General features: G+C 43.8%; 3 protein-coding genes across 11 annotated transcripts; 1 reads left to right on the forward strand and 2 right to left on the reverse strand.

Annotated features, from left to right (window-relative positions):
* Window positions 1–9,916: 9,916 nt before the first annotated feature.
* RPL15 (ribosomal protein L15) lies at window positions 9,917–12,403 on the reverse strand. Its single transcript, XM_004271910.4, has 4 exons — window positions 12,268–12,403; window positions 11,458–11,639; window positions 11,122–11,258; window positions 9,917–10,269 (listed from the first exon to the last, which is right to left on the reverse strand). Exons 2-4 carry the CDS (start codon window positions 11,627–11,629, stop codon window positions 9,964–9,966), a joined length of 615 nt encoding a protein of 204 aa, XP_004271958.1. The 5' UTR covers window positions 11,630–11,639; window positions 12,268–12,403; the 3' UTR covers window positions 9,917–9,963.
* An 18-nt stretch (window positions 12,404–12,421) lies between these two features.
* On the forward strand, window positions 12,422–34,875 carry NKIRAS1 (NFKB inhibitor interacting Ras like 1). Of its 7 annotated transcripts, none has more exons than XM_049710138.1 (5): window positions 12,422–12,563; window positions 20,317–20,427; window positions 21,881–21,931; window positions 27,820–28,061; window positions 34,352–34,875. In XM_049710138.1, exons 2-5 carry the CDS (start codon window positions 20,334–20,336, stop codon window positions 34,592–34,594), a joined length of 630 nt encoding a protein of 209 aa, XP_049566095.1. In that variant the 5' UTR covers window positions 12,422–12,563; window positions 20,317–20,333; the 3' UTR covers window positions 34,595–34,875. The 7 variants fall into 7 exon arrangements, with proteins under 7 accessions (XP_049566095.1, XP_004271959.2, XP_033287864.2 ...); XM_049710141.1 differs by lacking the exon at window positions 12,422–12,563 and adding an exon at window positions 12,647–12,780; XM_049710139.1 differs by lacking the exon at window positions 12,422–12,563 and adding an exon at window positions 12,655–12,794.
* Window positions 34,876–36,674: 1,799 nt separating this feature from the next.
* On the reverse strand, window positions 36,675–112,874 carry UBE2E1 (ubiquitin conjugating enzyme E2 E1). 3 transcript variants are annotated; one of them, XM_004271912.3, is made up of 6 exons: window positions 112,739–112,872; window positions 111,532–111,716; window positions 107,526–107,576; window positions 40,371–40,503; window positions 38,496–38,643; window positions 36,675–37,460 (listed from the first exon to the last, which is right to left on the reverse strand). In XM_004271912.3, the coding sequence occupies exons 2-6, from the start codon at window positions 111,681–111,683 to the stop codon at window positions 37,363–37,365; spliced, it is 582 nt and encodes a 193-aa protein (XP_004271960.1). In that variant the 5' UTR covers window positions 111,684–111,716; window positions 112,739–112,872; the 3' UTR covers window positions 36,675–37,362. The 3 variants fall into 3 exon arrangements, with proteins under 3 accessions (XP_004271960.1, XP_049566099.1, XP_049566100.1); XM_049710142.1 differs by lacking the exon at window positions 112,739–112,872 and adding an exon at window positions 112,665–112,682; XM_049710143.1 differs by lacking the exon at window positions 107,526–107,576 and having other exon boundaries at window positions 112,665–112,874.
* Between the last annotated feature and the right edge of the window lie 19,015 nt (window positions 112,875–131,889).

The following is a 131,889-nucleotide window of genomic DNA, read 5'->3' on the forward strand; positions in this document are numbered from 1 at the left end:
ATTCAGATAATATTTTACTTTCTGTATTTTTCAAATTTTCTGTAATTAAAACAAAAAATTCTTGCTTGATAGCATTATGTTTAAGAAGTCTGAGAGTCCCACACATTGTAAGCATATTTAAAAATAGAAGGCTGGGCTTCCCTGGTGGCGCAGTGGTTAAGAGTCCGTCTGCAAATGCAGGGGACATGGGTTCGTGCCCCGGTCCGGGAAGATCCCACATGCCGTGGAGCGGCTGGGCCCGTGAGCCGTGGCCGCTGAGCCTGCGCGTCCGGAGCCTGTGCTCCGCAACGGGAGAGGCCACAACAGTGAGAGGCCCACTGACCGCAAAAAAAAAAAAAAAAATAGAAGGCTTCCCTGGTGGCACAGTGGTTAAGAATCCACCTGCCAATGCAGGGAACACGGGTTCGAGCCCTGGTCCGGGAAGATCCCACATGCCGCGGAGCAACTAAGCCCATGCGCCACAACTACTGAGGCTGTGCTCTAGAGCCCACGAGGCACAACTACTGAGCCCACGTGCCTAGAGCCCGTTCTCCGCAACAAGAGAAGCCACCACAATGAGAAGCCCGCGAACCGCAACGAAGAGTAGCCCCCGCTCACCCCAACTAGAGAAAGCCCACACGCAGCCACGAAGACCCAACGCAGCCAAAAATTAAAAAAACAATTTAAAAAGTAAAGTTGATATTATAAAAAAAGTCATCAAAATTTTTTTAAAAAAACTGATTTAGGATAAGCCTGTTAGGAATGTTCTCATTCATTTTAAGATACGTGAGAGCTTTGTGAATATCCTTGGCCTGGAAATTACAATATTTAGTTGACTATTAGAAAATCATTGTATGGATAACAACAAGGTCCTACTGTATAGCACAGGGAACTATATTCAATATCCTGTGATAAACCATAATGGAAGAGAATATGAAACAGAATATATATGTCTATGTATAACTGAATCACTTTGCTGTGCACCTGAAACTAACACAACATTGTAAATCAACTCTACTTCAATTAAAAAAATAAATAAATAAAATAGAAAATCATTGTCGATAGGAAAGACTACATGTAATTAAAAAATTATGCCCCCACTAGAGGTACCAATGTATTTTGAAACACCACACTGCAACATTTACCTAAAACTGGTTATATTTTAAGAACAGTTCCCAAACATCCAAGGCTAGTTAATTTATGCAAAACTGTTAGCTGATTTTATTATACTTGAAACATCGGCCAAAGAAATTGTTGATGATGACAGTGGTCTCGTGAAGAAACAAAAACAAAACCAGCTAGAGAGAGGATAATGAAATCTCTGTGCTTTTGTGAGACAGACGTTGCGGGTACTCAGATCCCGCTGGATCCTGTTACAGCTTCTAGTTGCACTCCTCAGCTTCTGGGCGCCTGTGACTCTCACAGGAGGCCGCCCTGGAGCTACAGGGGCCACTTGGCCTACTGGTGTACTCTCCCCCTGGGCAGCCCCAGCCCATGGCCAGTGCAGGAAAAGTGTGAAAGCCCAGCTTCCTTGCCATGAGCTGAGACAAACTCCGAGGCAGAACTTCCACTCCAGTGTTCCCGGTGGGATCAGGCAGAAACCACCCCCTGTAAGACTGAAATCACCCTGGGACTTGGCTTCTCTTTCCCTGTCGACCTCCCCTGAGAGCACTTCTGTGATAAACCACTGGCACAGGAATCCCTGATTTGGAATCCGTTTCTATCTCAAATTTCAACTTCTTTAGGGAAAAATATTAGTATAAAAATTTTTTTCTGATCCTATCAAGGATGCAGCAGGATTTATTTTTACATACAAGTCAGTTATGACATACATTGGAGTTAAAGACACTTTACATATTTAGCCACTTAATGTTAGTTCACTGAGGAACTATGAGGGACTGGAGGGTTAGTGGGAACTAACAGTATTCAGGTAAGTATATTTTACATCCGTGATATATAAACTGGCAATCTAGATCTGTGGTCTGCAGAAAAAGGGCTATTCCTGGAAGATCGAATTATCGATTAAGTAAAGTGGTGTCTTGGAGAAATGCAGGATGTTGAAGGTCACTGGCTCTGAAGAGGAATTTCACTCAAGCCGTCATGACCGAATAGACCCTTTTGTTCCTCTACAGAAGTATTTATGTCTACAAAGTCTGATCTAGACATCCAGGCTCTCGGAGTACTCCTCTCCCCAGGTGGAACTGGAAAAATACTGACAAACCCTGGGTGTACTGTTTGACCTACTTTACAGATGACAGAATTTACACTTAAAGACTTGAAGCCACTTTCCCCGAGACAGTTTGTTCAGGAAATGGGAGTGCAGGGGTCTAAACTCAAGCAACCTCTCTCCAGCACCCTCGCCCTTGACTGCTGCCCCAAATGCACAGCATTGTCTCTTGTGTTTATTGTGAGAGGGACAGGCCCAAGACAGACTAAGGAGCTTGCCTAAGGCATCAGAGTGGGTCCCCAAACGTATTTCTTATCTTGTAAAACTAGACTATCTGGTCGGCTGTCTGCCTAGTTCTTTCCTTCCTGTTACCCTCTAGATTCAATAAAATCCTCTTTAAATGATTTCTCCTGGTCCCAGCCACACTGCAGAGTATTGAGGGGAGGCCGTGGTGGTGACCACTAAGAGCCCTACCTAGAAAGTCAAAGGAGTCTTGACCAATCCAGGTACCCAACCCCACTTAAAGCCTGTTCCAAATCTACCAGACCTTGAGATGAACTTCTATTCTACTGAAGAAGGCAGTGGCTTTTCTGACACCTGGTGACATTCATGAAGAGTCACGTGACGAGGACCACCATTGTGAAACAGTGAGAAATCTGTTGCTCAGAGCATTTTCAGAACTTCAGACGTGTTTTAGAAATCACATAAAAATAATCAATGATACTGTGGCATAATTAGACATATTAATTTCTACTGTTACATTGTTCCATCAGGAAAGCTTTTCAGTTGGCAGCTAACAGCTTTCGTGGTGGTTTCTATCTTTGGTGTTGGCCCCTCTTGGTCTTGTCCTCAGCTTTGTTCTTGATCTGACTCTGGGGGCCTCCAGTTCTCCACTGACTGACTATAAGAAGAGAGAAGAAAATGAACAGAATGGGGCATAGAGGGGCAAAATCTATGAGCAGTCATTATACCAAGAATGAACAAATTAGAGAACTACTAAATTGGGAGGAGGGGCTGAGCATTTAAACATTTTTCATTCTAATCACAATATTATACTAGATGTGTTGACAGCAATGGATTCTAACAGGTCCTCCCCACAGAATCCAACTGGGAGCCAATGGGCTGAATTCTTTAATGTGGATGATCATTTTTTGAATTTTCCTGTCTATCTGATAAGTGAAATTTCCTCGCTTAGTTAATAATCGACCTCTGGAACCTAAATAGTATGTTCACGGTCTCATAGAAAGAAGTTTAGTGATTAGATGACTGATAATTACATTACCCATCAATTACTGTTTCCAAATCAACTAGGACTGCCAGATAATGAACCTCTCTCTAAATGACAATGAGAACTGCAAATAAATGAGTTCAGAGGTTGATAGCATACTAATTAAATTAAATGATTAATCAGTTTCAGAGGGATGGTGAGTTGCCCTTTACCAGGATTTGAGAGCGAGCTGTGAGGTGTGTTTTCTGACTGCTTCATTAAATTTGAGTGCTTTGATGATGAGTTTTAAAGGTACAGGCTTTACTACCTGATACTACCTTTTCAGCAGACTTTTTTTTTTAAGGAAATTGATCAGTGTTTCCTACTAACAGGCTGTATTGTAAGTTTATTTTTCCTATATAAAAATTGTTGAAAACTATATGTATAGGGACTTCTCTGGCGGTGCAGTGGTTAAGAATCCACCTGCCAATGCAGGGGACACGGGTTCAAGCCCTGGTCCGGGAAGATCCCACATGCCACAGAGCAGCTAAGCCTGTGCGCCACAACTACTGAGCCTGTGCTCTAGAGCCCGTGAGCCACAACTACTGACCCCACATGCCACAACTACTGGAGCCCGCAGGCCTAGAGCCCATGCTCCGCGACAAGAGAAGCCACCGCAGTGAGAAGCCCGTGCACCGCAATGAAGAGAAGCCACCGCAGTGAGAAGCCCGCGCACCGCAATGAAGAGTAGCCCCCGCTCGCCGCAACTAGAGAAAGCCAGCGCGCAGCAACGGAGACCCAACGCAGCCAAAAATAAATAAATAAATTTATTTATTTTTAAAAACTATATGTATAATGATGATATTCACTGCAGCATGAATAACAAGAGCTAAAATCTATGAACGCTGTAAATGTCCAGCCAACATTCCCAAGGCTGAACTGGAGGCTGGTGGTGGGCTATGGGGAAAGGGTTCCTGGGTAAAAACTTCCACTTTGGTGAGTCTCTGTGGGATCAAGATGTAGCTGGAGGCTGCATGTCACCTCACTCCTGGTGTCAGGCAGCTTGACGCTTCCAGGACAAAAACAAAGAATTGTTTTTTCTCCCAATGATGCGTATTTATAAAACTTGAGTATCCGGCAGTGGAAGCCAGTGGGAAACTAGGTCTTTTTAGACCAAAACCTTTATTGTTAGAAAAGGTGTTGTAGCGGTTCCTTCTTTTTTTATAGTTAGTACTGTTGGGATACAACTCTTGTTAAAAACTTCTAAAAACCCAATACCAACTGGGCAAAGGAAGTGATCATTACACCCTTTAAAAATCTGTAGCAACAAATACTATTCTAATATGAAATCTAAGCTTCAAATACATTGTGTGTGGGAAAACCAGACTTCAGATGCCTCATCTTTATCTACTGAGAAATACCACAAAAAAGGAGAAAAGAATGTCAAGGGTTTACAGTAGCACTGTATAATAGAACTTGCTGTGATCGCCAAAATGTTTTCTGTGCTGTCCAATATGGTAGTCAAAGCAGCCACTGAGCACTTGAAATGCGGCTAGTGTGACCGAAGAACTGACTTCTAAATTATATTTAATTTAGATCTAAATTTAGTCACAGGTGATTAACGGCTACCGTATGGGATAGTGCAATTCTAATGTATTTTTCAGTAAATATGTCTGTGGTTTATAGGAAAGAAGCTGTCACATAACAAAGAGGCAGGTAAATTGGTTGCAGAGTTGTGTGCAGATAATCGTATTTTGCCAAATGAATCAACTGAACCAGAGGGCTGTCTGTAGAGAATTTAAAACAACAAAAGCTGATTAAAAGTCTGTTTTTATTATCATCATATGCTGACAGTTCTAAGCAATATCAGTGATAAAGTACCCCTCTCTGCCAGTGTGGAACGTAGTGGTTCCTGCTCCCCTCTTGGTATACAAACTGTTCTCCACAACACCTCAAGTGTGTACAAGGACAAAAGGAAATCAAATGGATTAGCCATTGGGCTGTTCACAAATATTTGGTTCTCCCTCTTACTGGTGAGATTTCACTTCCCCACACTTTGAACTCAGGTGTAGCCTTGGGACTTGTTTTCAGACAACTTTCTGAGAAAAAGCTCTAAAAGCCAGGGCATGCTGTATGGGCACCTGGCAATGTTCCAGGCAGTGGCTATTCCAGTAGCCTTGTTTCTGGAATGAGGACCATGACCAACCATCAATGAACATGTAATTTGTTCAAGAAATAAACCTTTATTATTTTAAGCCACCGAGATTTGGGGGTTGTTTGTTACTGTAGCCTAATCTAGTCTACCTGACTGATGCAGTATACCTACTAATTTCCCTTAGGAATTTCAGAATTTAGAGATGGAATGAGATCTTAGAATTGAAAGGATAAAATGAAGAGTTGAACTTTCAAGAACTTATTCTACATAAAGTCACCTTTAAGAAGCTTAAGAGAGGATTTCCCTGGTGGCGCAGTGGTTGGGAGTCCACCTGCCGATGCAGGGCACACAGGTTCGTGCCCCGGTCTGGGAAGATCCCACGTGCCGCGGAGCGGCTGGGCCCGTGAGCCATGGCCGCTGGGCCTGCGCGTCCGGAGCCTGTGCTCCGCAACGGGAGAGGCCACAGCAGTGAGAGGCCCCAGCAGTGAGAGGCCCGCGTACCGCAAAAAAAAAAAAAAAAAAAAAAAAAAAAGAAGCTTAAGAGCAGGGAAATGATGAAGCATGGCAGCAATAAGGTAGCAGCCACCCTCCAATTCATTTCATATGGCATGGTACTTAAAGGTGCATGGATTTTTGTTTTTATGGGTTTTTTTTATCATTTTAAAAATAAATTTATTTTTTGGCTGCATTGGGTCTTTGTTGCGGTGCATGGGCTTCTCACTGCAGTGGCTTCTTTTGCTGTGGAGCACAGGCGCTAGGTGTGCAGGCTCCAGGTGTGCAGGCTCCAGTAGTTGTGGCACATGGGCTCAGTAGTTGTGGCTCGCTGGGCTCTAGAGCGCAGGCTCAGTAGTCATGGCACATGAGCTTAGTTGCTCCGCGGCATGTGGGATCTCCCTGGACCAGGGCTCGAACCTGTGTCCCCTGTATTGGCAGGCGGATTCTTAACCACTCGCTACCAGGGAAGCCCAGATGTATGGATTTTGACAGAAAAATGGACAAAGGATTACAATGGAAGGTCACCGTAAGGCAAACATAAGACTCTTAAATATAAAAAGCATGCTCAAGTTATTGAATTGGTTAGGGTCAAACTAGGCCATGCTACCATAACAACAAATGCACCTAACTCAGTAGCTTAACAAAGTTTTCTCACTTGTGCAGGCTGATAGGGGTTGAGCAGCTTTTTCTTCCATCTTGTAGCTACAAATCATTGACCTCCATTGGCATACCAACTCTTGATTGCCTTGAAGGAGGTAATGTCACTTCTGCTCCCATTCTGTTATCAAGAATGTCATTAAGACCCCTACCTAAATGTACGAGGCACCTGGTAAACATAGTTCAGCTGTACGCCTGGGGGGAGAGGGAAGAAGATACAGGGTGTGTGTGTGTGTGTGTGTGTGTGGCTTTGCCTCTGCCACACTCAGAAGTGCAAAAATAGAACTAGAGAACAATATTATTCTATCAGGCTGCAGAGCAGAATCTGTCGATACACAACAATTTTTAACTCTGCCATTCTACTTCTAGGAATTTCTCCTACAGATGAACTAAGATATATGTAAAAAACTTTTTATAAAAGCAAGAGATTGGAAAAAATCTTAAATAATCATCAGCAGGGTCCACATTAAACAAACTTATGGTACATCCATATGATGGAATACCATGCAGTCATAAAAAAGAGTGCGGAAGCTCTTCATGAACTGAGATAGAATAAGCTCTGAGATACATAACCACATGAAAAAAATCAATGTGTATAATATCCTACCATTTAGGTAAAAATGAAAAAGTACATATGTATTACGTTTGTACATTTATGAAAATATCTCCTGATGATCAGGAAGAAACAAACTGATCACATTGCTTGCCTCCAGAAGGGGAACTGGGGGGATGGCGGTGGGCAGGGAGACTTCTATTGTAGTCCCTATTTTATCTTTTGGATTTTTAGCCATGCCTATGTATTACCTAATCAAAATTTTATTTAAAAAAATATATCTGGCTGCACTGGGTCTTAGCTGTGGCATGCATGTGGGATCTAGTTCCCTGACCAGGAACTGAACCCGGGCCCCCTGCATTAGGAGCATGGAGTCTTAACCACCGGACCAGCAGGAAAGCCCCACTAAATTTTAAAATGTTTATATGGAGGATATGAATTCAGACTACCACTGTGTGACCGTGAGCAAATTGCTTCATCTTTATGTCTGTTCATCGACAAAAGGGGGGTTAGAATCTGCCTCCATCTTGTGGGGTTGTAAGAAACCAACTGCTCTACTTCTGAAGAAAATTCTAATAGAATCAATTGGGGTATGTTTGAACCACCTGCTGATCTAGAAATATTAAAAAGGTACAGCTTGTGAGGCAGTCAGGGAAAGCCTGGGGAGTTTTCCCATGATAAAGGCATTAGAGAGTGCTTGGTGCATCTGAGAAACTGCAAGGAGGGTGGACGAGATGGAATGAGGACAGCACTAGGTACACGAGATCTCAGGGTGGGAGTGGGAAGACCATGGAAGAAGCCATTTGCGTTTTAGTTTCCTGTGATCCCTTAGCTGCTGTGTGTAGACTACCTGTAGGGCAGCAAGCCCTTCTGGGAGATACGTAAATGCTGACCTTCAGTGTGAATCCTCCCTCCCCTCCCTAAGTCGGCATCCTGCAATAGTTGGGAAAAAACTTCTAAATGAGTTTTTCTAATTCATGCAAGGACCAAAGAACCAAGAGAGAAAAACTCAAGACTAAACATTTTATTTTCCCTGAAATTCTTGACTGTTGCTGCCGTGTTTTGTATCTTTTTGCAGGGTATTGTTTGCTTTAAAGCACATTATTAGTATTAGATCACAAAAGATAACAGGAGGTCCATTTGTTTTAGTTTAATAAGACATTTATTCTATCATTATATATAGTTGAACCACCTCTACACACAAAGTAATATGGTTTAAGATTTTCTGAGTGGGAAGGAATTTGGGTCTCAGAAGGTTTTGCGAGCCTGCTACACGTTTTCTGGAAATCATTTAAGTGGGCCTTATAAGACCCTTGAAGAAAATACAAGGAAAATTGGTTTGCAAGAAAACCAGCAATTAGATTTCCAAATTAAACTACCTATTAAGATAGCAAACCAAGAACTGGAAAGAACTGGGGCAACTCCTCTTCCATATTTCCTACGCACTCAACTCCACCCTGGGAAACAGAAGCTCAGTCTAGGGGAAGTCATGATGCAAGCAGAATGTGGTGGTACGCCCGACCACAACCGGTGGGTGGCGTGGCACGTTTGTGGAATGTGAGGCTCTTGGGGGTACTTTGAGCAGGGATGAGAAAATAACTGTAGACCACACATAAAATCGGAAACCAACTGAACTTGTATTGACACCAACTACACGACTCTTCTTAGTAGCCTTATGGGAATGGATAAAGTGGCTTGACCCAAGATAACACTGATTAGACTTAGCAATGTTACTTTTAAATAAAACCAACCCAATTTTCCCCAAGGTGGCTTAGATTTCATAATGGGTCACAAATACTAAAAATAAAACATTTAAAAATTTGATCCAAGCCCCTTCTATCCTCCCACACTTGAAAGGGACCTGATGAACACCAATTTCCCAATCCTAGCACCACTAGCTTACAAACCTTAGGGTTAAAAACTCCCTTCTCATTTACCTAATGTTCAATTTCCATCAGTTTCAATATACACTACTGTAAATACCATGACTATTTTGCATGAAGTTAAGTGTTCTACAGATCAGAGCCACGGGATTGAACCAGGAGCTCCCACCTTTTATGTGAACTTCAGTGGTACCATGGAGGCCAAGGCAATTTAATTTAGGCTAACCAGGATTTGTTTCAATTTGTAAGAGAAACATCTTGCAACAGGTTTATTCAATTCTCTTAAAAAATGGTGGCATTCCTTTACTTTCTGCCTTTTGGCAGCAGCAGTTACATATATGGAATAGCAGATTAAGTCTAAAAATGTGGGCCCTAGTCAACTTTATTTTTCGGCATAATGACCATGATAAACGATCATGACATCCTTCACATTTCCAAGGAAAACCCAATTTAAAGTTTGTCCTTGCCAAACTCCATAAAACAGCCACTTTAGAGTAAACCAGCAGAGCATTGCCTCACCCCAATAAAGCTGTAGGTTTCATCACATGCACCAACAAATCTACACGGCTAGTTTCTGCGCTCTTTTACAGAATTTTACACCTATTGTTACCAGACAGCATTTTACACACGGACATATCAACTGCCTAATAAAGCAAAAACAAAGGCATTTCCCTTATTAGAAACAAGACACACCATCACTTAAAATCTTCAAACATTATTGCACTTTAACTTTCAGAATTTGACAATGCATTCAGTGAAGCAATCTACAGACAACTAGTTTTAACAGACAGATTAAAAAACACCTTTAAGCAGACGTGGATGTCCTAAACTGTTTATTAGGTAAGAATTTTACAAACATTACTTATATTAGCGGTAGCGGTGGAGCTGGAGAGTATTGCGCCTTCTCCAGGCTGCGCGGCGAGAACCACCGATCGTGTGGTGGAACTTGTGGCCCTTGCCGAGGCCGCGGCTCTTCCTGCCTGCAGACGTCAGCCCCCGCATCTCCCTGTGCTTGTGGACTGGTTTGGTGATCCACTGGGTGTCAGGGTTTCTTCTGATAGCTTTATGGAAGGGATCAATGAGGATAACCTCAAAAAATTTGTACGTAGAATCTTCACCCACCCAGTAAGAATTCAGGACCCTCAGGGCCCCACAGTGGCGTCCAGCTCTCTCCTAGAACAGGAAACAAAGGTCCAAGGTCAGCATCCCACACATCCTAGTGGCCAATAAGGGGGCAAGAATTCTCCCCAGAGGCAGGGACCATTATAAGGTAGATGTACATACTACACAACACACATAAATATCCTTAGACTGATTTGCTCCCCAGAGGCTGGGACCCTAAGTACGATAAGGTAGAGACTTACTATAAAACAAAGCACACAGACATGCTTAGATCTGAAACCCTTCTCTCTTACTTCCTCCTTCCCAAGTAAAACACGAATGCTAGTATCTGGCTAACCAAATCTAGTACTCTGGAACCATGCATTTTTCTAGCACAATAGAAGGGTTAGCAAACTCTTACAGAAATCTGTGAAGGCCACGAGTCTCTTTCGAATGGTCTTCTTTGCCTTTTCTTTGAAACACAAAACCTTTTTAGTTCGTGGAGGGCAACAGGCCCTTGCTGCCAACCTCTACAACAGAGCACAGCTGAACTGACTAGCCAAGAAAGACAGCTTCCTACGGAGCACAGGAAATCAGTGGTGCGAACACACACAGCTTCTCTAACGCCTGGGGAGACGCGCTCTTCAAGACAACGTTCGCTGCCCTTTAAAAGCGCGGGCTCCACGGATGCACGCTGATCATAAAGCACTTTCCTCTACGTCAGCAAAGGCAGGTTCCCAACAAAACACTGACAAAGTCCGCTACCAACTCCTCGCTGGGATTAGTCAAAAACACACAAAAAATCACCCAACCCCTTTTTAAACGCAACAGGGCTCGCCTGGGTCCAAACGAAACCACGAGGAAAGGTGGCCAAATCCTCCTCCGGGAGGCGGCCAACGCAAGCGCGACTCGAAACCCACTCACCTCGGCAACAGACTGAAGGCTCCGGGCAAACTTGAGCTGGTTGACGCCATGGTGGACGGGCTTGCCGTAGGTGGCGCCCTTCGGGACCGGCCGTTTGCGGCCACCGCGGCGCACGCGAACGCGATATATCACGTAACCTGTTTAGAGAAAAGGGCCACAGAAGGGCGCGCGGGACTCAGTGCCTTGTCTCTAACGCGCCGACACCGACCGTTATCTCAGGCCAGCAGCCGGGTTCTGCCGAGGCCCTGGGCGAGGGGGACGGCTCCCCGAAGACCGCTTCCCGGCTCTTCCCGGGGGACACCATCTCCTCCCGGCTTGCGCGCAGGGCCCGCTCACCTTGCTTGGCCTTGTAGCCCAGCCTGCGCGCCTTGTCGGGCCGGGTGGGGCGCGGGGCCCGGTGCAGCGCCGAGAGCTGGCGGTACTGCCAGCAGCGCACCCTGAGCAGAAAGCGCATCACGTCCGACTGCTTCTTCCTCCACAGCTCCTGGATGTACTTGTAAGCACCCATCTCGGCTCACCTTTGACGTAAGCCAAGTATTAGAAACACATCATCCTTTTCACGTGTAACGACAAGACCCCGTCCGCCCGCCCGAGTCCCCACCGACCACAAGGAAAGCCCCGATGAAGAAGAAACGGCTCGGCACGAACGCGGGGCGCAGCCGGCCCAGCCCGGCGCCCCGCACGCCGCTGCCGGACGAAGGAACCGACAGGCCCTGGGCGCCCGGGGGCGGGGGACCGAGGCGGGCGGCGCCCCAGGCCCGGCCTGCAGAGGCCTTGCCGGGACCCCCAAGGGGAAGGTGCCGCCGCCACCGCCAAGGGTTACTCCTCGAAAAAATGTTCTCCCTCCCCCCAGCCCCCCGGCTTCGCTTTCGGACGCCCCAGGCCCGGCCGCCCATCCCTCAGCCCCCACGCCTCCCTCTCCTCCACGCTCTGGCCCCAGCTCGGATTCGCGCCGCCATCACAGCATTCCCCCCAGCCCGCTCGGGGGGCCGCCTCTCCACGCCCGCGCTGCCCCGCATCCCGACCGAACCCGCGCCGCACAGGAGACAGGAGGAGCTCCGAGGTCGCAGGGTGCCCGAGCCTGGATGGCGGAGATGAAGAGAGATCCGCGGCGGATAGAATAGGCAATATCCCACCACAACCTACCTGATGGCTGCCGCCAAACGGAAAGGAACGACCCTTTCTCCCACAATCCCTTCCGCGCTCCTCCCCCTCCTCTGCGAGCCTCCTTCCGGTGGAAAGCGGCGGCCGCGCAGAGCCTCATGGGCCATGTAGTTCCAGCAGAGAGCCCGCTGGGCGGGGTTAGGCCGGCGCAACCTGTCCGCGGGTCCCGTCCCCCGCTCCCCGGGATTCGAGCCTGAGAGGCGGAGGCGAGCCGGCGGCGACCGTCCGCGGCAAGGCCTGGGCTGGAGAGCGTCCCGACATCCCGCCGCCGCGAGGAGGCAAGTTGGGAGCGGGGCTCCCGGGGCCGCAGCCCGCGGTGCTGCCGTGCAGCCCGCGCGCCGCTCCCCTCTGGGCCTGCGGGTCTGTCGGGGGCGTCCGGCGGGGCCGCTTTGCGCTGCGGGCGCCTCACTTGGGGTGGGGGCCGCTGTGGGCTCCCCGCTTTCCCCGGACGCGCGCAGAAACTGGGGGCCCCGGCGGCGCTGCCCCAGCCGGCAGGTGGGGCACTCGAGGTACGGGGTCTTGGCGGTGGGAGCCGCGTCTGTCCCCCCCGGAGCAATTGGGGCTGCAGGCCCCGCTCCGAGGAATTTTGCACCAAAAGGATGGGGGGGAGGGGAGGGGGTGTTGCAGGCAGGTCCTCGCCTTCCCGGGTCCGTGCCTTTCCTGCTTGCAGATCTGGTCCCACATTTGCTACGTAAGAACCACGGTCTTTTTAGGAAGGCGAAATATTTATATGCCCAAATCTGGTCGTCAGGTACGAGTGTTTTGGGGAAAAAAGCCGAGAAAACGCAGGCGTTTTTTGTTGCGTTCTTTATTGACAGTTTATTTACTAGCTTTTTTGCATCTCCAGAATATTTTCATTTTAGAAAAGTCATGTGGTTTAATTCTCTTACGAATTCTAAGTTTAAATGTGGCGAAGGTTTAAGAGACTCTTATCTTGTAAATTAGCGGGTTTGGTTATTTTTTTTTACCCCATTTCCTAATATCCTTTGTTGTTGTTTTTTTAATTGCAGCTTTACCGTTGTAAAAGCCCTCACAGGTGCATTGATTCATTCAACAGATATTTCTGAAGGGCCTCATATGTGCCCAGCTGCTGGGATGGTAGCAGTGGTCGTCGCAGCAATTCTAGCTTCTTGGAAAAGGACAATAGACATAACATGTATATTATGCTCTGTGATAAGTGTTAAGGACAAATATTAAGGGGAGGGGACGGGTAGGGCGTGTTGGGGCAGGGGTGGAAATTTTGGGTGGAATATTCAGGTAAGTGTTGAGAAGTGGCATTTGAGAAAAGACCTTGGAGGTGTGGGGACTGATTTCAGTCAGGGAGAACAGCGCCAGGGCTGGAGCGTGCCTGTGTTAATAAAGGACCAGCAAGGAGGCAGAGGGGAAACTGGCCCGTGACATCAAGGAGACGAATGTTCTTACGGACTTTGGGTTTTCAAACTTTCTGAGATTGGAAACGATGGGACGATGTTGAGCAGAAGGGTGACTTCATGTGACCTACATTTTAAAAGGATCACTTGGGGAATTCCCTGGTGGTCCAGTGGTTAGGACTCAGCTTTCTCTGCCTTGGCCTGGGTTCGATCCCTGGTTGGGGAACTAAGATCCCGCAAGCCTGCGCAGCGTGGCCAAAGGAAAAAAAGAAAAAGGATTATTTGAGGCTAAAAGGAAGAAGGGAAAAAGTGTGGACGGTTAGGAGGTTGTATTCATTTTCCTGTTGCTGTTATAACAAATTACAGCAAATTTACTGGCTTAAAAGAGTACAAAGGGACTTCCCTGGTGGTCCTGTGGTTAGGACTCTGCACCTCAAATGCAGGGGGCACGGGTTCGATCTCTGGTTGGGGAACCAGAGATCCCACATGCCATGTGGCACGGCCAAAAAATTAAACAATAAAAAAATAAAGAGTACATGTTTATCGTCTTATAGGTCTGTAGGTCAGAAATCTCACTAGGCTAATATCGAGTTGTCAGTCGAGCTGTGTTCCTTTTAGGGGTGCTAGGGGAGACTCCATTTCCTTAACTTTTCCAGCTTCTGGAGGCCACCTGCATCCCTTGGTTTCTGGCCTCTTCATCTTCAAAGCCAGCATTATAGCATCTTCAAATCTCTCTCTCTCTCACTTCTGCCACTCTTGTCTCCTCCTTATAAAGACACTTGTGATTACATTGAGTCCACTCAGATAATCCAGGATAATCTCCCCATCTCAAGGTTCTTCATTTAGTCACAACCACAAAGTCTTTTTTTTTTACCATGTAAAGTAGAATACTCATAGATTTGGGGGATTATGATGTGGACATCTTTGAGAGATCAGATGAGAGACTGTAGTGCCTTGGACTACTTCATGAGTGATGGAGGTGCTAGGTGGTCCAGCCTTGGATGTGTTTGAAAGGTAGAGGGTTTATTGATGGATCAGATGTGGGTTATGAGGAAAATTAGTCAAGAACGATTGACTACAAAGGTGGAATAATCATTTGGAAAGAAGATGCTGGCAATGTGATTAATCACTGCTATTTCTTAATTAGGTTTTGCAGTTTCGTTTGTTGATTTGCAGTTTGCAGTTTCTCAATTAGCAATTTTGCAAGATTTGGATTGGTATTTTCAATTGATTTTGAGATTCCTGAGGGCAGGGATCATTTCTGATTTTGCCTCCTAGTTTGTCCCTAATGCCTGGCATTAGGATAATCTCTCAGTAAATATTTAGTGAATGAGTAAAAGAATGGTTACTGGAATCTGTTTTTTGTATTTCATTTTGGGCAGTATTGTTTGCAAAACTCTATATGTGTTTATGTATGTTAAGTGTATTCATCTATGGCTAAGTGAAAGTATTGCACACAATCCATGATGTTTACATAAACAAATACGGAGTGTAGAGGTTTTCTTCCTGTAATGCTTGCATAATAAGATCTATAACATCTCTTTATGACGTTAACAGTGTTGTGGTGATAATATTTTTCAGTTTGCATTAAAAAATTGTGTTTTACTTTAAAACTACAATGATTTCCTTAGAAGAACAGAGGAAGAACAGAAGTACTGACAATTCTGGGTAGCTCTTTCTGATGGCTGTTCAAAGAGAATACTGACCAAGCTGAGTGTTTTCAGCAGAATGGATCAGATCAATTTTTATTCTCTAGACACATTATTGATTAGCCTGGAAAGCAAAGCAATATGTATTTAGACGGCATTGGATTTTGCCTGTTAAGCACACACTCTTAGTCATTTACATCAGACTGTCAGGGATTAATAGGTCACAGATTGAATTGTATCATCCAGCAGTTTCTCAGGGTAGGGACTATACAGGTAGCTGTAGCTACCGCTTTTTGTATTAACCTCGTGTTGATGCAGTTTCCGGGTAAGTAGTTTCCGCTCTCATAGCGTTACAGTATTAGAAGTGACCTTAAAGGTCATCCATCTACTCTGCGGCCTTTCAAACTCTGGAAACCTGGGTTTAGTAGGAGGCGTGGCCACCCCCAGGATCTATTCATGTGATTCCCTGCCCTTTCAGGGTGCCGCAGATGACCTCCCTTTATATTTGGAAGGGAATGGTGCCTATTTATTGTGTTTGGGAATTATGAAATATTATAATGCTTATAGAACTAACCTTTTAGTAGGTTTTATTTTGTACATATTGAATATATATGTGTGAGAACAACTTTCTTATATGTAATGTGAGTCCCTGCCATCATGATCATATATGGAAAATAAAGTGTTTTTGTATGTGTATTTAATGTTATTCATTCAAAATCTTACATTAGATATTAATTTTTTTTACAGAACACATACTTCGAAAAAATTAATTTTTTGGGGCTTCCCTGGTGGTGCAGTGGTTGAGAGTCCGCCTGCCGATGCAGGGGACACGGGTTCGTGCCCCGGTCTGGGAAGATCCCACATGCCGTGAAACGGCTGGGCCCGTGAGCCATGGCCGCTGAGCCTGCGCATCCGGAGCCTGTGCTCCGCAATGAGAGAGGCCACAGCAGTGAGAGGCCCGCTGTACAATGTAGCCTTGTAGCTTATTTATTTTATACACAGTAGTTTATACTTCAAGAATTCTTTTTCTTAAAGATTTTTTGACGTGGACCATTTTTAAAGTCTTTATTGAATTTGTTACAATATTGCTTCTGTTTTTATGTTTTGGTGTTTTGGCTGAGAGGCATGTGGGATCTTAGCTCCCTGATCAGGGATCGAACCCTCATCCCCTGCATTATAAGGTGAAGTCTTACCCACTGGACTTCCAGGGAAGTCCCAAGAATTCATATTTTTTAATTGATGGTAAAGCAGGTCACTAATCTTCAGTTTTTACTCTAGTTGCGGCGAGAGCAGGGGCTACTCTTCATTGCAGTGCGTGGGCTTCTCATTACTGTGGCTTCTCGTTGCGGAGCATGAGCTCTAGGCACACGGGCTTCGGTAGTTGTGGTGCGTGGGCTCAGCAGTTGTGGTGCACGGGCTTAGTTGCCCTGCGGCATGTGGCATCTTCCCGGACCAGGACTCGAACCTGTGTCCCCTGCATTGGCAGGCGGATTCTTAACCACTGCACCACCAGGGAAGTCCTACTCTTCAGGTTTATGTAGTATTATTGTTTCCCACTTGAAGACAACTAGGAAGCTAGAATGCTTCAGGTGTGCTTTGATTAATCACACTTACCCTCTCATCTTTGTTTCCTTTTTGATGGTATAAAATATTTACCAAGATCTGTTTTATTTCTTTCCTTCTCTCACCATCCTAAAAAACCTTAAAATCGTTACCTAGTGTTTGAGTTACCTCTTTTCAGTTGCTTTTACTGTTTGCCCTTGAAGTCTTCTCTGAAATACTGAAACAAATCCCCCAATTTATCTTATACAAACACAAATACAAAATAGTACATATTTTTAACAGACTTTATCTGCTGATCCTAATATTATTTCAGAGGAAGGGAAATAACAATAGAAAATAACAATAGAAAAATCAGAATTTAGATTCCAACGGCAACCTTTTCTGACAACAGAATTGTTCTGCGTGCCACCATCACTTTCTTATCCTCTTCTCATGTAGTTAGGTGGCAACTTCCTTTAAATTTTAATATTATTAAAAGCCCTTTGGGCCTTTCTCACCTTCTGAGATGACCCACATCCTGTCTGTGTAGTGTGTTTGTCCGAAGGCCACTCTCACCTTCTGAGATGGCCCACATTGTCTGTGGAGCATGTTTCTCTCTAAATAAATCCACTTTGGGACTTCCCTGGTGGCACAGTGGTTAAGAATCCACCTGCCAGTGCAGGGGACACGGGTTTGAGCCCTGGTCCGGGAAGATCCCACATGCCACGGAGCAACTAAGCCCGTGCGCCACAACTACTGAGCCTGCGCTCTAGAGCCTGCGCACCACAACTACTGAGCCCCCATGCTGCAACAACGGAAGCTCGCACAGATAGAGCCTGTGCTCCGCAACAAGAGAAGCCGCCGCAATGAGAAGCCCACGCACCACAATGAAGGGCAGCCCCACTGGCTGCAACTAGAGAAAGCCCATGCACAGCAACAAAGACCCAACACAGCCAAAAAAAAAAAAAAATTTTTTTTCATGTCAGGAGATAAGTGTCATGGCTGATCTGGGTCATAAGAAATTATGGACTTTGACAACTAATCTACGACAAAGGAGGCAAGGATATACCTTGGAGAGGAGAAAAGACAGCGTCTTCAGTAAGTGGGTGCTGGGAAAACTGGACAGCTACATGGAAAAGAATGAAATTAGAACCCTCCCTAACACCATACACAAAAATAGACTCAAAATGGATTAAAGACCTAAAGGTAAGATCAAAAAACATAAAACTCCCTGAAGAAAACATAGGCAGAACACTCTTTGACATAAATCTTAGAAATACTTTTTTGAATCTGTTTCCTAAGGCAAAGGAAACAGAAGCAAAAATAAACAAATGGCACCTAATTAAACTTAAAAGCTTTTGCACAGCAGAGAAAACCATCAACAAAATGAAGACAACCTACTGAATGGGAGAAAATATTTGCACGTGATATGACTGCTAAGGGCTTAATATCCAAAATACAACTCATACAATTCAATATAAAAAAGACCCCAATTTAAAAATGGGCGGTGGACCTAAATAGACACTTTTTCAAAGACACACTGATGGCCAACAGGCACATGAAAAGATGCTCAGTGTCGTTCATCATTAGAGAAATGCAAATCAAAACCACAATGAGATATCACCTCACACCTGTTAGAGTGGCTATCATCCAAAAGTCTACAAATAACAAACGTAGGCAAGGATGTGGAGGAAAGGGGGACCCCCTTGCACTGTTGGTGGCAATGTAAACTGGTGCAGCCACTGTGGAAAACAATATGGAGGTTCTTCAAAAACCTAAACATAGAGCTGCCATATGATCGAGCATTTCCACTCCTGGGTATATATCCGAAGAAAACAAACATGCAAATTTGAAAAGATACCTACATCCCAATGTTTGTTGCAGCACTATTTACAGTAGCCAAGATCTGGAAGCAACCTAAGTGTCCATCAACAGAGGAATGGTTACAGAAGATATCAATATATACAATGGAATACTACTCAGCCATAAAAAAGAATGAAATTTTGCTATTTGCAACAACGTGGATGGACCTGGAGGGTATTATGCATATTGAAATAAGTCAGAGAAAAGACAAATATTGTATGTTATCATTTATATGTGGAATTAAAAAAATACAACAAACTAGTGGATATAACAAAAAAGAAACAGACTCAGAGATAGAACAAACTACTGGTTACCAGTGGGGGGAGAGAGGGGAGGGGCAAGTAGGGGTAGGGGATTATACTCCTATGTATAAAATAAATAAGCTACAAGGATATATTGTACAGCACAGAGAAGATAGCCAATATTTTATAATAACTATACATGGAGTATAATCTATAAAATTTTTGACTCTGTTGTACACCTGAAACTAACATAACACTGGAAATCAACTATACCTCGATAAAAAAAAGTTTACAGACTTTGGGAAAACAGAGTAGAGAAGACTTACAGGAAGTTCATTTGTTAATGTTTTAGGTGTTGATAAAAAAAATAGTGATATGTGACACATGTGCGCACACACATACAGAAAGATGCCCACCGTCCCTTTTATTTGAATGCTCATCTGGACTTTCTTGTTGTTTTCTGACTTGAAGGCGTTTGGCGTGCTTTTTCGTCAGAGCTATTGCATGTTCACACTTCTAGGTAAGAGAACTGGAGGAAACGAGGCAAAAGACAATGTGGAACTTTAACTTCTCTTCCCAAGTTTTTCTGTTGTATTTAATGAGCCCCCTTTCCCTTTCTGTCTTGTCTGCTGGTACCTTGCCTTCTGGAAAATAAAAACTTTGAGGAAAATTCAAGAAAGTGTTACCCAGTCTTGCTCTTCCATGCGTATGTGAGGAAGCGAGGAGAAATGAGTTTTCCTTTCTTTCAGTTTAAAGTGCCTGAGCAATTTTTCTAGCATGAAGAACTGTGACGCAAAAAGAAGTACGACTAACACAGCCCCAAATCCAGTTTCTCACTCTCTTGAGAAAAGACTGACGTTTGCATTGATGGTGTTAATACTTCTTTAAAAAATGATGTCTACTCTCTGTCCAAATTTTTATCTTCATGCCTCCTTAAATTTTTACTTAAATGCTTATTTTTCCAGGTAAACATTGACGAGCAGGCAGTCTTTCAAGGATTGCTTCATCTAGGATTCGGTTCGGATTCCTATAGACTTAATTAGTATCGGAATAGTCTTTGTATAAGATGTGTTTATGCTGTTTGAAAACAAACATATATCTATACATGTATTCTTATGTTTCTCTAGGTCACCTCTGCAGAGATATATAGGAAACTAGTAACACTGATTAAGGGAGGACGGGAACCAGGAATGGGGTTTGGAACGATGTACCGTATTCTACATTTCTTTTTATACTTGCAGTTTCCCCCTGTGTATGTATTACTAATTAAATTTAAACACAGAAAGAAAGAAAAAGGAAAGGTTGATTTTTTTTCTTTTTTTTTTAACAGTACACAGTTTTAAAGATCTTCTCTTTTCTTCACAGTGATATCCTAAGGGAAGATGGGAAAGGGCTGTAAGGTTGTGGTTTGTGGCTTGTTATCTGTGGGGAAAACGGCAATTTTGGAGCAGCTCCTTTATGGGAATCATACTATTGGTAAGATTATTTTTCCCTAGTTTCCCTGCAGGTTCTGGGAACTGGTCAGGGTCCTTTGTCGGTCGTGCTAACTTAAAGATGGGCGGTGGTGCACAAAAGTGAGGTGTCATCGAGAGGGACCAAAAGTGTCATAGAAATCGACAGAGATGAGGGGGGGGAAGTAGGGGCAAGGAAAAAAACATCTTTATGTTGTTGAAATTCCAGAGTGCTTGCACTTAACTCTGTTAGAACAAGAGTCATAACAGGTAAGAAAAATGTTGTCTCTATGTGGTTTCCAGTGTGTTTACATGATGAAGAGTGGTCTTGGAATCACAGACTCACTGACTTCAGAATACATTGAATGATCTCTCATTCTCATTTCAAACATGACTTTCCAGTACTGCTGTATAGGTTTTAAGAATGGAAGAGACAGCTGTTTGCTGCAATATGACCTAATTTTGTGAATCGGATTATCTCATTCATTTATTCATTCATTGAGTTAAATAATTGTTCAGTACTTGCTCTCTGATACAGGCTGTGAGGATTTAGAGGTGGAGAAGCATCTCTGGCTTTAAGGAGGTCACAGTTCGGTAAGGAAGGACAGACATATCACGTTAGAATGAAACAAGGCTTATCTTAGAGATATACGTAGAATCATAGATCTTTGAAGTATTTATCGCTGGCAGGTGGCTTCAAGCACATTTCTGTCTTTTATTAACCATTTTGATGAACTCTGATCCTCTTCCACCTTCCCAGAATAATATTTAACAACTTCGGTTAAATCCATATTTGGTTTTTATTAATAACGATGCCTGTGCCAGAAGGTCTGAAAACCTATCACAGTGCTGCACTATTGGTTCTGAATTTTTCACCTTCAGATTCTAATTTATGCCAGTGAAAAAGTAAATGATGCCCAAAGGGGGAAAAAAAGAATCCCCTTCCCCTCTTCAAACCCCAACAGATTTTGTTTCTGTAGGCTGTGTCTTAGGATATTTTTATCGTATTAGAGATTAAACCTGAGGAAATTAAAAAAAGAACTTATCACGTAAAATAATAACAATAAACTTATTATATGCTAAGGTAACACATTTTAATGAAAAATAGTTATATTTTCAAAAAAATTTAGTGAGAAGATGAGTGTTGATTTACGTTTTTTTGGTTTGTTTTTTTTTTTTTTTTGCGGTACGCGGGCCTCTAACTGCTGTGGCCTCTCCCATCGCGGAGCACAGGCTCCGGATGCGCAGGCTCAGCGGCCATGGCTCACGGACCCAGCCCCTCCGCGGCATGTGGGATCTTCCCGGACCGGGGCACGAACCCGTGTCCCCTGCATTGGCAGGCGGACTCTCAATCACTGCGCCACCAGGGAAGTCCTGATTTACGTTTTTGAAAATCGAATGTCCAGCCTGATAGAAGGCAGCTGGGTTATCGTATCTGCTTGCCTTTGCATTCAATCTGCTGTTATATGTTTTTTTAGTTGAAATATGTGAAGAAAATATGGCCTCACCCAAATATGTGGTTGAAAAAGGTAGGAATATTTTAATAGCTTTGCAGATAATTGTGGACTTTCTTCTTTGGTATTTCACCAGAACTCAATCAGTGACGGTTACTCAAAGGTTATTGCAGTGTGGAGTCTGAAGCCACATCAGTGAACTTCTCCTGTTCTATTACATTAAAATCTCATTGATTTATCTTGCACTTCAAATGGGTTTTCTTACCCATGCATGGTTTCTTAACATTTATGAATTGGTCATTTGGAAAATACTGGTTAACTGAGGTAAGCAGATCTTCCAAATACCATTTATTAATATCATCACCAGTCTCATCAGTATTGGGAAGCTATCAAGTTTCTGCTGATGGATACAATTCTCATTTTTGCTTGAAAGCTCAAATACTATCATTAACAACAGATACTATCAGTTATTTTCCTTGAAATGATAGGCTCTCGTTATTCATCTTTGAGAAAATGTCTGTCAGATACCCTGAATAACCATGGTTTTTTTCTGTTACTCCTTCTTTAAAAAAAAAAAAAAAAAGAAGTGGGACTTCTCTGGTGGTGTGTTGGTTAAGAATCCTCATGCCAATACAGGGGACACTCGTTCGATCCCTGGTCCGGGAGGATCCCACATGCCGCGGAGCAACTAAGCTCATGTGCCGTGACAACTGAACCTGTGCTCTAGAGCCCGCGAGCCACAACTACTGAGCCCACGCACTGCAACTACTGAAGCCCACGCCTAGAGCCCGTGCTCCGCAACAAGAGAAGCCACTGCAATGAGAAGCCCGCACACCGCAACTAGAGAAAGCCTGTGCGCAGCAGGGAAGACCCAACACAGCCAAAAAAAAAAGAAGAAAAAAAAAAGCTATTTCAGCTTGAAACTCAAACGCAAGAGCTTTTCCTCCAGTCAGTTACCATTATTCATTAAGCAGAAATACTTCATGTATACTTCTCATTAATCACATAGAATATTAAAGAGATGTAAAGATACATACTCATAGATTAGGATTTAATAAATTTGGTAATTTTTCCTGCTTCATCAAGGACATTCTTAAGTGAAACTGGCTTTTTCTTTTGAAACTGCAAGTATGAGGTGTTGAGGAATTCAACCTCTAATACAGTTGGTGCCACTGCCTTGATTTGTACTAAGGCCTCAGCAGTTTTTTTTTAGAGAATTTTTTTTCAATTAATTAATTTTATTTTTGGCTGCGTTGGGTCTTCGTTGCTTCGTGCAGGCTTTCTCTAGTTGCGGCGAGCAGGGGCTACTCTTCTTCCCACGGGCTTCTCATTGCAGTGGCTTCTCTTGTTGCGGAGCACGGGCTTCAGTAGTTGTGGCACGTGGGCTCGGTAGTTGTGGCACGTGAGCTCTAGAGCACAGGCTTAGTAGTTGTGGCACACGGGCTTAGTCGCTCCACGGCATGTGGGATCTTCCCAGACGAGGGCTCGAACCCGTGTCCCCTGCATTGGCAGACGGATTCTTAACCACTGTGCCACCAGGGAAGTCCTGGCACCAGCAGTTTTACCCATCATTACTTTTATATCATCAGCGCAAATGTCAACACAGTGAAAAAGACAAATGTCTTATATTATTATGAAAATAGTTTTGCCCATATGGGTTCCCTGAAAGGAGACCTCAAGGGACACTTTGACAACTGCTGGCACATGTAAATATTCTCAGCTGAGCAGTATTATGTACTATGATTGTTTCTTTTCTTTCTTTTTCTTCTTATGGAGGCTAATATTTGCTCTATCACTTGTTTAGTTTTGTTCATACCTTTTGCTGATTCTTCCACATGTCCAGATGGTTCTCACTTCTCCAAGAGGTCAATCATATCAGTAATCCACCCCGCCCTTTTTTGGGGGGATATTTTTCCAGGAGCTAGCGTTCTCTTATCTGGGCCTATTGTACAACATAGAACTTCCTTTTACTTTTTCTTTCTTCCTGGGTTTGATTTCCTGTTTCCTAGATCTCCTGTCACCTTCTGTTTACGCCCTTCTTTTGGTGGAGCACATCTTGCAGTGCTCTTTTGGGGGTTGAAAAGGTTGCCCAATGGGATGAGGCATCGGGTGATGACAGCCCTCAGAATGCCCTCTATGCCTGGTGCACAGTAGTAATCCTGGGGCTTCTGAATAAAGGTATTTACTGTTGTCCCTATGCTTCCCTTTACTCTCATGTGAGGTTTTGTTTTCCGAATCTGGTGTCTTCCTCTTTCTATGATTACATGTTAATTTTGATGGCGGGCCTCCCTCAAAGAGTTTCCTGAGAAAATGTGCATGATACGTATTCTGAGGCTTCACGTGTTTGAAAATGTCTTTACTTTCATTCACAGTTGAGTTATAATTTTGATGGGTATAGGATTCTAGATGGAGAATAAGTTCCTTCCAAAATTTTGAAAGCATTGGTCCATTATCATCTTTTCTCCTTCTTTTATTATAAAATGCATCATACATATAGAAAAGTGCATAAAACACGCATGTGGTTTAATGAATAATTACAAAACCTTTGCATAACCTCCGCACAGGTCAAAAGGTAGAAGACCGCGGGTACTCTCGTCAGCTCCCCGTGTTCCTCTCTTCAATCAAAACTCAGCCCTTCCCTTGACTTTTGGTTAATCCCTTCTTTTCTTTATTGTTTTGCCACCTGTGTATGTATCACTGGATGACATCGTTTATTTTTGTCTCTTACTGACTTGATATCAACGGAATCATACTGTATAAATTTTTCAGTGTTTGTTTTTTTTCACTCAACATTATATTTGTAAGACTCATCCATATTGTTTTAAGTAGGTGTGGTGTAATTTTCACGATAGGTATATTGTCTCAGTATACCTCCATTTATTTACCTCTTGTATCTTTTTTTTTTTTTCCCCGCCCCGTGTGGCATGTGGCATGTGGGATCTTGGTTCCCTGACCAGGGATCAAACCCGTGTCACCTGCATTGGGAGTGTGGCGTCTTATCCACTGGACCGCCATGGAAGTCCCTATTTACCTCTTGTATCTTGATGAACATTTGGGTTGTTTCCAGTTTGGGGCTATTAGAAATAGTGCTGCTGTGAAGAGTCTTATACACGTATCCCAGCTATGATTTGGACAAGGTCTGGGGGGATATACCTAGGAATGAAATCGCAGGCTCATAGACCCTGTGTACCTTCAGTTTACCAGATTCTAATATCTTCTTCCAGTGCTTCTGAGAGGCCAGAAGCCATCATGATTCTTTTTGCTTCGGATGTGGACGCTTTTGTAGGCTCTCTCCCCAGTGCTCTGAAATTCGCAGTGGTGTATCATAGGATCAGTCTGTGTTCATCCACGGTGCTGGGCACCTGGTGGGCCCTTTCAATATGGAGATGTGTGTTCTTCAGCTCTGAATTACTTCTCTTCTGTGTTCTCTGTTCTCTCTTTCTGGAACTCCCTTTCAATGTGGAAATGTGTGTTCTTCAGCTCTGAATTATTTCTCTTCTGTGTTCTCTCTTTCTGGAGCTCTCTTTTTGGATGCTGGATCTTCTGGACTCGTCCTCTGATTTTTAAAATTTCTCTTCTGTTTGAAATTTCTCAGCATTTTGTTCCACTCTATGGGAATTTTCCCCATCTTTATTTTTCAGCCCTTCTACTGAGTTTTCATTTCTTAGTATCCTGTTATTTCATGGATGCACTATCTTATCTCTTTGAGTATAATATTTGGTAGTTTTTTGGTCTGTTTTCTTTTCTTTGCACAGTCTTTTTCTTTTCAGGTGCTCTTTCCTGAATTTTGGTCTCTTTCTCAGGTATCTGGTAATCCTTGGTTGTCTGCTTGTAATTAAGAATGGAGAACTGAAAAGCTAATTTAAAGCTCTAAGCATGCGGATAGGATTCATGACCTTGCTTCATTATAAGGTGACCTGGGTGGGGCATTTGTTGGTTTACCTCAGAGGTTAGCATATTTAGGATTTCTCTGTTTTCACTGGCCAGATTCCCCAGATCCCTCCGCCTAGAGGATAAAGAGTTGGCCGCCGAAGTTTTGGGAGCAGAGGGGGCACGTCACTGAGTTGCCCCTTGTTTTCACTGCGGACTCATACCCTCTGTCCCACATCTCAGCAGCCTGTTTTACCCTTTCTAGAAGTGCAGCCTTAGTCTCCTGCTAGGACAGAGGTGGCGTGGAGTGGCAGAGGAGATGCAGAGTCGTAGCTTCACTTGATGTATAGGGTGAGAAAATCTCAAAAGGTCTAAGCTTAATGGGAGAAGGAAGGGAACCAGACTGGCTTTTGGTGGACAGAACAAAAGTCTTGGTAGTTTTTGCTTTTAAATTTTTTGTAATCGAAGCCCAATAAGTTTATGTCTCCATAGACTACCTCTTGCACTAGTCATTAACATTCAAAGTGTTCATCTTCTCACCTTAATCCCCTCATCCACAAATGGTTGTTGCATACTTGCTGTGTACACAGAAGTGTTGTTTCTCTTGAGGAAGTTCTAGGTGAGTAGAAGAGACAAAACCCACAGAAATGGAGCAAAGTCAAATGGATTTTACAGGGCTCATCATTCAGGTGAGCAGGGGAATGAAATTGGGGCACCAGTTATGAGCTCACGCATTCATTCATTCATTCAGACGTTTACTAAGGACTTTCTATGTATGTAAGTCAATTCGTTAGTCCTCAGAGCTCCGAAGAGAGATTAGCCACAGTCCTGGCTCTCGAGGAGTTTCCACTGCAGCTCCGGAGGGGACAGATACGAAACGAGTTTAGGGTGAAGTGGTATTACCTGTACAAGGCACAGTAAGAGCAGGATGGAGGGAAGTGGATAATCTGAAGAAAATCTACAGAGCTGACGTTTCAGCAGAGCCTGGAAAGGATGAGGTGTTGACCAGGTGTTTCCTGAGCTGTTGCAGTCATTCAGGTGAAGGGAGCAAGCCAGGGGGAGTGGAAGCAGGCAGTGGATCGAACAGATGTCTCAGGTGTAGAGTGGCTGATTTAGGACCACATTCACCCATACTTTCCTTGTTCAAAGAGAACGCTGAAGACTGACCAGGTGGATGGTGATCAAGGGACAAAAGCAAGGAGGAGGGGCAGGTGGGGCAGGAAAGATAACAAGTCCTGTTAGTTTGAAGGACTTGGAGGACATTCACACAAAAGTGCACAGTAGGTACTTGGGAATTAAGGCCTGGTGCCTAGACCCAGACTGGACATGTACATTTCTGAGTCCTTGAAACAGACCCTGGAAACAGTGGAAATTGTACAGAGAAAAATCAAACTTACCCAGGTCCTGTCCTTGGCGCTGAGGAAAAAGAAAATGGGGGCTCCCCTGGGGGCGCAGTGGTTGGGAGTCCGCCTGCCGATGCAGGGGACGCGGGTTCGTGCCCCGGTCCGGGAAGATCCCACATGCCGCGGAGCGGCTGGGCCCGTGAGCCATGGCCGCTGAGCCTGCGCGTCCGGAGCCTGTGCTCCCCAACGGGAGAGGCCACAACAGTGAGAGGCCCGTGTACCGCAAAAAAAAAAAAAAAAAGAAATAAAAAGAAAATGGGGCCACTTAGTTGTTGAAGGTACTTTAAAAATCAGCCCTTAATTCTCCAATTGAGATAGTAAGTTCTTTGACTCTTGTAAGTTACTTCTGAAAAATAAGTAATAGTAAATCTCACTGCCAAATTTTTATTTTTTTATGTCTATATAGAAGAAATAATCTTAAAAAGCACTTTGTTCATTTACTGTAACAATTACCTTTCATTTTAAAGAAGCTAGTAAATGGAAATATGATTATGTGTAGTAAATAAGGAACCTAGAAGGCCACCTTCTAAAGGACGAGAAAGTACTCAACAATTGGTATTGAGTTATCCAGAAAGAGTAAAGGCTTTTTTTTAATTGAGGCATAATTGACATAACATTGTATTAGTTTCAGGTGAATAACATAATAATTCGATATTTGTATATGTAAAAGTAATTCCTTTTTAACCCCAGGAATGGAGGACTGTGAAACAATGGAAGATGTGTATATGGCTTCAGTGGAAACGGATCGGGGAGTCAAGGAACAGTTACATCTTTACGACACCAGAGGCCTACAGGAAGGCGTGGAGCTGCCAAAGCATTATTTTTCATTTGCTGATGGCTTTGTTCTTGTGTACAGTGTGAATAACCTTGAATCCTTTCAAAGAGTGGAGCTTCTGAAAAAAGAAATTGATAAGTTCAAAGACAAAAAAGAGGTAAGTGGGTATGTTAAAAAATGCCAGCTATGAATTATAATGTTGAAATGGTAGCATGGGCTTTTGGGCAATTAAAATATTTTAAAAGCATTAAATTGTATTTACAGTATCTGTAATCTTCATGATTTTTTCCCTAGCCCAGGAAATACAGGACTGAGTTCAACCAGGACCAGCATCTGACTTTCTGCCTTTGCTTCTTCCCATGTACAACTTGAATTTTAATGACTCCATATTGCAAATACTACATAGTTCATTTCACGTTATTTGGGATCATTGTTTCCTAGGGCTTTTTATTGTCTTCTTGGAGAAATAGGATTGTCCTTAGCCTTAAAAAAAAAAAAAAAAAGAAGTGTAAAGAACTAATAAATAATTAGTGGCTTCTATCCACTTACCATTTGAAAATAAGATTCTTACTATGGTCAGTAAAGTTTTAGATGATCTGGCCCATGGCTGTCCTTTCACCTTTAGCATTCTGTTCCTCTGTCACTGTACTCCAGTGGTCAACTTTCTGCTGTTCCAGCATGATAATTTTGTCCCCCTGTGAAGTCCTTCTCAGTGGCTCGTTCCCCTGCCTGGAACTCTCTCATCGCAGGTCTTTCTCTGGGTCTTGGCATGGCTGACTCCTCAGGGTTTAGGGAACCGTGTAATGAACCCATTAACAGCACTGGCTAGGTGTTCTTAACCTAATTTTTATGTATTTTTTATGTCATACTTTTAATTTTGAGGTAACTGTAGATTCACATGCAATTTTAAGAAATAATAGATCCCTAACTCAGTTTCCCCCAATGCTAATAACACTGTGCAAAACTATAGTAAAATAACACAACCGAGGTACTGACGTTTATACAGTGAGGGAAGCTTTCCAGCACTGCAGGGACCCCTCGTGGGACCTTTTACGGCCTCACGCATTCCACTCCCATCCCCTCTCCCTCCTTAACCGTTATCTGTTCTCCATTTCTGTAACCTTGTCATTTCAAGAGTGTTAACGTAAATGGAATCGCAGTTTGTAACCTTTTGGTATCGGCCTTTTTCACTCAGCATAATTCTCTGGAGAGTCAACCAGGTAACTGCGTGTATGAGTCGTTCATTCCTTTTTCTCGCTGGGTGGTTTTCCATGGTGTGTATGTACCGAAGTTTATTTAACCACTCACCTGTTCAAGGACCTCTGGGTTGTTGATATTTTAATTATTTTTATTATTTTGAATACTAACTTACTTTGTGAATAGATAACAACGTTCACAAGGTTCAGTCTTCAAAAGATATAAAAAGGTAAGTAATGAAGGCTCCTCTCTACCTGTTTCCCATCTTTCTCACTGAGACAGATAAGTGCTGTTATTATTTGGGGGAGAATCCCCCAGATTTCCCTCCCTGCCCCCCTAAAGTTAGAAGTATAGTTCAGTGAACTCATGTACTTGATACTTGAATCTTAGCTCTGCTTCTCAACTTTTCTGCCTTAGTTTCCTTATCTATAAAATAAGGAGAATAATAGTACCTTTCTCATATGCTTATTATGGGGAGTTAAGAAGCACATTCATTCAGCAAATGCTTATTTTTAAATTTTTTATTGAAGTAGAGTTGATTTACAATGTTGTGTTAATTACTGCCATACAGCAAAATGATTCAGTTATACATGCATATACTTTTAAAAATTCTTTTCCATTTTGCTTTATCACAGGATATTGAATATAGTTCCCTGTGCTATACGGTAGGACCTTGTTGTTTATCCATCCTGTATATAATAGTTCGCATCTGCTCACCCCAGCCTCCCACTCCATCCCTCCCCCACCCCCTCCCCCTTGGCACCCACCAGTCTGTTTTCTATGTGAGTCTGTTTCTGTTTCGTAGATAAGTTCACTTGTGTCATACTTTAGATGCCACATATAAGTGATATGATATTTGTCTTACTCTGTCTGACTTACTTCACTTAGTACGATAATCTCTAGCTGCATGCATGTTGCTGCAGATGGCATTTTGTTTCTTTTTACGGCTGAGTAATATTCCATTGTGTATATGTACCATGTCTACTTTTATCCATTCATCTGTTGATGGGCATTTAGGTCGTTTCCAGGTTTTGGCTACTGTGCATAGTGCTGCAGTGAACATTGAGGTGCATGTATTTTTTCGAATTAGAGTTTTCTCCGGATATATATCCAGGAGTGAGATTGCGGGATCATACCGTAGTTCTATTTTTCGTTTTTTAAGGAACCTCCATACTGTTCTCCATAGTGGCTGTATCAATTTCCATTCTCACCAAGAGTGTAGGAGGGTTCCCTGTTCTCCAGCACTTATTGTTTGTAGATTTTTTTGATGATGGCCATTCTGACCAGTGTGAGGTGCTACCTCATTGTAGTTTTGATAGCAGATGCTTACTGGGCTATGTGCCTGGCACTGTTCTAGGTGAGGCGGAGGGAATACAGTAGAGAATAGAACAGAGTCCCTGTTGCCATAAAGCTTCTGTCTGGGGGGTGGGGGAGAGAGGGACAACGAACAAGTATGTATTGTGAGGAGTGATGCAGTGTAGGAAGAAACGTCAAGCAGAGTGGGGAGTGAGGGCACTGCTTTCTGTAGGTGATACGGGGAGGCCTGGTGAGGTGACTTGCAGCAGAGATTTGAAGGGTGTGAGGGAAGGGCACAAGCCGATGTCTAGAGGAGGCTGCTCCAGGCGGAGGCCCCAGCTGAGCAGGGGCGGGGGCGGGAGCATGTTGCGCCAGGAGCAGCATTGAGGCCAGAGCGGGCGGGGCTGGGAGGAGGCAGAGCTGAGGGCGCCTCGGGATGGGAGGCAAAGGGATGGCAGGGTCTAGCTTGGGTGGCACGCACTTGTTTTCATGTCTGTTTTAAAAAATTGAAAGGGTAATGGTTGCACATGGTTCAAAAATGAAAATGATCTATAGAGAGGACTCTAGTGAACTTGTTCCCACCCCTGGGTTCAACCGTCTGTGTCCTGTACCTCAAGCATGCTGTTTTAATGTTTTACCCCTTTCCTAGTCTGGGGGCGTCCTTCCAGAGTTTCTCTGTGTAAATACAAGCAAACAGAAATGTATATAATTTTTTCTTATTTTTCTCTCTGTTGTACCAAAGGTAGCATATTGTTGTACACCTTGTATTTTTTTTTTTAATAAATTTATTTATTTATTTTTGGCTGTGTTGGGTCTTCGTTTCTGTGCGAGGGCTTTCTCTAGTGGCAAGCGGGGGCCACTCTTCATCGCGGTGCGCGGGCCTCTCACTGTCGCGGCCTCTCTTGTTGCGGAGCACAGGCTCCAGACGCACAGGCTCAGTAGTTGTGGCTCATGGCCCCAGCCGCTCCGCGGCATGTGGGATCTTCCCAGACCAGGGCTCGAACCCGTGTCCCCTGCATTGGCAGGCAGATTCTCAACCACTGCGCCACCAGGGGAGCCCCCCACACCTTGTATTTTTCATGTAATATATCTTGGAGTTCTTTCCATAGCAGTACTCAGATTCCTTTTTTTTTTTTTTTTAACTGATGCCTAGTATTCACTGTGTGGCTGTAGATGTATCATACTTATTTAACCAGTCTCAGATTGATGGGGACTTAGGTTTTCTCTGGTCATTTGCTATCATGAACTATGCTGCAGTGAAGAATCTTAGACATTTGTTATTTTGTACATTTTAACGTAGAGTTGAAAGATCAACCAGCAGAAGTTAGGTTCTTGAGTTAAAGGTAAATATAGTGACAAGTTACTGTCCATAGGAATGGTATGAAAATGCCTGTTTCTTCAGTCCTGACAACAGTGTGTGGTTAAATTTTTGGATTTTGTGACTCTTCTGGGTGAAATGGTATTTTCATAGTTTCATTTGTCCTTAATGTGAACGAAGTTGAACCTCTTTTGACTTATTTTTATTATTATTTTAATATTTATTTGGTTGCACCAAGTCTTAGTTGCTGCAGGCGGGCTCCTTAGTTGCGGCATGCATGTGGGATCTAGTTCCCTGACCAGGGATTGAACCCAGGCCCCCTGCATTGGAGTATAATTGCTTTACAATGGTGTTAGTTTCTGCTTTATAACAAAGTGAATCAGCTATACGCATACATATATCCCCATATCCCCTCCCTCTTGCGTCTCCCTCCCACCCTCCCTATCCCACCCCTCTAGGTGGTCACAAAGCACCGAGCTGATCTCCCTGTGCTATGCGGCTGCTTCCCATTAGCTGTCTATTTTACATTTGGTAGTGTATGTATGTCCATGCCACTCTCTCAGGAAGTCTCATCTTTTGTTTTGTTTTAAAATGATCACTCTGGGACTTCCCTGGTGGTCCAGTGGTTAAGACTCCACACTTCCACTATAGGGGGCGTATGTTTGATCCCTGGTTGGGGAACTAAGATCCCGCATGCTGTGCGGCCAAAAAAAAAAATTACTCTGTTGACTTTCACCTTGAGGGACAAGGTGAGAAGCAGAGTTTAGTTCAGATGCTCTCGCTCTAGAGCACTTTGACATTTACCAGCTGGAGAAGTGAGAAGGCAGCAAAGGAGTCTACAAAGTGGCCTTTGAAGTACGAGGAACACCAAGAGATAAGGGTGACCCAGAAGGCAAGTAAAGTCGGCACTTTAAAAGGTAGGAAGTGACCAAGCTATGTCAGATACTAAAGGCAGATCAAAAGAGCCGAGAGGTGGCCAGCTTTAGTAACTTGGGAGATCTCAACGACGACAGTTTTAGTGAAACGGTGAGACAGAGTCTGATGGACTGGATGTGAGAGAGTTGAGCACAGCAAACATAGCTCTTTGAAAGAGTTTTGAGTCAAAGGGTAAATATATTGTCCCCTAAAAGGGGAACAGAGAGGAGCTGGAGAAGGATGTATCAGAGGGTTTTGTTTTTCAGATGAGAGAGATGGTTGTACGCAGTGGGATGATTCAGCGGAGAGACGCAGGTGAGGGGATAGCCGATGGAGTGACACCTTGTCCAGGTTGAAGAGCGTGGGGACATGGGCTTAGAGGACCGTGGGGCTGGTAGACGTGGCGGTGGAAGCACCTGACAGTTCCCTTCTAGTTGCTCCTGTCTTCTTGCTGACGTAGTGTGGACATCAGCTGAGGGTGAGACGGGGAAGGCAGAGGGAACGGTGGAGGTTGGAGGAGGACCAAGGTAGGAGATGCCGTCCTTCCAGGGGAAGTGGCGGGAACGTGATGTGTTTGCTGGAGAACAGCAGCGCGCTGGAGGTCGGTGGTTACGAGCCGGGACCGGCCAGCGGGGTTGTGTTTTCTCCCGCCACGTTCGGTAAATGGTGTCGGCAAAAGGTACAGTTAAGAGTTCAACTTAACCGAGGTGGCGGCGGGGGCATACGGCGTGATGACGATGGCGAGGGAGCGAACGAGGAGAAGCTCGGCGCGGGGAGCGCCGAGGGCAGCAGCGGGGTTGCAGGACCGAGACAGAGGTGGTAGCGCTGGGGCTCGTGGGTCCCTGCGGTGCTTGCGGGATTGCTGCAGAGGGGTGCGGGGGATGAACCAGGAAGGCAGCGGGCGGAGCGGGATTCCCGCACTCGAGGTCAGAGAGGAGAGTGGTTGTCCTGGTTCGTGGGAGCGAGTGGCTGAGGTCAGGAGGGCAGTTAGGATCTCTGAAGTCAAGGAGCTGAGGGATGAGGTTATCGGGTCACCCCCAGGGCTGCTGAAATCACCACCAGTATGACGGGAGTAGCGTGTGGGGTGACCACGGGCCAGCGCTGGGATGGGCAGCAACAGCCGGGCCGGGGAGCAGGGGACAGGGGGCGCAAGGCAGAAGCAGCAGCCCTCGGCCTGAGGGTTTCTAGGAAGGGACCGCGTTGGAGGTGGCCCCGAGCCTAGGACACCTAGGACACCTCCCCCACTGTGCCCTGCGGGCACAACAATTCCCGTTCTCAAGGAACTCAGGCCCCAGGGCTGCAGACCTCTCACGGCTCCAGAAGTTCCGTGGTTGTATCTTCAAGTACGTATCGCAGGTTTCCCAGACAGCAGGTAGAGCTAAACTGAAATGTAGACACACCTCAGTCAAACTGTTATCTGTACCCTCGATAGTGATTTCCCCAAGTCTGTCTTCCGATAGTGATTTCCCCAAGTTTGTCTTCCAGCCGTACCCGGAGTTGAGTAACTTCAGCTGTTGCATAGTCAGCAGCCTGTAGAGCATCTGCGTTTTTAAGGAGATACACCAAGCGAGGAGGGGTGAGGTAATGCCCTTTACCCTTCAGCCTCACGCCTGAGGATCAGTTTGGATGAAGCACTTTGTTAAATGGGACAGTTTTCTTCCTCCGTTTTGTCTAGGAACTGATGCTGGCAAAGTGTGATCTTTTTTACCCGTTTCTTTCAGGTGGCCATTGTCGTGTTAGGAAACAAAACTGACCTTTCTGAGCAGAGACAAGTGGACGCCGAAGTGGCACAGCGGTGGGCCAGGAGTGAGAAGGTGCATCTGTGGGAGGTGACGGTCACAGACCGCAAGACCCTGATCGAGCCCTTCACCCTGCTAGCCCGCAAACTCTCCCAGCCCCAGAGCAAACCGAGCTTCCCTCTGCCTGGGAGGAGAAGCAAAGGCAACTCCAGCTCTGAGAACTAAACCCTAGGGTGCACAACTGTCCCTTGAATGGTGACTGCCTCGAGGTGTCTGTGAACTTATGTAAAACAGGCCATTTCTGTCTACCTTTGGTCCTTAGGAAGACCCTGGGGAAGTAATTTAATGCACTTCCAGTTATGATTCAGTTACTGTTCCCTGACATGAAATAATATATTTGCGTTCTCCTTGTTTCAGACTTGTCCCTAAAATTAGCACCTTTGTTATCTGTATTATGTTGCATTTGCCAAAAGAATAAAATAAAATTTGGGTGGTATGCATGTGTACCTGTGAGTAGCTCCCCTCACCTTTAACCCGTCTCAGAAGCTGTCATTCTGTGTAACTTTATGCAGACTTACCCGCTCAAATGTTAATTTTGTTTTTGAAAAGTTCACTCATCATCTAAGGTCTAGGATTATGAAAGGACATTTTGTGTGTGTCCAAATTGGATCACAACAGTAAACAATCTGGGTACTAAGTTAAGCTAAATTTTATCTGGTAGGGATCTTGCTAAACCTGTGATTTAGCTTTGTTCAAATTATGCTTAGCATGAATTGAGTAGGTGGTGTAAATACGTTCCAGCTGGTGCTTCCTTCTGTAGGAAACTGCTGAACACTTACGGACAGTGACGCTTCCATTTCCCACAAGGCATACCATACCTTCTGGAGTCGTCTTCAAGTTAGTTAGGTATCTGAGTTTGTGCTATGGTTCTCTGAAGATTTTGGCAAGATCTGAGTAGCGGGGCTGACTATGTTGAGCAAGTTGACAATACTGTTAACTAACTGTAAAGTCGGAAGCAAGCTACTTAGTGGTTTTGACCGTGAAAACAGTGCACTATTAGTTTTCAATATAAAGTATGAGATAAGCTGTCCAGCAAAGAAATGTTAAAACGTCTAGTAAATAGCAGTATCTTGAATACTTTTAAGGCGCGGTTCAGTGAATTCAAACTCACTCACTTGGTGGGACTTCCCTGGGGGCGCGGTGGTTAAGAATCCTCCTGCCAATGCAGGGGACACGGGTTCAAGCCCTGGGCCGGGAAGATCCCACATGCCGCGGAGCAACTAGGCCCGTGCGCCACAGCTACTGAGCCTGCGCTCTAGAGCCCTTGGGCCACAACTACTGAAGCCCATGAGCCACAACTACTGAAGGCCGCGGGCCTAGAGCCCGTGCTCCGCAACAAGAGAAGCCACCGCAGTGAGAAGCCCGCGCACCGCAACGAAGAGGAGCCCCCGCTCGGCACAGCTAGAGAAAGCCCACGCGCAGCAATGAAGACCCAGTGCAGCCACCCTCCCACAAAAAAAAAAAAAAACTCAATTGGCTCAGTTCAGTGAGTGCAAGCCAAGAACTACTGTATATAAAGATAGAAAACTTACTTACGTGGCGGCCGCACTAGCCGATTTAGAATTATTTAACATTTCTCATCATGTTTCTTTGGGTAAAACAATTGTCACTCAGATATGGTCAGCTCATTTCCTGCCTTTTCTCCCGGTGTTGGGCTTCTAGCTTTTTTTTGTTGTTTTTTCTTTCTTTTTTTACATAGATGGATAAATACTTTTACAGTTTTTTAAAAATAATATAATAGATCCTGCAGTTTGCTCGTCTGCTGAATGCAGCTTAGATCCGTTAGTACACAGAGTGACCGCGTTCTTTTTAAATGCGTCATGAGAGTGCAGGTACCTCCGCCCTGGGCCCTGGACGAGCTTCTCTGGAGCAGGTGTGTGCACCTAGGTCCCGCCAGGCTCCCTCCACTGTGGCGGGGGTGTTTCTCCATGAGAGCCCACTTTTCACGCACGCACTTACCACCACAGCGCTTCCAAGTTGGAAAATGCTTTGACGAAGATACAGCGGAACTCTGCCTTTGGAAGATCATGAGTTAGATTATCTAACCTTCCCTAAGGCACCTATCTTGCAAGGCTGTTGGATAAATCCAAGTAACGTACCAATCCTAACACACGTGCTGGGTAGACAACACCAGCGCGCACAGTCTGCATTACCTTCTAGGCTGTTTGAGTAGCAAAGATCTATCAAGAAGAAAGAAACTACAAAAAAGGCAAAAGGAAGTAAATGAATACAGCAGCGTTAGGCAGTGGTTTTAATATTGTTTATTAGCACAGTAACAAATGCAGACTTAGGCAGTCCACAACATAGAACCAATCCACTGAGCAACTCCTATTCCACGCCTTACAGTTAACAGCTTAAGGTATTTTACTACAGGTTTTCACAAGTCCTGATTCAACCTCTGTCTTTTCACAAGAAAGTAGACTGGCATATAAAATAAAGTACATAACTACTCATATTTCCTATATGGTGTCTTATAGCCATGTTCCATTGTATATATGAGATGACAGTCTCTAAAAGCTGTTAAATATCACTGTTCCCCTCCAAGAAGGGAAAACAAATTCCAATTTTTTAAAACAAAAGACTGTAGTCTTGGAAGGACTTTACATAAATGGCCAGGTGTGTAACCTGTACAAATTAAGCTGTTTCAGATTTACAGACTACAAGCAACTGAACCCAAACGTCTATTCTTCTCTGTACTGCATTTCAGCTCATACTGCAGAACTAATGACGGTTTTAAAAGTTGCTATTACCAATTCTGTCTACTGTAGCAAGATACCTTAAGTTACAACAAAATCTTAGGAAATAAGACTGAATAATATCTGTTATAGAAATACCCTACTCTTCACCAACGCCCACCCTCCCCCACCCCTTCAAAATCATAAGCAGCTCTCTCTGTGACAGACAAAGAATGTAGAGAATTGTGACAACCCAGTTTATGTAGCGTATCTCTTGGTCCACTGTCTGGCCATTCTGTCATGTTCTGCTCTGTTGGTCATATACTGAGTGGCAATACTTCCCACCAAGGGGTCGGCTGGAAGAAAAGAATGTACGTTACTTCGAAGAAGGGAAAGGAACATTGTTAAGTTTCAGCAAATAAGCTAGTGACAGCTTGCAAGGAAATGGACAGAGGAGCTGTGATCAAACCACTCCACCATTTGGGATACTTTTCCTCCTGGCCTTTAAAAAACAGCATGGATGCAGGGGGATCCTGATCCAGACAGAGTGGTCTGGCCCCGTCTCCTTAGTTCATTCCGTCTCTCCCCCGACCACCACCCCCACGGGAAGGGTGTTGCTCCTGCGCGTCGGGGCACGGGACGCGCAAGGCCCTAGGCTGCAGTGAACAACACCCAGCTGTGCCCACAGGACCACCTGCTCGATGGCACCACCTGTGACACTGAGCGCTGTGAAGGCCTCAGGGCTACTGCAGGCGAACGCTATTTACCTCTCTACTCTGTTGACCCGCAAAGACCCAAAGCTGCCAGGTCAGAACCTGTACTTCCGATTAAGTACAGTGTTCCTCTGAAACCTAAATAAAATCTTTAGTAATTAAATTTATATTTCTTTATCTAGAAAAAAAGTCTTTAATAAGAGGAAATTAAGGCCCAGACGAAACCACAGTCTGGTAATCACTAAGTGTGCAGCAGAGAAACAACGCCACATCAGTAAGCAGTTGTGGGCAGGTGCTGAGCAGACCCGCAGGCAGAGGGTGGGTGACAACATTCCCAAGTGTGCGTGCCGTTTCTGCATGGGAAACACGCAAAAAGGGAAAAAAAGTAAAGGGCAGAGAATGAAGATGCAAAAACCTAAGGCAATCTTTTTAAGTCTTCAGTTTATAACACCTTGTTGCTAGAACACGTCAAGTAATGGTGAAGTCCGCTGCATTTTTCACCTAGTAGATTGAACTCTTGATAAGAACTTGCTTTGAAAAGCAATGAGTTTTTGTCCCTTGAAAGCCCATTCAAAAATAAAATCTGAACTTTATCTTTAGAAAATCTTAGTTTACGTGGAAAATAACCATTTTCCAGGTGAGGAGGAATAAAACAAGGTAAAGAATTATTAACCTTACCAGGATTACAGTCTGTAAGAAGTGAGCAGATAGAAAGAAGGACTTTAGAAATGGTTAGTGCTGGACTCCAGTTATCTTTCAATATGTCCAAGCAAATAACTCCTTGACTGTTAATATTACAGTGATAGATTCTTGTCCGAAATGTAACCTAAAAAACAAGACAGTGTTAAATGAAATCTGAACAGCAAACAAACTTTTTACTAAATTGCCTCTTCAATTAAATGGTCCTAATTAAAACTTTTAAAGAAAGAGACATTTGGTCTTTTTAAAAAGTGAACTGTTTTTAAAACAGTTTAACTAAGGCTGCTGATAAGAGATAGGGTAAGAGACTATTTCATGAAATTGAGATTAGAAAGTGTTCGCTGATACAATCTCAGGGATTTTCAATTTCATTTAAAAAGTAATATCCATCAACAAAAAGCAAGGTAACCTCAGTATTTTTTTTTAAATTGAAGTATAGCTGATTTACAATGCTGTGCTAATCTCTGCACAGCAAAGTGACTCAGTTATACATGTTGTTTTTTTTTTTTGCGGTACGCGGGCCTCTCACTGTTGTGGCCTCTCCGGTTGCGGAGCACAGGCTCCGGACGCGCAGGCTCAGCGGCCGTGGCTCACGGGCCCAGCTGCTCCGCGGCATGTGGGATCTTCCCGGACCGGGGCATGAACCCGTGCCCTCTGCATCGGCGGGCGGACTCTCAACCACTGGCGCCACCAGGGAAGCCCCACGTTCTTTTTTTAATAGTCTTTTCCATTATGGTTTATCCCAGGAGATCGGATATAGTTCCCTGTATAGTTCTTGAATTCATCTTTAGCAGTTTTAATGTATTAAGTATTTTCCAAACGTTTCCAAGTTTGAACAGCTAATTGTTTGCTGACCTCTTGTGTTAGCTGGTAGTACTACATGGCCTCAAAGCAAGCTTTAGAATCTAATTCAAACAAACACAGTGGGTACATAAAGACAAAGTGCTTAGCAAACAATGATCACACACCTAAAAGGCTGAAAAATATATTGGAAGATGAGGTTTGTTTCTGCTTTTTCTGACCTTTATATATCAGATCTTGCAAGATAATCGTGCCTACCTAAATCAGAGAATTCACTTAAACAGAATCTCCACAGGTAAGGAGCTACAAGTGGGTAAGGACCACAGCAGCAGACGAATCAACAGCCCCACGAACCTGGGTTACTTTGTCTGGTCTCCTACTTTTTATTTGTGAAATACACTGACTCATTCAAAAGTGAAAAAACCCTATCACTTTACCACTTTTTTTTTTTTTTTTGAAGTGACAGACTTGCGGTCACCTCTTGGGCTGCAATTGTACCTCTTTCCCTAGCAGTCCACCCCATCCCCGAGAAGAGGTTTTCCTTCCGACTGGGCGAATGAGAATCACAGTGTTGAGTGTTACAGGAGACAGTGACTGAGCTACCCCTGCCCATCCTAGACGAGAAAGCGCAAGCTTGGGGCAGGATCTGAACAAGACCAGAAGATGACAAGGAGCGGAATCCAAGGCTTGTCTGGTAGGAGATTCTCTAACTGCTTTAGTGCGTGGATATTCTGACACCATTTTTATCTGTTCAGAAACTTTTTCTGTTGAGTGGGAAATAGAGGATTATTTATAGGCTGCTGACTGTGTTACTATAAATATTAGCAGGATTTTAAGCCCCATCAAAACAAAGCACGTACTCTTAGAAATGGTCTTTGCCAAAAGAGGCAAAGTCAACCCAAAGAAGTGTTTTGTGTATGTTCAAGTGTACTTAGGGATTTGTCAAGATATAACAGAAATCTATTTCTTTGCGATTAACAACTCAATTTTAAAAGCCTGAATAACCTTTCATGGGAGTATGTAAATTTTAGCATAAATCAGGGAGTTTCTTACCTTTGGAGGCTTGAAGGGATATTCTGGTGTGAAAGTGATATCAAGGAAGAATACACCACCCTCATACACGGACCCTGGAGGCCCTAGGATGGTTGATCTCCATTCATAGATGTTATCGCCTTTGGGACCAGCGCTGTGAAATAATACACCAGAAGGTGAGTAGATGGCGGGGCATCCCCACGTTTACAGTGTGTCCCCAAAGGGGGAAAGGTCGCCTCTCCTTCCTTTTTGTTTGGTGTGTGGATTCTCTCCACAAAACACAGGTATTTTTCAGACAGGCCTCTGATGCAGGCCTCCAACAAGCCCTAGGTCAAGTATATGGTAAAAAAGGATGCTGAAACCAGTCTATGCCCGCTTAACTGTGAAGAAGCAATAAACCCCTCACTTCTCAAACCCTCTCCTTGATACATCATAAGAACATGTAAACGTAAACGATACTTTACAAAAAGAGAAACGCCTCTCAGCACACCAGAACTCATTAAATTAGTGACAAAGTTTTGCTCACGGCTACATCATCTTTGAGGACCATTTTAAGCACCAAAGCTTCCTTTCTGACCCTCTGCCTGGGGCTCTTCCTCCTTGTCCTTGTTTCTCCATAATCTTACCCTAAAAGGAGTCCAATAGATTGCAGTTCTCTTTACAGCAGAAACCATGCTGGGTGGGGCAGGAGGGGGACAAAGGATCCAGTTACCAGTCATTCAGTTTTCACTTCTGCACACATTAGATTCCACAATCAGGTTCTCTCTCTACACGTTAAGCTACCCTCACCCGTGAGATCAGCGCTTTTCACGCGTAGCCACAGCACTGTGTCGGCTCACAGAGTGCTCTGTAGTCAAGCATATTAATAAACAAAAATACAAGCAAGACCTCCGAGGGCTAGCTAACACATCTGTCCACACAAGTAAGCGTAAAGCTCCGCTACCGAGAGAGAAGACGCAAGTCTGGGCGACGGTCTCGGTGCCGATGCAGACAGACCTGCCCACAGCGCAGGGTAACGGGTAACGGCGTGGATGGCTTCGCTGACACGGCTTCACTTGAGACGCTCAAGCCTAACTATTAACAGCCGCTTCGAGGACAGCAGTGTGTTTTGGCCAAACAACAAAAGGTCTTCGCTTGGAGAGGCTTGTAGATCCCAGTGGATACACAGCATAATTTCTACAGAGCAGGCAAGGCTCTTTTCAACTAACGTATGGTGTGAACTGGATCCACTCCCCACACACTCACGGACGGCCCATGCCCGACAGAGATGCTAGATGCCAAGGTTCCCTAACGCACAAGACAAGAACTGCTTGCCTTCAACATGCCCGCTGCTAACTGGTTAGAGATGGGGTTCAAGTCCTTCTAAGAGAAAGAGGAGATGAACAGGAAGGGAGAGGGGGGAGAAAAAAGATAAAGAGAAAACCTACCTGTGGCCCTATACTTTCCTCAAACCCACCAGAGATTTTTTTCTTTCAACCTGAAATTTGGAGTGGGAGAAACAACAGCAACATAGGTTAGGGGAATGAGCTTGTAAAAGAGAACCCGAAGAAAACAGGTTCGGGGGGAAAACATGCTGTGGCAAAAAAGGAGGGAGAAGATACAGACAAAGGATAGGGGCCAATGGGGAGGGTTAGGGCCCAAACTGGTCAAGAGGTAGAAATCGTTCAGACACTCACTGAGCACTTGCTGGCTGTGTGACCTCGAGCAAGTTACTCAGCTTAGAGCACCCACCTCACAGGAATGTTCTGAGAACTAAAATACTGATAATATGGGGGGGGGGGGGGGCATGACTATCTCTGCAGAACAACAGGCCCACAGTAATCTCCCATTAAATGGCAGCTGTCACCTCCGTTTCCAGTTATCTGATTATTCCCACTGGCTCAAATACTATGGTCCCTGAATATATCCTTGTGATTGATGGGTATTCCCAACAACTATTAAAAACCTGTTTTACACTGGACAGATATGGGAAGAGAGCTCGTTTAATTAACACTGTCTCTAATATTAAGTCACACGTATATGCAGACACCAATCTTCGAGTTTAAAAAAAAAAGACGACTCCCCGACTTCCGATTCTGCATGACATCTGACCACAGTTCTCAGAAGGTGCAAGGTAGGGAGCGCTCTTAACCCACCCTCTCCCTCTAAAAACATGCAGTAACCCCTCCAAGTGAAAGGATGCAACTCTGATTGCTGCTGCTTCACAGCCTGAGATGAGAACTGATCCTTGGCCATCTGAAGTTTGCTGACCTGCTTATATGTCTGCATCCAGCATATGTACTTGAACAGAAAGTCCACAAGCCATGGCTGATGCAGCTATGATACCTGATTACCAGACTGGAGTTAAATGAAAAGTGGACTGAGCAGATGAAGATGACACTGACACAGAGGCTGCGGATAAAAAGACAAACTATTCTCTCTTATCCAACTAGATAAGAACTCACGGCATCTAAGACTTAAAGGCAAGAGGCTATCGTTTACTGTGTACCCCTCTTCTTACAGACAGGAACCAAGGCCAAGAGCAGAAGCTAGGCCACCCAGAACACTAGCGCATCAGCAGCCATGCTGTTTTCCCCGTCAGCCTGGTGACGCTGAGAGACCCAGAAAAAAGTAACAGTAAAGTCAGTCCAACCCTGGCGGGGACATGTTCGCAGAGGCCCAATTCCGCCGGCCCCTTAGTACAGAAAAAACGATAAAAGAAGAACAAAGGTCTAACAACATGCCACTACAAGCAGATTTTATGACTGTACAGAAATTTCATCATCAAAATAATCTATGGAACTTTAAAAATTACAGATTCCTGACCTTTAAGCCCAGGCCTCCTGAGCTTAAACCCGAGAATCTACATATTTAAAAAGCTCCTCTGGGGACCTCTGAGCAGGTGGTCTGCATTTGGGACCCCCTTGTACAGGTTACTGGGAGTAGGACGACAGGCTGAGAACGCGAGCTTTAACATTTCACGCTTGTCACCTGTGACACAGCTAGAAATCCAAATCAGGATCGCTACTTGTCTGTAATCAGCTTTCAGTTCGGCTGTGAGCCTTCTGGAAAGTTCAGAAAAAAGTATGGAGAAAGAGAGTTCAAGAATCAAGCACACAACATGAGCTTCAAAAACGTGGAGAATGGAGGTGGGTTATAGTAAGGAAAGTCATGAGCGAAGTAACACCCAATGTAGTGGAAATGCTAAAGCTCTGCAAGAGATTCCACAGCACACATCCCTAACCTGTGCGTCCTCAGCCAGGAGGCTTGGAAGTTACCGTGAGGGGTCTGAGAACCCACTGGAAAGACCAAGCAACGCTGCCTGAATAAAAGCTTCAGCTATTCAGAGGCTGTTATTGGATGAATCCACGTAGCTTTTTGTCTTATGCATTTTCTTAATCACAGAATAAAACAAAAATTATGATATGGGGCCTGCAAAACTTTTGCTTTTTTTTTCTTCCTTCCAATTCTCACTGGAAAAGTTGGGCTCTACTTGTCCAGAAGGTGAGTAGACAGACCCATGGCAGGGGGCGGGGGGCACGGGAGGGGGCGAGGGCACAAGTCCCTGGCTCTCAGAAGGCCACTGTCAGGGAGAAGCTACGTGAGGCTGTTCCGGGGGGAGTGTGTCCAAGCACCCCACCCCTTCCTCCATAAAGTGACCGGCTGGACCCCTCAGGTCAGCACATGCCTCCCCCTGCCTTCCAACCCCCTCCCTGTAACAGAAGACACTTCTGGTTTCACAACAAGAAACGTAACTCCAATTTTAAATACCAGTTGAAGTATTCTAATCAGTCTAAGTGATTAGAAGGGATGGAAACTTCTGAATTGGGAGATGTGGGGACTGAATTTAAGGCATTAAGGGAAAGATGGGAACAACAACAAAAAATACACATCCCTGTTTGGAGACAGTGAAACCCAACTGTGATTGGAATCTCTGCAGGCAGCTGAGACTGAGAAGGGAAAACGAGCCCATGCCTTTGCCTTCCAGATTCTGTTAAACAGGGACATAACGTTTATCTGCAACACAAACATTTTTCAAAAGAATTCCCTGGCGGTCCAGAGGTTAGGACTCCGCGCTTTCACTGCCGAGGGTCGGGGTTCAATCCCTGGTCGCGGAACAGCCAAGGGAAAAAAAAAAAAGTGTAACACACAGAACTCTTATACAAGGCAAAAAGAAAGAACTGTGCCCTTAATTCTGTTTTTTCCCTTCTGGTCAAAATAAATACAGCCGCAGTAAACATTTTAAGAAAAATGATAGTAACTTCTACTTTTGACACAGTATTTTCTTATTTCTGTAGTGGTTTCTGATGCCCTACGGACCCATCAACAGTGGGAGCGGGGGTCGTATGAAGCCCGCCGGCTGGCAGGCACTCACCGTGGTCCAGGCCTCCCACCTTCGAGGGCCTCCCGGCAGTGAGCGCTGGGAAGGGCCGCTAAATGCTGCAGCTCTCCTGTCTCCCAGATACTCTCTGGGGAGCTACAGGAAGCACAGAGCTGCTGACGGGTGTAACTAACGCTTAGCACATATGGTCCTAAATAGAATCTGAACAGTATAAAAAGTAATTAACAAGTCATTTAAGGTATCATCCAAAGAAATTAATAAAACCAACTCTTAAAAACTGTCATTAGAGCAGTCTAACTACTGGCATCTAAATGTGCCCTCTGGACCGACTTCTCCAAGAAAACTGCACAAGCCAACGTTTAAGCTTCGTTGTGTTTCGTCTTAAAATCATGCTTTTCTCCATCCTCCCCCATTCCCATCCTCAGTATTAGTTTATTAAAGACTTAGCTTCCATTTCAACCGTTAGAAACCAAAGTTGCACTTCAGTTTTCAAAAGGTATCACCGATTTCTTATAAAGAATATCCTGAAAGCAAGGCAAAAATTATAATCGATTTTAAGAAATGGTATTTCTACCTGATCAATTTTTTAATTGTTATTGGGAGAGATGACCCTTGCTTACAAACATAGAAAACCCTAACTCAGATGTTCTTTTAGGCATAATCCTGAAAGACGACTTAGTTATCTAGTCTCACACCCCAGAAAAAAGTGAGGGATGAGAGGTCCGGAGACAGAAAGATAAGAAACACGCCGCACGCGAGCGTGTGGACTGCAGCAGCAGGCCGGGAGCGTGTGCCGGCGCGCCCCGAGAAAGGGGAGGGGCTCAGGACCAGCTGGTTAGCAGCTCGGTTCTTCCCACCTGAACATCCCAAGGAATCCCTGCTATGATCCCGCAGTACAATGAGTAACGTTTCATGAAAATAAAGAACTGGCACTTGGAGTACCCAACGATAGTCCCCAGGAAACGGGATGCGGCAGAGACTGTGGACTGGCTAGTCCATGTGTCTTTCCTCCTCTTCTCTGTAGGAGCGACATGATAAAGCAAAACTAGTTGCTTATGTAAAGTGCATCACGCACGTCACAAAATCCCCCAATTGCCCCATTTCAACAGCAGCCTTAGAGCAGTGGTTCCCCACGGCGGGGGGGTGATGCTGCCTCCGAGGCAGTTTTGGATGTCCCAACAGGACAGGGCGCGGGGGGCGCTACTGGCACCTTGTGGGTACATGCTAGGTGCTGCTCAACATACTACGATGCCCTGGAGAGCCCCCGCAATAGAGAATTCTCTTGGCCAAAAGGTCAACAGCGCCAAGGCTGAGAGTCCTGCCTTAGAGAAAATGTGCCCAAAATCAGACAGGAAAGAGAAGAGCTTCAGCTCGAACCCCTACTGCCAGACTCCAGCGCCCACCCTCTGGTCTCTGTCCCACTGCTCAGTGCCCAGTACAGAAAAAACATTCAACATATACGGCTGTCATTATTATAAGTTAGGTTTGCGGGACTTCCCTGGTGGTTAGGATTCGGCGCTTTCATTGCCGTGGCCCAGGTTCCATCCCTGGTCGGGGGAACTGAGATCCCCAAAGGCAAAGGCAGGCAGCAGCTCGGCCAAAACAAAACAAAACCAAAAACGTTAGATTTGCACGTGTTCTAGTGTTCTACAGACCCTTGCTACTCAAAATGTGGTCCCTGAATAAAGCAACACCAGCATCCCCTGGGTGTTTGTTAGAAATGCAGACTCCACCCCAGACCTAAGGCATCAGAATTTGCATTTTAACAAAGACTCCAAATGATGCCTAAGCGCATTAAAGCTTGAGAAGCCAGCTCTGGAGAAGCGAAGTGGCAATGGAGAGCAGCTCTCCTTTCCAATCTTCCAGACTCAGATGACCATTTATCTGTATTATCTAGCTATCTCCTTGTCCGTCTGTAATTCTCTGCAGTAAGAAACGAGTATTAACCCTGGTGATGCCTTGCTCTGTTAAGACTGTAAAATCAATACCGTACACACAGAACTCAGAAAATGCTTACAGGAAGAGATCCACAATCACATCTACGCTCCCTACCACAAAGCATACTACTCAAAATCCATTCTTAATTTACTCTCCTTTTCCTGAGAAATTCAAGAAGAATACGATAAAATAGCATGAATCTATTTTATCAGTTTACCAGAGGGAATCCTCATCTCCCACAACCACCTCTCAACAGACAGATGCTCTAGGGAATGAAAGCCGCCTTCTCCGTGAGATCTGCTTAACACACCCAGAGGAATTTTATAAAAACAAAACCAAAAACTGTGTTGTCCTGGGCATATCTTCGTAAAACAGTAACCACGTAACCTAGAAGCGAGTGGCAGAAGGAACGTGAAAGATCAGCAGATCTCACTCAAGCGATCAGCAGGCTAGTGACGCGGCCTGGGCAGCGCTGTGAAGAACTGGGGCACTCCCCTGTGCATCCTTCCTGGTAGCTCTGAGAGGCCTCCTCACACGAGCACAAGGCAGGGCTGCGTCGCACACACCGTTCTGGCTACTGTCCCTCATAAAGAACTTCTAGGCCAAGGGCCAACCTAAAGTACTCCCCAGAAAAGCTGGTGCCCACGTGGGTAAGAACTCACATCAGTGGTATCCTGTGTGTCTAGGCAGTTACTCTGGAAGAGAGTGGGTCCAAATAGGGGGTACATTTTCCTACGTATGGGAGGGAAACGAACTCAAGCTCAGGATCGAAAACAACACGATCCACGTCCCCCAGGAAGCCTTCCCACAAGGCCCCCCAAAGTCCTGTTCTCACGAGAACAGATTTGTCTGTGGGTGATTTACAGACCGCCACAGCTATGTGGGTGCACGACCTCTCTTATGTCAGATGGTAAGTCTCTAGAGATTAGTCATTTCCCACACAGACTACAGGTCTGTAGGCCTGATAGTGATTAACAGTGTTTAATTAGCTGGTCAAAATACGTACCACTGTCTAGGGTTATATGACAACGTTTCCAAATTAGGTGAAATATCAAAACACCACGAAAGCTCAATCCTGCCCAGCTAGCCGTTCAATTATAGTTTTATCTTACACAACTGCTTTAGAAAAAAGCCACAGGGCCTTCTGTAAATTCACATTCCAATATTGAAAAAAAATCAGATGCACATAAAGACACAATTTTTAAAAGAAAATTAGTTAAAACTAGTTTCAAGATAATTTGAAAGACACCCCCTTAGGGATAGTGAAAGAATTGCAGACCTAAAAAACCATGGCCCTCAGGGGTTCCTTACTCCCAACGAGGGACGGCTGAGTAATGAGAGTTTTTAGTTAACTGAGCCAAGAATCGTGCTTTAACTTCTGAACTATTGGGTATAGAGTGCGGGGTAGGTAGCGAGCAAGTGAAATGATAAACTAGTCCCAAGTCAAGGGACTAGAACATCAGACTGGGGAGGCGGGGAGAACGACACAGGAAAGAGTGCAGAGAACTGAAAGATCAGCACGCCCCGTGCCTCACAAGCCATGTTCCTCTACCACGTTAAACAGGTGCTATTCAGGATTCAAGTGCATCAGCCTAGAGCTCTTTTCTGCAGGAGCCACACAAGCCTGACTTAGAACAATTCTAATTTGGTGTTTTTCCCCAGAGAGGTAAGAGAAATGGTCAGAGCAGGTCAAGTTCTAAGGCTCTTACTCCTCTATTGCCACTAAAAGAAGCCTTAGGGTCACGTGGCTGAGTCCTGAGTTTTCAGGTGCAGTGCTTACATCAGCATATACTGATGTAAAACTGCTGAGTACCACTGACCCCTGAACAACACGAGCTTTAACTGTGAGGGTCCACTTATGTGTGTATTTTTTTCAATCAATATATTAAAAAATCTGGGGGGATTTGCGACAATTTGAAAAAACTCGCAGCCGAACTGCATAGCCTAGAAATATCGAAAAAATTAAGGACAAATTAGGTATGTCACGAAGGCATAAAATAAATGTATATACACATACAACATACAAAATATGTGTTGATCGACGTCGATGTTATTGGTAAGGCTTCCCAGTCACCAGCAGGCTATTAGTAGTTGAGTTCTGGGGGGAGTCGAACGTTATACTTGGGACCCCCCAACCACTGCGTTGTTCAAGGGGCAACTGTAAACAGAAATCAGTTATTAGTCTGGCTCTTACACTCATCAGTCCACAGGGTCTACTAAGCACAACCAGCTCACCTGTCGGGATGGTGACTGTATTGTGGGTAAATGAGAGGCAGTTGGGGGGAAAGAGAGCCTCTCATTTAGACTTCTGGGGGGATAAGGCACACTTGTTAACATCTGTACCCTCCACACCTTAGCGCTGATGCTCAAAAGCAATAGTGCCACAAGGAAGAGCTATTTAAAGGACACCAAAATTCTCAACAAAGAACTTACCAGGTTCCACTCAATTCCAAGAAAAGATTCTGGAACACATCTTTGGCTACAGAGCTCTCTCATAAAGGTTTCCTATCCACTCACACTCATCACCTTCTGTGCAGGCTCCACTCTGCAGCTGCTGGCCACCTCCGACTGCAGGTGGGCAAGCAGGGGACGGCCTCACAGTGGGAAACGTGGGCAGTGGCATTAAGTGGAAGTGCTCACGCAACGAGGCTCACCATCCGCCGGAGACAGACTCGCCTGAACTATCCTGCTGCAGGGGATTTTGGGGTCGCTTATTATGTGGTGTGAATTATGTAATTATTTTATTGTCTGATACAGCTTTTATTTAATAATAATTTTAAATTTTTACTGTCCTTTAAAGTGTTCCACTTTGGAGGTGACATGGTTAATCAACGTATGAGGGGATCTCAGACCACATTCCTGCACTGGCCCATCAGTTTGGAGCAGACTCCCCCGCGGTCTCCTACTTCTAGCAATCTTGCCGCTGGGTCTCCATCCTCAACCTGCACCCTCTTTCCGGGACTTTGAGTACAACACCCCAAGCAGGTGTTCCCCATCCTAGGTCCAGCCCCTACCTCTTCCCTCAGCACAGAACCCAGGTGGGTTTGGAGGGTAAAAACGCCTTCTGCTCAAGCTGGCGTTGACATCATCAGGCAAAATGACTAGATCGGCAGTTTCCCCGAGACCCCTTCAACAGGCCCACAGGGCACGACTACTTTCCTAATTCTAACACGATTGGCCTTTTTTCCCTATCTCTCCCATTTGCACCGTGAAGTTTTCCTGAGACTACACGAGGGGTGATATGGGGACAGTCTGAATGCAGAAGCAGATAGGGCAATCCAGCTGTTTTCTCAAGTCAGACATTAAAGCAATTTGCAGATACATAAAACACTGTCACTCTTCTAGGTTTTTTTAGATTTGGAAAATAGAGTTATATGTGAACCTGTCTTTTATGATTTTTAAATGAACTATTAATATTTTTAATGTTTCAGCTATAATTTTGAATGCAGTAAAAATCCATAATTATTAACCACATAAACAAGAGCTTTGTTGCTGTTCGTAATAATTTTTTAAGAACGTAACGGGGTCCTGAAACTTTTTAAAAAGTTTGAGAACTGTTGGGTAGATTATTTTAAAATAATATTAGCACAATTGGCTAACCACTAAAATAAGTGTTTGACTCTTACTCCCATCAGATATTTAAAAAACAAAACAAAACAGAAAACACCCGAAGAGCTTTCAACAGAAACTAGAAAGCAATGTGAGCGAGGAGTCTGCTATGTGGGGCCGGGGACCTCTCAACCTGCCGCCCTGCACAGAGGCCGCCAGCGTCTCATGCACAGCCTCCTGCCTCGCCGTTCCGGCTCCGGTCCACTCCCAGCTGCCCGTCTGCGACTTGGTGCCTAAAAGCTGCTCGGTCGGGGCCAGCAGGCAGGAAGTGCAGCTAAGTAACAACCTGTGGCACTTGTACAACACAATCCCCCCATCCTCTGACACCGCTCCCAGCGGCGGAGTCCAATTCCCCTCCCTCTGAATAGGGCCGGTCAGAGTGACAGCTAAGTGGCACAGCGAGACTCCCCAAGCTGGGTCCTTTCTTTCGGTGGTGAGACCCCCCTCCGCCGCAGCTGTCTGGCACTCTCTCTGTGCACCTAGGAAAACCTGAACACTGGGGACGCCGTGGACAAAGCGCAGCAAGCGCGGGAGGCCTGGGCAGGCTCGGCGTCCCAGCCCTCAGGCCCGAGCCTCCGCAGCCCGGCCGACAGCCGTCAGGAAGCCTGCAGACGCCTGCGAGCTGCAGCTACACATGCTGGTAGCTGTTTCACAGGGTTTAGTGTGCGATGTTCTCGTAAGGCAGGAATAAACTACTGAACACTTCTCAAGAGCAGCCTCAGCCATGGGCGGAGTGCCGGCAAGTAGGCGTTCGTCCTTCACGGGCAGTCTTTCCTTCCGTCTCACTCCCCACCTCTACCTTTGTTCCTTACACTACAAAAACTACTTGTGCTCGAATTCTCATCTCAAGAGTCTCCTTCTGCGGGAACCGAGGCTGAGACACCAATGAAGTTACACACACACACAGGGAAAGATGAACATATGTGACTACACAAAAACCGAAGACCCTTAAGAGAAAGATGTCATCAACAGTTTATCAAAGGCTGGGGTACGTGATCGAGGGTTAATATCCTGACTTTGGGAAAACGTTGAACATACTAACAGCAATGGATGAAAGTACACAGGCATTTCTCAAAAGAAACCCATATGGCCAATAAACAAACTGTCAATCTTGCTTAGACTCAAAGAAATGCAAATTAAACATGAGACACATTTTACCTCTAAGGACTGGCAAAAATTTAAAACACTGAAAACCTTCTGTGTTAACTGTATGACGAAACAGGCGCTCACTTCCACTGTTTGTGGGACAGTAAATTAGTAGCTCTTTTAGACTGTGATTAGGTATAAGATATTCAAATATAATCCAGTATACCCTTTGACACAGAGATTCTGCTTCTCAGAACTTAACCTAAGGAAATAACTGGACATGTGCACATGGCTAAAATATTAGGATATTTACAAGAACCTTATGTATGATAAAAAAAATTTGGAACGAGCTGAATTATCACTAGAAGATAGGTTAAATAAATCGTGGTAAAGCATATAAATACAGCTCCTAAATGAGATGAAGTACGCATCCTGAACAGGGTTTAAAGAAATCCATAATGTACACAACTGAAAAAGCAGGTTCCCTAACAGTATGTAAAGCAATCTCATTTTTTGTAAGACACACCACACAACCAAACTGTTAACAGTGATTACACCTGCAGGATGAGAGACGGGGCGTTTCTTTTCTCCTTTAAACAGATCTAAATTACTGGGATTTTTAAAAACGATCATCTTTAACTTTCATGATTACAGTGTGTTACTGTTCTACAGAGGGTAGAAGAAGAAATGGAATCTAACCCACCTAGTAACAGAGAAAGTAACAGAGAAGGCAAGTTAACTGTGGTTACCCTGGGGTAAAACAGGGCTTCTGAGGAGAAAGCGAGCCCTTTAAGGGCTTAGGGGATGGGGGTCCTCCATCTGGGCTACTGAGGCCCAGTTTTCAAAGCCTGTGGTTTAGAACAGAGTCGTGGAGAGGAGACTTCAGACGAATTTACTCCTGCTCTTCAGAGCCCAAGGACATTTTCCACAGGGAGCCACTGACTTACTGCACCTTCGGGTGAATATGTAAAATAGTCTTTCACAGGAAATGACTGTGAGTGCTCCTGCCTCCAACTTACAGCCCTATGACAGAGGCTTCCCCTGACCTTTAGCTTGGAGACCGACGGGCGCCGCCAGCCTGTCCTCCTCCCTCCTCCCTTCAACTCAGGGGCTCCCTCCTAGCCTCTCCTCTGCACCGCGCCCCCAACCAGGAGCTGAGAGACTAGTTCAGCGAGAGATTACAAACCCCCCAGCAGTGTAAACCAAAGCAGCTCACATACACACCAAGAGCAGGAAGCAAACACTTTTCAGATCAAGGCAGGGGGATCTGATAGACCACTCGGCATACACATTACTACATACCAACTGTTAGCTAAGATGATCTGTTCAATTTACCTAAATATCTATCTAAGTACTCAGTTTACCTAAGGAGTCAAAACATGAAAGACTCTGAAGTGGGTGGATTTAACTGTATGCAAAGTACTCCTCAATAAAGTAGACAGAAATTTATCCAAGTATAATAAGCAAAATAATGTTTGAATTCAATTCTCCAGAATTTATTAGGTATCGGTTTGTTCTAACCTAATATATGCACATTTAAAATTCCACTCCAAGAACCAACATAAATCAAAAGCAGAAAAGCACCCAACATTTGCAGAGAAACATTATCATTTCCACAATTCTTTCATAAACTTTGACGTTTTCAATCTTTACCCAAACCTTCTGTATCAGGAAAGGTAGCATTATCCCCATTTTAAAGATGGGGAAACAGATTCAGGAGGTTAAGCGATGTATGTGCCTGTACAAAGTCCTAAAGCTAGAAAGTCACAGTTCTGGCCAATGCAATCCAGGCTTTCCTACATTGATATTCTTTCCACTACACCCATGGAGCTTCTGATAAAATTATCTGTCTTCAGACTCACCACCAATTTCATTTAATCACATTTACTAGTCTGCCTCTCCTACCTTATTATTTTATTTCTCTTTCTCATTTGGATGGAGGCTGGAATTAAACAGGAACAAGAAAATCCTGTGATCTGCTAAGAGGTGTTATTAAAATTTCTTAAAGCAAAAATTGATTCACTTCATTTGTAGAAATGAATTAACTGGAAATACATACACACCACACAGTACCTACTTAGTGTGGAGAGAGGGGATTTTGCTGATGACGTGACAACTCCAAAAATGATGAGAATCCCCCGCTTAATGAAAACCAAAGATGGTTTTGGGAAACAAGAAACAGTTCAATTGAATAACAGTCCAAAGGTTATGCTCCTAAATTGCAAAGAGCAAAAAGAAATAAATGCAATTCTTCAGGCGAACACAAAAGCTAAAAAGCAGGTATAGAACATGACACCTACTTCCGCAGCTGAGAAGTTCGTTTGGTCCCAGACACAGCGCCGGAGCTCCGATCCACTCCACTCCAGCTCACACAGCACCAGGAGGGCCGGCCATCACCGAACTGACTTGCACTGAGAGGCAGGTCAACCCCCGCCTGAGGATACACCACCACCCACCACCCCTGCTCAGTGCTCTGTGAAGCCGGGGCCCCTGCAGCCTCCTTGTTCCCTCCGTCTCCATTGCAACTCAGAACCACCAGGAAATCACAGGGTCAGGATGTGAGCACAGCTATGTACTGCATTTGGAGAGTCACTGGCTTCTTGCTCGGCCCCAGCTGGCCAGAACAGAAGGGGAAGAAGGCTGTTTATATTTGCAAAGGGCTGAGAGACGGAATGAGCGAGGCTATGCCCTGTATCTCAAAAATACAAGGCTGGACTTGGAGGGGAGGGTCTGGTTTCTTTCCCGCTGCGAAATGTCACAGCCAAATCTCTGTGCTGCTAGCTACGCACACCTTCTGGTTGAGCAGTAGAGATAAAAGCTTTCATCGAGTCAGGTACTGCAGCAGCTGCTAAAGACGCCCAGGTGTAGTGTTCACATGTGACATTTCACGGCTGCCCAAGTCTCACACATCCAGTACTGGGACTGGTAAGCAGATGCACAGGACTTTCACCAGGGGCCACTGGCCAGCCAACACTCTGGCCCGTAAATGAACACACGTAGCGCACATATGCGCTTCCTCATGTTAGGATCAGTTGCCTCCTAAAATGATTCTAATCATTTAATACCAAAGGGCATTCTCCCCAAACAGAAAAGGGTCCTACCAAAAATGTCAGCTAGTGATTTCCAATTTTATATGAGATATACTCTCAGAGAACTAATTGCTGAAGGATATGCCTATCTATTCAGGATAAGTTTTACAGAAAAGGCCAAAAGGCAAGACAAATTCTGATTAAGAGAAGAGGCGGCAATTGCTCCAAGCCCAAGGTGAGGAGTTTCGCTCAGGGGCACATAACGCGTGCTAAGAGCCCACATACATGACTGGAAAATAAGATTAAAGAATAAACAAATATGAAGTGGGGAATTTTTTTTGTTTTTTTGTTTTTTCTGTACGCGGGCCTCTCACTGCTGTGGCCTCTCCCGTTGTGGAGCACAGGCTCCGGACGCGCAGGCTCAGCGGCCATGGCTCACGGGCCTAGCCGCTCCGCGGCACGTGGGATCTTCCCGGACCAGGGCACGAACCCATGTCCCCTGCATCGGCAGGCGGACTCTCAACTACTGTGCCACCAGGGAAGCCCCTGAAGTGGGAAATTTTTAATTTCTCATTTTCCCCTTCTTTTATGGAAGAGAAAAAAAAAAACCAACCCGAACCTAACTGAAGTGCCAGACCAGAGGAGGGAAAAGGCTGTCTCAGAACATGTGCATCAAGATGGCAGACTGCACACATGTACCAACACTTATTCCTTCTTCAAGCACCACCCACAGAACCGGAAAGGGGTTTCCTAAAAAGGCAAAAACCTACAAGGATGGGGCCAACAGAAGTCTGGAAGCAAGAAGGCAAATAAACAGACAAGTGGTCAAAGATTTGGCATCCAAGACTGAATCCTACAGCGGCTGTCGGGAGGCTAAGATCAAGCCAAGCCCACTGTCCCACGTAAAGTCCCCAGAAGACTAGGCGCTGTGGCGCCTGTGCAAGTGCAGGGCGGGGCAGGGACAGGCTGTACAGTGAGGACGGGTAAAAGTGCACACAAGCAGCAGCTGCGTCCCCAGACCGGCTGTGAGGCCACTCCCGAGCCGGGCAGCACCGTCCCTCCCCGCAGAGTAAGGCCACGCTGGTGGGCACCACCGCCCGGGTCAGGCCGTGTCTCCATCCGGCTCCCCTAAGACTGAGGCTCCCCCGCTGGCCTGGAAGGAGCGGTGGCTTTGGTGCCACGGCGGCAGGAGCTGACCTCTCTCCCGGCCACGTGAGCTGGAAGAGGACCCCGGGCACCCTCGACCGCGGCCTCTAGAGACCCTGAACCCAGGAGCGCGGTGCCCCAACTCCACACCCACACTCACCACAGTACTGAATGTGTGCGCTGTTCTGAGCTGCTCAAGTCGCAGTCATTGCTACACAGAGACAAATCCCGCCGGACTGCAGTTTACTTTCTGGAGAGGCCAAAACTGAGGGTCTCTGAAGCAGGGTACCTACCCTGGCCGAGGGCAGAGGGAGATGCTGAGCTGAAGGGAGCTTCCGCACCCGCCGCGGGCCAGACAGCGGGACCCCAGCCCTCCTCCTGGGCGCCAGGGCAGCAGGGAGGACCTCGGACAGGAATAGAACCGAGGGGCGCGGCTCCTCTCACATGGCAAACAAAGATCAAGACAGACTGCAAGGTGGCCAGTCAGAGACGAGAGAAATGACAAAAGAAATTTCAAAATAAACTTATCGTTCATATCCAGAAAGACAGAAGATACTGCATCAATGAAAGAAGAACATGGCTAAAACGAAACAACGTTCGGAAAAGACAAAGGGGTGGGATTAATGGGTGAGGTGGTCAAACAGCACAAACTTCCAATAACAGAATAAATAAGTCACGAGGACCACAGTCAACAATACTGTACGTTCGAGAGCTGCTAAGAAAGTAGATCCTAAAAGTTCTCGTCACAAGAAAAAGTCTGTCACTGTGTGTGGTGATGGATGTTAACTGAACTCTTCGTAGTAAACATTATGCAATATACACATATATCACATCATCACGCTGTACACCTTACACTAACACAGTGTTTTATGTCAATTATAGCTCAATAAAACAGGGCGGGGGGAGAAGAAAAGGAGCTTTTGGAAATTAAAAATAAGCAAACAAAAGATTTCAAAACTGTAATGAAGGGTAAAGTTGAAATCTTTCAAGAAAGTAGAAAAAAGACAGGTAAAAATTAGGAGAGAAAACATATAAAAATTAAAGGATCATAAGAGGGTCCAAGATTTGAATAGATTTAACAGTGATCCAAAAGGAGTAAACAGAGAGGAGCATGAAAGGTAATTTCAGAAAACTTCCCAGGACATAAGTTTTCAGATTGAAAGGGCACAGTACACTGGGGGAAAACAGACACATCAAGTACTCAGCGAGGAAAAAAGATAAGGTACAATGAATCAATCCGCTTGACTTTGGATTTCAACAGCAACACTGGGAGTGAGTGAAGAAGAAAGAGAAAGGAAACAAGATTCAATGGAGAGTAGAGAGTAGAGAGAATCCCCCAAAAGACCATGTGAAGAGCCCGGCGCGACAGCTGTGCGTAGACTTAGTGGCGTCTGTCTAGACTGGAGCAGGTCAGGAGGCTCCAGGAGAGACTTCTTCCAAAATTATGAAATTCATAAACTACCCAATGCATCTGCCTGCCTTTTCAGGAGATGTAGAAGATCATGAAAGCATGTGAAGTGGTAAGTATGGAAAGCTCTGGGGTGGAGAGGGAAAGAGAAGACAAGAGAGAGAAAAACTAACTCCAGAGGAGGGAAAAGGGTATGCAGGTGAAAAAAGTAATCGCAGTTTGCTACCGTGGTCCATAGTACCACGTACAGCTGTCAATAATGTTCACGTAATATACACAGGGATATTTTGATATACAGCGTATATCAAAATATAAACAAAAGATATAAACAGAAAGAGTATGGGGGGTAGCTGGGGAGGAAATAACTAAATCATCACCATTCATTGTTGTGAATGAGTTACTGCCAAAAATTGAAACAGCGAGTCAACTTGGACATACTACCTAAAAATGGGGAGGTGAACAGCAAAATAACCAGCTCGAAGAGGTGCAAGTGGTTGCCTCTGGAAAGCCAAACATGGGGAAAGCTGCTGGGAACAGTCGTTCCTTTGAAACATACCTTAAAGAAATATTAAACTATGTTGTTAAAAACCAAGAAAAGATGGAAAGGAAAACCAAAAACTTTAAAACCATGTGGCACAGCTCCTTTTTACCGATTCAAGGCCCTCCAAGTACAACAGTGTGTGTGTGAGCTATTTCGCCAAAGGATCATCCACTTAACTACAAGAAATTAAGCATAAAATACTGGCTTAACATCACGGATTCACTACATACAGTTTAACGCACCCTGTACCACATAGAGTAAAACGCAAACTAAAATGGTAACAAAAATATGAAACAGGAACAGAGATAAGTTCCTTCTAGGGAGACCTGGGAAGGTCCCATAGTGTAGTGGTATCTAAGTTATATGCTTAGAGAGCCCAATTAGGCTTTTTTTCCAGGGGAGGGGTAACCGAAATGGAGAACTTTGGGTACAGACGTGTGTGTGATGTGCGTCTCCTGCAGGAATGCAGTTGAAAATGGAGCTGGAGAGACTACATGAGAAGAACCAGTCACAGAGGACCTTAAATACCTACCAAGCAATTTAGATTTTTCTTTTTTGCGGTACGCGGGCCTCTCACTGCTGCGGCCTCTCCCGTTGCGGAGCACAGGCTCCGGACGCGCAGGCCCAGCGGCCATGGCTCACAGGCCCAGCCACTCCGTGGCATGTGGGATCTTCCCGGACCCCGGACCGGGGCACGAACCCATGTCCCCTGCATCGGCAGGCGGACTCTCAACCACTGCGCCACCAGGGAAGCCCCAGCAATTTAGATTTTAATAGCTTTGCATTGCCTACAGGAGTGTAGTGAAAAAAGTCACTGTTTTAAGAAGTAGAAAACCCCAAACACTGAAAACATCAACCTGTTCAGAAATCGGAAGCTACACATTCAACCTTCAATGAACAAAGCAGAGCGCCTAACTAAGAGGCTATGGGAACCTAAGAACCTGGATTAGAGCAGCGACAGTGAGAACAGAATTGTCTCTGGGGAAATCGGAAGTACTTCACGGTAACAATCCTGAAGGGTTATCAATAAAGCACAGATCCTCTGATCAACACGCGCGCACACACACACACACACACACACAAATACAGAATCCAAACTGTCTCTCCCCAGCATTCCCAGCCTCTTTCTCCGCAGTATTGTTGACTACAAATCCCAAGTACCTTTCCCAGCACTACCATGTACTTAGTTAACTAACTACATGGTAGTGCTGGTAGTTAGGTAGTAACTACCACTTGGTTAAGTCATTTTATTTGCTAAAAAACAAAATGTTGAGTTTATGTATATAACTTTGTACATTTAATAACTTAACATTTCAGAAAACTACACACCCTGATTTTAGCTCCGAAAATTATTAGCTATATGCTTGTTTGATTTGTTTGCAATAGTTAAAAAATACAGTGAACATGCTACTTTGGGCACTGTCTATGTTTATTTCAAGAAGTTAAAAAATATCAGGTTTAGCATTCCTTTAAAAACACTATTTAAATGCGTTTGTGGTTTTATTTAAATGGGTTTGTGCCTTACAGCAAATAAAGCAGATACTGGAAGGAAACACATTTAAGCAAAATGAATACTTTTAATCAGTTTATCTGACAGCTCGATAGGGTTGTGCTCCGATTAAGAACCAGGGCTCACAAGTTTAAAGACTCACAAACAGGCACGGTCCACAAGGCATCAGCATGAGATAAAAGAACACCCACATCAACTCGGGACGTTTAGCCAGCTTTGTCAGTGGGCGCTGAGGGGACAGTGCACCCGCACAGGCACAGCTGCAAAGATGAAACAAGACCAGGGCCATCGGCTGGTCACCGGCCCCAGGGCACAGTCCCGACGCCCCGGAAACCCGACCTGGGGGAGGAACGTGCGTGCACTCAGGCAGGGTGACGGCACCCGGGAGCCGCGGGGACAGCTGCCGGAGCCACCCTCCTCTTCAGGAGACCCGGGCACGTGTGCTCTGAGCACACAGATGTGACACAGATGTGTCACGGCTCTGGGGGAGAGGCGGCTCTGGGGGAGAGGCGGCTCCTCAGCAGGAAGCGGAGGAAGATTTCAGCGGCTCTGGCAGTCAGGGCCTCCGGGCGTGGGGCGGTGAGGGCTGAAGGTAAACAATCCCAACCGTCTTACGTACAGCCCGTTTAAACACCTGTTTAGACACGAACAGCTGTTCAATATTACGCGGGATACAAATCCTTACAAGAGTCACGAGAGTGTGAGAGCTGGTGCCTACTCCCGTGGAAGTTACAGTGCCAGGTGAGCCGTCAGAGGAGATGGGCGACAGCAAAGTGGGCCCCGCACACAGTTCACGCGGCGACCCTCCCTCCCCCTCCCCACGCACACACGCCAGACTCGCGATGTGCAGAGTGGAGAAAGGGGACAAGTCCTGAGAACAAGTTTCCCAAAATGAGCAGCCTCCCTGATACAGCTCAGGGCTCCTTACACGCAAGTCCCAGACTAAGTTTTCGCCAAAGGGTAACGAAGAGAGGGAAAGGGATCAAGTATCATGTTTTTCATAAATTTTAATTTATTCACTAAAAGGGCTGTCCTTCGTTCTGATGTCAAGTTCTCCCTCTTTTGTGATTTTGTGTTCAACGTCCTTGCAAGGCGAGCTAAAATCCGCAGCCCTGCATCAGCCCTCTACGTGCTGAAGCTCCAAGTTCACTACTGCAGTGACAGCTCCTGCAGCAGTTTCTGCGGAGGAGAGGCCTGGCCCCAGGCCTGCGGCTCCACTGGCCAGCGCCTCTCATTTGAGACCCAGGCAAGGCCTGTCTCCCCGCACGGTCACTGGCACCTCCATCACCCAGACCTGGTCCTCAAAGGGACCCACACCAGAAGCAGGTTCCGTGCACGAGGGGCTTCCAAACCACCAGCCAGCTGACAGGGAGGCGGAGCCTCTGTGGCCAGACTCCGTCCTAAACAGTCAGAGTAACTTGGTCTTGGCTGGAGCACATCTCCAGTCTGATGGGCAACCAAAAGGTATGGGTTTGGGGAAAAACATCTTTTTTTTTTTTTTGCGGTACGCAGGCCTCTCACCGCTGTGGCCTCTCCCGTTGCGGAGCACAGGCTCCGGACGCGCAGGCTCAGCGGCCATGGCTCACGGGCCCAGCCGCTCCGCAGCACGTGGGATCTTCCCGGACCTGGGCACGAACCCGTGTCCCCTGCATCGGCAGGCGGACTCTCAACCACTGCGCCACCAGGGAAGCCCGGGGAAAAACATCTTACAGTGTTGAATGCGTTACTTATAAGGACTTCTCACTTATCTTGGTGTCTCTTGCTCCCTCAGACTTCAATTCTTCCACGTGAAAATTTCTTTTCTTTTTTTGGCCGCACCCCATGGCTTGTGGGATTTTAGTTCCCTGACCAGGGATTGAACCCAGGCCCTGGGCAGTGAGAGCGTGGAGTTCTAACCACTGGACCGCCGGGGAAGTCCTCGAACGTGAGAATTTCTATCTTCACTCCTCTTTCTTCTTTTCCCCTTTCATTTCAGAGTGTGTGCTTCTTTCAAAGACAAATGTGTGGTCTATCAAATTTCTCCTTCATACTATATCAATGAATCTAACACCTGGTTACAAAAAGTTCAAACTTTCCAATGCAAAAAGAAAACACAGGGTCTAGAGCGGCTTTAATGGGCATCAATGGAAGGAGAAAGGGAGAAGGCAAGTCAGAACCTGATACAAATTTAGTGAGGAATCTTAGCATGCTGTCTTATTAGCAAGTTCGTGGGCCTTGGTAACACACTAGAAATACCTACTAAAAAGCAACGATGTTCAAAAACTGTACTCCAAATGGAGAGAAGGCTTTATGTTTTAAATGCTTCACTTCCCTGAATCTGTTTTAAGGAAGGGTTACGCTGCTTTCAAGAAGCTTGAAAAATACACTTAATAGCATGATATAACTAAACACACAGGAAACGTGAAAATCAGAATCGTGTGCAAATCCCAGTTCAAGCCTCATCTGGAGAGTGTGGCTCATGGGAGCGTACACACCACGGCACTGCTGGACCCTGAGAAGTAAAGGAAGGACTACATAAAGGGGCTCTTGAGCCCTAAAGCACTATCAAACGCACACGATTATTTTAAAAACAGTAAGTGATAAAATTTTCATAGAAATAGTGACTGCTTACTTGAGTATCAGTAACAGCTGTCACAAAAATCTAAAGCTCCATTTGGCTTTCCAATAATCAAGTTAATCTTCTCACTTCAAATTTCAAAATTATAGTAAAATTCCACGTAATTAATGAAGTCATTATACTGAAATCAAATAATACAAAAATTAACTTATATTACATGGATTATTAAGATATGTACTAATTCAATAAAATTTTAAATAAAAAACATAAACTAGTAAGAATGTGGAAGTGACTGCTATAGAAGGCTGCATATTCACACCCCTTAGTTGCCCAAATACGGGAAAGGCAATGTTTTAGACATATACCTTTCTAAGCCCGAAGACTGCTCTAAGCATGCTTTGATTTCACCACCACACAGTGAACTCTCTATTCTTACATTAGCTACATATCCCAAAATAACTGCTCTGTGATTCTGTAAGTTGAAAAATAGTCCTCATTGTAATTTCAAGCTATAGTCTCACAAAATAATTACTCTAAAGTAATAAAAATTACACTCAAAAGTCCTAACCTGTTCAGGGAAGAATCTGCCTTCATAAATGCCAAGCCTCTATTATGCATCCAGTTCTCCCATAAAATACCATCAAGAAGTTGGTCAAATGAATAATTAATCCATATACTCATTAAAAGCAGAAACTTAAAGATGTACTTCTCAGTTAATTCTCATTTAACCTTAGGACTTAAATTCAGTCTTCTGCAAAAGCAGTATCACGATCCTAGGTATTTAACAGGCTCTCCTAGCTTTTGTAAAAACCACCAGGCGCTGCTTCGGCCCACAGCACACACAGAGAAGTTACTGTTCCTCTACCATCTCTCTATCAATAAAATGAATCCTCACTTACTTGAAATCCCTACACATGAGACACTTATTTGAGAAGATTTATCAGGACTTTTTCAGTTACAAGTGCAGGTACCTGACTTCAATGAGCCTGAGCCGAAAGAAGAATGCGTTGGCCCCCATAATTGAAAAGGTCAGGCAAGGGCGGACCCACGTGGACCACCAGGGTCATTAGGAGCGTCTCACCGTGACTCTGGGTGACTTCCTTTTGAGACAGGCTCTCCACACATGATGCCTTGGAACAGACAGATAACAGAAGCTTAAGATTCACATCCAACTGACAGCGACCTCAGGAAAAGGGACGACCTTTGAAAACAGCCCTCCCCAGTACTTCTGCCACAGCTCCAACCAGTTCAGACTGGGTCCAACACCCCGCTCTGAGGCCATCACTGCAGCTCTGGAGGGCTGGGCTTGAGTCACACACCAACCACTACTAGGGGAAGGGGAGACTCTTGACGGAACAGGAAAGGTTGTTATAAAATGAGAGGTACTGGTACCCCAAGGGGATGTTAGGTGTACAAATGACATACGGGCATCAGAGACAGTCATGGATAGTATTCCTCAACGAACACCACCAGGGTTTTTTGAGGCGCACCGGCAGACTATCAAATGCAAAAATTATACCAAGCAGGCCTACAGGTTTACATGTAGTTAGCTGTTCTCACCAATTTACTCATTACTGAAAAAACAAGTCATCAGTGACGGGTACTTCCCTTCCCCTGCCAACTCTCCTATATGCATTTTATCTTAAAGACTGATTCATGAACAGAAATGAAAAGACCAAAATTTAAGAGTTACAACTACAAAACTTCTAGAGGAAAGCATATGAGGAATCTTTATAATCCTGGGGTAGGTAAAGAATTCCTAGAATACAAAAAACATGAGCCGCATAAGAAAAAACTAACAAACTGGACTTCATCAAAATTTTAAAATTTGGCTCTTAAAAAGACACTATTGACTTATACGTGAAGAACTATAAAACACTCGTAAAGGAAACTGAAGATGATTCCAAGAAATGGAAAGATACCCCATGCTCCTGGATTGGAAGAATTAATATAGTTTAAATGGCCAGATATTATTAATGTGATCCCTATCAAATTACCCATGACACTTTTCACAGAACTAGAACAAATAATCCTAAAATTTATATGTAACCATCAAAGATCCCAAATTACCAAAGCAGTCCTGAGGAAAAAGAACAAAGCTGGAGGCATAACCCTCCCAGACTTCAGACAATACTACAAAGCCAAAGTAATCAAAACAGCATGGTATTAGCACAAAAACAGACATATGGATCAATGGAACAGAATAGAGAGCCCAAAAATAACCCCAAATACCTATGGTCAATTAATCTTTAACAAAGGAGGCACGAATATACAATGGAGAAAAAGTCTCTTCAATAAGTGGTGCTCGGAAAAATAGACAGCTATATGTAAAAGAATGAAATCAGAACATTCTCTAACACTATATACAAAAATAAACTCAAAATGGACTAAAGATCTAAACGTAAGACCGGATACTATGAAACTCCTAGAGGAAGACATAGGCAGAACATTATGCAATATTTTTTTGGATCCATCTCCTAGAATAATGGAAATAAAAGCAAAAATAAACACATGGGACCTAGTTAAACTTAAAAGCTTTTGCACAGCAACGAAGACCATAAACAAAATGAAAAGGCAACCTAGGTAATAAGAGAAAACATTTGCAAATGATGCAACCGCCAAGGGGTTAATTTCTAAAATATACAAACAGCTCATAGAGTTCAATATCAAAAAATCAAACAACCCAATCAAAAAATGGGCAAAAGACCTAAATCGACATTTCTCCAAAGACATACAAATGGCCAAAAAGCACATGGGACGATGCTCAACATCATTAGCTATTAGGAAAATGCAGATCAATTATCTGTAGAATTACTGAATCACTATGCTGTACACCTCATTTTAATATTGTAAATCAGCTATACTTCAATTAAAAAAACTCAAATCAAAGCCACACTGAATGTATACCACTTCACACCCACTAGGTTGGCTATAATGAAACACAGATAACAAGTATTGCCTAGATGAGAACGTCAAATAGTGCAGCCACTTTGGAAAATAATTTTGCAATTCCTCAAAATGTTAAGCAGAGTTACCATTTGACCCACCAACTCCACTCCTAGATATATACCCAAGAGAAATCAAGCATGAACACACAAAAACTTGCACATGAATGTTCACAGTAACATTATTCATAATAACCACGGGTAGAAATAACCTAAACATCCATGAAATGACGAATGGATAAAATGTGATATAACCTACAGGGGGAAGAGTATTCACCCATAAAAAGGAATAAAGAACTGCTACCTGCTAAAACATTGGTGAACTCTGACAGCCTTGTGCTAAGGGAAGGGCCAGTCACAAGTGACCACACGGCATTGAAGGCACCCCACTGCTTACCAGCACCTCCCACTCTGGCTCCCGTTAGGGCCTTCTTGCTAACGCTACTCTCTCTTCCTTTCTTATGTGTCCTCCGCTTTGGCCTTCTGTGTAAATCCTTTCCCCATCTCACTACTTTCATCTAAAGATTTTCCCTGACTATACTCTGATGTCTCCCATGTCTGATCTGCCAGGCCAGTGTCTGATTATATCACATATTTGGGCATTTAACTAGTAGTCTTATTGTTTTTCATCAAGTTATACTGTGATTTATCTTCCTCCCAGCTCCTCAAGTATAAGGACATACTTGGGCAAAGGAACATGATGGGACCTAACATTCACTAAATACCTGCTTAATATTTAATATTAAAGGCGGCGGAGTCAAGATGGCAGACTAGGATGATGCAGAATTCGTGTCTCCGCACAACCAGGGCACCTACCAGGCACCGGTGGGGGGCCGCTGACACCTAAGGGGACGGGAGGAACCCCCAGCGACTGGGTAGGACGTGGGGCATGGGGGCAGTGAATGGGGAGGAGGAATGGAGGTGGGACAGAACCAGCGCCCGAGGGGAGGCTGGGGGAGGGGAAAGGATCCCCAACGGGGGACCGTTGGGAGGGCAGAGGATCAAAAGGGAGCGCACCCAGATTTCCCCTGCCTGCTTGGGCCCCTGGGAACCTGCTGAGATCCCAGGCCTGATCCTCTGCCCAACGAGGCCCCCTCCAGCCGCGCGGGTCCTGAGGGAGCAGGAGGGAGGGAAGGGGGAGCAAAAGTAAAGGCAGGACCTCCGGGACCTGCACCGCTGAGGGGCGGCTGGGGGAGGGGAGGAGTTCCTACACCCAGCGGGACCCACCCAGGGTTAGGGGTCCAGCGGCAACGGGAGAAACCCTCGGGAGAGTGGAGGAAAGGAGGGGAGGGTGGCCAGCGCTTTCCCTGCCCATCTGGGCACCAGGGAGCATGTAAGGCTCCCAGGCCTAATCCTCTGCCCTTGGAGCCTCTCTCCCGCCATGCAGAGCCCAAGCCCTGCCCCTACACCACCCCCCGGGCCCCACCTCTGCACTCCGAGACCCCCTCCCTCCAACTGCGCTGGGCCTAAGCCCACACACACACACCCTCACCCAGGCCTTACCTCCAAAGTCCGGAACTCCACACTCAGGACCCCTCTGGACATGCTGCCTCTCCCCTGCCTCGCAGGTCCTAAGCCTAGGCCCCGCCCCACGCTTGAACATCGCCCCACCTAGGCCCCACCCCACCCTAGGCCCCACCCCACCCTAAACCCCACCTCTGCCTAAGATCCACCCCCTGCCTAAGCTCTGCCCCCCACAGCCAAAGCCTTTTCCTTATTTTTTCTATTTTTTTTCCTCTTCTAGGCTGTAGTTATGTTTTACCTTGTTGTTGATTCATTTATATTTTTATTTTTTCTAATAAATCTTTTACTTTTCTAATTTTATTCTTTATACTTTGCTATTGTTCTGCTCCTTTTCGCTTGTTTCCTTTTTTTCTTTCCTTTCCTTTTTCTGTTGTGGTTTTGTTTTATCTTGTTGCAGATGTTTCAATTATTTTTTATTTTTCCTAATATATTTCTTACCTTTCTAATTTTATTTTATTTTTTATTCTTTGTTATTGTACTGCTCCTTTTTTTCTTTTTCTTCTGCCACGTCATGCGGCTTGTGGGATCTTGGTTCCCAGGCCAGGAGTCAGGCCTGAGCTCCGGTGGTGGGAGCGCTGAGTCCAAACCACTGGAATGAGAACCTCAGACTCCAGGGAATAATTATCAGAGTGAGGCCTACTGGAGGTCCTCATCTCAGCACCAAGACCCAGCTCTACCCAACTGCCTGCCAACTCCAGTGTGGGACGCCTCACGCCAAACAACCAGTAAGACAAGAATACAGCCCCACCCATCAAAAAAAAAAAAAAGAAACGACAAAAAAAGGTTACAGACGAAGGATCAAGGTAAAAACCTACAAGACCAAATAAATGAAGATGAAATTGGCAAACTACCTGAAAAAGAATTCAGAGTAATGATAATAAGGATGATGCAAAATCTTGGAAACAGAATGAAGAAAACATGAGAAATGTTTACCAAGGACCTAGAAGAACTAAAGAGCAAACAAACAATGATGAACAACACAATAAATGAAATTAAAAATTCTCTACAAGGAATCAACAGAATAACTGAGGCAGAAGAATGGATAAGTGACCTGGAAGATAAAATGATGGAAATAACTGCAGCAGAGCAGAATAAAGAAAAAAGAATTCAAGACAATTTCAGAGACCTCTGGGACAACATTAAACACACCAACATTTGAATTACAGGGGTCCCAGAAGACGACGAGAAAGAGAAATGGTATGAGTAAATATCTAAAGAGATTATAGTTGAAAACTTCCCTAACATGGGAAAGGAAGTAGTCAATCAAGTCCAGGAAGCACAGAGAGTCCCATACAGGATAAATCCAAGGAGAAATACATCAAGACACCTATTAATCAAACTAACAAAAATTAAATTCAAGGAAAAAATATTAAAAGCAGCAAAAGGAAAAGCAAAAATAACATACAAGGGAATCCCCATAAGGTTATCAGCTGACTTCTCAGCAGAAACTCTACAGGCCAGAAGGGAGTGGCAGGATATATTCAAAGTGATGAAAGGGAAAAGCCTACAACCAAGATTACTCTACCCAACAAGGATCTCATTCAGATTCGACGGAGAAATCAAGAAACAAGAAAAATCTCAAATAAAAAGTCTAACCTTACACTAAAGCAACTAGAAAATTTACAGACAAGCAAAAGCTACAAGAATTCAGCACCACCAAACCAGCTTTACAACAAACGTTAAAGGAACTTGTCTAAGCGGGAAACATAAGAGAAGAAAAAGACCCACAGGACTTCCTTGGTAGCACAGTGGTTAAGAATCCACCTGCCAATGCAGGGGACATGGGTTCAAGCCCTGGTCCGGGAAGATCCCACATGCCATGGAGCAACTAAGCCCACGCACCACAACTACTAAGCCTGTGCTCTAGAGCCCACGAGCCACAACTACTGTGCTCACGTGCCTAGAGCCCGTGCTATGCAACAAGAGAAGCCACCGCAATGAGAAGCCCCTGCTTGCCGCAACTAGAGAAAGCCCGTGCACAGCAAAGAAGACTCAACGCAGCCATTAATAAATTTATATATAAAAAAGAAGACCCAACCCAGCCATAAATAAATAAATTTATATAAAAAAAGAAGACCCACAAAAACAAACCCAAATCAATTAAGCAAATGGTAATAGGAGGTAATAGGAATATACATAGTGATAATCACCTTGAATATAAATGGTTAAATGCTCCAAACAAAAGACACAGACTGGCTGAATGGATACGAAAACAAGACCTTTATGTATGCTGTCTGCAAGAAGCCCACTTCAGACCTAGGGACACATACTAAAATGAGACTAAAAATGAGAGGATGGAAAAAGATATTCCATGCAAACGGAAATCACAGGAAAGCTGGAGTAGCAAATACTCGTATCAGATAAAATAGACTTTAAAATAAAGACTGTTACAAGAGATAAGAAAGGACACTACGTAATGATCAAGGGATCAACCGAAGAAGAAAACATAACAATTATGAACATTTATGCACCCAACATAGGAGCACCTCAATATATAAGACAAATGCTAACAGCCATAAAAGGGGAAATGGACAGTAACACAGTAACAGTGAGGGACTTTAACACCCCATTTACACCAATAGGTCACCCAGACAGAAAATAAATAAGGAAACACAAGCTTTAAGTGACACAATAGACCAGGGAGACTTAATTACTATTTTTAGGACATTCCATCCAAAAGCAAAAGAATACATTTTCTTCTCAAGTGCATACAGAACATTCTCCAGGGTAGATCACATCTTGGGTCACAAATCAAGCCTTGGAAAATTTAAGAAAACTGAAATCATATCAAGCATCTTTTCTGACCACAACACTATGAGATCAGAAATCAATTACAGGAAGAAAACTGTAGAAAACACAAACACACTGAGGCTAAACAGTGCACTGCTAAATAACCAAGAGATCACTGAAGAAATCAAAGAAGAAATTTTAAAAATACCTAGAAACAAAAAAGACAATGAAAACACGATGATCCAAAACCTATGGGACGCAGCAAAAGCCATTCTAAGAGGGAAGTTTATAGCAATTCAAGCTCACCTCAAGAAACAAGAAAAATCTCAAATAAAAAGTCTAACCTTACACTAAAGCAACTAGAAAAAGAAGAACAAAGAAAACCCAAAGCTAGTAGAGGAAAGAAATCATAAAGATCAGAGCAGAAATAAATGAAACACAAACGAAGAAAACAATAGCAAAGATCAATAAAACTAAAAGCTGGTTCTTTGAGAAGATAAACAAAATTGATAAACCTTTAGCCAGACTCATCAAGAAAAAAAAAGGGAGAGGACTCAAATCAATAAAATTAGAAATGAAAAAGGAGAGATTATAACTGACATCACAGAAACACAAAGGATCATAAGAGACCACTACAAACAACTATATGCCAGTAAAATGGACAACTTGGAAGAAATGCACAAATTCTTGGAAAGATAAATCTTTCCAAGACTGAACCAGGAAGAATTGGAAAATATAAAAACAGACCAATCACAGGTAATGAAATTGAAACTGTAATTTAAAATCTTCAAACAAACAAAAGTCCAGGACCAGATGGCTTCACAGGCGAATTCTATTAAACATTTAGAGAAGAGTTGACACCTATCCTTCTCAAACTATTCCAAAAAACTGCAGAGGGAGGAACACTCCCAAACTCAATTTATGTGGCCACCATCACCCTGATACCAAAACCAGACAAAGATATCACAAGAAAAGAAAATTGCAGACCAGGATCACTGATAAAAACAGATGCAAAAATCCTCAACAAAATAACAGCAAACAGAATCCAAGAACACATTAAAAAGATCATACACCATGATCAAGTGGGATTTATCCCAGGGATGCAAGGATTCTTCAGTATACGCAAAGCAGTCAATGTGATACACCATATTAACAAATTAAAGAATAAAAACTATATGATCATCTCAACAGATGCAGAAAAAGCTTTTGACAAAATTCAACACCATTTGTGATAAAAACTCTCCAGATGGGCTTCCCTGGTGGCGCAGTGGTTGAGAGTCCGACTGCCGATGCAGAGGACACGGGTTCGTGCCCCGGTCTGGGAAGATCCCACATGCCGCGGAGTGGCTGGGCCCGTGAGCCATGGCCGCTGAGCCTGCGCGTCCGGAGCCTGTGTTCCGCAACGGGAGAGGCCACAACAGTGAGAGGCCCGCATACAACAACAACAACAAAAAAAAAACTCTCCAGAAAGTGGGCACAGAGGGAACCTACCTCAACATAATAAAGGCCATACACGACAAACCCACACAGAAAACATTATTCCCAATGGTGAAAAACTGAAAGCATTTCCTCTAAGGTCAGGAACAAGACAAGGAGGTTCACTCTCACCACTCTTATTCAACATAGTTTTGAAAGTCGTAGCCATGGCAACCAGAAAGAAATAAAAGGAATACAAATTGGAAAAGAGGAAGTAAAACTGTCACTGTTTGCAGATGACACAATACTATACATAGAAAATCCTAAAGATGCCACCAGAAAACTACCAGAGCGAATCAATGAATTTGGTAAAGTTGTAGGATACAAAATTAATGCACGGAAATCTCTTGCATTCCTATACACTTACAACAAACGATCAGAAAGAGTAATTAAGGAAACAATCCCATTTACCATCGCAACAAAAAGAATAAAGAGCCTAGGAATAAACCTACCTAAGGAGGCAAAAGACCTGTACTCAGAAAACTATAAGATACTGATGAAAGGAATCAAAGATGACACAAACAGATGGAGAGATATACCATGTTCTTGGACTGGAAGAATTAACAGTGTGAAAATGACTATACTACCCAAAGCAATCTACAGGTTTAATGCAATCCCTATCAAATTACCAGTGGCATTTTTGACAGAATTAGAACAAAAAATTATACAATTTGTATAGAAACACAAAAGACCTCGAATAGCCAAAGCAACCCTGAAAGAAAAATGGAGCTGGAGGAATCAGGCTCCCTGACTTCTGACTATACTACAAAGCTACAGTAATTAAGATAGTATGGTACTGGCACAAAAACAGAAATTTAGATCAGTGGTACAGGACAGAAAGCCCAGAGATAAACCCACACACCTATGGTCAACTAATCTATGACAAACAAAGCAAGAACATACAATGGAGACAATATAGCCTCTTCAATAAATGGTGCTGGGAAAACTGGACACCTACATGTAAAAGAATAAAATTAGAACACTCCCTAACACCACAGAGAAAAATAAACTCAAAATGGATTAAAGACCTAAATGTTAAGACCACACACTATAGAACTCTTAAAGGAAAACATAGGAAAAACATTTTTTGACAAAAATCACAGCAAGATCTTTTATGACCCATAACCCAGAGTAATGAAAATAAAAATAAAAGTAAGCAAATGAACCTAATTAAACTTAAAAGCTTTTGCACAGCAGAGGAAACCATAACCAATACGAAAAGACAACCCACAGAATGGGAGAAAATATCTGCAAACGAAGCAACTGACAAAGGATTAATCGCCAAAATATACAAGCAGCTCACGCAGCTCAATATCAAAAAAACAAACACAATCAAAAAATGGGTGGAAGACCTAAACAGACATTTCAGCAAAGAAGACATATAGATGGCTAAGAGGCACATGAAAAGATGCTCAACATTACCAATCATTAGAGAAATGCAAATAAAAAAAAAAATGTCATGAAGAACCTAGGGGGGTAAGACAGGAATAAAGACACAGACCTACTAGAGAATGGACCTGAGGACATGGGGACGTGGAAGGGTAAGCTGGGACGAAGTGAGAGAGTGGCATGGACATATATACACTACCAAATGTAAAACCGATAGCTAGTGGGAAGCAGCCGCATAGCACAGGGAGATCTGCTCGGTGCTTTGTGACCGCCTGGAGGGGTGGGATAGGGAGGTTGGGAGGGAGGGAGACGCAAGAGGGAAGAGATATGGGAACATATGTATATGTATAACTGAGTCACTTTGTTATAAAGCAGAAACTAAGACACCATTGTAAAGCAATTATACTCCAATAAAGATGTAAAAAAAAAAAAACTACAATGAGGTATCACCTCACAACAGTCAGAATGGTCACCATCAAAAAATCTAGAAACAATAAATGCTGGAGAGGGTGCAGAGAAAAGGGAACCTCTTGCACTGTTAGTGGGAATGTATATTGATACAGCCACTGTGGAGAACAGTATGGAGGTTCCTCAAAAAAACTAAAAATAGAACTACATATGACCCAGAAATCTCACTACTGGGCATATACCCTGAGAAAACCATAATTCAAATGGACACATGTACCCCAATGTTCATTGCAGCACTATTTACAATAGCCAGGACATGGAAGCAACCTACGTGTCCATCGACAGATGAATGGATAAAGAAGATGTGGCACATATATACAATGGAATATTACTCGCCATAAAAAGAAACAAAGTTGAGTTATTTGTAGTGAGGTGGATGGACCTGGAGTCTGTCATACAGAGTGAAGTAAGTCAGAAAGAGAAAAACAAATATCGTATATTAACGCATATATGTGAAATCTAGAAAACTGGTACAGATGAACCTATCTGCAGGGCAGGAAGAGAAAGGCAGACGTAGAGAACAGAGGTGTGGACACAGTGGGGTAAGGGGATGGTGGGATGAACTGGGAGGTTAGGATCGACATAAATACACTACCATGTGGAAAACAGATAGCTCGTGGGAACCTGCTGTATAGCACAGGGAGCTCAGCTCGGTGCTCTGCGATGGCCTAGTTGGGTGGGATGCGCGGGGAGGGAGGTCCAAGAGGGAGGGTGTGTGTGTATGCGTATGGCTGATTCACTTCACTGTGCGGCAGAAACTAACAGCATCGTAAAGAAATTATACTCAAAACAAAAACAAAATATAATACTTCCCCCTCAGAGGTCCTGGAAGTTCTTGTTATAATGAAATAAGACATTTCCCCCAACAATAACAATTATATCAGGTAATTTACAGCACCAGTTTTCAAACTTCAGTTGCCTATGGACCACTGTGGAGCAGGGTTGACAAACTATGACACACACACACACACACACACACACACACACACACACACACACACTCGGGGCAAATCGGGCCTACTGCCTGTTTTTGTTCCATCTGCAAGCTAAGAATGGAGAATTTTACAATTTTTAAATAATTGAAAAAATTTTTTAAAGAACATTTTGTGACACTAATATTTTATCAGTGTCTATAAATAAATTTTTATTGGAACACCACCATGATCTTTCATTTATGTATTATTTTCTATGGCTGCTTTTATACTATGGTTAGAGTTGAATAGTTTTAATAGAGACCACACGGCCTGCAAAGCCTAAAATATTTACCATTTGGACCTTTACTTTGCAAGTTTGCCATCCCCTGCTCTAGAGGCTTTCAGGAAAAGGCAGATCCTCTCCACTCCACTTACTGAAACAACAGGGGAGGGAGAGATGGAGAAAAGAGGCCTTTTCATCTTAAACAGCCACCGTGGGTAATTCTGTTGTAGACCTTGTATTATTCAGAAAACACTGCTCTGCACACTATTCCTCTACAGATGCCCAGGTGAAGGGGGACGTGTCACGTGGAGACTTCTAATTTCATAGTTGAGCAAGACGGGAGAGCTTAGTGCAGAGGCTTCCTGCCCCTTGCCAACAGTACATACACGCACAGCCAACCCGGCCCCTCCCCAAAAGAACACGCCATGCACGTGCCAGGCACTTATAGGGTCTGAGGGAGAGAGAAGTCCACTAAGCGGGACGTTTTAATTTCATGTGATAAATTAATTTCATTTCACCTTAAGGTCTGTGCTTAAAAGGTCCTTCCTAGCCCGTGGGTCCCATTTTCTTCTTTAACTTTATAGTTTACATCTCCAAGGTAGGCATTTAATCCATCTAATCCATCTTGCTCTCTCCCCATATATGGTATTAGGTAGGAATCCAGTTTTATTTGCCTCCATAGGGTGAGTTAGTTTCCCCTGCACCATCTATTAAGCAATCCATCCTTTCCCCCACTGGTTTTCGAGTGTCACTGTAATCACATATGAAAATCCTACATGTACATGTGTCTATCTCTAAGCACTCTAAACCTACCACCGTGCTCTACCTAACCACAAGGCCAGGGGTGAAACAGTGTAGTACTGGGGCACGTCTTCACATCTGGTAAAGCAACAATTCCTGCCCTCCACCCAACTGCTGCTTTTTTTTTTTTTCTAAGATTGACCTAGTTGTCTGGATATGTTCTCCATATATAAGTTTAGAGTAAGTTTATAGAGTTGCCTCAAAAAAAAAAAAAAATTCCAACTGGAATTTAAATTGGGATTGAATTAAATTTATAAGGGGGAGAAATAACATCTCTATATTATAAAGTTAACAGTGGTCAGAGAGAAGACATTTACAAAATGTGGAACAAAGCTTTAATATCTGAGGCATCAGACAGCACTTCAATAGAAAAGTGGACAAATGGTGACTAGGCAATATACAGACTAGGATACCTAAGAACGTGACGAGTATCGGACAAGAGGCTAACAGGTGGCATAATCCAAGAAATACATATCCAACTACAAGATACCACCTTACACTTGCAGACTGGCAAAAATTAGAAAATCAGAGCCCTCCAAGGAGATACGGGGCTGCAAGAACTGCCATGCCCTGCTACTGCTGGGCATGGAGATGGGGACAGCCATTCTGCAGAGCTACCTGGCACAACTTAAATTAAATTTAAGCCAACCCTATGATCCCCTGCAGCCTGGCTGAACTCTTACGGAAGCCCATGAAAGGATGCATACTGAACGCTTGCTGTGGCCCTGCCGGTGGGGATGGAGCTGCCCAGGCAAGCTGGGCTTGTGGGGACAGAATGGATACACCCTACAGAGTGCCACGCAGCGGACCAAAGCAATGACTCAGACCTGTGCACAGCAACAGCGAGAGAGCCTAAAGCATTGTCCTTACATAAATGACATCGTCATTTACGTAAGTTAAAAACACAAACTCACTGAATACACTGGCAAGAGCACTTACCCATGATATATTGAAACACATCAGAATGGGTGCTCTGGGGGTTAACACGGGTGGAAAATGAGGATAAAATGGAATAAAACAAGCAAGAAGAGACGAGGAGAAAAAGGAACCTAGCTTATACGAACCCTCGACTCTGGGGTGGGAGAGCGCTAACACCCACCAAGCTAGCTGCTGTAGCCTGCACCTTGCAGATGCCACCCAACCACAGCACCGCAGGCACACACCACAGCTCTACCGCTGGGTATTTCTACCTACTCCAGTTTCACGTCTAACAGACCTTTATTAAAGGAGCCCTAAGTGTAAGAAATTATAAATGGTAAAAAGAAATATCAAAAAGACATCTTGAACTGGTACTGGTATAACCAGAATGCAGGATAAAGACGGCAATATCTGTTAACATGGGTAAACAATATGATACCGGTTAAGAGATAAAGGAACAACAGAATGGTATTTGGGTGAAAGAAGAATTAGATAATTTTAGACATGTTTTGCTTTTAAGTTCCAACGTTTGCTTGAAAGCACCGACCCCAGAGGACAGTCAAGGATGGCTGGACATGCATTTCAGAGTCATCCGGATTGCCGTTGTTCTACCTGCCAGAGAGTTATTAAAGATGACAGTGGTGTGGAAGACGTACAGGATGCTAATGATACGGATGCTCGGGGAGGTTTTCAAACAAAACAAACCACTAGGAGGCAGAGCAGGAAATGACTGTGGAACGTGAGAGTGAAGGCAGGGAGTAAATTATTGCAGCTCTCATTTACTCAAAGTTGACCATGTGTAATAAAGACTAAATACATAACTCTGTGTTCACATGCCATTATATTCTACTTTAACAGCAGTAGGCGCCAAAGATTTAAGACAGATTTCTGCAAGCAAACAAAGAACTGAGAAAATCTAGAGTGTTACTATGTGAATGGTGCTCCAGAGTTGTGCGATGCAGTGGCCCTGACTCACTCTTATTGACAGCAAATACTGTGCACAGTTCAGAATGTCAGTCAATAAATATTTAACATCTACTATGTGCTAGACAATATGTTAGGCATTGCACAGCCTGTGGTTAACAAGACTGGCATGAACCTCACAATTATACAGACTAAGTCAAGGTGTTATGGACACCCCTCTGCCCCTCTATCCACCCCCAAGGAAACCTACTCTGGGGAGACAGAAAGTCAATTGTAATCTTAGAAATCTGAAGGAAGCTGTCCTCAAACTGTGCTCTTGCCAGAAAAACAGCTTTATACCATACTTTATATTGCTATAATACATACTTTTAAATATATATTTACATATAATATATATACTATGGTGTATTACAATAATAATTAGTATTGTATACGATAGTGTATAGTATTATATTTATATATTTACACATATTTATATATATAGAATATATACTATGTTATAACAGCACGGTATACTTTATGGTAGTTTTACCATAACTATAGTATGATAAGGTTCTTTACGTAAGTAAAATAAGCCACTGCTTTCCTCAGAGGTCGTAAATCAAGTAAAGAAAAATAAAGCTTCTGAGCAGCTACTCCAGGAAAGTCTCAGTTGTAAGCATCTATTCCATTTAGTCCTCTGCAATAAGGAATTTTCCCTTCCTCAAAAAGTATAAAATCTTATGTATGACTTTAACAATCAAATTTTAATAATCTAAAAATATACTTAAACTTTTGCGACATCATGCCATAAAAACTGCTATTCACCCAAAATCAAAAAAATCCCCAATGAGCCACGAAATAGTTCAAATCTACCTTCTTGCCTGATCCCAACATAAAGCCTATTAAATCTGAGATTTACCACCCATTACAGTCAAACTAAAAGTTATATAACCATATTTACTTTTATCTGGTTACAATAAACGTTCTAGGGTAAATTAACTGTCTGGTCCAGTGTAACAGTTGCTAGAATAATCACAGTACTAAACCGTGTGCCTCAAGTCTTCTTTGCCCCCAACAGCAGTTCCCCCAGAATGCCCTCAGCCCTCTCCCACCGGAACCGCAAACCACCACCACCACCCAAACACACTTCCACAAAACAAGAAGATCTAGGACAATGATATAAAACTAGGACTCTAAGCTGCATGTGGCTCTTTCACTCACCAACCAACAGGATTTCAAATTTGTGTCAGAACAGTACAGTACAACACTGTGACTACAAACGTAGCTCCACAATCCCACCACTGAATGGCACTGGTTTAGAAAAGGCAATGTTTAAAAATGAAAGAAGTGCAAGAGATGAATATATGGCCTTTACATTTTCTCCCTATCAGATTCAGAATATTTCATCTGCAAATCCAACAGAAATTTGTGGAAAACAGAAGTGTAATCTGTAACAATGTAGCCATTTAAGTCCTATTATAATCAACACATAATATTTTTCTGATGTGGCCTGACCTATAATCATGTTAGAATTAGTATGTACTCAAAGCACACTTAACCCTAAGTCAATAAGAGTAGAGGAGTATAAATAAACCAACAGTCTGAAACAACTAAAAACTCTAATTGCAAAGTGCAGTTGATATGGCTAGAAATAGTACCAGTCTCCAAATGTCAAGACAAATTTTAAATAAAATCTCTTATTCATTTATAGCAGATAAACCTTGAAACACAAGCCATTTAAGATGAACTTAATTTCCACCTCCCCCAATCATTATGACAAGAATCCAGTAACTTTATATCTTTCCAATCTTCAAACAGTTCACCCACATTTCTAAAAGTATTACTATAATAAATGTATAAAAACTGGAATAACATAATGTACTGCTTTCTAATGACTAACTTTTATTTACAAAAAAATGTCCTGGCCTTGTTAAGTCACTTCAGCTTCTGGCCAAGATGGGTAACAAGGGACCAAATTTACCCTACCGCTTTAAACAACTCGGAAAGAGAAAAAAAAAAACAGAATACATGAAACAACAATAGTTTCTAAACACTGGATGTCAGGCATCTCAGGGCAGCTGATTCCTGAGAACACACACACACACACACACACACACACACACACACACACACACACACACACACACACACACACACACACACACACACACACACACACACACACAGCTACAGTTGTCCCTGTGATACAGAGACAGAACCCAGGTGGCCAGAGCACACAACTGCTGGAAAAGAAGAGGTGCCCAGGAAGAGAGCTCCAGAGGTCCGAATGAGTACTTATCGGCACACGCAATTGCAAGGAAAGAACACCCACAAGGGAAAGAGGGGACAGCCCCGGGGCTCCCTCAGGGCTAATAGTCTGCATTCCCACTTGCTAGAGAAGACGGGGCACTGGGTAAAATACTCAGAATGGTACTGCCTCAGCAAAGGGGAAAAGTAAGCTTCACAGCGGTTCTGATCACTCTAAACAAAACTTAAAAAGCAAGTCTCAAAAGGATCAGACTAATTCCAAATAACTTAGCATCTCAATCATGAAGCTCAAGAATATATTATTTAAGAACACAAGAATACCCAGCACCCAAAAAGGTAAAATTCACAACGTCTGGTATTCAATAAAAAATTACCAGATATGGAAAAGTTTGAAAATGCGAGGAGAAAAACTAATCAACAGAAACAAACCCAGAAATGACGTAGATAATAAAATTAATTGACAAAGACAATATACATTGTTATGACTATTCTCTAAGTTCTAAATGACTGACAAATACCTGAGTGTTAGGTAATATATAATTATAAATTATAATATTATTATAAATATACATATTATAAATATATAATTATAATTTAGGAAATTATAAAAAGACCCAAGTCAAACTTCCAGACATAAAAATACAGTATCTGAGACGAAAATTACACTGGATGGGATTAACAGCATGTTAAACACTGCAAAAGAAAAGATGAATACACTTGAAAACACATCAATAGAAATTATTCAAAATGAAACAGACAAAAATAAAAAAATTAAAGACTTTGAAGAGAGCATCAGTGAGCTGCAGAACAACTTCAAATAGCCTAATATACAAAGAGGAAAAGGGCAGAAAAAATATTTGAAAGAAATTAAGGGCCAAAAAAATTTCCAAATCTGATGAAAACTATGAACACATAGATACAAAAAGCTCAACAACCCGTAAGCACAAGAAACATGAAGACAACTACACAAGGCAGATCATAATTAAACTGCATAAAACCAGTAATAAAGAGTAAATCCTAAAAGCAGTCACAGGGAAAAAAGACAATACATGGGGGGGAAAAAGACAATACATGGAAGAACAAGGATAAGTCTTTCCTATAAGACTTCTCGTAGGAAACAACGCAAGCCAGAAGACAGATGAGCAAGATCCTTAATACGTGAAGAAAAAAATTGTTACCACAGAATTCTATACTCAGCAAAAATGTTTCAAAAACAAAGGCAAAATATTTTCTTTTCCAGATATTCAAAAACTGAAAGAATTCATCAGCAATCTCTCAGGTGGAAGGAAATGATAATAGGTGTGTATCTGGCATTACACAAGGGAATAAAGAACACCAGGAATAGTAACTTATTTGGAAAATATAAATTTTTATTTCTTAAATCGCTTTAAAAGATAATTAAGTATTTAAAGCAAAAATAGTAACAAAGTATTATGGGGTTTATAATCTGTAGAAATAAAATTTATGATACCAACAGCACATCTGCTAGGAGGAATAAATGATGAAGGATCCTGTACTATAAGGAAGGGGCATAACATCACTTGAAGGCAGACTATAGTATGCTCAAGACATATTTTATAAACTCTAAAGCAACCACTAAAAAAAAAAAAGAGTTACAGCCAGTAACCCAACAAAGCATATGTGATCATTAAAAGATAAACTCAACCCAAAAGAAAGCATGAAGAAAACAAACAGGGAATAAAGAACAGATGGGATAAACTGAAAACCAATAGTAAGACAGTAGATTTCAACCCAATCACATCAACAATAACATTAAGTGTAAATGGTCTGAACATTCCGATTTAAATACAAAGAGTGTCAAATTGGAAAAGAAGTCCCTACATGCTGCTTAAAAGAAATATTTAAATATTAAAAACTCATGTACCAGTTATCACTTATTAGACACGTACTAATCAATATGAAAAACTTCTCCTGCAGGGACTTAAAAGTATCAACGTGTAGTATAAAGCAACACAGATTAATGGGCGGGTGGAAAGAAAGGGAAATTTATAAGAGAATGATAAAGATTTATAATATTCAGTTCTCCATATTACCAGAGTCCGTCTTCTACTGAAAGTACATACTACTACATACTATCTAATCCTCTTTATGTCAAAAGTTCCTCCAAAAAAAAAAAGCTATTTTAAACCATTCTCACTCAAATCAGATGTAGGCTACTACTATTAAAAAACAAAACAAAAGCCAAAACCAAAACCAACCAACCAAGTACTATGTCCAATGCTTTAGAAAATCCAACAAGACACGATTTTTAACACACTAGAAATCCTCTGAATTTCAAGTTGGGATAAACCAACAGCTAAAAATAAAATACATGGCAAGTTGGACTTGGGTGAAGCAGGCAATATTCCCCAAAATATAGTCCCTCCTCTCTTCAGAAGAAAGCAAATGTATCACTAAACACTTCACAGTTAACACATTACTATCTTTTTGTGACACCAATATCCTGGATGCTTAGAATTTTGAGAGCTTATCTAGTATGGTAGTAAGTTTAGAACACACTCTGGCTCAGCCCCCTAAATCTACACAGAGCACGTGGTTAGACTTCCTGTTTTTAAATCCTGGCTCCCAAAATTTCTAGCTGTGTGATCACGGGCAAGTTACCTAACTTTATGCTTTCAACCTCCTCTTCTGTAAAACGGAGGACAACCGGAAGAGTGTAACTTTTTAAAGAGAATGCTTTTATTAGTTATCTATTTAAGGACCTACTGTTTAGCACAGGGAACTCTACTCAATACTCTGTAATGACCTATATGGGGAAAGAATCTAAAAAAGAGTGGATAGATGTATATGTGTAACTGATTCACTTTGCTGTACACCTGAAACTAATGCAACATTATAAATCAACTATACTCCAATAAAAATTTTTAAAAACACAGATAATAGCTATTGCGTATTGAGTGCTCACCATGAGCACAGTACTGCTCCAAGTGTTTTGCATACAATTATGTATTTAAATACTAAAAACCTATGACGTATTGGGTTGGCCAAAAAGTGCCTTCAGTTTTTAAGAAAAAAATAAAAGACACATTTTTCATTTTCACCAAGAACTTCATTGAACAGTGTATTCACCCTTCTGTTCCACTACCTTCTGCCATTTTTCAGGCAACTTCATAATTCCATCTTCCCAAAACATTTTATCTTTTCGAGCAAAGAACTGTTCCAGGTGCCTTTTATAGTCTTCCAGGGAATTGAAATTTTTTCCATTAAGAGAATTTTCTAAAGACCGATATAAAGGGAAATCCGAAGGTGCCATATCTGGTGAATACAGCGGATGAATCAGAACTTCCCAGCCAAGCTGTAACAGTTTTTGCCTGGTCATCAAAGAAACATGCGGTCTTGCATTATCCTGATGGAAGATAATGCGTTTTCTGTTGACTAATTCTGGATGCTTTTCGTTGAGTGCTGCTTTCAGTTGGTCTAACTGGGAGCAGTACTTGTTGGAATTAATCGTTTGGTTTTCTGCAAGGAGCTCATAATAGAGGACTCTCTTCCAATCCCACCATATACTCAACATCACCTTCTTTGGATGAAGACCAGCCTTTGGTGTAGTTGGTGGTGGTTCATTTCGCTTGCCCCACAATCCCTTCCATTCCACATTATTGTACAGTATCCATCGCCCGTCACAATTTGCTCTAAAAACGGAACGTTTTCATTACGTTTAAGTAGAGAATCGCATGCAAAAATACAGTCAAGAAGGTTTTTTTCCCTTAACTTACGTGGAACCCAAACATCAAGGCGATTTAGCATAACCAAGCTGGTGCAAATGATTTTCAGTGCTTGACTTGGATATTTTGAGTATGTCGGCTCTCTCCCGCGTGGTATGACATTGATTCTTCTCAATTAATGTCTCGATTTGATCGCTAGGAACTTCAACTGGTCTACCTGACCATGGAGCATCGTCCAGCAAGAAATCTCCAGCAAGAAACTTCGCAAACCACTTTTGACACGTTTGATCAGTCACAGCACCTTCTCTATATACTGCACAAATCTTTTTTTGTGTTTCAGTTGCGTTTTTACCTTTCTTGAAATAATAAAGCGTAATATGCCGAAAATGTTGCTTTTCTTCCATCTTCTATATTAAAATGGCTACACAAAAATTCACCAATTGTGGTCTTTTTTTAAATGCACGCTGATATGACAGCTGTCACGTGCAATCTAACAAAACTATTTCGAATAAAGTTAAAGACAACTAAGTGCTACTAGAGCCATCTTACGGAAAAAACTGAACGAACCTTTTGGTGAACCCAGTAATAATTTTTTTTTTTTTTTTTTTTGGCGGTACTCGGGCCTCTCACTATTGTGGCCACTCCCATTGCGGAGCACAGGCTCCGGATGCGCAGGCTCAGCGGCCATGGCTCACGGGCCCAGCACTCCGCGGCATGTGGGATCTTCCCGGACCGGGGCACGAACCTGTGTCCCCTGCATCGGCAGGTGGACTCTCAACCACTGCACCACCAGGGAAGCCCCCAGTAATCAGCATTTTTATCTCCAATTTACAGATAAGGAAACTGAGGTGCAGAGATTTATGTTTCTCCCAAATTTACATATCTAATAAGGGGGGAGCTACGATTTTAACTCAGTCTAATTTCAGAACCTGTCATCTTAATCCATATGCTAAACGAGTAACTCCTTTATAAACGTTTTTTCAAAGCTGCCTGTCTTTCACTCTAGACTGTGAACTATTTAGCGACAAGAGCTCTGTCCCCTTCATTGTGAGTAATCCCAGCAGCCAGCACAAAGAGAGTATAAAGCAGGTCCACGGAAGGTGCTGGATGCACTCCGGGTGTGCGTGGTCCTGCTTCACACATCGCTTACTTGTGCTCCGGCAGGAATCAGAAGGCTGGTGCTCTCTCCCAACCACACCAGTCCTCAGCTCTGCTGCTGTAGGAAGGTCACATCACCTCCCTAGACCTGAGTGTTCCCATCTGTAAAATGAAGAACTGCACTAGGTCTAAGTTTCCTTTCAGCTCTAAAAGCCAATATTGCTCTTCAGAAAAAAGAACTAAAGAGTTGCCTCTGACCAGGAGAATCGAAGCACCTTGTAGTTTTCAGAGCAACATTTAGAGCCCTTTTATTTCTTGTTTAAAATCCCTTGCTCCCCCAGAATAAGAGCTCCTACTGGGCCTGGCCCTAGCCTGTCTTGTTTACATGTGCTCCCCCAACAATGTACCTGACTTGTGGAAGATACCTGATGTTTAATGAGTGAATGCACTGCAGGTGAAAACTTGTGAGCAGTAAGTGAAACGAGGAAATATTTTTATGTAGCACTCTAAATCAGCTGTTTCCTAAATCCTATGAATGGATGGCTAATTTTATTAGCTGAATGTTCATTTTAGATATATCTATTGACTTTAGTTACAAAAACTGTGCTTTAAAGACTCGTTCACAAGACTTAAAAATGCTTTAGTTCTTGCTGTTTCAATATTTTTCACCTACATCTAAGCAGCTTTTGTTCCAGAAGACCCATGGAGCATAAAAAGTCGTCATAACATCAACAGTAAACACTCAAAACTTTTTTCTGAAATACATATACCTTGTCTATGCTACAACTAGATCATAAAAGCAGCAGCTGAAAAGTCATCAGACACAGCTTAAAACTCAGAGGAACAGGTACTGAACCCCGCCCCCAGCCCCCCAACCTTTTTCCTAATGCCTTTAAGTATAAAGCTATTACAATGTTGAAATAAACCATTTACTTTGAGGTTTATTTCCATAGATTATGCACAGGACCACACTCAAATTTAACGCAGTCTCAATTAACCAGGGTTCTTGAAACAATTATTTATGAATTGATAAAGCTATACATCTTTACGCCCTGAGGTTTTCCTTGTAAAAGCCTGAAAAATGAAATAAGTTTCTAAAATTGAATGACTACCTTTTTACTTTGTTTTAATAACTTATGATTACATTATAAAAACAGAAATTAGGGCCAGAAGTATACTCTATGCAAAATACATACTACATGCCTTCTTACCCTGGCTTGTGCATTTTGTCTTAATGCAGACGTCTGGGCCTCCCCCTGGAGATGGATGATGCTTCGCTGGGGTGGGCTCTGGCCTCTGAATATTTTTTAAAATGCTACATGTAACTGAGACAGCAACGAAGTTGAGAACCACTGCACTAAACTACAACACTTAATGCTAGACTGCTTTAAGCAATTACTTCCGGCAAGTAATTAACTCAGTGTCTTTTTCTAAACTTAAGTACTATCAACTGGAGTAGTGACTCCTCACACTGATTTGTATGCATTCCAGGGAATACCACAAGCCTTAAAACAAAATTCAGTGCAAATTTAATTTTAAAAAGAAATTCCTTAATTTAAAAGAGGAGAAAGGGAATACCCACTAAAACTGACTTTCTGAAACATGTCCTCCTCGTCCATTACAAAGTCAGAAAAGCAAGAGGTTCGAGCCCTGGCCTGTCTTTCTGCTTACGTATTAGGTAAAGGCACAGTGACTCAACCGAAAAGCTGTGAGCGTTGCATGCAGTCAGCACCCAGAGAGTGTCCTACTTGAAGAACTGTCCCCGAAGGGCACTCTCCCATCATAAAAACAGTTTAAGTTAAAACATGTAAAACATAAAAGTGTAAGAAAAAAAATTATCCAATTCCTCATCTCAAAGGGAACAGAAGACTAGAGGAAGGGACGTCAGCAGTGACCTCAGAAGAGCTGCGGGGTGGAGAACTGCTCCAGGTTCCTGAAGGGGAGAGGAAGGACCTTAAGTGCGAAAGTAAAACAACTTGACAGGTTTTAGAAAAACCACCCTAAATGGTGACAAAGATTTGCCCTCTGAAGGAGAATTTGATAGGGGTTATTATCTCCAATTTATGCATGAGAAAATAAAGTTGTGAGGGGTTAAGTGATCTGCCCCAGGTTACAGTGCTACCAAGAAGCAGAGTTAAGACCTGAATGAACATTTTGTGAGACTCAAAACCAAGCTCTTATTACAGCAAAGGTAACTCTGCACAGCTCTGTAACAATGAAGCAGTGTGGGCCTTGCCCAAAGATCTTTCAAAAAACGTCCGCACACGGACCAGGAGTCAAGCTGTTAAGTCATAAATACCAAAAGTTGACATTTCCTGATATAAAACTTTTGATATCTTGAATCAGCCTCTTTCTTCACAGTCACGCCTGTAATTTTCTTTACATCGGCAACAAAATTTGCTGTTAACTGCAGAAGCTCACCCTCCCTCCAGTTTTGCTAACACTGCCACTGCTTTCCAGCATCCTTTTCTACCCCATGACTTTTAATACTTTAACAACAGCTCCAGGACGGCTTTCAGACCACATGGCATGCGGTTTTCTGAATCACTACCAATAATCTCAAAATGGGGAAAATAAATGATTGTCAAAAAGAATAAACCATCATAAATTAAATTAATTTACGTATTACATGTAAATTAATTAACTAATGTAGCTGCTTCCAAAGGTGTCTAGGAAACAAATCCTCCTTGCTGGGATAGTCTATTACATTCTTACTTTTTAGTATCTGACTATCAAATGGTTCATTTTCAAGGGAGGCACACCCACTACTCTTTTTTTAGGTTAGAAACAGGCAGCACAAAACTTCTTTTTAAGAAATACAAAATGAAAACCAAATATCTCCACTGTATACTAAGGCAGTGCTGAGAGGTGAACATGCGGAGACTGAGCAAAAAGCAGAGGAAGAGGAAAGAAACGGGAGCTGTGGTGCTACGGAGTTAAAAGACTGGGCATATACCCTGAGAAAACCATAATTCAAAAAGAGTCATGTACCACAATGTTCACTGCAGCTCTATTTACAATAGCCAGGACACGGAAGCAACCTAAGTGTCCATCGACAGATGAATGGATAAAGAAGATGTGGCACATATATACAATGGAATATTACTCAGCCATAAAAAGAAACGAAACTGAGTTATTTGTAGTGAGGTGGATGGACCTAGAGTCTGTCATATAAGTGAAGTAAGTCAGAAAGAGAAAGACAAATACCGTATGCTAACACATATATATGGAATTTAAGAAAAAAAATGTCATGAAGAACCTAGGGGTAAGACAGGAATAAAGACACAGACCTACTAGAGAATGGACTTGAGGATATGGGGAGGGGGAAGGGTGAGCTGTGACACAGCAAGAGAGAGGCATGGACATATATACACTACCAAACGTAAGGTAGATAGCTAGTGGGAAGCAGCCGCATAGCACAGGGAGATCAGCTCAGTGCTTTGTGACCGCCTGGAGGGGTGGGGTAGGGAGGGTGGGAGGGAGGGAGGGAGACGCAAGAGAGAAGAGATGTGGGAACATATGTATATGTATAACTGAGTCACTTTGTTATAAAGCAGAAACTAACACACCATTGTAAAGCAATTATACTCCAATAAAGACATTAAAAAAAAAAAAAAAAAAAAAGACACCTTAACACTTCACAGCCGGGAAAAACAGCCCCTTCCCCCGTTTGGAAAGTCTTCCAAACAGACTATCTGCATCTATGCCACGCCGTGGGCAACCACCAGAAAGCCAAATGCTGTCTTTAGAAGTGTTCCTTTTTCAGGACAACCATTCACTTCTTCCTTCCTTCATTCAGGAAACACTTGGGCAGCTACCATTTCCCAAGCGCTCCGCGGCTAGGGGGCTGGCACGGAGCATTCAGTACTGAGGAACCTCCACGGCCAGTTATGAAGAGCCAAGAGAACAGGGTTCTTCCATCTTGTTAAATTAACCATCAGCACTGGTGTCCTCTGCACCAGTCACCAAACTAGCTGCTTGGCCCAGAAGTCAATCAAACTGCACTAACCGGCCCCCCATCCAGAAGTTTCAGAATTGGCCAAAAAAAAAAAGTCAGCTTCTCTGAGTGCCTGTGGTCCTGTTCCTCCAGGCAGGTGACTAAGAACAAGGCGCACGTGCAGAGAGCAGCAGAGGTGAGAAGCTGAAAGAATCCCTGCTTCTGCTGTTTGTGACCCAGAACAGCTCAGGCCTTGAGTTATCTGATAGAGTCACACACTTGCATGTCCTTACAATAATCTCCTCTTTTTACTTAAACCAGTTGAAACTGGACTTTGTTACCTGCAACATAAAGAGTCTTAACCAATAACAAAAGTGGAATCAGACGGGACTCCCTGACTCCCCCCCCCCAGAGTAGAGGGGCTGAGAACACGGCCCCTGAGCCAGACTGCCTGGGCACCCTCTCCTGGCCCCTCCACACACTAGCTACACAGAGCCTGGGCCCTGACTTCAACATCTGTAAAATGGGCCCAACAGTACCCACCACTAGGAATGGTTTAAATTTTTTAAATGAGTTTCCACACTCAAAGCAAACAAAGCTTGCGCCATAGTAACTGCTGACAGGAGTTACTGCTTTTGTTGTTCCATTAGCACAACTCCACAGAGGAGCTAATGCTCCAACTGAGACCCCTCACCTGGCTCCACACGTTCCCTACAGCATGGGCCAGGGGGGTGGCAGGGCCACCCTCACGCAGGGGCTGGGGCAGGTTCCGCGACTGCTGAGTGGGGAAGAGCAGTACAGGAGACAGAAAAGCAGTACTGGGTGACCCACAGCCCCAGGCACCACCCAGCCAGACCCCACCACGGCCCTCCCTTCTGTTCCGCTCATCTTCTAAACCTAAAGGCTTCTGCATGCTTTCAGATTCAGCAGATGATTTCAGCTTGCCAAAACAATCACCCTGACCGGTATAAACTTTACGATTCTTCATTATTTGTGATTTTTACTTTCGCATGTAATGGGGATCGGGCAATCAGGCTACCAACATCTGTGAAACTTAAATCTATTTATAATAGGTAACAACTGAGATACTAAACCCATCCGTGGTCCTGTCAAGGGGATATTAGAAGACTCGATGTAAAGAGTTTGGAATAAACTTGAACACCATCCCGAAGGGCTCACTGAACTAGGACTAAGCATGGCCCAAGCGCAGCCCAGAGATCAAGCACCTGCCTTTAAGAAATAGAGGGTTCTGGGCTTCCCTGGTGGCGCAGTGGTTGAGAGTCCGCCTGCCGATGCAGGGGACACGGGTTCGTGCCCCGGTCCGGGAAGATCCCACATGCCGCGGAGCGGCTGGGCCTGCGCGTCTGGAGCCTGTGCTCTGCAACGGGAGAGGCCACAGCAGTGAGAGGCCTGCGTACTGCAAAAAACAAACAAAACAAAAAAACGGGCAGAAGACCCGAACAGATATCTTTCCAAAGACAAACTTATGGCCAACAGGTACATGAAAAGATGCTCAACATCACTAATCATCCGAGAAATGCAAATCAAAACCACAATGAGATATCACCTCACACCTGTCAGAATGGCCATCACCAGAAAGTCCACAAATAACAAATGCTGGAGAGGGTGTGGAGGAAAGGGAACCCTCCTGCACTGTTGGTGAGAATGTAAATGGGTGCAGCCACTATGGAGAACAGTCTGGAGGTTCCTTAAAAAACTAAAAATAGAACTACCCTGTGATCCAGCATTTCCACTCCTGGGTATTCATCCAAAGAAAACAAAAACACCAATTCAAAAATATACATGCACCCCAGTGTTCACTGCAGCAGTATTTACAATAGCCAAGATGCGGAAGCAACCGAAGTGTCCATCAACAGATGAAAAAATAAAGAAGATATGGTATATATATATATATATATACACACACACATATATATACACACACACATGGAATATGACTCAGCCATAAAAAAGAATGAAATTCTGCCATTTGCAACAACGTGGATGGACCAGAGGGCATTACGCTAAATGAAGTAAGTCAGACAGGGAAAGACAAATATTCTACGTTACCACTTATATGTGGAATCTAAAAAATACAACAAACTAATTAACAAAACAGGAACAGACTCACAGACACAGAGAACAAACTAGTGGTTACCAGAGGGGAGGGGGGATGGGGGAGAGCAAGTTAGGGTGTGGGGTTAAGAGATACAAACTACTATGTATAAAACAGATAAGCAATAGGATATATTGGACAGCACAGGGAACATAGCATTATTTTGTAATAACTTTAAATGAAGTATAATTTATAAAAATATTGAATTATTATGTTGTATACCTGAAACTAATACAATATCGTGAATCAACTATACTTCAATTTTTTTTTTTTTGCAGTATGCGGGCCTCTCACTGTTGTGGCCTCTCCCTCTGCGGAGCACAGGCTCTGGACGCACAGGCTCAGCTGCCACGGCTCACGGGCCCAGCCGCTCCGTGGCATGTGGGATCTTCCCGGACCGGGGTACGAACCCATGTCCCCTGCACCGGCAGGCGAACTCTCAACCACTGCGCCACCAGGGAAGCCCTATACTTCAATTTTTAAAAAAAGAAAGAAATCAAGGGTTCCACCTTGTGCACTGTTGGTGGCAATGAAAACATTTGGTGAGGATGGTGGTTCCTCCAAAAACTAAAAACAGAACTATCATATGATCTGGGAATTCCACTTCTGGGTATTATCCAAAGAAAATGAAAACACTAATTTGAAAAGATATCTACACCTCCACATCCACTGCAGCATTATTCACAACAGCCAAGATACAGAGACAACCCAAGTGCCCACTGACAGATGAATTAATAAAGATGTGGGATGTGTGTGCACACACACACACACACACACAAATAGTGGAATATTACTCTGCCATAAGAAAGAATGAAATCTTCCACTTACAATCACGGGAATGGACCCTGAGGGCAGTGTGCTGAGTGAAATAAGTCAGACAGAGAAAGACAAATGCCGTACGATGTCACTTTTATGTGGAATCAAAAACCCCAAAACCAAGCTCATAGCTGCAAAGAACAGATCGGTGATTGGGGGATGGGGGGAGATGGGTGAAGGTGGTCAGAAAGCACAAACTTTCAATAATAAATAAGTCACAGGGATGCAATACACAGCATGGCGACTACAGTTAACACTACTGCATGCTGCAAGCTGCTAATAGAGTATATCTCAAAAGTTCTCATTACAAGAAAAAAATCCCGTAAGTATGTACGGTGACAAATGTTAACTGGGCTTATTGTGGTGATCATTTCAAAACATATACAAATATCCAATCATCACACTGTATGCCTGAAGCTAATATAACGTTTTGTTTTTTGTGGGTTTTTTTGGCCGTGTGGCATGCAGGATCTTAGTTCCCCGACCAGGGATCGAACCTGTGCCCCCTGCATTGGGAGCTTGGAGTCCTAACCACTGGATCACCAGGGAAGTCCCATGAAACTAATATAATGTTGTATGTCAGTTATACCTCAGAAAGACATACGGGAGGGGGAGGAGAGAGAGAAAGAAAGGAAGGAAGGAAGGAAGGAGGGAGGGAGGGAGGGAGGGAGGAAGAAAGGCAAAGGGGAAAAAACAAAGAGTTCTGAAGGGCCAGGAAGTAGTTTAAAAAAAAAAATCATACATACATGATTTTTTCCAAAGATATTTTCTTGGCAAAAATGTTTTTTAAATTATTCTAGAGCCAAAATTCCAGGTGTGCAGCCATCGAGGTAGTAAAAAGGAGAGGGGAGACGGGAAGCGTGTAGCATGTCCACAATCTTACAGCGCTGGGGCTTCTCTAGGAATTCTGAAATAATGGCAAACTCTGGGGCTCCTCTTCCCAGGAACCCAGGTCCAGCAGGGCCAATCAATCCACGGTTTCTCCTTTGCTTTTTTCTGCTTCTCTTTCAGATGTATCTTATTTGTACAAAATAGCAAATGTGGGGATGTAAATGTAGCCTGTGGGGAAAAACAAGCGAGACCCCATTTCTGACCTCGAGAGAAATAGGTCACCTCTCTTTAGACCCCTTTCCCGTCTCGGTTCAGAGCCTCCCAAGGACCACCTTTCCCTTCGACTCCCTCGGTCTGTAAACCCTCCAGTTCATACTGCCTTCCCCTGGTTCACCCTGAGAGGAGAAGAGAAGAGGGAGCAGCTGCCTCTCAGGCCACCCCCCTCCCTCTCCAAGGCCCCTCAGAACCGCTGCAGGGCTTTTACCTCCCAGCCCCCAGCTAACTGCTCCTCTCCCTTCCCCTCCACTCAGCACTGAAAGCAAGGCCGGTATAGGCGGGCTAGTCCCTCCCCCGCAGGTGTGCTGCAACAGGGACTCAACTGGCAATCACTGCGGATCACCGGACAGAAGGTTTAGATGAAAGGGAACTATGGTTAGAAAAAAATCAAACAGTTATATCTTAGGTCACCAACGAACCTTAATATATACAATGTCTTGTTCACTACCTGTTTCATGTCGTTTTATGTTGAGAGCATCTATCGGCACACAATCTAATTCAGTGCTATACACACAGAGAGAGACACATAAATAAATGCTCAGCTTATCGTTTTAGTCAAATAAAACTTTTCAGAGGCCCGCGCACCGCGATGAAGAGTGGCCCCCCGCTTGCCACAACTGGAGAAAGCCCTCGCACAGAAATGAAGACCCAACACAGCAAAAATAAATAAATTAATAAACTCCTACCCCCAACATCTTTAAAAAACTTTTCAAATCTTTTTTTCTGATGGTGACCGTTACTCTAATATTTTACTGCAAAAGTAACTTTACATCTATCTGTAATGCAGCAACTTCAATGCCTTTACCAGCAGGTGCGTCACCTAACACTGGTAAATATCCAAAGCATGATCCCATCTTCTCATTTTGATCTAAATTTTAAATCACTAGGTATAGTGCGTATTTAATTTTCTTAAAAATTACACCTAAAAAAAAAAAATTACACCTATATTTAAAATCTTAAGGACAAACATTACATTTACACGAAGTAGCAGAAATAACTTTGTTTTGTTTCTACCAATGAAAGATTAAAACTGACTGGTTTCATCACTTCAACTTGACTATAATTTCTTAGTGACTGATGTTAACATCTGAAGAAACATTTATACAACTACTGCTAGTCAAATAATTTGTTTCAGTAATCATTCAAACTTTTTAGGCATCTACTGGTGTTAGGCTCAAGAAATAAAACAGTTGCATTTTAAAGAAAACACAAATAATGGTAAGTGAGTGTGATAAATGCTGTAAAGAGGTAAGTATAAAGTGCCAATGGGGGACAGATGAGAGAGCTGTGTGGGGTGAAGCCCCTTCGTCTGTGCTTTGAAAAATAATGATAGAAATTGGGAGAGAGAACGCTCCAGGGAGTAGACTGAATGTAGTTAAGTTACGGGCGGGGTGAGGGTGCAGAAGTAACAAGATGAGGATCAAGTGGACTGGAATCAGGCTGTAAAGGATTTCTACATCACATAAAGAACTGGGGTACTTAACTCTAAGGGCAGTTGGAGTCCTTCGATTTTTAAAAGAGGAATGCCATGATGATGAAACCTACATTGGAGAACATACAGAGGGGTAAGTGGCCAGCCTGATGCAACAATGTCAGTGGCTAAGTTGTGAAATAAGCTGTGTTTTAATCTAAACACAGTTCTGTGGAGTAAAAACTGAACAGGCGATATCGTGACGTAAGGTTCAATTCAGGGCTACTGTATGAGCAGGACGGTTAGGCATGCAGGCTTTGAAAGGCTGGGGCCTAAACACAGCTCCCCCAGTTAAGTGACCTTGGGCAAGCTGGGTAACCACTTTAAGCCTCTCCTTCCTCATCCGTAAAAGGGGAGTAACAATAATAATGACATAAGTGTTAGCTGCTATAATCGCTATTTAAGTTTTATTCTATTTTTGAAGTCTGCACAGCATAGAATATTCTATGTATTACATATTCTGTGTATTACATCTGGATGTAATAGGTATGATAGATCTATTACATCCAGATGAAACAGAACTGCTATATAAAGAAATGTCTGTGAATCTGTTCATAAGGCCGAAAAAACCCAAACAAACAGAAAAAACAAAAACCAAGGATATTTACAAAGAGTAAGCTCTCTTTTTATGAGTTGGAAATTTTGTCTGAATACAGGCCAAGCACGGTGGTAGATCACTCCTCTACTTAAAACTTTCAATGGCCTTCTACCGAAATCAGTAAGATCGGACCCCTGCCTACCTCATCTTCTGCTACTCTTCACCCTCACTCATAACGTCCAGTCTTCTATTTGTTGTCTTTGGGCCTAAAAATGCCATTCTCATGGCTGGGTCCTTGTCATCACTCAGGGCCATCTCCCCCAAGTGGCATCACCAAGGCTCCCACCTGCCCTGTCACTCACTAATGCCATTTCTCTGTTTTAATTTCTTAGTATTGTTACCTGAAATTACTTTTTGGTACATTTTTCCTTCCAGTTTCTTTGATATATAATTGGCGTACAGCACTGTATAAGTTTAAGGTGTACAGTATAATGATTTCACTTACACACATCATGAAATACTATCACACAAGTTGAGTGAACATCCACCATCTCATACAGACATAAAATCAAGGAAACAGAAAAAAGTTTTTTTCTTGTGATGAGAACTGTTTTGTACATTTTTAAAACTGTCCCTCTCCCTCCATATGAATGTAACCTCCACGAGAGCTTTTCCACTGCTCTATCTTGTGTACCTGGCACGACAGGAAATGCCCACTATATGTTAGGATGAGCGACTGAATATGGTTGAGCAGCAGCTGATCACAGCTGTGTCTTAAGTCAGAGGGCCATGCATGGAACACGCCAGGGCAGACACAGACCAAGGCGCCGGCAGTGTTGTCAATGAGCTGTATTGCTCAGCCTGGGTCACAGGGAGACAGGCAGGCAGGGCAGGCAGGAGACGCCTTGCCCACCCAAGCTGAGTCACTGATAACCAAGCCAGGTCTCATGTACTTGCAAAACTAGTAATAAGACTGAACTGGAACAAACAAAAATCTGTTATTATTACAGACAATTCTCAAGATGCAAATCATGTGCTTTCAGTATGTTACATTATTTTAAAAACTCATTCAAGAAACACAATTACTAATCTACTGGGCCTGGTAAATACCTGTTGGGGAATGAATCATACTTTCAAAGTTTAGGCCAACAGCAATTCACATATATAGTCTGGATACACACAATCGTATCTCTTCCTCAAAAAGTCAAGTGTCACAAACTATCTGTTTTCTGGCTCGAGTGAGTATGTTCAGAACAGACCAAGAAAACTTCACCCAACTGGCTAACTGTTTTGTTCTGAAGGGACCGGGAGAGGAGGCAGCACAGAGGGCTATGAGGGGCCAGAGATGCCAGAGTGAACCGACAAAGACTGCAACCAGAAAGGGAATCGCAAATTAAGCCTGCGGCAATGTCATTAGTATTGGAGACTTGAGTTAGCCCTTTCAACAACAAGACAGCATTTCTTCTCCTGCACTTCCAGGTCAAATGACAAGGAGTAAATGTTACCATCAGCAAACCTTACACTTCTCTAGGGGCTTGTGGGATCTCAGAGAAGCTTCAGAACTGGAGGGCCTCACTACCAGGCTGGGAAGTTTAATAAACCTTTGGAAAGCAATGAGAGTTGGACTGTAACAAACCTCTAAATGTAGAAAGGTTTCAAGAATGGCCCTGGAAAAAGACAAACACACCACCAGTCATCTGTGGATGAAAATTCACTCATCTCATAGTAAACAGGACACAGAAACAGAGAGAGGGAGCATCCAATCCTCCAAGCTACAAAATTTCCATCATAACAATTAATTTGGGCTCCAAGACCTTAATAGCTTTTTAGGGTTTTTTTCATAGTCATGTGTTTTAACTTGCAGGTACTACAGGTACAGAATTTCCTCCCAATATACCTAAATGCAAATAGTTACAGTAAAATACAGTAGAAGAAATCCTTACATCTACACGGAATCCAGCAGTGTGGCCGGACAGAGTGAAAACCAATTTCAATTTTTGGTTCTAACAAGAATTGCGTCCTTAACATGTGGTTTATTTTAGGACTGGTCCATATCACTCGGCAATGTCTACTATGTAATAAATACATTTTGGATGTGGAAACATCTCAGTATTCTGAGCTACAAAGAAGCAGCACTTTCTGGGGGGGCTGCCAATCTGAAGAATAAAGCTATGCATTGAGGACTTTCCTAAAGTTATTCAGAAAAAGGACCAAGGCCAAAGCAGTATCATATACTATTAAGTAACAGAAGGCATTGCTATCTTTACTCCCAGTCTCTGCTCACACATTACTATAAATACTTAACACACATTTACTGAACTATTTACTTAGGTTAGAGGAAAGTTATCTTTCATGTTTATATAAAAAATCCTCCTGGGTGCTTGTTGTAAAACAAATGTTTTCTTTGAGAGTCTTTGATGTACACGAATTTCAACGATCTCCTTTTCTTTAGGATAAATGTGTTCCAGCAAAGTCTGCTAAGAAATAAAATTTTACAAAGCCAATTCCAATAAATTTCCTTAAAAAACTGAGATGTATTCCCATAAAGGAGGAAGGTTATGAGTGGTGGTAGGAGAAATTTAAGTTATTTGGGGAGCAAAGCGCCATGTAGCCAAAACACTTGCAGCTCCACAAGGTACCATTTGCTTTTCTCTGGCAGTACCTAATGCTTTTGTGATTCCAACAAATACTCTGAACTAGCAGAATGTCTCCCAATCCTGAAAATTTCTAAATTCTACGGTCAACACTCCCAGACCTCTGCTCTCACTTCTCCAGACAGCCTGAGTCACCGACTCACCCAAAGGACACCATTTACTGGCTACCCGCATCTCACCAGGTGGACCCAGCAACAGGACTGAAGTCTGAAGCTTCAGGTCATACAAATAAAAACGGGTTCCTCTGCGTCATCAATTTTAACTCATAAATTTGTCAAAGTTATTTGAATAGGAGAGATCATGAAAAATTTCTCCTCCAAATACTTATCTGCTATAAGGGCATACGAGAAAATAACCTCTAATTGTCTTAAGATGTGAAAGGTATCATTCATAACCCAAAGGACCCACCTTTGAACACAGCTAATGTCAATGAAGTGTAACGTATTTGTGACGCTAAAATGTAGTGCTTTGACTGACAACTTCTGTGATGTGACTACAAAGACAGCAAGCAGGTCACTCAGGGTGCTTGTGCAGCACTTCCCCCAACCTCACCCCCAAACCTGAACGGGAATCTGGTATCGGGACTGCTCTACACAGCTGCTATTTAACCGCACTGCGCTGATGGGAAGAACTAAGATAAACATTTGCACTGTGGGACATTCTCTCATATGAAACTATTAACCACATTCAGCAATTACTCTAGGTGTCTTGACGTCCCCTGACTGACTGTGTGTAATTTACAATTACGTGCCTTGAGAACCAATCTCTGAAAAGGGGATGTCAATTATCAAGTTACACAGGACCCAGAGTGCCTGGGATAATCTGAAACAAATGAATAAAACGTGACGGGTAGATGACTGGAAAGATGATGCTTACATGATGCTTTAAGAGTTCTAGGTACATTCAATGTACCTGGAATTATCCAATTTTAGTTAATGTACCAAAACATTAACGTAACAGTCAATCTGAAAAGGATGAAAAAATACTATGATGAATAACTTATGCAGTGTTAAAAGTAAATACGTAGGACTTCCCTGGTGGCACAGTGGTTAAGAATCCGCGTGCCAATGCAGGGGACACAGGTTCGAACCCTGGTCTGGGAAGATCCCACAGGCCGTGGAGCAACTAAGCCCGTGCACCACAACTACTGAGCCTGCGTTCTAGAGCCCGTGAGCCACAACTGCTGAGCCCATGCGCCTAGAGCCCGGCTCCACAGCAAGAGAAGCCACCGGAATGAGAAGCCCACGCACCACAAGGAAGAGTAGCCCCCGCTCGCCGCAGCTAGAGAAAGTCCACGCACAGCAACAAAGACCCAATGCAGCCAAAAATAAATACATAATTAATTTTTTTAAAAAGTAAACACGTATAACCCCCTCATTCTAGTGCATTCACAAGTGTGAAGAGCACAAAATATTGATGCAAATCAAAGCATGTAAAAACGCTTAAGGATGGCAGCAGCAATGCACTGATTTTCCAATTTATCCACTGCCTAGTATTTTCAAATTAGGTCCAGCAAAAGGGATTCATCAAGATATAATATATGAATCCTGTACTATTTACATATGGTATCCATACCACAATGTTAGCAGTAAAGATCACAAAAGCCTTGAATCCAGTAAAGCAGAACTTTTTCTGGTGGGGGGAGAGAAAAGGAACCCCCCTCCAATCCTTTGAGAATTCACTGAAAATGACAGACCCCCGCCTCCAAGAGAAATAATATACGTTAAGAAATTCTACACTAGTGTAAAAATACTGAATCACTTCCCTGATAAACACAACGAAATCTTCTAGTTGGGAACAGTAACACAAACATCTTTTCCTTCTCAAAAATCAGCCCCTCTGTTGGATCTGTCTTGTGAAGGTCACCAACCAATGTGAAGTCATAAAATCCAATGGGTACTTGCTGGTCTTCATGTTCTTCCACCTCAAGCAGGATTACTTCAGAGCTGATCATCACTCTACCGCAAAACCCTGTCCACTCGCTGCTTTCTGACCCCATGTTCTCCTGATTTTACTCCTTTCTCTCAGCCTTCTTTGCTGGCTTCTCCTTCAGATTCTACAACCTCTAACTAAAGATGTCCAAGTCTTTATCCTGAGCCCTCTTCTCACTATACCTTTCCTTTCCAGGTGAGCTAGAGGTGTTCCCCAAACATTCAAGAGCCTCTATATACTGACGTCCCCCAAGTGTATGCCCATCTCAAGTTTTAATGTGTCTAGAGTTCACGATATTCCTCTGAACTCCAATTACTTACAGCTAACATCTACTTGACACCTTCATTTGGATGTGTCACTGGCATCTATCTCAAACCTAACACATCCAAAAAAACCTCATTTTCCTTTCCTGCTTCATCCCAACACACACACACACACACACACACACACACACACACACACACACACACACACACACACACACACACGCTTTATTCCAGCAAAACATCACCATCATCTACCTAGTTTCTAAAACCACAGAAACCTGGAGCCATTCTCAGTCCTCTCTCACCTGCCAAATGCAACCCATCAACAGGTCCAGGGGTTCTAAGCCCACCTCCACTGCCACCACCCAAGTCCCAACTACCAGCTGCCTGGAATAAAGCCACACCTTCCTTCCTGGTCACCTTTTATCCAACTCGTGCCTTCCTCCCAGCTATTTCCCACATAGCAAGGAGGGTGGGGAAAGACTTTTAAATCGTTACTTAAATAATGTCACTTCCCTGCTTCCAAACCTTGAATGGCTTCCCACTGTTCTTAGAATGAAAGTTTACAAGATCCCGCATCATGTGATTCCCGCAGCCCGCAGCCTGTGAGTGTGCTTCCCTCTGGGCTGCTCTTCCCAAGGATGTGTTCTGATTTTCACAAGGACATCTCCTTTCTTCTCGTCTTTCAGGTCTTTGCCTAAATGTCCTTCTAAGCCTTCTCTAAGTAACCCCCTCCGCAATTTTTCTCTACCACCGCACTGTTTATTTCTCTCCTACGAGTCAATACAACCTGTACTTACTAATCCTCTAACTTGGTCTGTACTGCCTACTAAAACTCAAGCTGCACAAGCCAGAGGCCAGGTCTGTGGAGTCACCCACAGAGCCTAGCACACAGAAGACACACCTTGGAGATACTGCGGGTTCAGATCCAGACCACTGCCATAAAGCAATTATCGCAACACAGAGAGTCACACACACTGTCTGGCTTCCCAGAGCATACATAAGTTACGTTTACACTACAATGTAGTCTAAGTGTGTAACAGCATCGTGTCTAAAAAAGCCACGTAAACACCCTAAACAATACTTAATTGCTAAAAAATGCTGATCATCACTTGACAACGCGAGGTTGTCACAATCTTCAATCTGTAAAAGCCGTGGTATCCGTGAAGCACAATGAAAGGTCTGCCTGCATTGGAAATGAATCCGATCTCATTCATTCACACTGCTGTCACTCTTCCACAGCACTGCTTCCTGACTACAATTCTGACTCCTTGAGCTGTACCCTCTCTAAAATTTTTCTTTGAGTCATTCCAAGCTGCTCCATCTATTGCTATTTGAAAATGTGCTTCAATGTCTTTTTCTATAGAACTTATTTTGGGTCCATCCCACATCAATTTTCCATCTATCAAGTTAGATAGATACAAACACCCAATTTCCTGGTCTTACACATAACGGTCATCATTTCAACGGTGGTCGACCCTACTGGGACCTCTCATTGACTATTACTATTTAAAACTTAGTACTGACACAGGTCACTATAGACAATCAGAGGTGACACCTGCAACAAATGCAATGCTGATGCTATGTAAGAGCTGGATAACACAGTCTCTCTATTCTGGCCTGGTCACGTTCTGGTTCACTTTCTCATGTTCAGGTTCTTCAGAAAGCAGACAGAGGTCAGTTTTTGACTACTTTGTTAATTCAAGTATTAGGGAACAGTATGCTGCTTCAAGTAGCAAAACCCGGTGATAGCTTTCAGTTATGTCTGACATATGAAAACTGTTGGCTCTGTAGGACTTTCCTGACTGAGTGAGACATCACTCTGGCCTACAAGTCTGTCATCTATGCAGTGTGGCATGGACTCTACAAGCAATTCACTGTCACTCGCATGTATGTTTCAAGAAAGGAACCATTAGCACACAGCAGTTCCTGGATTACAGTTCTCCAGCAAGGAGCTCTGATGAGCTTCTTAGCCTTCAGAGTAGGAAGTTTCCCAGAGGATTAGAAGCGTATTCTGACACCAGTTACTAGGCCCTTTGTTTCACGTTAGAGCATGACTGCATAAGAGAGGCTGGATTAAAAAAAAAAAAAAGAGGCTGGATAAGAATGGGCCCATTATGAAGCCCTGTCTCACTCCACTGATGATGGGGAATGTGTCAGATGTCTCAGGCGATGCCAGCATCTCCGACATAACCCACTCTGGAACAGCCCTGGGATGTGAGGAACGTCTCCGGAAAGCCCAATTTACTTAACACTCCTAAACCCATGCTCATTTGTTGGCAAACAATAATCCTAAAAAGTCAAAGCATGCAAATCACAGGTACTGGCATTTTCTGTATACATCTTCCCAATCTAGCCCACAGCACCATCTTTTGTATCACACTGCAGTCCAGAGCTCCTCTGTGATTCCGGGAAGGTGAAAATTGCCAAAAGCGCTTGGGTGCCAACTTGGAAAGACTGCCAGCGACGGACAGCAGTAAAATGCAACAGCAATTTCCCCAGCTCTTGCCATTATTTTCTGAAGAGGGTAATGAGGACGTTCCATTAAATCATCAGACCCAAATTAGGTTTTTGTGTTTGTATTTTAATTTAACAAATATGTATTATTGTTTATCCACTCTCTCGGACAATGTCGGGATGCAAAGACATAACCCCTGCTCTCAAGGAACTTGAAGTCTCCCGGGAAAGAACAAACCAAAGAACACTGGGGACAGATGTTGCTTTTCAAGTAGCTGGACTGTTAGTCAAGGACCACGAAGGCTTCCAGTCCTCTAGAAACCGTCCCTCCATCATCAAGTTCAGGCCACCGGCCTTCCAAAATACACACTCTCCACTTACAGCCTCAATTCTATATTCTACTACCTTCTCTACAATCGTGTTCAAAAAACACTGCATCTCCCTCTCTCACCTTTTCACTTTTTTCCTCTCAGTCTGCAAAGCATAACTTTAACCTTAACCTCCCCTAGGGCTCGCAGCTCTCCTCCTACCTTGCGTCTTTTTTCTCCAGGTCCTCTCTGCTTTCCCATCCCTCGTCTGCGGCATCCTTCAGAGCACAAGTCTCAATTCTCCTCTTCCCTGGGCGACAGGGTGTATGTACTTTATCACCCACTTTCAAACCTAATGTAGACCCTCAAGGCCGGTTCCAGCCTCAGCCCCCAGCCAGCCCACCTCAGATTCAACACATGGAAACCTAAACACGAGCGTCACGATGCCTGTGCCTCACTTTCAAATGGTTCCGCCAAAGTAAATATATGAAGATGGGACCGAGGCAAAGCAAACAAGGTGAAACGTGCACGGCTGATGTATCAGGGTGAAGGCTGCTGTTCCCTGCAGTATTCTTTCAACTCTTCTGTGGTTTGGAATTTTTCAAATTTAAAAAGTTGGGGGAAAAAACAGGCAGGATCAGAATCAAAGACAGAAATCATGGCTCATGCCTTTTAGGGAGTTTATAATCTATTTAATTTGTCTAGTCTAAAAGTAGGCTAGGTAGATCTGCCAGTTCAATGACGGATTCGTAATAAGCTCAAATGCATAATCGAAACGCAAGTATTTCCCGAGCGCCTACTGCGCAGCAGCAACATGCTAAGCGTTGTGCGGGGCCAACAAAGCACATTATTACACCTCGTCTACGGCTGCTACTGGCGCCACCACCTTCCCCGACACCCAAAGACCCCTGACTCCTTTCAAGTCCTCCACATGTAAATCAGTGGCCAAGTTCTCTGATTCTACTGCTGTCCACCTCTCTCCCCTCTCCACTTTGCTGGCCACCACCTGTCCCCAACCCAGGCCCACCTGGCCTCCCACCTGGACTACTGCAGCAGCAGCTCCACGCAGCCCTTGCTCTGTCTCTGTCCAGATGCTCAGCTCTAACTGGGTTACACTTCCAGCTCAAAAGGGTGTCAGCTATTCTCCAGTATCAGTAAAACACGTTCAAGGCCCCCCGGTGACACTGAGGACGCACGTTTTATCCGTTGGTTCCCCCGCTCTTTCCCGTCCTTGGCTGCAGGTTGATTCCCTGCCGCCCAGCAGCACCCCTCGTGCCTTTCCTCTGCGATGCCTTTGCTTGCGCTGGACTCCCCCCACAGGTGTCCCTCACTCTTCCCACCCACTTCTCATCTCCTCCCCTGCTCCAGACACACCCCCCGCACCCGGGTCAGAGTAATATGTCACTCCTCTGAACCTTTAAAATATGTTATCTGCATTTACTAATACTTCCCAAGTAACTTTTGCGTTTCCAAGTACGATCCCAAATCTGTACGGGCATTTCTCACCATGCTTACTAGACAATGAACTCCTTGAAGGCAGTGACTTTTCACACGTGACAGGCACTCATGGTCTGTGACAGGAACCTAACGTTAGCATCCTGTACACGCATCCCAAAAAACTGAAGTGTTGCCTCCTAAATTATAAGCAATTTTCCCTCAAAATACCGATAACATTTTAACAGCAGTATAGTCTTATTTATTTTTTTTTTTTTTACTTTTTTGGAGAGGTAAAGTATATAACATTTGCCATTTTTAACCATTGGAGAGTGTACAATTCAGTGCCATTAATCACACTGACAACGTTGTGCAACGATCACCACTATCTGTTTGCAAAATTTTCATCACCCCAAACAGAAACCCTGTCCCCATTAAGAAATAACTACCCATTCTCCCCTCGCCCTCCCCCGGAAACCTCTCATCTTTCTGTCACTATGAATTTGCCTATTCTAGGTATTTCATGTAAGTGGAGTCATACAATATTTGTCCTTTTGTCTAGCTTATTTTCCCCAGCGTAGTATTTTCAAGTTCATTCATGGTATAGCATGTATCAGGACTTCATTCTGTGGGACTTCCCCTGGTGGTCCCGTGGTTAAGACTCCGCGCTTCCACTGCAGGAGGTGTGGGTCCAATACCTGGTCAGGGAAACAAGATCCTGCCTGCCATGCTGTGCGGCCAAAAAAAAAAAAAAAAAAAAAAACATTCTTTTTAATGGCTGAATAATGTTGCATCATGTGTATAGACCACATTTTGTTTATCCACTCATCTGTCGACGGACACTTGGTTGTTTCCACTTTTTGGCTACTATGAGAAGCTAGGAACACTGACTCAATATTTGTTTGAGTCCCTGTTTTCAATCCTTTTGGGACTACACCTAGGAGTAGAATGCTGGGTCATACAGTAATTTTTTTTTTTTTGGCCGCGCCTCTCGGCACGCCAGACCTTAGTTCCCCGACCAGGGATGGAACCCAGTCCCCTGCGGTGGAAGCGCGGAGTCCGAACCACTGGACCGCCAAGGAAGTCCCCCTACGGTAATTCTTTTTCACTTTATGAGAAACAGCAGCAGTACAGTTTTACAATCCACACACGTGGTCATTCGGTAAAGCACAACAGCCACAAGAGTTCCTACTCACTTAGGAAACAATTCACTTTTAGACAGATTTCCTTCCTCCCTACCCACTCGGGCCCCAGGTGATGATCTAATTTCAGGAACCTGACCCTGCTCTGGGTGCCACTTTGATCTATTGCCACGCCAGTCTCCCAGTTCTCACTATTTTTCCACACTACCTTTTGCACACACAGGGAAGCACACTGTAGTAGTAACTCTCCAAATGACAATTATGATGATACTAAACATCATTCAGATGCTGGAAGTCACACTGATATCCTTAAGGCATTAGCAGATGAATGAAAGATACATAAAAGGAAGGACGTTTTTTAGCAGGTAAGATGATACAGGGTTTTGTACAGGATGACTTCTGCTGAACCCAATTCTTAAACCCAAACAAGTATACAAAACATGCTAAACTTGGACGAGATGTATAAGCCTTTACTGTTGTGAGAAAAGGATCATCTCTTTTCACTCCAAGGTTAGCAGCCTGGGATTTCTAAACTGACATCTAATGATTATTACCACCAATGCCAGGAGGTTTTATAAAACCACAATATACGACAATGTAAATTCACAGAAACGATCTGTGCTAACTTGGAGCATCTCTGTGCAAGGGGCAGGATCAGAAGAGGCCATGAGGGGGATCCTTCCACTTTTTACTCCACAACTTCTGCATTTCAGCTTTTCAAAAACACACATTCTTATATCATAATTGTGTAATGGCCTAAAATTGTATTTAAAATACAAGCAATAAAAGGCAATGTTAGGAAAAAAGATGAGCTATTAAAAAGAGCTAAATGGGCAGTTCCAACAATGTCACCATCTAACACAGTCAGAAAACTCTAATCTCATTTGAACTTTACAATGCTATGAGGTAGGCCGGCCAGGTATTCAGCCCTTTTAGTAAATGAGGAAAAGATGGTTGAGAAAAAGCTTCTTAGACAACTACTTGACATTTTTTTTTAATGCTCTTCATGTGAGCCTTTACATCATCTTTAAAAATGGGCAATTTAGCTGTAAAACTTTAAAATCAACTATATCTGATTACATTCTAGTTCTCCCCCCAAAATAAAAAGCATTGACTTAGTTAGGTTTATATATTTAGGAAACAGAAAAATAATGGTCAAAATGTAATAAAGTCATATAAAAGGAAATCTTACTTTTATTATTCTCCACCATGCTTGAAATGTTTAATGACTTCTTGAAGACACTTTGTCCTAAACAGAACCCCCTCCCAATCTTAATTTTTAGGTTTCGAGGCACTAAGTGAGCATTTACTCATAATTCCAATATATCTATTAAGTGAAATCTGAAGTTTAAAGGACTTGGGCAAAATGTGTCATTTATTATGTGCAGACATACTGCCTACAGACATTTATGGCTACAGGTTAGTTACATAGCTATAACTAGTCAATTAAGCAAAGTGTGAGCCCCAGGCTATAAATAATAGCTACAAAACCGACTGTAGTGGCCCAGAGTTCACCAGCTATCTAAAAGGCATAATTTTACAATCCAATGCTGTAGGAAATCATTACAGTAATTAAGACAGCATTCTTTTCCTAAATGATTAAGAGTCAAAATGCAGGGAAAAAAGCCTAACAACCAAAAGCATGGTACATGAGTTGAGAGACTATTACATCTGTACATATAAATATAACCAAACAGTCCAGAGATACCAAGGAATGTGACTTAAATGGCAATATACAGCAACTTTTAAAATTCACTTAAAATACTTCTGACCTTGTCATTGAATATATTCCACATTTTGTTCTAAAAAAACTACTCGACATAATTTATTAAAACACGGAGGATTTAACTTGATGTGCTCACACATTATAACTTTTTTAGAAATTGCATTTCACACAAGTTTTGAAGTTCAATAACTTCGAATTCAAATATTTTTGCCAAGTGCTAAAATTACTGAACACATCCAGTATACCTTCAGGAGAAGGCACTCTCCCATTGATTTGCAACAATCAATGGTTTACTGAGAGGTTCCTATGTGTCCACTGCTGTATTTTAATAAAGTAATGTGTTTAAATTTAAAACCACACACTGAATACTGACTGAAGAAAGGCAGTTCTACAAAAGCTTAGGGTATAAAACACGTTAATTGAAAGCTAATTATTTAACTCATTCAAAATATAATTTACAATTGGTGAAATTACAACTTCATAAGAACCAAGCTTTCATGTAGAATAACATTAAGTACAAAAAAATGCACACATTCAACAGATCACTTAATTCACATTTTAATTGGAAGCTAACTTCAAAAAGTATCCGCAAATTATCCATTTCCATCTGAAACAATGTACATTAAAACAGTAAATAACTCCATCCTATAAGGTACCAATACAAAACATAAAACCAAACTCACCTAAGTTAGCTGAATATCGGGGTTACTACATAACATTCTGTCAGTAACGCTAGTAAGCCAACCAAAAGTAGAAACTGCAGTTCATATTACTTAAGCAGCCCTACTGAAGAACGTCTTCAGAAAATAAAGCAGTTTTTACTTTTAAAAGTCTACATAACACACGCTTCTCTCACAAAATAAAAATGCCTGGTGTTCTCTCTGAAATCAGAGATATTTTTTCAAAATGTTTTAAGTATGTCGAAGTTTGTCTCCTCCCCCCCCACCCAATATCCATCCAGTTTGGTGCTTCGCCTGACCCACAGGTGATGGTCAGAGGTTTCACCTTGAAGGGGTAATTAGGAGGGTTTTCCAAGGATAAGAAGTTCTACATGTTCAGCAGCACATATCTCTCACATGTGAACTCAGCTAAAATGGTATGAAACAAAAGTATACTTATCTGATTTTTTTAAAGTGATTAATTCCATGAAAACCTTCAAATTGCTCACAATTTTAAATTTCATTGCACTTATAAGAAAGCCATTTATGCCTTGATACATGTTATAAGTTTTGAAACCATGCTTTAAAAACTTGATAACTTGACCAGCTAAAGCTGTCTGAACTCACAAGAGACACATGGAAGAGACGTCATACCAGACAGGGGCAATAAGTACACAGCACAGATCTACCACGGGGAAAGCCCATGGATTCAACACAACCAACCAAGGGAAGCTCCAGGCCTCCATCAGAACAACGATGCCACTAAAATGAAAAACGAAACCATCCCAGCCCTAAGCCTGACCCATTTCTCCACTGTTCAGGACAACAGTCTGAAAAGATTCTTAACAGCCATAAGAGAAATCCTCCAGAACGATTAACTGGTTACAAACTCTATAGTTTAAGAGCATTTCAAACTGAAAATGACTTACTTTCCTTACAAAACAGGGACAAAATTTTACTAAAGAACATCCCACATCTGACCAACATTAAGAACATGTTACCAAAATGGCAGTATTAAAGCTTCCATTTACTCCATTAACCATAGTTTAGAAAGTTCAGTGTTCATAAGCAAAATATTTCATTTCGCTTTTCAATATTCCTGAATATTTCCACAGGCTCCCTTTAAATTCTGTGTAAAGCCACTGAATATTTTCTTGTGGGTAACAAATTCTTCCTCTACCTCTACAAGTTTAGGACACTTCTGAAACCTCACATCCCATTCCAATAACAATCCTGAGAACTGAGAATTAGATTAACTGTTATACTTAATTTTTAAACTATGGGAGTAATAGAATGGAACAATTAATCTCTCTCAAATGGCTCTGTTGTAATTTAAGTCCCTCCTCACTTCACTGTTGATTTAGTAAAATCATCAAGTCTTCCACCTTGACTCAACAGTGACCAAATGCCTATTTTAAATAAAATCAAGTCATCACCAAATCCTTCAAAAGCTGGTATCAAATTGTTTTGAAACTGAAACACACATTATGTATACAGTCTTGAGTAAAGCAATTCCGAGGAAAAATATCCCCATGAAAGAGTTTAAATCTATACAATAATTTAAGGCAAAACCTTTTTATCAAAGCCACAAATTATGTCCTGAATAGGTCTGCCCAAAGTCCAACAAAATTTATAGAAGTTTGAGGATCCAGTGCTTGATTTAACTCTATGCTCTATCAGCTTAGTAGACAGCATGAATAACAGATTAAGACAGCAAAGCAATTTTCTAAACTAAAATGCACCTAAGCATCTAAAAGGTTTTACATCATCCTTAATGACCTATCAAAGATCCCTGACCAGGCGATCATACATCTTTGAATTCACTTTACACATACGTACAAGGGTCCACTCCAAATAAATCCACCACTTCTCTTCGACATGAGACTGCATGGTCAGACGCTCATCAAAACGTTATACTCAGGTTATTCAATTTCAGCTGTTAACTTTATGTCAGCACCCAAACAAGCATTAACCAAAGAACAGAAGCAAAAGTTTATAATGACAAGGAAAAAAAACCTAAAAGTTTAAACAGAAAAAAAGAAAAAATGTAAAAGGAGCTCACCTGCAGTTGGGTGGAGGGTCTAAAGTGATGTCCGCCAGCTCCTTCTGAATCCTGGAGACAGGAAGCGAGGGGGGGAAAGAGAATCAGGGGTGGGCGGCCGCCCCGCAGGGCAGACAACCCCCCCCACCCCGCCGCCGCGGACCGAGCTGCCGGGGAACAGGACCTGCACCCCGCGAGGAAAGAACCGGCCCTCCACCGCCCTGGGTTCGAATCCCGCCTCACGCACTACGGCAGGGCTATTTCTCACCAATTTCCACTTAGGAAATCGTTTTGAAGCTCCTCACTCGCAGCTAGTTTCCGGAATTGTATCACAATGTGGGGGGGGGGGCGAGAGAGCACGTCCCCACCACCACCCCGGAGCCCGCGTTCTCCCCCCCCACCCAGCACCTCAGGTTCCCTCCCCCCACAGAGCGCCCTCCATCCCGGGCCGCCGGGCACCTCGGGTGCTCCCACCCCGCAGAGCGCCCCCCCCCCGGCAACCGGGCACGGGCACCTCGGGTGCTCCCCCACCGCAGAGCGCCCCCCCAGGCCGTCCGGCACCTCGGGTGCTTCCCCCTTCCCCCCCAGAGCGCCCCCCCCAGGCCGCCCGCGTCCCCGGGGACGAAGCCAACATGGCCGCTCCCGGCGAGGCCCGCGGGCGCTGGCTGACCAGCAGCCGCCGTCGGGCTGGGGGCGGCGCAAGCCGCACGGCGGACCCCAGTGGGCCGCCCCGCCCCCGCCGGCGACCCCGCCCCCCTGCCCGCGCGCACGCCGGCCGCGGACGAAGCCTCGGGTCAGGTTGGGGACCCCACAGCTCGCCCGTCGCCTGCCTCCCGGACACCCCGGCCCGCGGCCCGCACAGGTGCACCGGCCGCACGCACCGGCCGCCCTCTCGGCTCACCTGCCCGGCCCTGCTCTAGCCCGGACACCCTCTCACTTCTCTTGGGCCTGCACCCCACACCGGCTCAGAACCCGGGACCCCCACCCAGTTTCCCATCTCCGCAACGGCCCGCGACTCTACAAAGAGCCCATCCCCCACCCCTAGGCCGACGCCACCCGGCAGTTCACACCGAGCCATGGCCTTTGTCTTCAGCTTACCTAGGCGCTTCGAGCATCAATTCCTACGACAAAGTTTGAGGACTTTAAGCCGCCTCCACCTTCTAAATGGAGCCTTCTATTTTTATAACCTTTCCTGCTCCTATCATATAAAGCCCTAAAGGGCTACGTTACAACTTAAAAATCTCACCGAGGCAGCACAGTAGTAAAAAACTAACACACACACACACACACACACACACACACACACATACATACATAAAATCGCAATGGATGCTTTTCTCTTCCCAGAGGTTTTCTGAAGGTAGAAAGACAGGCTGGCTAGATGCAATGAGGAATATTGGTTTCAGAAGACACTGTTCTTTCCATTTATAAGTAAAGAGAAATTTAATTCTGATTGGGGTGATTAGGGAAGTTCTTTCAACTTTCCTGTTGAAGGACATTTCCTGTCCCCTACAAATTCTGGTGAACTTTAGAAAGGGCTTTGCTCACTACTATCTCTGATACCTACTTACCTGTGTCCTGCTCAATTCTATTGCTATCAATTATCATTTCAGTTCGGAGACCTTGGCATCCCTGCTGTTTGACTCATTATTGCATGTCAGACTAAAAGTTTGGAACCCTGGCTTCCTGATTCTTTACCTGCATCTACTAGAATAACTGTATATGTTAAGTCCTATGTACACGGGCCAAAATAACCTCCCCCTGAGCACAACTTTTATAAAACCACACATTGACTTCACTTCTCCTTGTCAACCCAACCTCTCCCTATAAAACATTCACTGAAAAGGTAGCTGCTTCTTTAATACCTAAAAAGTATAATGCCAGACAGCTTTGTCCACTTCACCTCTACAACCAACACCCGCACCGTTTCTAGAGTACTGGTAAAAGATTCGTAAGAGTAACCCACACATACATTCCAGAGTCATTCTTGTCCACACCACCCTTGATGGGGGCTTTTCCTTTACGCGTGGACTCAAAACCAACATGCCGTTTCCAACATGCAGTTAAGTAACCTTCCGTCTGCCAATTCAGGTTTCTCTTTCATTCTATCTCCTGGTGTATGTGCCTTTTCCAATTCTATGGGCAACACCCACCTTCCAAATCAACCCATTTCCCAGAGCAGCATCTATAGGGTCCCACTACCATGACTTTTCCCCTTATTCTTTCCTGGATACACTGTCCCTCTCCACTTCTTTACCTTTACCATTAACCATAGCTCTGCTTTGCACTAACAGCCACTCTCTCAGCAAGATTCCCAGGGAGCTAAAGCTGATGTTAACTTTATACATAAAAGTACCGTTGGTAGCTTCCCACCTTTCATTTGTTTTACACCTACCATCTCTTTCTCAAGCATTTCCAAATGAGTTTTTAACCTCCTTAGCATATATGGACAAATTGTGTCTAATGAAAAAAATCCCCTCTGTAATTTGCTGACACAAAGCAGACTATTTTATATTTGATGCCTGTGCCTTTAATCCCCAAGTATATTCATGTACACCAGAAATATGAAAATACTAATGACCTAAAGCACATATTCTACCTTTAGGTCAGGCCAAAAGCTGCCCCAGCTTGGACGGGAAGCCCAGAAGCTGGGGCGAGGAGGGGGCGGTGACTAAGGAAAGCCCCATCCAAAGTGGGCAGGGTAGAAGCCAAAATTCTGGGGGAGAACCAGCACAGGGCTAATCAAGGAGAGCCAGTCAGGACTCCTGGGAAGCTGAGACGCAATCAAACTAACCCTCTGAAAATGAGAACAATCTTGCCAAGACATCTTGCCACTTAACTCTACACCTCTACGCTGTTTGCAATAAGCTGAAGTCATTCCTTCAACCTCCTATGGTCAGGTCACCAAAGCACTTTACCAACTTTCCAAATTTCAAGTCAGGGAGAATGACAGGACAAACTTTCAAACTCTGAGAGTTTTGGCTCACTACTCAGTGGAGAGATCTAAAGCCTCATGTTCCATTTTATTTTACATTCTTTAAGACAGATATCTCTCTCTAACCTACCATTTGGATTCCTTACTATCTTTCTGGTTTGCCACTTTAAAGTTTAATGACTGTACACCTGACAGCAGAAGGATTTATGAAAAGGTATGAGGGTTCCCAGGAATCTGCTAGAGATTACTTTAAGGGTCATGGGATCAGAGGATACTGCTACTGAAAAAAGATTAAGGTAAAAGGTAGCTTCTTCCAGAGACGTAAGAGGAAGAGAGGAAAGAAAAAGAGCCACTGCTTGAATTCATCTTGAAAACAAAAACCAAAAAACAACTGTACAGCCTAAGAGAAAATAGCATGAAAAAAATGTGAGTTCCCCTGAAATTTGGTAAACTGAAGTTCCGAAAGAGAACAACAAAGAATCCCCCAAATAGCCTAAATAACCATTTTACATCGTTTATTGATTCATCCACTTGCCTCAACTCTCTAAAGCAGAAACATCTCTTTAAATTCCATCCGAAAACATCTATCTCCACCTATTACATGTTTTACTCTGCTAATGTGAGTTAGTTATTCCTCATGCAATTTGTGAAACAGATCATATGTGCAACAGGTGAGAAGGAAGTAAAACGGTAATAGAATTCGCTGTGATAGAGCTGTCCGGGCAGGTATTAGTAATAAAGTGGGATGCCAGCCTTGGGGAGGGTCACAGATGAGTGATTATAATAGGACAAGTCATCTGAAATCAGATTTGGGGGTCGCTAATAATACTAACAAGGATTCTTACAAACTGCAGCAAGGTATGGGAAAGGCAAGCCACAACAGCTGCATGTGGACCATGATTAAAAGAGAAAACAGAAGAAGCAACAGAGAAAAACCATTAGGGCTTCCAAGGCCCTCTTTTTCCTTTTTAAAAACACATAACCCGTGGGGAGCGTTTAAGCTACCCTCCTTGGAGGCAGACCAAATGCAGCAAGAGGCAGTCCGTTCGGGAAATAGGAAGCCTGCTGGCGTTGGGGGGTGGGGTACGGTACCTCTTGGCGCTGGTGGAGAGGAGTTTGGAGTTTTTGCTCATGCTGACTTTACTCTCCTTCTTCTTGGGGGTGTTTGTTTCTTTCTCGGTTTGCTGGTTGGAGGACGAAGATGAGGAGGAGCTGGTGCTGGCCCTCGAATCGTCATCCGACATAGCGAACCCCCCACCCCACCCCGCAAACAGCCCCTGCAGGGGGAGGGAAACAAAACAGAAACACAAAAACCATGCAGCCAGTGTACAGAAGGAACTCGGGCGCTGTCAGGAGGGCTTTGGCCCGGGGTGCACCCGGCCGCCCACCGCCCTCCACTCGCTTTCCAAAGTCTTCAGGCCCATCACGGCTTTTGCAAATCGGACGTTGCTTGTTTATCTCTGGCCCCAACTGGGGGACGCGGTGGGAAAACGGTCGGGGGCGTAGCGAGCAGCCCCTCCCTCGCCCCCCGGGGCTCCCCTCGGGGCAGGGAGGGGAGCAGCCGGCCGGGCGGGGGCGCGGGGCGCCCGGCCGGAGCGGGCAGGGAAGGTCCCGGCGACCGGCCGGCCTCGGGCTGTTTTTTCGGCGGCTTTCCGGGGGTCGCGGGGGACCGGGGGGCCGGGAGCGGAGTTTGGCGAGGTCGGGAAGAGAGGAGGGCCGAGAGGAAGCCGAAAGGGGGTGGGGGGACGGAGACGGGGAGCGGGTGCCCGGGTGGGGGAAGGGAGAGGCCAGCGGGGGGGCCGAGGCAGCGAGGCCCGAAGCCCCCGCCGCGCCCCGACGCCCCTCCGCGCCGCCCGCCCCTCGGCCGTCCGGCTCGGGGCTGCGCGGCCGGGGCGGGGGTCCCGAGCACACACCCGATCGGCACCCCCGGTGGGGGGGGGGACTCGGCCTCCTCGGCGGAGGAATAACAATGAGCCCGTCAGCCCCAGAGGGGTTAAGCCCCGCGGGCCCCCGCCCCGGGGGAAAACGGGGCTCCCCCGCCTCCCCTCCCCCGCTCCCGGCCCCCTCGGCGGCCAGCGGGGGGCTCCCGGGGCAGCGCTGACAGTTCGAGCCTCGGCGCCCCCCCGCCCCCGACGCGGGCTGCCCCCGCACCCCATGCGGCCCGGGGTTCCCTGCCCATCCCCCGCGGGCGGGCCCGGCCCCTCTCCGACCCTCCGGCCCCGTACCCGGCGGCGAGGAGTGTCCCCAAGGCCCGGCGGCGCGGCCGGGGGGCGGCTGGCGGCGGGGGGGATCCCCGTACCTCTCTTTGTGTCTGGCTGCTCCGTGCCGCCGCGGCGGCTGCTGCTGCGGCTGCGGCTGGGCCTGGCCACTCGTGTCTCTCTCTCGCTGGGAGAGAAGCGGAAGTGCAGCAACAGCAACTATTAAACAGGCAATGGCTTCCCCCAGCCACACACGCTCGCACACACTCCTCCTCCTCCCCGCCCCTCCCCCACCGGCCCGGTCCCACCCACCCGCGCTCCCCGCCCCCTGGACACCTCCGGCGGGTCGCGAGCAGCGCTCGGGGGACCCCGGGAAGCCCAGCGCCCTCACCACCCGGGACGCCGAGCCAGGGGGCGAGGGCTGTGAATTTCCTCTCAAGTGGTCTGGGGACCCCCGGCTCCTGGGCTGGAGCGGGGAAGCCGTTTCGAGACGGGGGTGGGGGGGGCGGGCGGGGGGGCGCCGGGAACTGTATGGAATAGGGCAGTCACGAGAGTCCGTTCTTCCCAAAAGGGCTTCTGGAAGGGGCGGGGATGGCAAATTGGTAAAAAAAAAAAAAAAAAAAAAAATGATGGTAACCTGGTGGCCAGGACTTTGGACTAGAGAATGCCCGGGAACTCCTAAAAGAGTGATCAGCTTAAGGGGGAAATTAGAAATCCTGCAACAGGGTTTCCTGTGGGCTGACCCTGGCTTCTCCCTCTGGCAACTTACCTACCAGGAGCAGAGGTCGGTTTAGGCACGCCTGTGAGAAAATCCCAAGATAGGAGTTTTCTGCTCAGGCACGTGCAATTTTACGATTGTGGATTCTTCCAGTCACTTTTTATAGAAAGAGGTGGTGTTTTATAAAAGGGATACAAAGGATTTCGTGACAGGTAAAACCAACCGACTGTGACAGCCTCACAAATGCGAGAAATCAATGGGAATTAACCCTCTACTACTGAAGGAGACTGGATTTAGAATTTTTGGTGTCGGAAATTGGATTAAAGTTTGGGGGCCTGCTGTACCTTCTGCAGCGGCGATATAAATGCTATTCAAGTAATCATAATATTTCTATAATAGTCCTAATTCTTCTGAATTGTTCCTTATTTAGTATTTTTACGAAGATTGAATTTTTTAAGATTAAGCCATCAAATTACAATTTAGTTTCTCACTTATTGGTCATTTCAGTTGAAGGGAATTGAAGAGATAGGTGCGGTGTCACACATACTAGGTCTGGTGCTTTCAGCAGCTGTCCAGTCAGATTTCCATGGGCCACTCTAAATTGTCTCATTCAAATTACCATCCTTTTCCATGGCAACAGTGTGGCTTCAGTTACCACAGGACAACACAAGCTATAAAGCCGGTGGTATATCCACTTCTTACTACCACCCACCTCAACCCCTTCTAGCACTCAACAGGAAACTCCAACTTTATTAAGACTCAAAGTAATTGTGCAGACTTCTTGTTCAATCCTTACCAGGAAAGCTGTATCTACCAAGAACTGTCATAGAATCAAGGGGTCCAAAAGCTGAGAGAAACCCGTCATCGTTTCAGCCTCCTACCTCGGAGCAGTCCCTCAGTCACTCAAATGCCTAGAAATTTTGAAAAGATGCCAAGCGTGTGTTTGCTTTCAGGAGTCTTGGTAGAGGATATAAAAATAATAACATTTCCTGTTGTATGTTATTTGAAAACAACGCCCCCAAATCTCCTTAAAACCAGGTTGTATACTTTTTGTACTTCTGATGAAAAAAAAAACATAAATTCGAGATAAAACAATGAGCAAACATGAAAAAAATAATCTGAAGACAGTTATTAAAATTGAGACTTCCTCTTACGAAAATTTTGGGTTCCTGATACTTTAAAATACATGTCCACACTGTGAGTACAACCAGTAAAAACTCATATATGTATCAAGACGAGAGCTGGCAGAGAATACAGGAGAAGAAGAGGTTTGATTTGCTGATGTGACTGGGACGGTGGATGAATTTTTTCTTTAACTTTGGTTGGCATAAATCATATATTTGGATACTAACTATAATAATACTTTTAAAAAAACTGAACGTAGTATTTTGTGTTGCATTGTTGATGCTTGGATGAGACTGGTCCCTGGGGAAATAAATCATGTAATGGGAGGGCCCCTCCTCTATAGGGAAGCGCTTTCCCAAGCTAGTCTGGAGGGACACTAGCTCTCTTTTGTGTACTAGTCTTTCTTATCTCTAACCCTGGTTAGTGCTTTATGGTTCGGGAATGACCTGCCGAGGGGGAATGATAACCTCAAAATGTTTAGAAAAGAATCCGCTGCTCTCGAAAGACTATTCTTTTATATTCAGATTATTTTACATGTACAGTTGTCTCCGTCATAAAAAAATAATAATTCATTTGTAATCTTCTAGCTCTCTACTTATTAGCTGCAAGGCCTAAGGAGATAAATTGACCCCTCTAAGCCTCCCTTTCCTCAGCTTAAGAAGGGCAATACCTGCGCTGTACTCACTGGTCGGTTGTAAGAAGGATCAAATGTGTATCTATAGTAAAAAGTGGTTTATTAACTGTTACTCAGAGTATTAATGATCCCACCCTTATTTTACTTCTCAGGAATTTTGTTAGGACACGGGGTCTTTATGACTTAGAATTGATGACAATATAGGAAACCTTCTAAGAGAAAGATCGGGTTGAGGAATCACAGGATTTTATTTCCAAAAAGGGGCCTAAGATAGCTTTGAGTTCAGACTCCTTATGTTGCAGATGAAGAAATTAAGGCAAAGGAAGCCACCGTGTCTTGTCCAAGGTCAAGCAGTAAGTCAGTGGCGGAATTGTGACTGTGGCCCATGATGACTTTGCCAGTCCTGGCAATGCTGGGGGATGGGGGTGGTGATGGAAAGAGTCTCAATTACACTGAAGAACAATATATTAAATATAAAAGAATTCTGATAATATTTTAAAGAACATATTAACAATCAAGACAGGTGGGAAAGTGGAAAAAAATGGAAGCGAGTGAAGGGAATCACTGAATTTATAACATTGACTTGAATCAATTAATGACCCCTATTGAAGTTCCCTACTCCCCATTCTGAGAATAATCCTTATTATTTCTTTATTTCATATTGACGGGTATATTTTAAGTAGGTAATACATTCTCATGCTATATTATCCTAAAGAAACCAAAGGGTATACCACGACAATATCCCTCGGCCCCTGCCCCCAACGCTGGGGAAGTCAAGTGCGGGCTAATGTGCCCATATACAGTGGCTGCTTTGATAGGAAGGCTCAATCTACATTTAAAAGACGCATTCAGCCACAGAGGCCATGTGGTGCAACACTGTGACGTCCCTGGGCTTTGAAAAAGTGGGCTCCAGTTTTTATTACTGCCTATTCCGGATTCTCAGAATGATCCAATCCTCTTCTTCAAGCCATCTTTAGAGTATCAAGTACGTTTAAGTAGAAGCCCTTGAAGATGAAGGTATTGACTGATCCCTAGGAGGTGAAATGACACGGTTGATTCAAAAGAAAGAGACCCCGTCTGACTTTCTAGCACACCTATTTCTGGCTTGTTGCTTACACGGAACTTCAAATATTTCATAAGGGTGACCGTGCTCTTTAGCCAGTTGCACATCCAAAGAATTGCCAAGCAAATTTGTTAATAATATATTAACATTTGTTAATATACATATATGTATTTTTAAGTTACCCTATGGCTGGATAGAAAGGATTTCCTTTTTTGTTTGTTTTTTGTCAAAAGAAAAAAACCTTATGTTTGGCATGTAAAAAGAATTTCTGTAAAGCTTTTCTGAAAAGGTGGGTTCACTGTGGATTTCAGTCCACTTGTTTTATTTTATGACGCTCCTTTGCTGAAAAAGCCATTCCTTATACAGAAGGATAAGGAAGGTTTGCAAAGAAGGGTCAATTCATGAAGCCTAATGAGATCTGGGGCTTTTATTTTCAATTCGGGTCGTTCTTCCACAGGCCTTTTTATCAAAAAGCACTGATCCCTTTGAAGGACCCTAAGCATTGTGCGACAGTATTGGTCCTGAACCTTGCTATCACAGGAAGCTAGGACAGAGCTAAATTATTTTTTCTACCACATGGAGGCATTGAACAGCCATGTGATTTTCACAGTTTACCAAGACTTGATAAGTCTAAAGCTTTCTTGGGCAAGGGCAAAAATGTTGGTTTGATGTCGACAAACCGATAGTGCTTAGTATGAAAGCCTTCTTCTCAGTTTATAATTTAGCATCTCCTCTGAGGGGCCTATCCTCTGAACACACTAGCCTTCAACCTCCTATACGTTTTTGATAACGTAAGGACAGACTGTATTCGAATATACTGTTTGGTTCATTAGTCTCCGAAACCTTTTCTTGAACTGAACACTATTTCAGTTTCCTGAAATTTGGAGGAATAAAATAGTATGGAAAGTTACTTTTATTTCACGCTCTTAAATGTCTATTGTGAAACTTTCTAAAAAAGGATCAACTTCCCCACAGTTCCATGGTGTGGCAAATCTACAATCAAGGATCCAGTTTTGAATCCAAAAGTTACCTCAATAATTACAAGGCCCAGAAGCAATTGGCAGCAAAGATACCCATCTTGACTTGCTAAGCCTGCTTGATGCGTTCTGTCTTTGCAGCAGACAGTACCCATGTCTCAGCCCCAAATCAATTAATCAACAAATATGTATTAACGGCCCTGTGTATGCTAAGCACAGTGCCGGTGCGTGGCAGACGTAAAGTCTATGGGGTATCCTCTGGCCTCCAGCAAAGGCCAGAGAAGAAGGGATTATAACTGAACCTAGAACAAGTAGGATTTGAAAAGATGGAGAGGTATCACCAGGGACTGAAATGACATTTAAAAAGATATGGAAAACATCAGGAAGAGTCAAAACATTTTACTTTTAAAATATAAATATACACAAATGATCAAATACAAAATATTTTATTATCAGAAATTAAAAGAGAGAAATTGGCCCTTATTCTTCAAAAGTGTCGCTGGCATGAAAGACAAACACAAGTTGAGGTTCCAGATGAAAGGAGACTAAAGAAACATGAGAACTAAATGTAATATATGATCCTGGAACAGATCCTGTACTGGATGGAAAATGGAAAAGACAATTATAAAGGACATAATTGGGTCCACTGAAAAAATTGGAGTATGGAAGTTAGATTTGATAAAGGCATTGTATCAATGTGAAATTTCCTGAGGTTGACAATTATACTGAGGATATTCTTGTTTTTAGGAGATACCCAGTGAAACATCAAGGGGTAAAGAGGCAGGATGTCTGAAAACTATTGTAATAGCTCAGACAAACAGATGACAATATGTGTGTTAGAAAGAGAGAGAGAGGAAGAAAACAAATGTGCCAAAATGTTACAAATCGGTGAATCTGGGTAAAGGATATGTGGAAGAATGTTCTCTGTATCAATTATTCTTGTGACTTTCCTGTAAATTTGGAGGGAAAAACTGTGGTTACCTCAGAGGGATGAAATGGGGGAAAATGGAGGTGAGACTGCCAACTCATTACATATCCCTGTACTGTTTCACTTCTTAACAGAAGTGTGCCTTCTTTTACTACGTTTTAAAAATCGAACAACTAGGGACTTCCCTGGTGGTCTAGTGGTTAAGACTTCGCCTTCCAGTGCAGGGGGTGCAGGTTCGATCCCTGGTCAGGGAGTTGAGATCCCACATGGCTGGAGGCCAAAAAACTGAAACATAAAACAGAAGCAGCATTGTAACAAATTCAATAAAGACTTTAAAAATGGTCCACATCAAAAAAAAAAAGCAAAAACATAAATCTTTAAAGAAGAAAAATATATGGAAGCAGAAAAACTCAGGAAGTGATTGGGGAGGCCGTGAGTAGACAAATTTGTTTGAAGGACTTAGAAAAGTGAGCGGTGGCTGGAAGGGTGAAACGTAGTCACCTCGAATTTGCAGAGGGCTCCAAGGTGAGCTGAGAAGCCTGGATTTCATTACAGGATAAAAGTACAAGAAAAAGACATTAGAGGTATTTTAGCCTAAGGGCTGCTTTAAGAAGATTAGTTCGATAGAAAAGCCGGGAAGGAGGGGAAGAAGTCAGGAAACCAGGAAGAAGCCCTCAGAGGAGTCTGGGCTCAGGGAAGCAGCTCCTAATTCCTAATTCTCTGTGCTCATTAATCACTGTTTAATGCTGAAGCTCGGGGAGTTTAAATCCCGTGATAGCAGAGAACATGTCTGCTTAGAACTATTCTAGAACAGTGCCTGGCACTTGGTAGGCATGCAATACACAACCAAAGAAGGCAGGAAATGGGCTTCCCTGGTGGCGCAGTGCTTGAGAGTCCGCCTGCCGATGCAGGGGACACGGGTTCGTGCCCCGGTCCGGGAAGATCCCACATGCCGCGGAGCGGCTGGGCCCGTGAGCCATGGCCGCTGAGCCTGCGCGACCGGAGCCTGTGCTGTGCAACGGGAGAGGCCACAACAGTGAGAGGCCCGCGTACCGCAAAAAAAAAAAAAAAAAAGAACGCAGGAAATGACCACCATCCATGGTTTTAATAGTGTTGTTCTCCCCTATCCCACCTTCTCCAATGTTCCATCATTCACAGGTGTGTGATTACACCATCAAGCCCTCGATAAGGGACGTGTGGGGTCTGTGTTGCTGATGCCGGGGAAGCACGAGTGGCCCCAAGATGAGGCCTGAAGCGACTCCTAGCCCCCCAGCATGGAAAGGAATCCCAGCCTTGACATCAGGGTTACAGAATGCCAACCTGGAAGAGCTCTGGAGAGCAACACCCAGCGTGCCCTGTTGTATTAACAGGGGAGGAAGCTGAGGTCCAGAAATGCTAGGTGAGCTTCCTAAGGTCAGGCAACTAGTTAGCAGCAGAACCAAGACCTCTCCCTTGGAGGAATGCAAGTGGACTTTGGGGTCTTGTAGAAGCCAAATCCACATCTCAAACATGGGGCGCCCGCGGGGACCCCAGCAACCAGAGGTAAACTCCAAGGAGGCGAGCGCGCTCTCGTTCTGTCCACCCGGCACTGCTCTCCGTGGACCTGGTCTGCGTCATTGTCTGCCACATCCCCTCAGCCGTGGACATCAGGCCAGGCACAGAATCATTAATCCAGCACATGTGTGCGGACACACACACACACACACACACACACACACACACCTTGCTTCCTGAATTACACTCACTGAACTGAAGGCCATCCTTAATCTTACAGTGAAGTGGGGACAGACATTTGCCCCACATGACTGTGAGGCTGGAAGCAAAGATTCCTACATGCCCTTCCTCATTTCTGACTTTAAGAAGTCTCTTTAGGAACAGACTGGTGGTAGTCAAGGGGGAGGGCGTTGGGGGAGGGATGGAGTGGGAGGTTGGGATTAGCAGATGTATATATAGGATGGATAAACAACAGGGTCCTACTGTATAGCATGGGGAACTATAGTCAATATCCTCTGATAAACCATCATGGAAAAGAATGCATGTATATGAATAACTGAGTCACTTTGCTGTACAGCAGAGATGAACACAGCACTGTAACTCAGCTTCGCTCAGTTTCCTCCCCTGCCTCACCCTTCCCCACTCCACCACCTCAGGGAGGAGCGCAGGGCTGGGCAGTTAGGGAAGGAGCAGACCTCCTTCCAGATCCACACTCCCTCTGACTAGCAGTGAACTCTGGAAAGTTCTCCAACCTGCCAAACAAACTGGGATAATAAAACCCATTTCATAAGATTCTTTTTTTCATTTTTTAAATTGAAGTATATTTGATTTACAGTGTTGTGTTAATTTCTGCTATACAGCAAAGTGACTCAGTTATACACATATATACATTCTCTTTTTTCATATTCTTTTCCATTATGGCTTATCATAGGCTATTGAATATAGTTCTCTGTGCTATACAGTAGGACCTTGTTGTTTATCCACATAAGATTTTTCGGGGAACTTCCCCGACGGTCCAGTGGTTAAGAGTCTGCCCTTCCAATGCAGGGGGCACGGGTTAGATCCCCAGCTGGGGAACTAAGATCCCACATGCCGCGTGGCATGGCCAAAAGAAAAAAAAAAAAAAAAGATTTTTCAGAAGGTTAAATGAGAAATGTCTGTAAACTGCTTAGTCCAGGGCCTGGCATGGCCTAAGCTATCATCGGTCGAATCTAACACGTTGTCCTGGTCTAATTAGTATTTTTCAGGACTTAATCCAGCGAGCTCAGACTTTCTTTGGCTGTTCCAGAGTTAATAAATTGGAAGTATACGCAGCCAACCTGTATACTATTTTGGGTTGTTTCCTGTCGCTTGGGAAATTGCAAGGGGGGGACCCCTGCCCTATTCCAGCTCCAGCCCAAGGCCACGCCCTGGGAGCTGTGTGGCCACCTGCTGATTGGTGGTCAGGGTGGCACAAGCCTCTAAAAGCCCGAACAAACAGGTAAGTCATAAAACATCTGGGTTTGACCAGAAACGTTCTTCTTTCCATGAGTGAGTCAGAATGGCCCAAGTACCTGATGCTCCCACTTAAATTGTTTGGAGAACCGTCAGGTGAAGGATCATTCCAGAGGATTTGTGTCTGTTACACGGAATTCATTCTCTTTCTCTTTAGATGGCAGGTTAGTCCGGCCTCTTCAAAGTGTTAAATCAAGAGTCCTGAAAGGAAACCGATGGTGTGCAAGCTGGGATTTTCAAAGAAGTTTAAAGCGCAAGGAACTTCTCTAGGAAGCTTGTCAATCACAGTATGGACAAGTATGGACAATGTTGGTGCAAATGTTTAGTCTCCTTACGTGTTTCTTCCCTCCTGTAAGAGTCACACATTGGATTCCCAGAAGTAATAACACCATCATAATCGGCAGTTTTGGTTTGAAAAGGTCATTTTTTTTTGCAACATCTATGAGCTATTCAGGTTCTGTCCAACCTAGGAGAGAGATTTAGAACTCGGTAATTGGGGTAATATTTGTCCTCTTCTTAGAGTTCTAAATTTTTACTATATTCAGGGGTTGAAAGCTATACCTTTTCTTTGAAAACAGATTTTTTTCATATAATTACATAAAGTAGAGATTTATATTCAGAAACCCTCCAACAGTGGAAAAGCTAGTTACTCACAACTCTGGGTCACTCCTTGGCACTGCTGTGTCCTTGAGTGATAGAGGCGGAAAAATTAGAAGGATCCTTTCGAAGACTGAGATTTACGCTCCGATAATTAGAATTTATTTAGTTCCGGTTTTGCCTTCGCTTAAAATAAATCCTTGGGATGGTGGGTTGGTCTAAGAGGTATGTATCTAAGATGTTATTTTTGGAAACTGCTAGAGAATGAAATGAAAACTTGTGATTTTCCTTGAACTTGGCTTGAGAGTAAAATCAAGATTTTATGCACCTGGAGGTGAATACATTTACTTTGCTCAAACTTTCTCACTTGTAAATGAGTGGCTTAGAGCAGAGCCCAGAATCGGGAGTTCAAATTCTATAGATTTTTCTTAGTTCTGTCCCCACTTATGGATCCATCTTTACCAAAATCATCAACCACCCTCTTAATTAAAAAAAAAAAAAAATTGCTTGGTGCTCCAATACGTTTACATAAAACACACGTATTATTATTGATACCATCCCACTGTTTATTTATTGCACATCTAAATACTACACAGACAGTTTAGGTTTGGCCCTTTATAGGAATGGCTAGAGAGGCTTTCCTTAGGAGTATAGGGTGTTTTAGTTTAGTTCTGTTTTTTAAATGGGACTTTCGTGTCCTTGCCTTATGAAATATACATGATGTGTAAGATGTGGCAGGCAGAGCTGTCCTGTGTGTCACCATCACTGCGTGGACATCTGGACGTGTGCTGTGCTAGGCCATCTCTGCAACAACTTTTAATACACAGCTTCTGCTTTCTAAAAAGCTCCACTTTTGTCTATTTCATTTGTTTCCTTTTTATTATGAATATTTCAAACATTCATAAAAGTAGAAAGAATAGTACAAGTATCCCCGTACACTCACCTCACTACCTACATTCAAGAATTGATCATATTTTTCATATCTGTGTTTTGTTTGTTTGTTTGGCTGTGCTGCACTGCTTGTGGGATCTTAGTTCCCCGGCCAGGGATTGAACCCAGGCTCTTGGCAGTGAAAGAGTGGAGTCCTAACCACTGGACCTCCAGGGAATTCCCCTGTTATGTATTTTTATTTACTAAAACATTTTAAAGTAAACTGATATCAGGACAATTTACCCCTAAATTCTTCAACCTGCTTCTTCAAAAAATAACCACATAACCATTATCACACCTGACAAAACTAGCAATAACTCTGTAGTATTGTCTAAATATTCTGTACACATGCAAGTCCCTGATTTCCCTTTAGGTTCGAATCAGAATCCTATCCAACACCATGCACATTGGGTTTGTTTTGTCTCTTTTAACCCAGAAACATCCTCAGCTGTTCCACCTCTCCTGCCTTTCTTTAATTGAAGCATTGGCTTGTTGAAAAGACACAACGAGTTTGTATTGCAGAATGTTCCCACATCCAGGATTTGCTTGTTTTTTCTTGTGGTACCGTTTACGTGACCCCTTGATCCCTTTTGTATCCTGTAAATTCGAGGTTTCGTAGAAAGGTGTGATTCATTCCAGTTAAACATTTGGGGCAAGACAGTCCAGTCATAGGTGACCCTGCATACTTCCCGTTGCATCACATCAAGAGGCAATGACTTCTCCCTTAAAAGGCATCTCTTGAGCAGCAGAAACATGTACCATTTCTCATGTGTCTTTTTTTAAATAATTTTATTTATTTTATTTTTGGCTGCGTTGGGTCTTTGTTGCTGTGCGTGGGCTTTTCTCTAGTTGCGGTGAGTGGGCCCTACTCTCCGTTGCAGCGCGCGGGCTTCTCATTGCGGTGGCTTCTCTTGTTGCAGAGCACGGGCTCAGCTCTAGGCGCATGGGCTTCACTAGTTGTGGCTCGCAGGCTCTAGAAACGCAGGCTCAGTAGTTGTGGTGCACGCGCTTAGTTGCTCCGCGGCATGTGGGATCTTCCCGGACCAGGGCTCGAACCCGTGTCCCGTGCACTGGCAGGCAGATTCTTAACCACTGCGCCACCAGGGAAGTCCTCTCATGTGTCTTAAAAAATACCACTGGCCCTGAATTCAGAACCCGTGAAGGTCATTTAGCCTCACTGCGCTTCAAATTTCTTGCTAGAGACAAAACCCATACAGTCGGTAGGAATTGGTTCCAGGATCCCTACAGATACCAAAATCAAGGATGCTCAACTCCTTTATGTAAAATGGTGTAGCATAAGCATACAACCTACTCATCCTCCCGTATACTTGAAATCATCTCTAGGTTACTTATAATGCCTAATACCATGTAAATTACTATGGAAATAGTTGTAAATGCAATGTAAATGCTATGTAGATAATTGCCAGGACGCAGCAAATTCAAGTTTTGCTTTTTGGAATTTTCTGGAATTTTTTCCCCCAAATATTTCTGTTCTACGATTGGTTGGATCCCTGGATTCGAAACCTGGGAGGTACTATTCCTATCATCTCCATTGCACAGGTGAGAAACTGAGGCACAACACGTTGAAGCAATTTGTCTGAGGTCAAAGAGCTGGTGAGAAGAGGAGGTGAGATGCAAACGCAACCAGCCTGACCGCAGAGCCCACGTGGGAAATGGGAAATCACGTAAGTACCGTATAAAAAGCGAAGTATTGTCACAGTAATACCAGGTGTTGCATTAGCGAATGGAGAGGATGTTCTTCTGTTTTCTTTCAGACTCTCACTGACGTTATCCTATTACTTGAATAGCCACAACATGAACAGGTATTTACAGAGGAAGACATACAGTATGGATATAAAATAACAATCAGAATCACTTATTACTTACCTGCGCTCGCTGCTGGTTCTGACAACAGAATAAAAGGTACCACATCAACAATAATAAAAACTTTGCCTAGAGGAAAAGACATATTAAGTGATGCCATATACAGATACTCTGTATTTGCTTCTTCGTGGCTCTGCTCCTTTTGTCCTGTTTCATTTGACATACGGCTCACTTCATAAAAATGTTTACATATCGATTTCCAAATGGCTTCACTTGGTCCTAAAACAATATTAACAGACCCTGTGGTTTCTGGAAGGATCTGTTCTGCTGTTTCTGTAAAAGATGTTTTGGGGTTTTTTTTCCCCAGGATGTTTGAATCAAGAGAATTAGTTGGTCAATCATACCCAAACATGATGACCACGTGATTTCTTTTTTCAAGGCTGTGCGTAAGGCAATCTAAAAAAGGCATGGCCATCAGTGGGTCCTCTGGGTTCAACCTCTCAGATGACCATCTGTCCTCTCCAAGGTGTGAAATCATACTTGGCAAGTGGCAACTAAACCCCCAGAACCCTCAGCCAGAGCCATCACGTTTTATGTCCACACACAGTAAAGATAGCTGTGAAAACTGTGTGCGTTCTTCGAACGATTTTTGCCACTGAAGTCACTAGGAGGTTCCCCCCCCAGCCTTTTCATTCTACTTCACATATCAGAATTACAATATGTTTAATTTGGTAAGTGTAATAATCCCAACCCTGGAAATATTTACAATAACATATAAAAGCCAATAAGATCTTTGAAATAGATTTAAAATATATATACGTCAGTCTAATATGGGAGAGAGACACGAAGATCACCAGTGAAGATCTCAGCAAGCTGTGGTAAGGTAACTGCATCACAAAGTTGAAAAAATATCATTTATCATGCCGGGATGGTTATAAAAAGAAACACATGGTTTCTTGAAAATTTCACATAGCCTATTTCCACTCTAAAGCTACTAAAAATGATCTTTTGGGGGGCTGTACAGTGTTATAAATACCAGCTGGGATGTATGATTGCTTACTATGTCCTAAGCACTTCATCTACATTATTTCACTTAGCCTTTACAACAGCCCTTTAAGGCAGATGCATTTATTACCCCCAGTTTACAGATGAGACCACTGAGGCTTAGGGAGATTAAGTAACTCAAACAGAGTCACCCAGCTGTTGGGAGGCAGAGTCGGAATTCAAACTCAGGGCTGACTCCAGGGCCCAACTTCCCTGGCCGCCCATGGATGAGAATAGTGACTACCACTTCCATCAACCGAATTTTAACCCCTAGGAACATGCAAAGTCCTAACGCAGCAGAGCGCCTTGTGCTGAACCTAGAACAACTCCACGCAAGGAATTGAGTTGCAAAACGGAGCTTCTAGAAGCTGGACTTAGATTCACATTTCCTGTGAAGAGGATTCTCAGCACTGCCGAGGGGCCCCCTGCGCCCCGCCCTCCGGAGCCCCTGTGGGCATCCTCCCTGAGGACTCAGCACTACCCGGGTGTCCGCAGCTGCTGGGCATCCCTCCCTTTTCCTCTCCCCCCCTCCAAGCTCTGGCAGGCAGCGCGTCTTCCTTTCCCATCCTCTCGCGTTTCACCCAGCAGCCAATCGGTAACTATTTGTTCAATGAATAAACGAATGAATGAATGAGTGAATGGACAAACAACTATCAAACCAGTCACAAATGGAAAAGTACACAGAGGTCCATAAATAGTAAGCTGTCGGCCTAAAACAGCCTCAGCCTGACCAGAGTATAAATTTCACCAAACTTCATATGAAATTGGGGAATGTTTATTTTTTTTTCTGTATTAGATATCATATGATTTATTCACATTTCATACTTGGAGGCCTCAATATTATTCCACACTTTACTGTCTGTGTGATTGGGTCCAGACACAACATCTCATCCTTGCTCTCTGTTATAAGACGATGCTATTAAGTTATCCCTCCCTCCCGCAAACACCGCCCCCCCCCACAAAAAAAAAAAAAACAACCTACATTATAACGTTAAAAATGTCTGGAACTGGGAATTCCCTGGAAGTCCAGTGGTTGGGACTCGGCACTTTCACTGCCAAGGGCCCTGGTTTGATCCCTGGTCGGGGAACTAAGCTCCCGCAAGCCAAGTGGCCAAAAAAAAAAAAAAAATCTGGAATCATAAATACCAAAATAATGACAGCTATTGCCTTTGGCTAACAATGATTTATTTATTTTTTATGTCTCCAACACTTCCATAATAATATAAAAAAGCAAATAAACCATTTATGATAGAAAAAAGTTATCCTTCCCAGGTTGTCCTAAGGATCAAATAAGGTCACGTGGGGCAGTGCTCTGATGCTGTCATCATCTTGCATTTACTGACCCCTGCTCTTTGCCCCAGAAACCTTAGGAGTCCCCTTGCTCTTCCTGGTCTCCATTTCAGCCGTCACTACCGTGGTGGTCTAGACGGATGGCCAACAACCTGATTGTGTAATCAAGCCATGCAATCACCCTGGAGACAGCAATCGCTAAGAGAAATGCTGGGCTTGAGCACAGCACCTGCCCAGGTGGCTGGTCCAGGAACCAAGAGAGGCAGCGCCCCACCTTCCCCTCCTCATCCACCCTTATAGGGCAAAACGAGGGAAAACAAAGCTCAGGTGACTTGTCCTCGGCCCATCCTAACTTGTTTTCCTCCTTGCTGGGATTTACCTGAGCACGCGTGACCATTAGCCTTTGCTCAGGAGGCCCCGTTGTGCCGACAGGCAGACCTTAGAGAAAGGACAGCACGGTGAGCTGGGGAGCTTGTGAATAAACCATGCTTCTCCCTTGGGTCTTCTGTAGCCCTCTTCTGTTTGTCACCACCCCCTGCTTCCATCTGTGTAAGAGGAAACCCCTTGAAGCATCTGTGAAACAAACCAACAAACCAACAAGCCACAACGCTGTCTTCTTTTCTTCCTCCAAGGTTCTTGGCACTCATTTTTAAAACTGGAATTTTCTCAGCAAATGATTTTGGTGGGTTCAGGAACATACATTTTAATTCTCAGCCCCGAAGCAAACATTTCAACCAAAGATCCCTTACCTTTTTAAAAAAGTGCAAAATAAGTTTCTCCAGCAAAGAAAGACCTAGTATTTTCCCAGGCCTTCTTGCAAACAGAGGCCCCTTAGACAATATTTACATCTACATGTGGGTGAGTTGAGACTGTGCTTGGGGCACTTGGAATAAGAGAGGCATTGATAGATTCCAGTAAGGCTGGCGGGTATTGAGGAGTGAGTATGGTGTAACCTGGGGACCATGCACTGTGTGAAATGCCCTGCGGATACCATCTTCCTGTTTTATATTCATAACCACCCCACGAGGTAGAAATGAATCTTCCTGATCTACAGATGAGGAAACCGAGACCCAGAGAAGCAAGAGATCTAGACTGAGTCTCCCACTAATCAGTCTTAGAGCCGGGGTCCTAACACAGGCCTCTGACCCCAGGCCCTGCTTCTCCTGTGGGGTCCTGGACCTGCAGCGTTTGCAATCTGCATTTTCACCCACCCTCTCCCCCTGGGCGATCTTCCTACACCTTCCCCTGCTTTCCTGGGTCCACGGTCTTATTCTGACCCTCACGGGCCCTGCTTTTTACCTTTCGGAGGCTCAGTTGCTCATTTCTACAATGAAGATGGTCACAAGATTGGAGAATTCAGTGGCACTTAGCAGCCGCTTTCTAAAGGTCTCTGTGGAGCTTTTTTGAAGTTTCTGTAAACGGCGCTACGTAAATGGCATAATTAAAACCTGACTTTCAAAAAGTTAAAACCTGACTTTCAAAAAGTTACTTTGGAATGATAATAGAAGTAATACACACTCAGTATAGGAGATTTGGAAAATAAAGAAAAGATACAGAAAACATAGAATTCTCCCATAAATCCACTATCCTGAGATAACCGTGGAAACATTTAGTTGCATTTTTTTCCCCCAGTATTTTCTCTCTGTATATGTGTTTGTGATTAAATATATTATTTCTACAAATAGGGATCATTCTGTATGTATACATTTGCACCCTGAATTTTTTTCTCTTCTCATTGAAAAAATTCTTTAAGCTCGTGAATACTCAAGCTGCCTTCCTGGGCTCAGACTCTGAGTCAGAAAGTTCTTTCCATCTAGTTATTTTTGTTTTTTGCTTTTTTTTTTGTAAATTTTATTGAAGTATAGTTGATTTACAATGTTGTGTTAATTTCTTCTGTATAACAAAGTGACTCAGTTATACATATATATATATATTCTTTTTCATATTCTTTTCCATTATAGTTTGTCACAGGATATTGAATATAGTTCCCTGTGCTATACAGTAGGACCTTGTTGTTTATCCATTCTGTATAAAATAGTTTACATCTGCTAATCCCAAACTCCCACTCCAGCCCTCCCCTACCTCCCCCCAGCCCTCAACTACGAGTCTGTTCTCTACGTCTGTGAGTCTGTTTGTTTCCTAGATATGTTGATTTGTATCACATTTTAGATTCCACATACACTTAGTATGATAATCTCTAGGTCCATCCATGTTGCTGCAAATGGCATCATTTCATTCTTTTTTATGGCTGAGTAATATTCCACTGTATATAGGTACCACATCTTTATCCATTCCTCTGTCGATGGACATTTAGGCTGCTTCCATGTCCTGGCTATTGTAAATAGTGCTGCTCTGAACATTGGGGTGCCTGTATCTCTTCAAATTAGAGTTTTGTCTGGCTATATGCCCCAGAGTGGGATTGCTGTATCATATCTTTCCATCTAGTTTTATTTCCTTCTACTTCGATTTAAGAACTAAGATCGGGACTGCCCTGCGCTTGAGGGTTTCAGAGATAAACCCATGTGTTTCAAGCGAGTAGCTCACGGGGGTGGGGGTGGGGGGGGTGGGGGGGGTGAGCTCTTCTGCAGGCAGGCCCAGGAGACTGCAGAGCCCTGCAGGGGACCCACGTTTGTTCTGGGCATCTCAGGGACTCCGCCTGTGGGACAGGGAATGAAAGCTGGGCTTCCAGCTGTGCACATTCCTTCCAAGTAGGAGTTGTCTGCTTTTCGTTTTTGTTTTCAAGTCTCTGTGCCCCAGCGCTCAGCACTGTGCTGGCACAGAGTAGGGATGCAGTAAATTTGATCGATGAATGAATGGGTCAGTAAATGAGTTGGTGAATGAAAGAAGGAAGGAAGCGGAGAAGGTGGGCAGCCGCCTAAGGCTACAACTGAGGCATCTCCTGCCACTCTCCCTTGGTCTCACCTACACTTCAAGTTCCACCATGCGATTACTTCCTTGCAGCAGTCTTTGAAGGCCTGTTCTCACACACGAGCGTCCCTGGGAGGGCTACCTGTGTCATTTATTAGCCTTTTGCAAATATGTTGATGTTGGGATTTTAAGAAAGCGTTTTCCTATGGTTTACCATGGTCAATAATATTCTAGGTAAGCCAGCTTCCTAAACTAAGTTTTCTGTCCATTTGAATATTCATAAATTATCTGCCCATTAAGGATGTTGTCCCCAGGAGCAAGGAGACTTTACCTTAAAAAGCTCCAGGAATGGCGGGAGCAGAGAGATCTGTAGAATCTTCTCAGTGAATGGGCTTTGGGGGTGACACTGTTACCCCTGGCAAGGCTGGAATAATCTGGATGGGGCAGTGTGACCCTTACAACCTGGAGGCTTGGCTCCGGGAAGGGCTAGTGGCAAAAGCAGAACTGGGTAGACGGCACACCTGAATAGAGAAGGGGTTCGGTGAACTTGGACTTGCTCTGTGGCGTGTCTTTATAGGGAAATCTTTGGTTTGGTTTGTTTTTTTTAATTTTTTTGGCTGTGCGCACGGCATGTGGGATCTTAGTTCCCCAACCAGGGATCAAACCCGGGCCCCCTGCATGGGAAGCTCGGAGTCTTAACCACTGGACCGTCAGGGAAGTCCCCTTCATAGGGAATCTAAATGCTCTGAGTCAGCTCTTCAGCTGACAGCCAACAGCAAGCAAGTGAGGAGTGCAACACGCACGGCCTTCACAGCCACGCCACTACAGCCGTCATCACCGTGCGCCCCGATTCCTGCAGTGGCCCCTTCATCAGCCTTCCTGCCACCACTGTAGCCCCCAAACATTCTGCATCTGCATCTGCAAATCCCAAGTCAGATCAGGTCGCTGCTCTGCCCAAAATCCTCCCGTGGCTGTCCAGCTCTGAGCAAAATCCGAATCTAACTCGACATGGTCCTGTGTGATCTGGCCTTCCCAGCCACCTTTCTGATTCCATCTCCTGTTTCTTTCCCCCTTGATCACTGTACTTGAGCTGCCTGAACAGATCTGCCCTGTTCCCACCCCAGGTTCCACCCTGCCTCACTCCCTCGCTTCCCTCAGGGCTCTGCTCAAATGCCCTGCCTGGCCCGCCTAAAAATAATAACACTGTCCCTCCCTCTCCCTGCCAAAAAATCCCCTGCCCCACTCTCTACCCCCAACCCTGCTTTATTTTTCTTCATAGCATCTCTCATCACATGACATTTCATGTATTTGTTTATGTATCTCCTTCTCAACTAGAATAGAAGTTCCATTAGAACAAGGATGCTTGTTTAGTTTCCTCTACTGCTGTGGTCCAGTGCCTAGAACCTTGCCTGGAACTTAATTGTTTGTTTGTTTGTTTTTTCATGAATATTGAATAACTCTTAAAGAACAACGGTATGATTTTATTTTTTTATAGTTCCATCACCATTCTTCCAGTTCAGTGTTCCTCTCTATTATTCTTTATTACAGTGCTTTTTATTTCAAAGGAAAATCCAGACTCAGACAGGGCTAAAGTTTAAATGCCAGGGTTCAAAACACTCAGGAGTTTGGGAGATGACTTTTCTTAACTTGATTAAAACATTTTTTTTTGAAAATCCATAGCTTCATGCAAAACTCAACGTGACAGATAGGCTGCGTTTCAGTTTCGCTTACTTACCAAAAATTGTCTAAGTTCATCAATGATGCACCAGCCTAACAGTTTCCTTTCCGTCTTTATATTTATTAAGTGTATCGTTGAATTTCAGGAATGGCACCTGTCAAGCTACAAGCCCAAGAAGGAGGCAGGGTATTTATTTCATGAACTGATGTCATGCCTCTGAAATTACCCTTCAAAACTTTAGTCAAGCCCCTACATAAATATTTCTCAAACTTTATGGTGCAGAAGAAACCACCGAGGGAATCTTGTTAAAAGTGTGTAGATTCCTGGGTCCCACCCCCCAAGATCTGGATCCCTTGCATTTGGGAGCAGGTTGGGGGTCAGAGTGGCCTTGCAAAGCCAGCGCCCTGGGAGTGTGAGATGCAAGCTCCTCCCAAGCGGCCCGAAACCACAAACTCCACCCAGAGGCTTCTTAGAGATTCCGGCGCTGAGACAGTTCTTCTGGAATGTTCTCCTGGGAACCAACAAAGGAATCTCCCCAGAAAGGAGGGCAGATAGGGAACTGTAGAGAAGCAAACACCCCCAAATACT

This window comes from Orcinus orca, chromosome 5 (assembly GCF_937001465.1).
Source record: "Orcinus orca chromosome 5, mOrcOrc1.1, whole genome shotgun sequence".
Taxonomy (NCBI): domain Eukaryota; kingdom Metazoa; phylum Chordata; class Mammalia; order Artiodactyla; family Delphinidae; genus Orcinus; species Orcinus orca.

Coding starts and splice junctions, on each gene's coding strand:
- RPL15 (XM_004271910.4), bottom strand. CDS start 11,629: ATGGGTGCTTACAAGTACATCCAGGAGCTGTGGAGGAAGAAGCAGTCG. Junction 11,259..11,457: donor GGGCTACAAGGCCAAGCAAG/GTGAGCGGGCCC, acceptor TTCTCTAAACAG/GTTACGTGATATATCGCGTT. Junction 10,270..11,121: donor GCCTTCAGTCTGTTGCCGAG/GTGAGTGGGTTT, acceptor TTCCTGTTCTAG/GAGAGAGCTGGACGCCACTG.
- NKIRAS1 (XM_049710138.1), top strand. CDS start 20,334: ATGGGAAAGGGCTGTAAGGTTGTGGTTTGTGGCTTGTTATCTGTGGGG. Junction 20,428..21,880: donor TTATGGGAATCATACTATTG/GTAAGATTATTT, acceptor ATGTTTTTTTAG/TTGAAATATGTGAAGAAAAT. Junction 21,932..27,819: donor CAAATATGTGGTTGAAAAAG/GTAGGAATATTT, acceptor TTTTAACCCCAG/GAATGGAGGACTGTGAAACA.
- UBE2E1 (XM_004271912.3), bottom strand. CDS start 111,683: ATGTCGGATGACGATTCGAGGGCCAGCACCAGCTCCTCCTCATCTTCG. Junction 40,504..107,525: donor GACCCTCCACCCAACTGCAG/GTGAGCTCCTTT, acceptor ATTATTTCACAG/CGCTGGTCCCAAAGGCGATA. Junction 38,644..40,370: donor ATCCCTTCAAGCCTCCAAAG/GTAAGAAACTCC, acceptor CTTGTTTTTTAG/GTTACATTTCGGACAAGAAT.